The sequence below is a fragment of the Barbus barbus genome, assembly GCF_936440315.1.
Source record: "Barbus barbus genome assembly, chromosome: 7".
Taxonomy (NCBI): domain Eukaryota; kingdom Metazoa; phylum Chordata; class Actinopteri; order Cypriniformes; family Cyprinidae; genus Barbus; species Barbus barbus.
Genome location: NC_136735.1, coordinates 21,284,188 through 21,428,366, shown reverse-complemented (window position 1 = coordinate 21,428,366; position 144,179 = coordinate 21,284,188). Strand labels below are relative to the sequence as shown.

General features: G+C 41.0%; 1 protein-coding gene across 4 annotated transcripts; it reads left to right on the top strand.

Moving 5' to 3' along the window:
- Positions 1–71,899: 71,899 nt before the first annotated feature.
- On the top strand, positions 71,900–143,210 carry chst10 (carbohydrate sulfotransferase 10). 4 transcript variants are annotated; one of them, XM_079421517.1, is made up of 7 exons: positions 71,906–72,162; positions 74,356–74,392; positions 87,521–87,648; positions 124,207–124,313; positions 124,448–124,682; positions 124,844–124,949; positions 141,945–143,210. In XM_079421517.1, the coding sequence occupies exons 3-7, from the start codon at positions 87,546–87,548 to the stop codon at positions 142,492–142,494; spliced, it is 1,101 nt and encodes a 366-aa protein (XP_079277643.1). In that variant the 5' UTR covers positions 71,906–72,162; positions 74,356–74,392; positions 87,521–87,545; the 3' UTR covers positions 142,495–143,210. The 4 variants fall into 4 exon arrangements, with proteins under 4 accessions (XP_079277644.1, XP_079277642.1, XP_079277643.1 ...); XM_079421518.1 differs by lacking the exon at positions 74,356–74,392 and having other exon boundaries at positions 71,900–72,162; positions 87,521–87,645; XM_079421516.1 differs by lacking the exon at positions 74,356–74,392 and having other exon boundaries at positions 71,900–72,162.
- The last annotated feature ends 969 nt before the right edge of the window (positions 143,211–144,179 follow it).

Here is a 144,179-nt window from a genome sequence, read left to right as displayed (position 1 = left end):
CCTTCTCCGTCTAGGGCTCCCTTCAGACATAGTGGAATCTTGGAGCTTCCCCTGTTGTTTGTTGCTCCTGCAATCAGTAGTTTTTGTATTTGTTTAGCAGGAGAGATCACAACACGCTTGAACTTGATTCAGTTTAACTGTAGCGCAGTGACGTCGCGGATTAACGGTACAGTGTAAATGTTAGGCTAAATGTTTAGGTTAAATAAATGAGCCTATTTCCAATTACCCATTGAAAAAAACACCAGCAAAACTATTACAGAACTGTCAAAAGCTCTCATCTACACATAAATATGTAATTAAAATCCCAAACTTTCATAAAGAGCTCAGTCTATGGAGTTAGCCTAATGTTAGGTCCTCTGAAAACTGCTAAAATGCTAACGGACATGTTCGAAGACATTAAACCATTTATAAATTAATTTCAACAGACAATTACAAGCAAGAGAAGTGTCAGGAACAGTTGTATGTAATATCTGTGTGATTTTAGGGACTAAACTTACCGAAAACAGTCAAAACAGCAGCGAAAGACGGAGCTTCCTGCTAGTCAGTTGTCGTTTCCATGGCAACTCCCTCTACTCCAGTGTTTGAATGAGACTCGAATGTTCAGCACGCGCGCCAATTAAAACACGTCACAGTCACGAAGAATTCACATAAACATTTCAAATTAGAACATTACATAAATTAATTAATTATTATTAAATCATCTATTATTTTTCTATTCTTTTTACTTGTTTTATTTTGTGTTCACGGTGTGTGTGTGTGTGTGTGTGTACTTGGATGGGTCAAATGCAGAGCACAAATTCTGAGTATGGGACACCATACTTGTCCACCTTTTCTTTTCTTTTCTTTTCTTTTCTTTTCTTTTCTTTGCCTTTCTTTTCTTTGCCTTTCCTTTCCTCTAACATTAGTGTTCCCTCTTTCAATCAATCTACTTGTTTAATTGTTATTAAAATTTATTTTATTTATTTTGTTTTATTTTGTGTTCACTCTGTGTGTGTGTGTGTGTGTGTATATGTTTATGTGGTTTATGAGGTCACAAATTTGTATAATGACATGGGTATGACAGAGGTATTACAATATGAAGGTGGTTTATGAGGACACTGCCTATGTCCCCGTAATTCAAAAGGCTTAAAAAACATACTAAATGGTATTTTTTTGAAAATCTGAAAATGCACAAGGTTTCCTGTGAGGGCTAAGTTTTGGTGTAGGGTTGGGGTAGGGCAATAGCACACACAGTTTGTTCAGTATAAAAACCATTACGCCTATGGAGAGTCCCCATAAATAATAAACCACAAAAACCAACATGCGTGTGTGTGTGTGTGCGGGGGGGAGTAAGTGCAGGGCACAGGTGGGTATATCGATGTGGGAGAAGTGGATTGGGTGAGAGGTAGTTGATGTGAGGGGTGTGGATGGGTGTAGAGGAGGGTGTATGAGTGTGGGTTGGGTGAGAAAAGTGTGGTGGCAAGAGTTTGTGGGATGTTGGTGTATGGCTATGGGAGGTTTGGGTGAGTGGGTGTCGATGAGGAAGAGTGGGTGTGTGTACAGCAGTCTAGGGTGGGGGGATTGTAGATGTAGGTGTGTCACAGTGCAGCTCTTTTCATATAGTGATGCTGTTTCTGTGTGACTGTCAGTCTGTTCTCTCCCCTCACTCACCCCCAAACCCTTTTTGCTACACTTTCAGATCTTTGCCACTGTCAGTCATGCTTTTGAGAATTGTATGTAACAGTAAGTGGGAAACCTAGTTTTGAACAATGGAAGTAGTTGACTTGTGATTACTTTAGCCTGGAAATTTGCCAGGAGTCGACAACAACATGTCTTGCCTTAACTGTAAAATTGTCGGAACAGAGAAAAGATGTTAATGAAAAACAAATGTGAGTTTACATTCTCTATAACAAGTAGTGTTTAATTATTTTACAAACATCACACAATTGAATTCCATCCTTGGAAATAACTGAAGTATATTTAAAATAGTACAAAGTGTTACAGAAAACTAAGAAAATGATATTCTGTACATATTAAACGTCCTCAATCAGTCCTCAATGACTCACACATTCCAGAAGTTATATATGCGTTATGCATTTCTTGTCAAAGATATTGTAAAAATTAAATTTTAGTATATTTTAATTACTGATGACACTAAAATTGTTATATATTATAAAATTGTTATATATTATATAAATACCAAATTATATTTGGTCATATAACTATGGTGAATGTATTTCATCAGACAATAATTTAATCTGATTTAAATCAGGGCATGCTACAGATTTATACTGTATTTTATGCTATAATTTATTTGTGAAACCAGTTTTATAATTTTGTTTTAGACTCCTCTCAGATATATTATATCATTAGCAACTAGAATAATTTAAGCTGTACCATCTAGCATGCTTGACTATGATACTAAACTACCCTTGAATTTAACCTTGTCAGAAAGTGGAACAATCTAATTAATTTGTAATTAGGTAAAATAGACACCAGCTTGGCCAGGTTCGGAGACCAGCTAAAACCAGGCTGGGAGACCAGCTAAAACCAGCCTGACCAGGCTGGGAGACCAGCTAAAACCAGGCTGGGAGACCAGCTAAAACCAGCCTGCCCAGGCTGGGAGACCAGCTAAAACCAGCCTGGCCAGGCTGGGAGACCAGCTAAAACCAGCCTGACCAGCCTGGCCAGGATGGGAGACCAGCTAAAACCAGCCTGACCAGCCTGGCCAGGCTGGGAGACCAGCTAAAACCAGCCTGGCCAGGATGGGAGACCAGCTAAAACCAGCCTGACCAGGATGGGAGACCAGCTGAAACCAGCCTGGCCAGCCTGACCAGGCTGGGAGACCAGCTAAAACCAGCCTGGCCAGGATGGGAGACCAGCTTGACCAGCTTAGACAGGCTGGGAGACCAGTTAAAACCAGCCTGACCAGGCTGGAAGGCCAGCTGACCAACCAGCTAAAACCAGCCTGACCAGCCTAGACAGGCTGGGAGACCAGCTAAAACCAGCCTAACCAGGCTGGAAGGCCGGCTGACCAACCAGCTAAAACCAGCCTGACCAGCCTAGACAGGCTGGGAGACCAGCTAAAACCAGCCTGACCAGGCTGGAAGGCCAGCTGACCAACCAGCTAAAACCAGCCTGACCAGCCTGGCCAGGCTGGGAGACCAGCTAAAACCAGCTATTTCCAGCTTAAACCAGCTAAAACCAGCCAACCAGCTTAGGCTGGTTTAAGCTGTTTTTTTCAGTAAATTCTCAAAAGAAATACAACAACAATTAAATGACAGTCCTTCTACATGACACTGCTTAAGACTAAACAACACTAAAGGACATCTTTCTGGTCTGTCTACGATGGGTGCGTTCACAAGACGCACAGTTTGTGTCTTTCTGTTAGCTACATACGACTATTTCACTTCAAACTTTTCTAACTATTACGCTTGAAGCTACGCATTTCACAGTACATACGCAGATACCCGTTTCTTTTTCGTATGTCTCCAAACAATAGTTAGGTAAATGACTTACATACAGTTGATACGTCATTTTAAGTGAAAGGTGGTACGATTTGTCTTTTTTATTTTGTCCACACCAATGCTTCGATACCCACGTTTTCGACGTCTGTCTTTTAAGCCTGACCCCAGAAAACAGATGTCTCAATATTTTGTTCTTCTTTTTATGAAAACGTGTGGTAAACAGTTTTTGTCCTCATCTGCAGTATACCGATGCGTTTTAACACGACATAAATCCCAATAGTTAGTTAGCAAACGCGACTGTTTATTACTGAGATAAGTCACATCAGAGCTGCATTCTAGTTTATATTCAACATTTTTCATCTACCTACATGTTTAACGGCGCTACTGTTCTAGGTCTCCTCACGCTGTTGTGAGATATAAACCGCAAAGTTTTTTCATAGCGTTAAGCTTTGAAACCATAACAATTTTTACGTTTCCATGACTTTGTGCGCTCTTTCTGCTTGAATTTGTTTACCGCAGTTTCACCATCCTTATCTTATTTTCCCCCGCCTAATTGTATTTGTTAGGCCTTATGCTTGCTAGTTTTGTGCTGTTCATATAATTCAATATTTCTGCTATTTTTTTATTCAATAAATATAGCCTCTTCATTCGAGACATTTACACTACAATATTGTATCAGGTATAAGATACAAGATCCTTTCTTATTAAATTGATAACAAACAAACAAAAAACTTATCTTAGGCGAGACCGATGTTTAGGAATTCCTGGCGACAACCCCCCACCCTGTACACCAGCCAACAGGTTGAGGGCAGTTCCGAAATCTAAAACCGACGATGACTGGCCTGACAAACTCAGTTACGGCGTTGCTACCAGGTTTGAAAGTGCAGACGGCGGAGCTGCGTCAATCAAAACGTTATATACATGGATCGACAGAATCAGCTTCAAGAATCCAATTCATCTGAGCCTGACGCGCTCCGCAATTTTTCTACTGATAACGCTTCGGCGGATCTGAACCATAAACCGGAAACTGAAACTGAAAGCGAAATTCCACAGGACCGTCGCGGATTAAAACGGTCAATCAAGATTTTTTATTCAATAAATATAGCCTCTTCATTCGAGACATTTACGCTACAATATTGTATCAGGTATAAGATAAAAGATCCTTTCTTATTAAATTGATAACAAACAAACAAAAAACGTACTATCTGTACTGCTTAAATAGTTACATTTAAACGTTTTAAATAAATACATTTTTATGAAGTCAGAGAACAGAATAAGGAGTTGAGACAACCTTTTATTTCAACAATATATCGTTGAGTATACAATCATACATTGAAGTAGTGACAAAAATTATCAAATTTACAAACAAGCAGTAGTAACGACATTAAACCGGTGGTCTAGCCAGAAAAGAAAATCTCTGCAGACAAACATGTTTTGCTCAAATATAAAATCAACCAGCGATTCAACAATTTCACACGTTATAGAATCACAATTTTTTGCAGCCAACGACGTGCATAAATCTGTTATGCACGTACACAGACAGAGAACCTCGTTAATGTCCATTTCATCCTCACATTCCGACGTTACATCCAGAATTTTTCTGGCTATTAAAAAGGCAGACTCTTTGCTGGTGAGAAACATGCTACTCAAATCAGGCCATGGGTTATTTTTCAGGCTTCTTAGGCCGTGTTCACACTTGGCGTCTTTTTTGACTAGAAAAAGTTGACAAGAGGGTTTTTTTAATGAAAAACAAAGCTGGCAGAGTCTGTTACAAATAGCAGCTGAGAGCGTCTTTTGTTGTCATAGCAACAGCTGTAACAGTAGCCTAGCGCTGTGTACTGCAGAAATGTAAGGAAAGAGTAAAAAGTTGGCTCTTGCGTTGGCTTTTGAAGTTAACGGGAAAGAAAATGTCGATTCACAACGACGTTTGTGGGTGCCCGACATTATACGGGGAAGGAACCAATATTATGATAGAGTTTTGTGCTCATATCATATAGCTCCTTGTGCTCCGAAACTAGTACGAGCAGTCTATCTACCGGCACCTTCTCCATTTTTCTTCTTGTTGTTATGGAAACGACAGATCTCGCTACTCGCTTGTCATTGGTCAGCTGTCAAAAAGGCGCTTGACGTAGGGCGTTTTTTTCAGAAAAGTTTAAATTTTTTCAACTCGAAAAAACGCTCTGAGCTGCAGAAAAAGACGCCGGCTGTGGCGTTTTAAAAAGCGCTCAGGATGTTTTTGAAAACACGGTTTACTCCATAGGATTATAATGTAAAACAGACGCCGGCAGCTTCGAAAAAGACGCCAAGTGTGAACACGGCCTTACAACGTCCATTTCGTTCTTGAGATTTTTTACACGCTCGGTATCCCCCCACACAATCATGATTCAGATCGCAAGCATGCTCGATGACCGTTTGCATCAGTTTGATCATCTGTCCTCGGTAATGCGGTTTTACAGTGGGGTCTATGACGTCTTTTACAAGACACGTTTTTCCAGTACCGTAGTCGCACTCCAGTTGCACATCCGCAACATCTCCAGAACTCCGGTCACGATCCATTAGCTTTTGCGCAGCGTCAGACGATTTTTTCAGAATTCGATTCTTTCCAAGAGATATGTTTTGTCCCCTAACCGATATAGAGCATTGTCGCCGTTTCCTAAAATCTTGATTGACCGTTTTAATCCGCGACGGTCCTGTGGAATTTCGCTTTCAGTTTCAGTTTCCGGTTTATGGTTCAGATCCGCCGAAGCGTTATCAGTAGAAAAATTGCGGAGAGCGTCAGGCTCAGATGAATTGGATTCTTGAAGCTGATTCTGTCGATCCATGTATATAACGTTTTGATTGACGCAGCTCCGCCGTCTGCACTTTCAAACCTGGTAGCAACGCCGTAACTGAGTTTGTCAGGCCAGTCATCGTCGGTTTTAGATTTCGGAACTGCCCTCAACCTGTTGGCTGGTGTACAGGGTGGGGGGTTGTCGCCAGGAATTCCTAAACATCGGTCTCGCCTAAGATAAGTTTTTTGTTTGTTTGTTATCAATTTAATAAGAAAGGATCTTGTATCTTATATCTGATACAATATTGTAGTGTAAATGTCTCGAATGAAGAGGCTATATTTATTGAATAAAAAAATAGCAGAAATATTGAATTATATGAACAGCACAAAACTAGCAAGCGTAAGGCCTAACAAATACAATTAGGCGGGGGAAAATAAGATAAGGATGGTGAAACTGCGGTAAACAAATTCAAGCAGAAAGAGCGCACAAAGTCATGGAAACGTAAAAATTGTTATGGTTTCAAAGCTTAACGCTATGAAAAAACTTTGCGGTTTATATCTCACAACGGCATGAGGAGACCTAGAACAGTAGTGCCGTTAAACATGTAGGTAGATGAAAATGTTGGATATAAACTAGAATGCAGCTCTGATGTGACTTATCTCAGTAATAAACAGTTGCGTTTGCTAACTAACTATTGGGATTTATGTCGTGTTAAAATGCATCGGTATACTGCAGATGAGGACAAAAACTGTTTACCACACGTTTTCATAAAAAGAAGAACAAAATATTGAGACATCTGTTTTCTGGGGTCAGGCTTAAAAGACAGACGTCGAAAACGTGGGTATCGAAGCATTGGTGTGGACAAAATAAAAAAGACATAAATCGTACCACCTTTCACTTAAAATGACGTATCAACTGTATGTAAGTCATTTACCTAAGTGATGTTTTATTAACAAATTTCGGGAGGAGCACGCGCAGATAATTAACACGGCCAATTCATCATCAGCAATCACACCACCTATCCAATCAGCACGAGAGAGAATCCCTATAAATAACCAAGCAGTCTTACCGTCATTATCTCTCGTCTTCCGACATTGGCACACCCAATCGAAGAAATCATGTCAGAGACAGAACTTTTCGCAAACAAAATTCCTTGGAAACCACGGATCCTCCTGCACCACCAGCAGCCGTCCTCTGCACCAGCGCTTCGCAGGACATCATATTCGAGCCCACGGCTGCAACACTGGGCCGCCGGCTTTCCCGCGCAGCACCCGCTCATACATCCAGGCGTCGAGGCACGCCATCACCTGCATCTTCAAGGCGTCATCCACCTTCTCCTGCATCCTCCTTCACATCAGCCATTTCTTACGCCCCAGCCGTGGAAATCGGACCGTGGCAGGACTTCGCCAGGTACTCACCAGCGCCAGCATCATCATTTCAAGTCGTTCTACAAAGCGGATCTCCTCGCCCTCTACGCTTCTCTTCAGTCCGGGGAGCCTTCAAACTCTTCACCTCTGTCCAAAGCAGTGACTAAAACAAGCCAGGGCCGCGGCGTTCCCTATTCACGACCAGAACAATTCACCACTCCCTCTGGGACGGGCCTCCGGCCACTAGGCCGCACCAGATCGAAGGCCTTCAGCAAGTTTAGGCCGCACCTCGGATGCCGCTGCCACCAGCCCCCACCCTCCACCTCGAGCCACCGAGCTAGCACAAGCCACCGCGTCATTTGGCTGCATTAAAATACAGTATGAGCACAGAGAGACAAACAAATGTAAAGGCAATATGACGTTATGACGTCACGAATATGCTAATTAGCGCATGACGTCATCTGGCGACATTTAGCGACTTTCAAACTGGCTTAGCTACTTTCCATCGAAAGAAGTTGGCAACACTGAGCAGCCCCACCACACACGTATAGCGCGAGCATGCCTCCGCAATCGCCGCAAGCCCCGGCGCCCGCCATTCCCCCTCTCTTCCCCTCCCTTTCCTCTGCCCACCAAGCTTACCCAAGTGCGAGCATGCCTCCGCTAACCACGGTGCAAGCCCCGGCGCCCGCCATTCCCCCTCTCCTCCCCTCCCTTTCCTCTGCTCACCGAGCTTACCCAAGCGTGAGCATGCCTCCGCTAACCACGGTGCAAGCCCCGGCGCCCGCCATTCCCCCTCTCTTCCCCTCCCTTTCCTCTGCTCACCGAGCTTACCCAAGCGCAAGCACGCAGCCGCTAACAGCGCAAGCCCCAGCGCCCACCTTTCCCCCTTTCTTCCCCTCCCTTTCCTCCAATCCTCGAAGTTTCCCAAGCACAAGCATGCCTCCGCTAGCTGCTTCGCGGCTAACTTTCCCCTTCCTTCCTCCCGAGGTCCATTCTCACTTTCTTCAGCCACACCCCTACCCATCCCGCCAATGCGCTCGCACTGGAACCAGCCCCGTAGCCAACTCCATCAGGACACAGATCTTGTCAGGTGCGGATATAGACCTTTTTCCTTTTTGTCACCAATTTCACCTCCGTCCGCTGATCGCCGAATTGATGAATCTTCCGTCACTTTAAAGAACACCGCTAACAACCCGTCACGTATCTTATCATTCACCGAATTCACGATCACTTCCAACCGCTAAACGGAAGTTATTTGCACCGAATTTCCCCACAGAAGACGCGAGCTCGGCGACTATCTCGCGATAGTTGCCGAACTCGCATTATCATACGGAGGCTCCCACTTCTATACGTACCATAAACTATTTGCAGCTAAATGCGCCATTCGAGTAGCCCAGTGGAATCAAGCCCCTTACTGGGGAGCCCTGGACACCGAACTCCATAACAGAATATTTTTAGGCCGCCGTAACATTACATGTGCGGTCCGCCGATCCAATTCCCACTCCACCACTTTATGCCCCTTCACCAACCCATCCATTCCCCCCTGCCCAGAATCATCTCAGTCCAAATCCACCAGCTCACGCCCGCTTGATTGTCTAGTAAAAAAGTCACCCCACCATTTCTGATCTAGCGGTGCTGGACGATGAAACTATCTCTTACTTCATTAAGCAAGTAAAACAGACCAGTCAAAGAAGGCCACTTTGTTTACATCTTCAACCTCCTATCGCCCATATTACCATACCAAGCCCTCCTAGCTTTCCTCCACCTCAGGAAATCACAGGCCAAACTCCCATCCGACCCCCTGTTTACAGACGACTCCAACCGCCCCGTCACTCGCTTCTGGTTCCAAAAGCACCTTAAGTCAGTCCTGCTCCTATCTGGTACCCCAGCCGAAAACTTTTCCAGCCATTCGTTCCGAATAGGCGCAGCAACCACAGCGGCCCATAAAGGCCTTTTCCAGCAGCAGATTCAAGCACTTGGTCACTGGTCGTCAGAAGCTTTCAAAAGCTATATTCGATCAAGGAAGCTCACCAAACACTAATCGGCCAACCCCTTTAATGATATACGTCCCTGGGAACCCGAACTTCAGACCCTCCATAGCCAACCCCTCTTAACATCACCTATATCTACCTTCAACGGCCCATCCCCACTCCATTCATTCCAACAGCACTACATTCAGCCTTGTCTGTACTCCTCCACTGCCGCAGCAGTGACTGCTCCCGCAGGAGCCCAGCTGTATTTCTCCACTGCCGCTGCAGTGTGTGCTCCCGCAGGAGCCTTTTTCTATATTCCTCCACTGCCGCTGCAGTGTCTGCTCCCGCAGGAGTCTTTTCTATAGTTCTCCACTGCCGCTGCAGTGTCTGCTCCCGCAGGAGCCTTTTTCTATATTCCTCCACTGCCGCTGCAGTGACTGCTCCCGCAGGAGCCTTTTCTATATTTCTCCACTGCCGCAGCAGTGACTGCTCCCGCAGGAGCCCTATCTGTATTTCCCCACTGCCGCTGCAGTGACTGCTCCCGCAGGAGCCTTTTCTATATTTCTCCACTGCCGCAGCAGTAACTGCTCCCGCAGGAGCCCTATCTGTAATTTCCCCACTGCCGCTGCAGTGACTGCTCCCGCAGGAGCCTTTTCTATATTTCTCCACTGCCGCTGCAGTGACTGCTCCCGCAGGAGCCTTTTCTATATTTCTCCACTGCCGCAGCAGTAACTGCTCCCGCAGGAGCCCTATCTGTAATTTCCCCACTGCCGCTGCAGTGACTGCTCCCGCAGGAGCCTTTTCTATATTTCTCCACTGCCGCTGCAGTGACTGCTCCCGCAGGAGCCTTTTCTATATTTCTCCACTGCCGCTGCAGTGACTGCTCCCGCAGGAGCCTTTTCTATATTTCTCCACTGCCGCTGCAGTGACTGCTCCCGCAGGAGCCTTTTCTATATTTTCTCCACTGCCGCAGCAGTGACTGCTCCCGCAGGAGCCTTTTCTATATTTCTCCACTGCCGCAGCACTGACTGCTCCCGCAGGAGCCTATCTGTATTTCCCCACTGCCGCTGCAGTGTCTGCTCCCGCAGGAGCCTTTTCTATATTTCTCCACTGCCGCTGCAGTGACTGCTCCCGCAGGAGCCTTTCCTATTTTTTCCACTGCCGCAGCAGTGACTGCTCCCGCAGGAGCCTTTTCTATATTTCTCCACTGCTGCAGCAGTGACCGCTCCCGCAGGAGCCTATCTGTATCTCATCTCTACTTCCAGATTCCACAGAAATACCACTACCACAGCAGTATCCAGCATCCCTTCAGCCTAAGCCATGCAAGTTTTTGGGGGGTTATCAAGCCCCTCTTCGGCTGCTGTCCTGCAATAATAGCATTTTGGGGGAGCACTTTGGGTTCGGGCTAAATGCCGAGCTCGTACTCTCTCCCCGGTCGAGGGGAGTACCCCGGGCTCGGGAATGATTACCGAGCTCGGAGCCCTCCCCCTGGACAGCACGCCAAATACGCATAAACTTGCTCCGTTATTATTATATGTAAGTGTGAACTCGTGAAGTGATGTTTTATTAACAAATTTCGGGAGGAGCACGCGCAGATAATTAACACGGCCAATTCATCATCAGCAATCACACCACCTATCCAATCAGCACGAGAGAGAATCCCTATAAATAACCAAGCAGTCTTACCGTCATTATCTCTCGTCTTCCGACATCCCTCCACCACACCGACTCCTCACCACAGCCGGTTCCTATCCCAGCACGGTGAGGAGCACTCAGGGGGGGGAGCACTTTGGGTCCGGGCTAAATGCCGAGCTCGTACCCTCTCCCCGGTCGAGGGGAGTACCCCGGGCTCGGGAATGATTACCGAGCTCGGAGCCCTCCCCCTGGACAGCACGCCAAATACGCATAAACTTGCTCCGTTATTATTATATGTAAGTGTGAACTCGTGAACTATTGTTTAGAGACATACGAAAAAGAAACGCGTATCTGCGTATGTACTGTGAAATGCGTAGCTTCAAGCGTAATAGTTAGAAAAGTTTGAAGTGAAATAGTCGTATGTAGCTAACAGAAAGACACAAACGCCCGTTTTTCATGCTCGGTTTGTCTTGTGAACGCACACATCGTAGACAGACCAGAAATATGTCCTTTAGTGTTGTTTAGTCTTAAGCAGTGTCATGTAGAAGGACTGTCATTTAATTGTTGTTGTATTTCTTTTGAGAATTTAACCCGGTTAACCCGAATTACAGAATAATGCAATATCGCAAAACGATCAGACAAATCTGAACGTAAAACACAGGATTTCATTTTTTCACTTAGAGAATTTGTTCAAATGTTATCAATTAATTTAACTCTTGCAGGTTTATGATTGAATAAGAGGAAAATAACAACTAGAATAAAGAATGTCACGAAAATCTGTAGTAAGGGTATCAAATTTCTCGGACCCGGTATGTTATTGTGTTAATAATAATAATTTTGTCCTCCCTCCCGATCCATCTCAGCTATCGTTGAGGTTTTGTCTGTCTGTCTGTCTGTCGGTCGTGTTTTTGATTGAACGTACAGAATACGACGCACAAACTATGCGTGATGGTTATTTATGTGTTTTGAACATATTTTCAAGCTCGGCATAAGCATGTTTCTCTTTGAGAACTTGTTGGTAATTTACACGTTGGGAACTTGCAGACAACGTTCTGTTTGACGGTATTCGATTTTAACCGTTTTCATAAGAGGAATGTATTGAAGCTGTTGTTTAACAAGTTTGAAATGTTGTAATTTTTCTGTTTAACTGTTTTACATTCAGCATGCTGTAAATAAACCTCGTAGTAGGTTATTATTTTGATTAATACCATGTTAACAAACAGTGCGTACTTCAGTGGTTCTTTGTGCGATTTCATAATAAAAGCGTCTAAATTGTTAACAGACTATTACCTTTTACATTAAAACTTAATAAAAACGTTAAGTAACACGCAGTTGTGTAAGACACGTACCAAAACATCACGTTAATATGTTATCCCACCTTTCACACGCATTTTGATTACAGCGAGATGACTTAATGAGACAAAGAATTGGTTATTTGAACCGAATCACTGAACCAAACTGTGGGAAAGAATCGTTTCGCAGAAATGAATCGGACTTCGCGTCGCTAACAGAAACCACAAAAAGGGTTTACAGATCATCACAACAAGGAAAGGTGCGTGTACTTCACAAAAAGTGTGGAAATGCGTGTCTTTTTATATAGGCCATCTGTGCGCCCGTATAATCCGAAGTCCTACAGTTTAGAGCACTGTCACGCACGAGCATTTTGGGATATGGATCCCCGACGGCCACGTTTGTAGTCTGAGGTGTATGCTGGGTATTGTGGTTCGCTGACCTGAAAGGCCGCAACGTTTGAAGGAGGTATTAGTTACACGCGTTCAATATAACATCTTTGTAAAAACAAAAAGAATTGTTAAAACGTAGCTATTTAGCCTAAACAAATATATATATATATATATATATATATATATATATATATATATATATATATAAGAAGAATACGATATACTTAGGGTAAAACAGATTTGACGTGTATATGTTGAAACGGAGCACCCGTTGTTTCAGCATCTATAGGTGCGATAATGCATAAAATAACTCCGTTATAGGGTTTTCTATGATAAAACAAAGAAAAGAATTTGTTGCCAATTTGCAGCTGTCCGGGAAAGCTCTCTCTGTGTGTGTGTGTGTGCGTAAGAGAGTTTGAATAAAAAATGTTTTAGGTAAAGACGTGATTAACTACAAGCATCCTAACTTAGAAACACAACACTATACGGTTTTCCCCCCAAAACCGGTTGTTCAACACATTTAAAAAGTCGTAAGAAAGTTTATTGTGTTTTGAAGAGAAAGTCTGATACGGTATATGAATTAAATATTTTATTATTGATTAATATGATAGAATCACGCTGAATTTATGAGGTTATGTATTAATACTGCTTCGTGTACTCACCAGTTACTGTATACATGTACGAGAGAAATGCATACACACAATTGTTTTATAAAGTTTTTAGTCTGTCATTACAAATATCTTAAAGAGAAAAATCTTTCACACATTCTGTTTTCATTTGTCTCAGGATACTGTTACACAAAAACCACTTGAGCGTGGACACAAATCCTACATGAACGCTAAAAAGGATGACTTTTTAAACTATTTTACAGACACTTAACACGTCTGTATCAGGAAGATATTTACGTCATCGCAAACCATCAGACACCTCAGTTTGTGGTGTGATGAGATGGACTTATCGAATATTTGCATGTTTCTTATATCAGTTATTTGATCAAATCTTAGTAAAATAAACCTATGTAGACCAGTTGTTTTTATTTTAATAAAACATTATACTGTGAAAAATGCTACATTTAAACCCTGAGGTTAATAATACCATTTTTAAAGTGAGAAAGACAGTCTAATCTGTTGTAAAGATTCTGAGAAGCATTTGTGGCACAAAGTCATTTTCAGTCTAATATAGATCAAATTCATAAAGAAAAATCTCTGTAAGTGTCTTGCCTGCTTCTAATCCTTGCTTTAGAGCATCATGGTTTTAGATGAAAAACTTATTTGTTAAAACAAAAGTTATATCATTGTTTAATCATGCTGTTTTCCTCATCTTGTAGAGATGAAAACATAAATACACATCATAATAGTCTAAATGTTTAACTGTATAGGGTTTTGTTTTAGTGTGTGTGTGTGTGTGTTTTATGTGTTTTATGTGTCTTTACAAGAGTGCGGAAATTTTAACATGTTCAAACTTGAATGAATGTGCAGCTTTCAGTGCAATAGTTTGATTTGCTTCAGCTGTAATAGGTTTAAGGTTAAAACAGCAAGACTTAAAGAGCTGTCTTTCGCAAAGTGCTGTCTTCACCTAAAACATACACAATCCAAAAGATTTACAAGTTTTGTGTTCTAGGTGAGAAATTTACACCAATAAAGGTTCCCACGAACATTAGAAAATAACATGTATCCCCTCTGGCTGTTAAACGCCTCGGGTAAATAATTTGAAACGTAGGTCTGTCAAATGAGTAAAAGTTCAGTCATACGTTTTGAAAACTTTTCTGAAGTAAAAAATTATGTGTTTGTCACAAAGACATCCAAAGAGTTATCTACTCGTGAGAAAACCACTTGGGACACATTATCATCAAGCTATTTTAAAGAAATTGAAGAATAAAACTAAAGTTTAATTTAAAGACAATTGACATCATGACTTACTTTAGTGACACACAAAGTGTTTAAAACTTTTTAATCATGTTTAAAACTGTCGGTGTAATTATTTTACTGAAGTTTTAAGTGAAATGTATATTTGTTCTTTTACAGTACACATACTATCTACAGTGTAGATTAAAATGAAAACATTTCTTAAATAACAACAAAAAGTAAAAACAACATATGATTTTGCTCGTATTTAAAATTTAGCATACTCAGATTTGTGTGTGTGTGTGTGTGTTTGTGTTGACGGTTGAAAAATATATGAGTGAAAAAAAAGAAATAACAAAACTAGGTATATAAACACTCAATTCTCAACTATACCTAACTTCACCAGATGTGTCTCATAAAAAGGTTCAATAGGTACACACCTTTGACCGGTCGGCGAACTTCTGCCTAAACCTTCGACAGAGGTGCACACGCGCAGGTGCGCCTCATAAAATGGTTAACGCGGATGTCCTTTGATCGCTGAACATGTTAGAAAGAGGATCTGTTTTGATCAATGAACTGTTTTAACAACACTAGTCTCCACTTGTAGGGAAATAAACAGTCTTTGTACGTTTGATGTTTTTTCTTGATATGTATGTGAAAACACTTTAATAAAAACTTCCCTTTACCCCATTTAACACAGTTTCATCATTTAAAGTTTAAACCACATAACATCGCCCCCCCCCCCACACACACACACATTGTCATAAATTCCTTAAGTTCACTATAAGGTGAATAACCAGATGGCCGCTTAGACGGGGGGCTGGGGGGTGTACAAAACAGGTGTCCAAACAGGTGTCCAGTTATGGGAGGGGGGTGGAATTTTTATGAGGGTAATAAAATCAATCATTTTGACATAACTTATACTACTCTCTCTCTCTTGAGTGACAGTTGTCCTTCAGCTGAACTTTGTGTGACCCAAGCAGACTATATTTCTAAGTAAATCACTTTAATTCTCCATTTTCATGTCAGTTTGGGTTACAACCATTGAAGCTGACGTTATCATAACCTTAATATTTTTAACTAACCTTAATCATTGAAATTCAAAATTTTATTTGCTTTCACTTTATGTCATTGTGTCCTTTTTGACCAATCTTCTTATACAAATATTAGACCAATATGTCAAGTTTCCCTAGGAAAAACAATTATACCAGCTAAAGTCAAAATTGGAGCAAAAATGAACAAACTGTAAGTGCTTTGTAATTTTAGGCTTGGATATTTTTTTATTATATAGCCTAATCCTAGTGTTTGACAGTCAAAGGACAATTCAATCAATATTTTATTTATAACAGGCTTTTATATGGAAGTAGAATAATGCCAATAGTTTTTAAAACATAAAGCATGCTGAATTCCACAAATCGAAAAAAAAGATGCATTGCAATTAACAGTGCTTGCATTTGAATGCCTTGTATTTCTAGGGCTTGCATTTTTAGGTCCTGAAATTTAACATAGTTGTTTATTTAAGCTGTGAATATTTCAATTCAAAATATTTCACACACATTTTCATAATAACAAATTCAATAATTCATATTCACCTTACAGAATTCACTTCCAAAATATTCAATCTGTTTAAAAATACGATGTATAATATTCGACAGGCAAATTTCGGTCATTTTATTTCACTTTCCAAATTCGCTGCCACAAATTCAGTGGTTAAAATTCGGCAGAAAAATCAGCGGTGCACATCCGGGACCCGAAGGAATAGCAGTAGAGCACCGATGCATGATCTCCAGCTGATGTCAGCCGCTCACCAGCAGGTGGCGCAAGCGGCTGTTGATGAATGCCATATGTGGATCAAGTCATTCATTTACAAAAACTGATTTGCAGAAATGGAGCAAGCGCTAAGTAGAAGTTTTGATTATTCTTTATTTCGGTTGCTTAGTTTCTGTAACTTTGTATCATGGCTTGTGTGACTGTGCTGTAATACTGGGGTTCCCCGTGTAAGACATTGTTAATAATAATCCTACATATATTTATTTTATTCATTTTAGCTTTGGGGAACCACCCTTACGAGTGACGTATGATTAATGGATATTAATCAGAACGTCCAACTTATACCTTATCAACGACTTGTCCAGCAAGCATTAATCTCAGCAAGTTATCTCTTAACACTTTGTTTATTTAATTCGTGGCCAACGATTAAAATAACCAAATAGTTAACTTAGTTCTCAGACCTCATGAGCGTAGGTAAACGCGATCTTTTGGCAAATAATTACGAGATGCGAAATCCATAGCACAGACAAGAGATTTCTTAATAAAGTCAAAGTTTTATTCACTACTCTAATACACTACTGACTAGACAACACAAAACAGACATAAACACACACATTCGTTGCAATGGGTTGTTATGCTCTGAAGAGAGTCTTCATTTCTAATGCTAGCTTTTCAACTTGAGGAAACTCATAGACAGAGAATCATTCTATATTTACTCTCAACCGAGAGGTATCCCGGTTTCAGTCAATAAAGAGATTTTGCCTTACTGTGCCTTCAGTTGTTTCCGATCGAACTCAGTCTTTCCTTCGGTTAAAATTCAGGCTTTTTCCTCAGGTGAATTCCGTCCTTTGTTCAGGTCGAGACGGACTGCGTTCGGATTGGCTGCTCGGTAGGTCGTGTGACCAGAACCCTCTTCAGTGGTTGGTCGTCGTCGTTCTGGCGTGATGAAGCTTTCAGGAAGTCGTTCGGTTCTTAGTCTTTGGTTGTTTGCAGTACTCAGCCGTGGTGTTAAGAGGCGAGAAGCGCTTTGCAGCGTGAGCAGAACGAGATACTCGCGAGGCGTGCTTGAGCCTCCTTTGGTTTTTCAACTCCAACACTTTTCGGTTGTGCGTCTGGTTTTAAGCAAGCCGATTTGGGATCTGCCTTCGGGCGCTTGGGCCAATCGCAAGTGTTGCTGTGGGTGGAGCCCCGCCCCCTGCACAGTTGCGTGTTGCATACATTATCTGCGCAAGTATTTATCACATAAAAACTTATAACAGCAAACTTCTATTCGTCTCATTAATGAAAAACAGATAAGATGTCATTCATACCAAAATATTATTTTTCATGAAATCAGCTTTCATCCGAAACCAAACAGTACATAATTTTGCATAACCAAAACACATATATCGATTCTATATCCCATTTCGTAGTTAAGGCATTGATTAAATGCTCCTGAATTCCCAACAAACATATCAATCATGTGAAAATGAACAACTAGTGATCAGGAATATAAAAAAGATTACATGAAAAAGACTACATAAATTCACACAACCAGCTTATAAATGTCACAAACAAAAACATCCTTTAATATATATGTTTAAACTATATCGTCTATAGTGTTTTTGTTTTCAAGTATAATTTCAGTCACAGGAACTTAGTATAATTCGTTCCCTTTTATCATACAATATCCTTAAGCCAAGCTGTGGCTCCCTTTGTCCGTTTCTGTTGGTTTAGAGAACGCAACAGGAAAAACGCATTCCTTTCTTGGGCGAAACGCGAGGTCATAATGTCACTTCTTGGGAAGCTCTGGGATTTGTCCGTTGTCAGAGTTAGCTGTAAAACCTTCTTGTACTATATTTTTTTTGTTGAATTACTGCGACTTAATGGAGTTAGCAGTTAGGGAGGGTTCTGTGGAGTTTCTCCAAATGACAAGGGCTCTCAAAAACCCAAAATATATGTTTTTCTGGTCCCAGGAGATTTAAAGGAGGGCCTTCCATACGGCGTCAGGAGGTCTGGAAATTGTGTGTGTGTGTAAGCAGAATTTTTCCTACATATCCCCCTTTGCTCGGTGAGGTTCCCGTTGTGAACGTTAGCGGGCCCTGGAACAAGAAGAAGGGAGAACAGGCACACACAAGGCACAAACAACATCTCCATCACTGACTGAATCCTGGTGCAGGGTAATTTTGGAATGTACAGGTTAGAAACTTGAGAAGACAACTGGGTTACTGGAAGTGGGGTTATTTTTATTGGTTTAGTTGTCCGGGGTTCGACGAGGCGGTATAGGCGTGATCTCAATCAGGTTGGTTGAGTTCTCCGGTTCGGGTTCTTGGTCAGTTTTATCACGTCGGAAAATGCGCGGGACGCCTGACGTGCATTTGTTGCAAGACTCTTGAACGGCGTTCACTCGTTTGTGTAGGAGGAAGGCCAGGGTCAAAGTCACAACATATCCTACAATAGTAGAGATGCAAAGCGCTGTGTCAGCGGCAGACCAAGACCGAATAATTGGCGCGCCAGCGGGCGGAAGGCGAGCGATAGCTTCTAAAGCTGTATCAACGGGGGTTAAATCAATCAGCTGTGTTCCTTCCTCCCTGATCCTTTCTTCCAATTCTGGATCAAGGGTGAAGGAGTGCTGTTTGAAGAAAGGTGAGATTTCGATTTCAGCCTGATACTCGTCGTCGGTAAGGTGGTACAACGCCAAATCGTCAATATGGAGGATCGAGCCCTTAGGGACCGTGATCCATAGAGTTTGGTTAGGTAGGATAATGTGTGTGGCGGTGTCGTGTTGATCGTATGTGAGGGTAGCCGTTCGCGCTGGGGTGTTGACCAGCCATCGGTTTCCGATAATTTCGGCTTGCGTTACCTCAACTTGAGAACGTGGTGTCGCTTCGGCGGGGCAGCTAGTGTCGGGCCTTATGGATTCTAGGCCGCAGATGCCCTCAGTATTATCGCGGATAAAAGGCTTACTCGGGCAAAGAAAGTGAATGTCCTTCGTGAGCGTACACATCTTTAGGTTTGGGGCCAGATACAACTGTTCGTTGTTATCGTGATACGCAACGACTTCAGGAGTGTGGATTTTGACATAGGTGTTCCCTTGCCAAAATCCCACATTCACCACGTCTTTGAGCCGGTAAATGTTGTTAGCGTCGATAATGGTTAAACTGAGGAGAATGGCCCGGTCACCTGGATCGGTTGACCACGGTTCTCACAACGAGTTACAAGGACTTATTAAAGGGAGTCAATCTCAATTTCGGGACCTGGATTTAAGGAATTTGTAAAGGGAGTTTCCTGATGAGGGGACTAGAGGAGAAGAGGAATTGGATTGAGAAAAGGAAAACGGGAAAACATAAAAGAGACACGACAACAAAAGAGATACACAAAGAGACACAAGGACACCGAATGAGGTGAGGCCGCAAACGAGTGTCACATGTGTGGAGTAACTCCTCTCTACTAGAGGTTGGCCCTAGTAGTGCAGCTGAGGAGAGAGTGTACGTGTTGTGCTTAAGCGAGGTCGCTATATGTTTCCTAAACAACAGAAGTTATGTTAGTATGGTGTACAGCGTATGGGTGTCGGTCTGTGTCAGTGGGTTTGATCTTCCCCCTTTGCCAGTCGGCTGGAGCTCTGGTGCCTCTTTATCTGGTTTCGATGGACCCATCGAAGTATTGGCTCGCTGCGCCCTTGGCTGATTTTGATTCGGTAGGCGACAGGTGAGAGCTTGTCTACTATCTCATGGGGTCCTGTCCAGCGAGGTAAGAACTTTTTTGCCAGGCGATGGGAAGTGTTCTGCTTTGGTTGGGCAAAGCGGTAGTACCACACTTTGTCTCCGACACTGAGCTCATGGTGAGAGGCCTTTTGGTCGTAGTAGGCTTTACGACCTTCTGCGCTTCGCTGCAGTTGCGCGAAGGCGAAAGTCGCTCTCAGGTGCTGATGCAACTCTTCCAGGTACTGGTGAGTGGTGTAGGCGGTGACAAGGTTCAGGTCACCGGGTTGGTACAGCAGATGCAGCGGTAGCGTCATGTTTCTCCCTGTCATCAATGTGAACGGGGGTACTCCGGTGGACCGGTGAGGGGTGGCTCGAGCAGCCATCAATACTAGTCCGATTGGCCCGTTCCACTTGACCTGAGGACATTGGTTGGAAACTTATATGGAGCTTGGCCTGTATGCCCAGGAGTTTCCACACTTCCTGCATGATTGCAGCAGTGAAGTGGGTTCCACGGTCAGAGTTGACCCTTAAAGGCAGTCCAAATCTTGAGAAGATGTGGTTCATTAACAGGCAGGCTGTTGTTTCTGCTGTATCGTTGGGAGCTGGGAGACATTCTATCCACTTTGTGAATTCGCAGACCACGGTGAGGAAGTATTTGTTACCCCGTGTTGACCGTGGCAGGGGTCCTACCCAGTCTATTTGGAGGTCCGACCATGGGAAAGTCATTCCCTTTCTTTGCAGTGGGGCTCGGTGGTTTGGGTTTGCCGGTTGGAACTGGCAACACACCAGGCATCCTTTTACGTATTCCGCTATGTCCTGCTGCATGCCAGGCCAGTATGCTACTTGCTTGAGGGTTTCGTATGTGGCCTTGGCACCGTGGTGTCCAGCGCATGGTGCATCGTGTGCGTGTGTCAGCAAAATCCCCCTTTGGCTGTGAGGCACTACGAGCTTTGGCGCAGTGAGAGGCTCAGGGACATATGAGCCTCTCACTGTCTCTCAGATGCAGCAACACCGTCTCTCAGATGCAGCATGTGCTTGATTGAGTGGAGCGTGCGGAGCTCAGCAGACGCAGTTAGGTCGGAAGTGGAAATAGGATGAGATAATGGATCGGCTATGTGAGCCGCGATAGTTCGCAGAGTGGGATCCGCTGTTTGGAGGGTGAGCAGATCGTCAGCAGCGAACTGAGGTGATAGGGTAACGAGGGAGGGGGTGGGGGTATGAACGCCAGTGGCGTGCTGGCGGTGGGTTATGGCTGCCACCGTTGGGTTGGGTGGGAGGGATTGAAATGTCCAGGACTCTCCGTGTAATGCTCCTGCTTTGGCGAGGGCATCGGCTTGGTCATTGAAGTCTTTGTCTTGTCCTGGTTGACGTGAATGACCTCGAACCTTTTTCCAATAAACGATAATGTCGTGTTCAGTGACAATGGCATCGCCTGCTTGGAAGAGTTCCTGGTGCTTGACAGGTTTGTTGTTAGCTGTCTTGAATCCATTCTGTTTCCATCCAGCTAAATGGCAGGTGAAGCTGAGACGGGCGTAGTTTGAATTGGTACAGATGAGGAGTTCTTTGATGTTGTGGGCTGCGGCCATTTGCAGTGTAATGAGGATGGCTGCTATTTCAGCATATTGTGATGAGCGAGGGCCTAAGTTGAATTGTTGCGGTGGGCAAGGGTCGTTGTTGAGACAGACCACTCCCGCTCCAGCTTGTAAGTTGCCCTTGTGGTTGTAGGAGCAGCCATCGACATATGCTGTGGGCATTCCTTCACACACATTCTCCTCGAAGTACCTGTGATTCGTCATTTGAGGTTGTGGTGGTTCTTTGGGTTCCGCTGGTGTGTGCAGCGTGTCCGTTGAACAGTTTTGGCAGGCTGCTAGCCCGTTGCCCAATGATGATTTGTAGTTTTGGGCGTATCGTGCCTCAACGTCCCATCCTTGGAGTGTCATTAGCCAGGTAGCTATGCGTGCGTTGGTCACCACGCCATCTCTGATGCGTTGACTGTTGAGGAAGGTGACAGGTTGGTGACAAGTCTCGATGATGACTTTCTGTGCACCGATGTAATTCGAGAAACGCTGGATAGCCCACACAGTGCAAAGTAAAGCTTTTTCGCAGTCTGAGTACTTGCACTCTGGGGAAAGCAGCGTTTTGCTGGCATAAGCGACCACTCGCTTGTCTTTGTCATGGAGCTGGTATAGGCCTGCGCTGAGGCAATGATTGGAGAATCCAGCATCCAAGTAGAATTCTTTTCCGGGGTCTGGGTAAGCCAGACATGGGGCAGAGCACAGGCGCTGTTTGAGCTGGCTCATCGCGGTGTCCTGGGCTTCCGTCCAGACGAAGGTTTCATCCTTTTTCAGGAGGGAGGTTAGTGGTCGGGCAATGTCAGCGTAGTCTTCGATGAACTGTCGCGAGTAATTGCACACTCCCAGAAAGCTCCGCAGTTCAGAGATGTTAGTCGGCGCTTTTATGCTTTGGATTGCTTGAGTGCGGTTAGACTGTGGCTCGATGCCGTTTCTTCCGACAAGCAGTCCGACATAGTTCACCTTGGTTTTGCACCACTGTCCTTTGTGAAGAGCGATTTTGGCTCCTGCCGTTGTCAGCTGGTTTAGGACGTGATCAATTTCCTTGAGGTGATCTTGAACACTTGAGCTTTTCATCAAAATATCATTGACATAAACAAGGTTGCCTCTAGCTCTGGCGTCAGGGCATGCTTTGTTTAGAAAGATGTTGAATTCAGCTGGTGAGTTGGCATAGCCGAAGGGACACCGTGTGAAGGTGTACTGTCGATTGCCAAAGGTGAATGCTAGCTTGTGTTGGTCATCGGGGTGGACAGGGATCGTCCAGAACCCGGAGGCGACGTCCAGTGTGGACAGGATCGTCGAGCCTTTGATCTTTGGGATTTCTTGATCCAATTGGGTCATAGGCCATCGTGACAGTGGTACTTGTTGATTCAACTTGCGATAGTCGATGGTGGGCCGCCATTTGCCAATAGGTTTTAGGACTGGCCATATCGGGGCAGAGTATGTGCTGTTGCAGGGCCGGATGACCCCCTTTTCCAGCATAGAGTCAACAATTTCTTGCACTGGCTCATATGACGCTATTGGAATCTTGTATTGTCGCACAAATGTGGGTGGCGCATTCGGGTTTGTCGGGATGCGCACCGTGTGGATGTTGGTCAGTCCACAATCCAGAGAATCCTTTGCGAAGGAGTCTTTGTATTTGTGCAGAATGTCTTTGAGTCCTTGGCGATCCACTTCGTTGTGAAGGGCATCCGCCTCACTCAGGATCTGCTGAATTTGTGCGTTGAACCCGGTGTAGGGTTCTTCTGCAGTTAAGGCGAGACACTACAGGTGAATAGGGTAAAATTTTTAACTAGCAGATATCACCATGAAACTTTTCCAGTTGATTACCTACATCAAGATGAGAAATAAATGTATTACAAAGTTTCTGTAATTTAATGTTTCAATATGCAAATTAGGCATTATCTAATTAAATATGCGCTAATTTGCATATATTTAAAAAAACGAAATCTCAGAATTGGATAAAGCCAGGTTCAAAATTATTTTTTCATTGTGTTCACATATTAGATGGGAAAAAAATTACAGAGGGATTTATGGATATCTACTTTGTTATCCTGTAAATCAGAATATACTGTCAATAGCCTTAAAAAATGTATTTTCGCCATGTTTTTTGGAATAAAATGTTATATAAATCAGGCTAGGAGTAATATATTTACAAATCCCTCAGTAATTGTCTTCATAATATAACTAGGTACAAGACTGGAAAGTTTGGTGTATATAGGTGCTACTGAAGTGGAGATTTCGGACTTGGAGTATGAGAGAAAAGTCATTTTGAGAAAACGGGCTTTAAAGATTTATATTGTAAAAATCCACACATTTTTATATGAAAACATTGCTAACAAGCAAAACAACTGGCCAAGTAATTGTTTATAACAATGTAGACCATGAACAATGACAACTGAATAAAACAACATTGCCAAATAAGACCTTCAACTAACCACAGAGAACCACAAATACAGACACAAACTTATCATCAGAACTGCAACTCTAGTCATCTATGTCCATCGGAACACAAAGTTCACCCATGAGGGTTGAAAACCTAGCTCTCCATGCCTGCACCATATGTAGGCCCCTCACCTCTCTCTTGCTGATGCCTTTTCAGCTTTTTAGCTGTGCTCAGAGTCTTTCTGCAACGTTTTACACTCTCAGACCGGATGGATTCGGCTTTTGTGATCCTCAGCATGTCGGTTTCCCTGATGGTGGTGACGGTAACGACAGTGCTTTCCAGCCAAAGCTTATCCATAATGGCAAGCATGGCAGAGGCCCCCTCATTAAAAGTTGAAATGGCCATACTTGCAGCTGCCTCAACTCTACTCTTACCTACAAACACTGCTTTTGGACAGCGGGCCCAAATGACGGAGTTGAGGCACTCATTCGCATTTTGAGTGCCACCATGCTGCATGCGCTGCAGCAGGCTGTCACTTGACATGCGGTGGTATACAGGTATCAGCTTCTGGCCCACCTCCCGAGACAAAAAGTTTCCTGCATGAGTTTCTCCATTTTCCTCCGCTCTCCTATACCAACACCAGGACAGGTTGCACCTGGTGTGCAAGGGGACTTCGTCACAGGACATGCTATGGAGGAGACCAGCCCAGATCTCATTTTTCATTTTCTCTATGGAACCCTGGTTATTTAAAATTGCCCCCCTGTAATAATTTTGTAATGTTTTACATTTTTTGGCCGTTAATTTTCCCAGACCCTTCCCCCCCAATTTGCGTTCAGCACTTAATTTTCGTAGTGCGGTGCCCATACGCTTATGGGCATGGTTGATGCATTCTAATTTTACTACCTCATGCCCAGGGTATGGGTTGAGGGATACCACCTCCCTGAATGCAGCACTGTCCCCATCTGACAGCATCTGAATGTATCTCAGCTGGTGGCGACTCAGACCTGGCCCACATCCTCTTCGCTGCCTCCTGCTCCATAGCCTTGTTTGAGCCCCTAAAATTTTGTGCACAGTCATGCGTTTCGCTCTAGCTGTCAATTTCCTCATCTGTAATCTTTCCCTCATGCCTGGCAGCTTCTTTAAGGGCACAAGCATGGCAATAGGAGGATAGAACCTCAAATTCGATCACCAGTCCTGTAAAAATATCGATGCACACCCCGATCCCATAGTGTGATGTGAACCCTCTTTTCTGCCAAGTGCCATCAAAAGACACACTGATATTTATCACCGCATCTGCATCCTCTCTCAGCAACTCTGCCACATCTGCATCAATATCTGCATAGGCCTGCCTGACCTGCTCCCTGGTCCTGTGAAGTGACTCAAGACCTCTCTCTATTTCTGCCGCTAAAATTAAATGTGTATTGTATCAATAACTGTTCATTTGTTTTGTTTTTATAGATACAGCACACAGAAATCTGTACTGTAAAAGTAAAACTGACCACCGCAACACAACATAATGAATGAGATGGCACTTTATTCTGTTCTTATAAATCTTATTTATTTATTTATATTTCATCCATACAAAACAAATATTGTTACAGTAATGTTATAATATGTTACAAGGTGGTAACAGCCACACGTATTGGGCTATTTCTGACATTAGAAATTCTAAACCTCCCATCGACAGCTTACATTCAGATGCGCTTCCCGAGGGCATTTCACTGGGTAATCCATCACTAATTTTCCTTTTCCCCCTTGCAAGTGACAACTGCTGTACTCTTTTCGATGATTGACGCGAAGTCATTTTCATTAATTCACTCAAAAGATCCCGCGGAAAGCTTAACCAAACAAGGACGTGTCAAAGCATACCATGTGACGATTCTAAACGAATCACTTTGTCAGAAATTGTCTTCAGCCAATGAGATTGCGCATTTAGAGTTAAATCCCCTCTTTTACTTTCACGATTGGTTGCTGATAAAAAGGAAATGACCATATTTGGATCCGACAGCATTGTAGAGAAGAGAGAGAGCTTTCCAGCAGTATACGTGATGACTGGGTACAGGCAGAGATCGCGGAGCAGCATGTTGATTTAGAACGCCAACTTTTGTTGAATTTATGAGAAATCTACAGACGCAAACAGACAAAGTGCAGTAAAATAAAGACCTAAATGTGTATTTCGGACTTTTTTTCACCACAAGTCTGAAAGACGACATGTTATTGAAGACAAATATCCAAAAATCTCAAAATTGACCAATAAAAAAAAAACGATGTTTTTGCCTGCCGTGTCTCGCCTTAAGTAATTTGAGGGGCGTTGGACCCCGGTGTTCACCTGTGGAGGTGATTCCGTCGCAGGCTGTGTTGAGACAGCATAGACAGCGAGATGAGTGTCATCTGTTAGTTCTGATCGACAGACGCTTTCTCTGGACACCGGCAGAATGGAAGTGATGGCAATGATTCCATGAGGTTTTGTGAACGTTACGGTGTCGTCGTATTCGTCTGGCATTAGATGTGCTGGTATAGGGCCTATGACAGGTACCATCAGTTCAAAGTCGTGGAATGTCTGGCTGATGAGCCATCCCAGGTGATTGGCTTTGGGAACGTGGATGTCTTGGGCCATACAGTTGTTGAATAACACATACACAGCACGAGATGACACTTTGATGAGAGGTGTGGCCTCCAGGGTCAGTCCTAGTTTCAGGCAGGTCCTGGAAGGTTGGAAGAAGCTTAGCTTACTGTTGAGAGTTTGGCCAGGTCGCATGTTGAGGCGGACGCTGACACTCTTGCTGTAGGCAGGTATTATGGCTTCTTGCTCCGTGATCATAGCGCATGCATCGGGCATGGTTTGACCAGATTGGAGGTTCTTGAGGTTGACTGCAGTTGTCAGTTGGTGTGACAGAGGAGCCCATATGATGTCGTTCACAGTGTCAATGTAAGCATTGAGCCGGACCATGATATCCGCTCCAATATAGATGTCATGCGGTAGATCTGGAATGACGAGGAAGTAGTGACTCAGATGTCTGTTGTTCCATCGTATGTCCAGAGCGCAGATGATCTTGGAGGTGGCCATGGTTGTTGCCCAGGGACTGAGAGGGAAGCGGCTGTGCTTAGCGACATGTGGTAGGCTCTGATGTCTTTGCTTCACTGCGCTGAATAGCTTCAGGCTGATGGCTGAGTCTATTGCAGTCATGACTCGAAGGGGGCCTGTGTTTGATTCAGGCTCCTGCAGTGAGCATAGGAGAGGGTCCTGGTCTTTGCTACTTGTGCTTGATCCAGGTACAGGCTTTGCTACTGCATCATCAGTCGCTGAATTGAGGGTGGTGTCTGTGACTTGACACTGCGACTCGTTGGAGTCTAATGACTGGCAGGGCAGAGGCTCGCGGACTTGTGTCCACATCTTTAGGTGCTTGAAGTCTATCAGCGGTTCGAAGCGATTAAGCAGATCTTTCCCAATGAGAAGTGGATACGTCTTGAGTGGTGAGACGTGTACTGGATGGACGAGATCCATTGATCCAACCGTTAGGTGGATTGGGGCCACATGTTTCAGTTGGAGGCCCGTGTGGGAATATGCTTGGAGGTCCAGCTCACATCTCTGGAGTCTGAGAGTTCTGTTAGTCCCTTTTGTTCTTTCTTGGACCTTTTTGAGGAGCTCGGTGGACATTAAAGTGATGTCGGCTCCCGTGTCAAGAAGGGCTTCGACTCTGATGTGTTGTTCAATGATGATGGAGAGGTAAAACTTTTTCGCTATACCTTTCTCAATGAGATCGCCTAGGAGTTGAGGGACTAGATTTTGGGAGGAAACGGTTAGGATATCAGGGCTGATGTGGTGTTCTTCGGAGGAGTGGCAGACGACCAAGACAGCACTTTCAGGAACTTGAGTGGTTTCATCAGCAGGTGTTTGCTGGACGCTGCTGTGATCTAGAGGTTTGAGTGTTGAGTTAATGTCTAACTCTGTTGCTGGGTTTTCAGATGGGGTTTCGTGTCCATCTGAGGTTATTGTGACTGCGGTTCTCTGAGAGTGAGATGAAGGAGTGCTGTTCTCCATGGCTGGTTGGGCCAGCTGGTCGCTGCCTTCTCGTCCGGCCGCTAGTCAGGTTGAATCTGGTTTCTCTTTCTTTTCCCATCTCCGATCTTCCTCTTTCCGTTGGAAGAATTCTTTCATCATCCTTTCCATCAGTTTTTGTGAGTCGGAACACAGTGGTGACTTTTGTCCTTGCGTGGATTCAGTTTGAGCTCGGTCAGCTTGGAATCGTTGTGAATTCTTTCGTCGATTCCTAGGGCTAGACGCTCCAGGGTGACTTTGTCGTTTTCCCTTGGCGTTTCCGTTGGATTCCCATGAGTTTTTTCCTCTTGAGTTTCCAAACGAGCTTGGCTGGTTCCACGATCTTTCCCATTGTCTCTCATGAGGCCTTGGCTGGTCCCATGTCTTTTCCCAATGCCGTCCAGGTTAGCGTTGACGTCCACGCGGTCCATCCCAGCGTTCATACCTCTATTTAGATCTGGTACCGGCGTGGGAGTCTCGTTCTTTGTTGGACGAGGGTGCATTCCACTCTCTGGGTGGCGGCTTGGCACTGTCTTGGCGTTGGGCGCCCTCTAGGGCCAGGCCTTGACTGTTAGTGTTGAAGTCAAGAACTGCTGGGCTTTTGCCGCTCTTTTCCGAGGCCATCTTCTGTTTGCCGTAGGCTTTCTGCGCCAAATCTCGCAACTGCTGAGCAGTCATTGTTCGTGGACATGCGAGAACGCCAAGATGGTGGCTTACGCCGGGGTGAAGGTTCCTTAGGAAGAGAGTTTTGAAGTTTAGTTCATCTTCCATGTCAGGTTCGTTACGAGTTCCAAAGCATGCTCGTCTGAGTCGGCTGTAGTAGGCTTGAGGAGGTTCATGACGTCCTTGTCTTGTCTCCAGGGCAGCCACTAGGCCTTGTTCGGACTCAGGGTCGGAGAACTCTTTAATGAGGGCTTCTCGGAGCAGTTGGTAATCAGTCTTTGTGTAAGCAGGCTGCGTGTCCAGGAAGCTGCGAACTTCAGAACTGGATGTTGTTCGGAGCAAATAGAGTCTATCTTTGTCCGTAACATTAGGTCGCATTTCCAGATGGAAATCAATGTCTTGGAGATACGCTTGGACATTTTGGCTATGTGGCACACTCGGACTGAATTTGCCAATGTTCCTGGCGAGCTTGTCGAGGTCTTTTAGGTCCAAGCCGTGCGATGATCTGTGGCTGGCTGCCGCAGATGCTTTTGGCTGAGGTAGAGTGAGGTAAAGTTCTCTAGAGGCAGGTGGTGAAGGTTTCCGTTCCACGCCCTCCATCTTTTTCTCACGTGTCAGTCCAGGAACAGGTGACCCAGTCCCGCTTGGCAAGGGTGAGGTCGGTGCGTCTCGTGTCCTTGATGGCTCAAGCATGCTTATGTTCATAAGCATGCTTGAGTTCCTCTTGGAAACTATCAGCTTCTTCTTTGACATAGTCTAGCTGATATGTTAGACGGCTAACCTCGTTTCTTGACTCATCCAGGTGAGCTTCAAGGGCTTTGATTCTGCCGTTCTTGTCCCTGAAGTCGGCCTTTGCTTTCTCCAGCAGCTGTTCCGCGTACTGTAGCTTTTCGGACCGATCAGCGTAGTCTGCCTTGACTTGTTGCATTTCTTTGTTAGTAGCTGCTAGGGTTTCTTTTAGCCTTTTGATTTCCTCCTCAGCGCCTTGGCTCACCTCATCGGGTTCTTCCCGTCGTTCCTGAGCTTCCAGTTGTAGCTGCTCGATGCGCCGTTGTGCACGTGTCAACTCCTGCTGGAGCTGTGCAGCGTTCTTGTCGCTCAACTTGAGGGTTGCGATGAGTGTGTGGCTTAAGGAGCCGGTAATCTTGGCTAATTCTTTGTGACTGTAGCTTTGACTTGGGTCTTGTGCCATGATACTTGTGATGTTTTCATCCAGCTGGTCCTGTGTCTGGTGTTTCAGCGCTTCAGCGGCTTTAGGCAGGAGGCTGTCGGTTGCAGCACTCAGCCATGTTTCCAGATCCTCCCAGTGACCGACATGTTCTGTTGCACGAGACATGTTCTGACGGGTGAGGGAAGTTTCCAACCGCAACTGACACAGACCTTGAAGAGAAAAACAAAACAAACCAAAACAAAACAAACCAAACAAAACAAATCAACAAACAAGGGGTGTAGGTATGCACTGTTGAGTGTATACTAGTGTTGAGTGTGTACTAGAACAGGTGAGTGTGGTTCTCTGTGACTGTGATCCTCTGGGGGGGTGTGTGCTTCTAATTCGTTGCCTCTGTGGGAGAAATTGAACACACACACACACACACACACACACACAGTTAGAACAGCTAGAGAACAGATAAAGAAAGGAAAAACACCAACAGAGCGAGGAACAAGGTGATAATCGGGTGCTTCACCGTTTTCTTGTGAAAGAAAGCCCCCTTTTTTTTTTTCAAGGGCGAAGGTTAAGCTAAGCCAAAGTGAGGGAGAGGGACACAAACAAAATATATCTTTCTGATATTAGATTTCCTTTTTTTTTTTTTGTTAAGTCTGATATCAGAAGGTTGCTTCTTAGTCAGAGGATTATGAAAGGAAAATTTTTTTTTGTAAGTCTGTGATTGCTAATATTTTTCTCCAGGGTGAAGGAAAATAATAACAATGACAGCACTGGTCCCGTAATGGCAAGATTGACACCGCAACGCCTGTTAGCGTGTTCCTCGTGTGTGTTGGAAATCTCACTGACGCCTACCTTTTCGTTGACCTGCTTCAACCTAGTGGGGTAGGATTTCACAAAGAGGAAGGTAAAATGAAAACAATTTTGAAACGCCGTTCTCAAGTTTCCAAATACCTGCTTGATAGCTATAGTTCTGCCTATGTTTTCCCTCAGGCAAAATCCCAGCAACCAGTAGCAGTAGTCAAATCAGAAGATAGTGGCAGGGAGAAAAGAGAAAAATAAGCTTTACTCCCAATATCAAGATTAATAACAAGTATGGCAGGACGGTGGTGCTGTTGAGTCGATACGCCTAAGGGTTTGGCTTCGCTAATTTTAGTAGGATAAAATATACTGGTCTAAGTATTGAGAAAAACCTAATTTTCTTTTGGAGTTTGGCTAATTAGAAGTTTAAGTTCTTATGCCCTATTGACTATTAGACCTAAGCAAAAGTATATTTAAATGAACTCCCGTGTTAATTAAGTAACTAAAGGATTGAGAATAAGGTAGACAGAACAAACTTAATTGCAATTTGAATTTAGAATTTCAAATTATAAATAGAGATTCCTACTTAAATTTTTCATGATGTCATCATTAAAATTGATAGGATCGATTCAGATTAACTTTTCAGAGGGATATATATTTGATTATAATATTCTAATATTATAATGGTCTTCCTAGTTGGCAGTTAAGTATCAAGATCTTAAGATCTTTGGGGAAGTCGTGGCCTAATGGTTAGAGAGTCGGACTCGTAATCCAAAGGTTGCGGGTTCGAGTCTCAGGCCGGCAGGGATTGTAGGTGGGGGGAGTGAATGTCCAGCGCTCTCTCCACCCTCAATACCACAACTGAGGTGCCCTTGAGCAAGGCACCGAACCCCCAACTGCTCCCCGGGTGCTGCAGCATAAAATGGCTGCCCACTGCTCCGGGTGTATGTTCACGGTGTGTGTGTGTTCACTGCTGTGTGTGTGCACGATGGATGGGTTAAATGCAGAGCACGAATTCCGAGTATGGGTCACCATACTTGGCAGTATGTCACTTCACTTTCACTTCACTTAATGAGGTTTGTCATTAAAATTACAAGCACAGTTGCAACTGAAACCAACATGAAACAGGAACTGTAATTAATTATTAAATTAAATTAGAATTTTCAAATTCGTAATTAATTATGAAATTAATTTACAACTTCCACATCCCTAAATTTGACAGGTTACTAATTCCTTGTGTCATCAGAACCTTCAGAACAAATTAATCTTTACCATCTCAATTTATAAAAGGGAATTTAATTTTTTTCAGGGCCTGAAAATCAAACACATTGATAGTTAATAACTACGATCTTAATGTTATTGTTAAATTATCAGAGCACACATAATTATCTCAATCAGTCTATATGGAATCCGGAGCTGAAATTATTTTCAAATGAGTTTAATTTCAAATCTGGGATGAAATTAAATTATCAGTTTCAAATATTTCATAGCGATTCACCCACTGATATCCTAAAATCATGAGCGCACTTATAATTGAATTAATTATCTTTTATCAAGGTGAATGAAGTTAAGGTCTGATATTAACTGTGTCTAACTCCAAAGGGAGGAAACCAATCCTGAATAAAATGCCTTTATTCCTATAAAATTAACTGCCTTGCTTAACAATAGTTTATCGACGTCTGTATTTGTTAAAATCTTTTCAAAAGGGAGGAGAGATAGCATGAATAATGCACAAGAGAGGGAGGAATGACGTGAACACTTAGTGTGAGTTAGAGTTCAGCAGACAGAGGGTTAACTGTGTAACACACACACACACACACACACATTGCGTTGAACCCACGGCTACAAAATGCTGGGTGCTAACCGCTAGCCTTCAATGCTACCAGCTCGGCTAAGCTTTAATGCTACCCACTAGCTTCAAATGCTATGCTATTTGTTTACAATAGCTTCAAAATGGCGCTCGCGGCTGAGCGTGCGCACTAGAACATTTCCGGGAGAGTCGTCTGATGACCTCCGGTCAGACTGTTGCCATTGGTGACACACCCAGTGCTGTGGGTTTCAACCAAAACAGCCTTTACAAGCGCTATTTGAGATTATTTTCTTTCTAGCACTACAATCTCAATTTATTTAGACCGAATCAAATTAACCCACAGATTAATTATCAATCTAACAGCCTGGCCGCGGCGGGCCAGTTTTCTGCGTCACTTCCCGTGACTTCACAGAAAAAACACAGTGGATTATTTTATCACACTTAACAAAATCTGCGCTATAAAATACCCCCTCACATACAAAATGGCAGAAAATGCATTAAGTAGCTAAGTTACTGTTTTCGCCAGGGAGATTTATTTTTCATAGGTGCAAGAAATGGGACACGCATTATCTATCACTCTATGAACAAGGCCTTTATGAGAGAGAACAAGGAACACGCTACATTCTCTCCTTTTCTTTTTTTTCTGCGCTTTAAGCGACTTACAATGTCTCACGGACACTTTTAATTTTACTGCAGTTTTCTCTATTCTTACACAACACCAATACACATTGCCACGAGTACGCGTACAGAATAGTGGAACCAACTTTGACTCTCTGTGTATGAACTATTTCTTTCCGGTTAAAAATAGAAAAATACACAAATTATTAATATGCTATGAATTTTCAAATCAAACTAATGCCAGCTGAAATTCCTCCACCATTAACATGTAAGACATTGTTAATAATAATCCTACATATATTTATTTTATTTATTTTAGCTTTGGGGAACCACCCTTACGAGTGACGTATGATTAATGGATATTAATCAGAACGTCCAACTTATACCTTATCAACGACTTGTCCAGCAAGCATTAATCTCAGCAAGTTATCTCTTAACACTTTGTTTATTTAATTCGTGGCCAACGATTAAAATAACCAAATAGTTAACTTAGTTCTCAGACTCATGAGCGTAGGTAAACACGATCTTTTGGCAAATAATTACGAGATGCGAAATCCATAGCACAGACAAGAGATTTCTTAATAAAGTCCAAGTTTTATTCACTACTCTAATACACTACTGACTAGACAACACAAAACAGACATAAACACACACATTCGTTGCAATGGGTTGTTATGCTCTGAAGAGAGTCTTCATTTCTAATGCTAGCTTTTCAACCTGAGGAAACTCATAGACAGAGAATCATTCTATCTTTACTCTCAACCGAGAGGTATCCCGGTTTCAGTCAATAAAGAGATTTTGCCTTACTGTGCCTTCAGTTGTTTCCGATCGAACTCAGTCTTTCCTTCGGTTAAAATTCAGGCTTTTTCCTCAGGTGAATTCCATCCTTTGTTCAGGTCGAGACCGACTGCGTTCGGATTGGCTGCTCGGTAGGTCGTGTGACCAGAACCCTCTTCAGTGGTTGGTCGTCGTCGTTCTGACGTGATGAAGCTTTCAGGAAGTCGTTCGGTTCTTAGTCTTTGGTTGTTTGCAGTACTCAGCCGTGGTGTTAAGGGGCGAGAAGCGCTTTGCAGCGTGAGCAGAACGAGAGACTCGCGAGGCGTGCTTGAGCCTCCTTTGGTTTTTCAACTCCAACACTTTTCGGTTGTGCGTCTGGTTTTAAGCGAGCCGATTTGGGCTCTGCCTTCGGGCGCTTGGGCCAATCGCAAGTGTTGCTGTGGGCGGAGCCCCGCCCCCTGCACAGTTGCGTGTTGCATACATTATCTGCGCAAGTATTTATCACATAAAAACTTATAACAGCAAACTTCTATTCGTCTCATTAATGAAAAACAGATAAGATGTCATTCATACCAAAATATTATTTTTCATGAAATCAGCTTTCATCCGAAACCAAACAGTACATAATTTTGCATAACCAAAACACATATATTGATTCTATATCCCATTTCGTAGTTAAGGCATTGATTAAATGCTCCTGAATTCCCAACAAACATATCAATCATGTGAAAATGAACAACTAGTGATCAGGAATATAAAAAAGATTACATGAAAAAGACTACATAAGTTCACACAACCAGCTTATAAATGTCACAAACAAAAACATCCTTTAATATATATGTTTAAACTATATCGTCTATAGTGTTTTTGTTTTCAAGTATAATTTCAGTCACAGGAACTTAGTATAATTCGTTCCCTTTTATCATACAATATCCTTAAGCCAAGCTGTGGCTCCCTTTGTCCGTTTCTGTTGGTTTAGAGAACGCAACAGGAAAAACGCATTCCTTTCTTGGGCGAAACGCGAGGTCATAATGTCACTTCTTGGGAAGCTCTGGGATTTGTCCGTTGTCAGAGTTAGCTGTAAAACCTTCTTGTACTACACTGTTAACGATTTTCTTGTATTTTTACAGTACAGTACTGGCAGCAAGGTTGCCAGCAAGTTACTGTATTTTGATTTACAGTAACTGTACTGTAATTTACTTTACAGTACACAGGATCAGTACTGTAAACTACAAAACAGTACTTTACTGCATTTTTACGGAGTGATTTGCTCGCAGCACCTGAGAAGCCCCGTGGTGAGAAGCAGAGTTCGCTCAGAGTGTTGCACTAATCACTCTGCAGAAGTAGCAGTGCTTCGCCTTCTGAGAGTATAGTTCCCAGTTTGTATACGGTTAGAAGATGGCTGTGTCTCATGTGACCTTATTATTTGTACACGCTGTGACTATACAAATCACAACATGTAAATAGGAAAATGTTGGTGTTATTTTGTCACTTATTGGGAGCAGTAGGCTAGTCTAGCTGATATGTTAGACGGCTAACCTCGTTTCTTGACTCATCCAGGTGAGCTTCAAGGGCTTTGATTCTGCCGTTCTTGTCCCTGAAGTCGGCCTTTGCTTTCTCCAGCAGCTGTTCCGCGTACTGTAGCTTTTCGGACCGATCAGCGTAGTCTGCCTTGACTTGTTGCATTTCTTTGTTAGTAGCTGCTAGGGTTTCTTTTAGCCTTTTGATTTCCTCCTCAGCGCCTTGGCTCACCTCATCGGGTTCTTCCCGTCGTTCCTGAGCTTCCAGTTGTAGCTGCTCGATGCGCCGTTGTGCGCGTGTCAACTCCTGCTGGAGCTGTGCAGCGTTCTTGTCGCTCAACTTGAGGGTTGCGATGAGTGTGTGGCTTAAGGAGCCGGTAATCTTGGCTAATTCTTTGTGACTGTAGCTTTGACTTGGGTCTTGTGCCATGATACTTGTGATGTTTTCATCCAGCTGGTCCTGTGTCTGGTGTTTCAGCGCTTCAGCGGCTTTAGGCAGGAGGCTGTCGGTTGCAGCACTCAGCCATGTTTCCAGATCCTCCCAGTGACCGACATGTTCTGTTGCACGAGACATGTTCTGACGGGTGAGGGAAGTTTCCAACCGCAACTGACACAGACCTTGAAGAGAAAAACAAAACAAACCAAAACAAAACAAACCAAACAAAACAAATCAACAAACAAGGGGTGTAGGTATGCACTGTTGAGTGTATACTAGTGTTGAGTGTGTACTAGAACAGGTGAGTGTGGTTCTCTGTGACTGTGATCCTCTGGGGGGGTGTGTGCTTCTAATTCGTTGCCTCTGTGGGAGAAATTGAACACACACACACACACACACACACAGTTAGAACAGCTAGAGAACAGATAAAGAAAGGAAAAACACCAACAGAGCGAGGAACAAGGTGATAATCGGGTGCTTCACCGTTTTCTTGTGAAAGAAAGCCCCCTTTTTTTTTTCAAGGGCGAAGGTTAAGCTAAGCCAAAGTGAGGGAGAGGGACACAAACAAAATATATCTTTCTGATATTAGATTTCCTTTTTTTTTTTTTGTTAAGTCTGATATCAGAAGGTTGCTTCTTAGTCAGAGGATTATGAAAGGAAAATTTTTTTTTGTAAGTCTGTGATTGCTAATATTTTTCTCCAGGGTGAAGGAAAATAATAACAATGACAGCACTGGTCCCGTAATGGCAAGATTGACACCGCAACGCCTGTTAGCGTGTTCCTCGTGTGTGTTGGAAATCTCACTGACGCCTACCTTTTCGTTGACCTGCTTCAACCTAGTGGGGTAGGATTTCACAAAGAGGAAGGTAAAATGAAAACAATTTTGAAACGCCGTTCTCAAGTTTCCAAATACCTGCTTGATAGCTATAGTTCTGCCTATGTTTTCCCTCAGGCAAAATCCCAGCAACCAGTAGCAGTAGTCAAATCAGAAGATAGTGGCAGGGAGAAAAGAGAAAAATAAGCTTTACTCCCAATATCAAGATTAATAACAAGTATGGCAGGACGGTGGTGCTGTTGAGTCGATACGCCTAAGGGTTTGGCTTCGCTAATTTTAGTAGGATAAAATATACTGGTCTAAGTATTGAGAAAAACCTAATTTTCTTTTGGAGTTTGGCTAATTAGAAGTTTAAGTTCTTATGCCCTATTGACTATTAGACCTAAGCAAAAGTATATTTAAATGAACTCCCGTGTTAATTAAGTAACTAAAGGATTGAGAATAAGGTAGACAGAACAAACTTAATTGCAATTTGAATTTAGAATTTCAAATTATAAATAGAGATTCCTACTTAAATTTTTCATGATGTCATCATTAAAATTGATAGGATCGATTCAGATTAACTTTTCAGAGGGATATATATTTGATTATAATATTCTAATATTATAATGGTCTTCCTAGTTGGCAGTTAAGTATCAAGATCTTAAGATCTTTGGGGAAGTCGTGGCCTAATGGTTAGAGAGTCGGACTCGTAATCCAAAGGTTGCGGGTTCGAGTCTCAGGCCGGCAGGGATTGTAGGTGGGGGGAGTGAATGTCCAGCGCTCTCTCCACCCTCAATACCACAACTGAGGTGCCCTTGAGCAAGGCACCGAACCCCCAACTGCTCCCCGGGTGCTGCAGCATAAAATGGCTGCCCACTGCTCCGGGTGTATGTTCACGGTGTGTGTGTGTTCACTGCTGTGTGTGTGCACGATGGATGGGTTAAATGCAGAGCACGAATTCCGAGTATGGGTCACCATACTTGGCAGTATGTCACTTCACTTTCACTTCACTTAATGAGGTTTGTCATTAAAATTACAAGCACAATTGCAACTGAAACCAACATGAAACAGGAACTGTAATTAATTATTAAATTAAATTAGAATTTTCAAATTCGTAATTAATTATGAAATTAATTTACAACTTCCACATCCCTAAATTTGACAGGTTACTAATTCCTTGTGTCATCAGAACCTTCAGAACAAATTAATCTTTACCATCTCAATTTATAAAAGGGAATTTAATTTTTTTCAGGGCCTGAAAATCAAACACATTGATAGTTAATAACTACGATCTTAATGTTATTGTTAAATTATCAGAGCACACATAATTATCTCAATCAGTCTATATGGAATCCGGAGCTGAAATTATTTTCAAATGAGTTTAATTTCAAATCTGGGATGAAATTAAATTATCAGTTTCAAATATTTCATAGCGATTCACCCACTGATATCCTAAAATCATGAGCGCACTTATAATTGAATTAATTATCTTTTATCAAGGTGAATGAAGTTAAGGTCTGATATTAACTGTGTCTAACTCCAAAGGGAGGAAACCAATCCTGAATAAAATGCCTTTATTCCTATAAAATTAACTGCCTTGCTTAACAATAGTTTATCGACGTCTGTATTTGTTAAAATCTTTTCAAAAGGGAGGAGAGATAGCATGAATAATGCACAAGAGAGGGAGGAATGACGTGAACACTTAGTGTGAGTTAGAGTTCAGCAGACAGAGGGTTAACTGTGTAACACACACACACACACACACACATTGCGTTGAACCCACGGCTACAAAATGCTGGGTGCTAACCGCTAGCCTTCAATGCTACCAGCTCGGCTAAGCTTTAATGCTACCCACTAGCTTCAAATGCTATGCTATTTGTTTACAATAGCTTCAAAATGGCGCTCGCGGCTGAGCGTGCGCACTAGAACATTTCCGGGAGAGTCGTCTGATGACCTCCGGTCAGACTGTTGCCATTGGTGACACACCCAGTGCTGTGGGTTTCAACCAAAACAGCCTTTACAAGCGCTATTTGAGATTATTTTCTTTCTAGCACTACAATCTCAATTTATTTAGACCGAATCAAATTAACCCACAGATTAATTATCAATCTAACAGCCTGGCCGCGGCGGGCCAGTTTTCTGCGTCACTTCCCGTGACTTCACAGAAAAAACACAGTGGATTATTTTATCACACTTAACAAAATCTGCGCTATAAAATACCCCCTCACATACAAAATGGCAGAAAATGCATTAAGTAGCTAAGTTACTGTTTTCGCCAGGGAGATTTATTTTTCATAGGTGCAAGAAATGGGACACGCATTATCTATCACTCTATGAACAAGGCCTTTATGAGAGAGAACAAGGAACACGCTACATTCTCTCCTTTTCTTTTTTTTCTGCGCTTTAAGCGACTTACAATGTCTCACGGACACTTTTAATTTTACTGCAGTTTTCTCTATTCTTACACAACACCAATACACATTGCCACGAGTACGCGTACAGAATAGTGGAACCAACTTTGACTCTCTGTGTATGAACTATTTCTTTCCGGTTAAAAATAGAAAAATACACAAATTATTAATATGCTATGAATTTTCAAATCAAACTAATGCCAGCTGAAATTCCTCCACCATTAACATGTAAGACATTGTTAATAATAATCCTACATATATTTATTTTATTTATTTTAGCTTTGGGGAACCACCCTTACGAGTGACGTATGATTAATGGATATTAATCAGAACGTCCAACTTATACCTTATCAACGACTTGTCCAGCAAGCATTAATCTCAGCAAGTTATCTCTTAACACTTTGTTTATTTAATTCGTGGCCAACGATTAAAATAACCAAATAGTTAACTTAGTTCTCAGACTCATGAGCGTAGGTAAACACGATCTTTTGGCAAATAATTACGAGATGCGAAATCCATAGCACAGACAAGAGATTTCTTAATAAAGTCCAAGTTTTATTCACTACTCTAATACACTACTGACTAGACAACACAAAACAGACATAAACACACACATTCGTTGCAATGGGTTGTTATGCTCTGAAGAGAGTCTTCATTTCTAATGCTAGCTTTTCAACCTGAGGAAACTCATAGACAGAGAATCATTCTATCTTTACTCTCAACCGAGAGGTATCCCGGTTTCAGTCAATAAAGAGATTTTGCCTTACTGTGCCTTCAGTTGTTTCCGATCGAACTCAGTCTTTCCTTCGGTTAAAATTCAGGCTTTTTCCTCAGGTGAATTCCATCCTTTGTTCAGGTCGAGACGGACTGCGTTCGGATTGGCTGCTCGGTAGGTCGTGTGACCAGAACCCTCTTCAGTGGTTGGTCGTCGTCGTTCTGACGTGATGAAGCTTTCAGGAAGTCGTTCGGTTCTTAGTCTTTGGTTGTTTGCAGTACTCAGCCGTGGTGTTAAGGGGCGAGAAGCGCTTTGCAGCGTGAGCAGAACGAGAGACTCGCGAGGCGTGCTTGAGCCTCCTTTGGTTTTTCAACTCCAACACTTTTCGGTTGTGCGTCTGGTTTTAAGCGAGCCGATTTGGGCTCTGCCTTCGGGCGCTTGGGCCAATCGCAAGTGTTGCTGTGGGCGGAGCCCCGCCCCCTGCACAGTTGCGTGTTGCATACATTATCTGCGCAAGTATTTATCACATAAAAACTTATAACAGCAAACTTCTATTCGTCTCATTAATGAAAAACAGATAAGATGTCATTCATACCAAAATATTATTTTTCATGAAATCAGCTTTCATCCGAAACCAAACAGTACATAATTTTGCATAACCAAAACACATATATCGATTCTATATCCCATTTCGTAGTTAAGGCATTGATTAAATGCTCCTGAATTCCCAACAAACATATCAATCATGTGAAAATGAACAACTAGTGATCAGGAATATAAAAAAGATTACATGAAAACGACTACATAAGTTCACACAACCAGCTTATAAATGTCACAAACAAAAACATCCTTTAATATATATGTTTAAACTATATCGTCTATAGTGTTTTTGTTTTCAAGTATAATTTCAGTCACAGGAACTTAGTATAATTCGTTCCCTTTTATCATACAATATCCTTAAGCCAAGCTGTGGCTCCCTTTGTCCGTTTCTGTTGGTTTAGAGAACGCAACAGGAAAAACGCATTCCTTTCTTGGGCGAAACGCGAGGTCATAATGTCACTTCTTGGGAAGCTCTGGGATTTGTCCGTTGTCAGAGTTAGCTGTAAAACCTTCTTGTACTACACTGTTAACGATTTTCTTGTATTTTTACAGTACAGTACTGGCAGCAAGGTTGCCAGCAAGTTACTGTATTTTGATTTACAGTAACTGTACTGTAATTTACTTTACAGTACACAGGATCAGTACTGTAAACTACAAAACAGTACTTTACTGTATTTTTACGGAGTGATTTGCTCGCAGCACCTGAGAAGCCCCGTGGTGAGAAGCAGAGTTCGCTCAGAGTGTTGCACTAATCACTCTGCAGAAGTAGCAGTGCTTCGCCTTCTGAGAGTATAGTTCCCAGTTTGTATACGGTTAGAAGATGGCTGTGTCTCATGTGACCTTATTATTTGTACACGCTGTGACTATACAAATCACAACATGTAAATAGGAAAATGTTGGTGTTATTTTGTCACTTATTGGGAGCAGTAGGCTAGCTGGAGCCATTTACCTCCAGTCTTTGTGCTAAGTTAGGCCTAGCGGTGGGTGCATCAGACAGAGTTATGGCACGCACAGAGATGAAAAGGGTATGTATGGACTTATCTAACTCTGTGGGATACGGTGAATAAGCTAAAGTCCCAAAAATTCAGCGTGTTCCTTTAAAGAAGATATTTTAAAGAATCTTGGTAATCAAACAGTTGATGGTAGCTATTGACTTCCACAGTAGGAACAAAATAAATACTACGGAAGTCAATGGCTACCATCAACTGTTTGATTACCAAGATTCTTCAAAATATCTTGTTTTTGTGTTCAGCAGAAGAAAGAAACTCGTACAGATTTGGAACAACATGAGGGTGAGTAAGTGATGACAAATTTCATTTTTGGGTGAACTTCAGGATTGGGTTATACAAAAGAATTACAAGTAAACAACTAAAACAAAAACAAGAACAAGTGTCCCACCAACAGTTCAGTTTGAGGTTTTCCACTCAAACTCCATCAAGGACCGAATAAAGCTATTTACATGAGGGTTGATGGTCGTCACCTTCCTCTGCACCACCCTCTTGGTCTTCTTGCTGACTCCCTGTCTGGCAGTACACTTAACTCTCTGACTGGCATTGCTGTCTTCAGGGTAGATTCTGACCAGGAACCTGTTAGCAATATCATACCAGTCAATAAATATGCTTAAAAAAGGAATAATGCACTCAACTTTGTTCTAAAATTCCTCCCATCCTGCAACTTTTAGTTCTTCTGTTGCACACCCGATTTAATAAAAATTCAAAAGCAAAATGCAGAAAGAAATTTACTTGCCTCTGAACAAGCTCTAGTGTACATGCAGCAGACTCCTGGTACTCGATGTTAAAAATGTAGTAGCTTGCAAAGAGCACTGCAAAGGCGAGTATAAAATTGTCACTGTTGTCCAGCGTCAATAGAACCTTTCCCTCGATGGACAGCATCCACCTGGATGCTGTCATGACTGAATGTCCTGAAAATTAAAGAACACAACGTTAATTACCTACAATGTTTTATTCTGAAACTTGCCGGCCCAGAAAGATAGTAAAGACATCGTTAAAATAGTCCAAGTGATTACAGTGGCTCAACCTTAAGTTTATCAAGTGACGAGAATACTTTTTGTGCGCAAAAAGCAAAACAAAAATAACGACTTTCTTCAACTAATAATTTTCTTCTGTGTGGGCCTGAATAACTTCACGTAGTGTAACAGCGCATCGCTTCTGGGTTGTACGTCAGAACGAACAGGTAGGCTCACTATTCGTCGTTATTTTAGTTTTTTTTTTTGAGCACAAAAAGTATTCTCGTTGCTTGATAAACTTGAGGTTGAGCAACTGTAGTCACTTGGACTATTTTAAACATTGTCTTTTCTAACTGTCTGGGCTGGCAAGTTTCAATTCCATAGAAGCCTATGGAGGAGTGAGACAGCTCTCAGATTTAATCAAAAATATCTTAATTTGTGTAACGAAGATGAACGAAAGTCTTACGGGGTTGTAACAACATGAAGGAGAGTAATTACTGACAGAATTTTCATTTTTGGGTGAACTAACCCTTTAATATGTATGGGTATGTGTGAGTGTGTGTGTGTGTGTGTGTCTACATAAATAATAAATTGAAGGGGAAAACCACATACTTACCAAGCATAATGAGCCTGGGTGTGTCTGGTATCACCTGCTGTGCCTCAATGTCTGCCTGGGTTGCAGTGACCTAAACATATTAAAACAACACGAAGCAAAGTACAGAATATGAAGCAACTACATAAAACATGAGTATAACTCGTCAAATATTGTAATCTGCTTTTAGTCGGCACCAGTCTTGCCTTGCAATGGTGTCGATACATATGTGACTTAAAAGATTGAAAATTCTTAAAAGTGCCAGGGCACTCAGGTACCCCACATGCAAAGAGGTACTTAGCCACATTTCGGTGAACTTTTGCATGTATGGTGAACGCATTTAAAAGGGAGGTTGAGAAACTGCATGACTTGCAGCTGTAGCTGGACATACTTTAAAATTTGGCTGGAACTTTGCTGAGGTGGTACTGGAACCTGGCGGTGACCAAAACTGAAAAAGACATGACAAACAAAAACACGTATGACAAAACCTGTTATCCACAGCACCAATAAAGATGAGCAGACTGTGTAAGAGAGAAATTGTAAAAGAAAATTCTTTAGAAAAAAAAAAAAACAGCCAATTAAAAAAATAAAAATAAAAATGTAACCTTTAGATTTTAAAACTTTAAGTTTAAAACATTGTATTAACATGACAAATACTTACAGAAAACTCCTTCCCAGGCAGCACTGTAGAGCTGTAAGAAATCAAAATACATATTATTCAGTTAACTGTTATGTTTCTTGTTGAGGACTTCATACATCTGCTTATACATCTAGGTTAATACAAATAAGCTTCACTTGACCTCTCTAAATATTCTAACTTGCTTTTTTGGCATGCATTTTACTTGTCTTTGTTGCCTAATAGATCATTATTAACTCTGATAGTTTTTTGAACAATTTACACCTTTATTCATATTTGTAATTATTATAATAATCATTATTTGTCATTACAAATCACAATGCTACAGTCTCCCGCCTAAATACAAATGAAGTAAAATGCTAAACTGGTACCAATAGCCAATCTCTCTAAGCCCAAATCACCCATTTTGCTTTGAAAAGGAAAGTGCAGTATTTTTAACCCTTGTTTTTACGTGTTTAAACGACTTATTAAATTTAGTCCAGTATTTATGTCACCGGTTCTACTTCGCCTCGCTCCGAGCGGGATTCGAACCGCGGTCTCCGGCGCGGGAGGCGGGCGCTCTGAGGAGACCACGGCCTCTAGCGTCAGTCGCCAGAGCGCCTCTTTTTGAGATCAGGGGGAGTGAGGTTTACACGCACCAGCACTTACTTGCCTACGTCTGTTACATTTATCATAAAAGTTCGTAAAATCATAAAATCATCAAGTTCGCCATCCGAGAAACGAACTGCAAATATAGCAGTTTGACCAAAATAACGTGCTTGTTTTTACCACTGACAGGATCGGATGTAATGGAAAGGATCCCTAAGTTAGCCATTTTTGTTATCATAAGATCCTTCAAACGTAACATGTCAAATGCAGTAATTTTATCTCGCAGACCATCGTATAACACATTTAACGTTAATTAACCACCTCGATTTGTCCTTCCACCGTTCCAACAATCACCAAGTCTGTTTTGATCGAAATAAACCGTGAGGTAATGTTAATTCAATGTTCAAAACTCGAGTTAGATTTGAAAATGTCGGACAAGCGACGAGGTGAAAGAGCAGATCTAACTAACAGGTGTTTTTGCAACCGTCGCTGGCTAAACTTCCACTGTCATTTGTACACTATAGTGTAAAATCCTAAAACCTTATTATAAAATTGTAAATTAACTTACCAAATTTCCAGATATCCGCAGAGAGTGAGATCCATCCACACAGCGAGTGATCTGCATCTGCCAGCAGTTGTGCTCTGACGTCAGTCGGGCGGCGCGCGCGCTCTCTGTTTACAGCAGCCCTGTATTATTGCCAGGCATTTTACAGCCAGGTTACAGCTAGGTTACAGCAACACTAAAATTCACTGTAAAATGTTCCCGCTCAAAAAAAATTACCCACAATCCAATCCAAATTACGGTACTTTACTGTAATATACAATTGCAGTATTGTACTGTAGGTTATTACAGTACTGTGCTGCTAAATCTACAGCGACATTTAACAGTGTATATTTTTTTTGTTGAATTACTGCGACTTAATTGAGTTAGCAGTTAGGGAGGGTTCTGTGGAGTTTCTCCAAATGACAAGGGCTCACAAAAACCCAAAATATATGTTTTTCTGGTCCCAGGAAATTTAAGGGAGGGCCTTCCATACGGCGTCAGGAGATCTGGAAATTGTGTGTGTGTGTAAGCAGAATTCTTCCTACACCCGTCACACTCCAGCATTCCCCGATGACGCGTAACGCTCCCCAGTGATATAACTAATACAGTGATACAAGAACTCAAATCTCAGAACACTTTACTGATGATTATGCCAACTATATACAGGCAAGCAAATGAGGTCAGAAGAACGCAACGTGCTGCATTTGCATTGCTTTCCCTTACCACTGATCTATACAGTCGACAGTCCTACAAATATATCAATACCACGATTAGTTTTAACAGTAAGCAACCACTTTATATCGACATAAAAAAGGAGTTCAAAACACCTAGGTGTATTGTTGCTGCAAATGTAAACCGGAGAAATCATTGACGTGCTTTCGCACCTAAGGGGCCGTCTGACAATTCCACCGACTGGGTTAAAACGTCCAATGTATTTAAATTAAAATGACTTTTAACATTTAAAATAACACACTTTCAAATTGTAAAGCTTGTATTGCTCATAGTGATTTACTACAGATGAGATTGTGCCAATACCGCCCTTTTTATATATGTAGGTACATTACACAATTATTTACATATAAAAAATCCCTGGAAAGATTTTTTTTTTCATGTTCCAACGGTTGTAGTACGTTGACATTTTGCCAATATTTCCCTTACTGTATGTGCAATTTACAATTATTTAAAACAAAAACAAAAAAAAAAAATCTGTAAGACCCCAAAAAGGAATTGTTCATGTTCCAAAGGTTGTAGTATAAAATGTTGATGTACTTTATGTACATTAAGGGAGGTATTAGCAAAATTTCACCAATAGTAAGTCAGTCTAGTCACTAGGAATGTACTACAAACCTTGGAGAAAAAAAAAAAAAACTTTGTGAATTACAGTAATTTCTTAAGAATAATTATATACTGCATGTACAGTGAGGAAGATGTTGGCAAAAATTCAACTGTAGTAAGTCAGTCTGGTCACTAGTAACACAACATTTGGAGCAGGAAAATTAAATTTTGGTGAAACTGTAATTTTTTTTCTTAAAAATAGGCTATTTGTGTAGAGTACATAGGGAAAGTATTGTCTAAGGCGAGATATTTGCAATATTTATTTAGTCAGTTTGAGTAAATTATTAATTTACTGTAAATTAACGTGTGGTTTTACACGTTCAGTAACTTGTGTTTATATCCTCATCTGTTTGCATGATCAGTAAGATCTGAGTTTGGTCTTTTAATAGGCTTGTTTGAGATGTATTCAGACAAGATGGCGGCGCGAACACATCGCGAGGCTCAGCGTCTTACCAGATTTTGGAAAATAGTGTTAATTTACCTGGTTATTTCACTCGTGTTCCAGTTATGCGAACTACAGCTATAGTAAACAATCACTTTTGGACATCAACAAACAGTGTTCCAACATAGTTTTAGATCATCCTTTCGACTTCAGCGAACTCCCGCCGGAGCTACTGAGATCACCGCGGACAAGCGGATCACTCGTACCGACCGGAAGTGCTCGGCGTCGGCGTCGAGACCGTAAACAAAGACGGGGAAAGCGTGGAGGGCTGCGTGCTAAGCTAAGGCTAAACCCACATCGACCAGCTCTGCCCAGCATCTTCCTTGCCAATGTACGGTCTCTGATGAACAAGATGGACGAACTAAAGATCTGGACCCTCACACAGAAATGGCTTATGGACTGTAATGTTATGTTCTTCACTGAAACATGGCTCTGCAACGATGTCCCAAACAGCGTGGTGCATATGGATGGACGTGCTCTCTTCAGGGCTGACAGAGTAGCAGCAACCTCTGGTAAAAACAAGGGTGGTGGAGTATGCATTTATGTAAATAAATCATGGTGCAAAGACTCTGTCATTGTTGATACCTACTGCTCTGCTGAGCTGGAGTTCCTGATTATCAAGTGCAGGCCATTCTATCTACCACGTGAGTTTACTTGCATTGTTGCTGCTGCAGTTTATGTACCTCCGGACGCTAATGCTAACGTGGCTATGAAAGAACTCTGTGCTGCTATTAGCAAACTACAAACCCTGCACCCGGATGGAGCCTTTATTGTTGCTGGGGACTTCAATCACTGCACTCTTAGATCTGTTCTCCCTAAATTTAATCAAAATGTCTCCTGCACTACAAGAGGACATAAAACATTGGACCACGTTTATACTAATGTGAGTGATGCCTACAAAGTCACACCCCTCCCCCACCTGGGTCAGTCTGATCACCTCTCTTTGTTCCTGCTCCCCAAGTATACCCCGGTCATCAAACGTGTGAAACCTACAACAAGGACTGTTAAAATCTGGCTGGAAGGTGCTGACTCCACTCTTCAACATCAATTCCAGCTCACAGACTGGAGTGAGTTTGCTGCCCAGGCCACCACAAACTCTCAGATTAACATTGACACTTACACCAACTCTGTCATGGAGCACATCAACAGCTGTGTGAGCAGAGTGACTACACACAAAAAAATAAAAATCTTCCCCAATCAGAAGCCCTGGATGAACAGAGAGGTTCGCCTCCTGCTCAAAGCAAGAGATGCAGCCTTCAGGTCTGGAGACCAGGAGGCTTACAGCTCAGCCAGAGCCAACCTGAGGAAGGGTATCTGCCAGGCCAAACTCACACACAAACAGAAGATTGAAGAACACTTCAATTCTTCAGACCCCGGGCGTATGTGGCAAGGCATACAATCTATCACGGATTACAAACCACCTAACTCTGTGCCCCCCTCCAGCTCTGCCTCCCTCCCAAACGAGCTCAACCACTTTTATGCTCGTTTTGATCAAAATAATAAGGAGATCTCACTCAAAGCTGAGCATCAACCCAGTGAACTGCCTCTCACTCTCTCCACATCAGACGTTTACTCCACTTTGCGTAAGGTGAATGCACGGAAGGCAGCTGGCCCTGACGGAATACCTGGTCGTGTGCTTAAAGCCTGTGCGGAGCAGCTAGCTGAGGTCTTCACGGACATTTTCAGTCTGTCCCTGGCCCAAACAACTGTCCCCACTATCTTCAAAACCTCCACCATCGTACCAGTACCGAAACATTCCACTGCCTCGGTCCCTAACGACTTCCGTCCTGTTGCACTCACCCCCATCATTGCCAAGTGTTTTGAGAAACTGGTTGCATCCCACCTAAAATCCTGTCTCCCTGCTACACTGGACCCATTCCAATTTGCCTATTGCCACAATAGGTCAACAGAGGACGCCATCTCAACAGCGCTTCACTCTGCCCTCACCCACCTGGACAGTCAAAACACACATGTGAGAATGCTGTTCATGGACTTCAGTTCTGCATTTAATACAGTAATCCCCTCCAAGCTGATCTCCAAGCTCAGCCAGCTTGGAATCAGCACACCCATCTGTAATTGGATTCTAGATTTTCTGACTAACAGACCTCAGTCCGTCAAGTTAGATAACCTCTCCTCCTCCATCATCACCCTGAACACCGGCGTGCCACAGGGCTGCGTACTGAGCCCTCTCCTGTACTCCCTCTTCACCCATGACTGTGTTCCTGTTTATGGCTCCAACACCATAATCAAATTTGCAGATGACACCACGGTGGTAGGTCTGATCAAGGATGACGATGAATCAGCCTACAGGGATGAGGTGCAGCACCTGGCTGTATGGTGTGCCACCAATAATCTACAGCTAAACACCCAGAAGACAAAGGAGATCATTGTGGACTTCAGGCGGACTAGGAGTCATGCACACATACCCATCTACATCAACGGAGCTGAAGTGGAGCGTGTGTCGAGTTTCAAGTTCCTTGGCATCCACATCTCTGATGACCTCACCTGGTCCCATAACACCTCTACTCTGGTCAAAAAGGCACAGCAGCGCCTTTACTTCTTAAGGAGCCTTAAGAAAGTTCACCTGAATCCCAGGATCCTTGTGGAATTCTACCGCTGTACCATTGAGAGCATACTCACGAACTGCATCTCAGTATGGTACAGCAATTGCTCCGCATCTGACCGCAAAGCACTCCAGCGGGTGGTGAAAACTGCTCAACGGATCACCGGCACCCAGTTAACTTCCATTGAGAACATTTATTATAAGCGCTGTCTGGGCAGGGCAAGAAACATCATCAAGGATGCCTCTCACCCTAACCATGGACTTTTCACCCTCCTTCCATCCGGCAGGCGTTACAGGTGCCTACGCTCTCGCACCAGTAGGCTCAGGAAGAGCTTCTTCCCCGAAGCTGTGACACTTCTGAACGCCACACCACCAATCTAACCTGCACCTGCTTATTACTGCACTGGTCACAGTACTTTAAACACATGCATTTGCACTACTCATATTTTGCACAGACTGCACATCGTTCAAGTCATTACACTATAAACTGTTTAAAGTTGTTACTGTACAAGCACAGTAAACTATTTCTATAAAATATTGCACTACTGCTATTTTGCATAGAATACATTGTTCTATCAATACTTTGCACACTCATCCAGCTGTATTTATTTATTACCACTGTTCTCACGTTTCTGCTGTTCATAATGTGTATATATAATCTGTAATCTATATAATCTACATTGCTCTGTTCATAATGCACATACAATCCCTACACTGCATTCCTATTTTATATTCTGTATATACTCTGCTCAATACTGTATATAGCAATTCCACTGTATATTCTGTAAATCATATCTTCACTTACTCTGCACTTATATGTATATAAAACACTATATTCTTGCACTTCTGGTTAGATGCTAACTGCATTTCATTAGCTCTGTACTTGTACTCTGCATAAATGACAATAAAGTTGAATCTAATCTAATCTAATCTAATGAGCAAAATCTGCATCACCGTTGATCACCGCGAGATGCATGCCAGTTAGAAAAGTGTCCGAGTTTTTTATTTTTATTTTTTATTATTAAACATATAACATTCACAGGGGAAATAGTCAAAGCAATAAAATACATATACAACCAGACTACAAAACAGTAAATACCTAAATAATAGTAATAACAAAAAAGAAATATAAAGAGAAAAACAAATAAATAATAGTTACATAAACATCTTTTAAAATAAATAAATAAAAGTGTCCGAGTTACGTCGGCCTTGTTCTGATGTCATGCTGACGTGTGCCAAAAAACTCTCGCGCCGGGAGGCGGCTGTGTCGGATTGCTCTCCACCGACTGTGCTGCAAGGTTATTTCGTAAACGAAAACTAAAACTAAGATGAAAACGATTGATGAAAAAACAATTTCGTAAACTGAAATAAAATAAAAGTCAAAATATTTGAAAAACTAAAACGAAATGAAACTAACAACATTGAAAAACTAATTGAAATAAAATAATAATTAACAAAAATAAATAATCGTTTTCGTAATCATTACGTTCTCACCCTTGGCTGAAAAATATATGAGCTGTGTGGCGGTTTAGGGAAATACCTGTAAATGCGCACATCTCTGACGGAGAGACGCAAAGCGGTTTAAAGCAGAGTCCTGCACGGGCTCTGTTTGGTAAACATGCACCAGCAGTACTTAACGGAACACACGACCCGTTACCCGTTATCCGACAGCAGCACTCATTTATTTCTGTAGCCTACCAGACCAGAACCGTTTGACATAAAGACAGAGAGTCGCGACCCGAATCGGACCCGCATTAATCTACAACATCAGGAAGGCAAACTTATTTATTTTCTCATCTAACACAAGCAATCAAACCAACATTAGGCAAGTTGGTGCTTTGAAGAAAAACAGACACGCAACATGATAATTAACAGAAAAAAAAGATGAGAATGCACCTTTCTGTTAACAATACAAAACTTGCCCTAGCATTTTGTGATCACTGCCAAACTTTCGAACAAATAAATATGCATAGGCTAAATCATATCATACACACGCTTATAATTCTTCATAAAGAAAATAACATATTCAAATGTGAGCCTTTAAATAGGCCTACGATTGCCGTTATTATTGAATTTCATTAGTCCCACACAGTTATGATTTATGCGCGGATGTTCACGGAAAAGTGCGCAAGACACGACAGTTACAATATCATGATTATGGTTAAATAAGAAAAAAAAAGACACATACCCAAATTAAGCTACGTTTATTTTCATATTAAATATCTCAACACACCATTAGATATGACATTAAGGGCAACTTGTGTAGATTTGTGTTGTAAAAAGGCTTACTTCCTTTGGTGTATATTTGTATACTTTTACCATCTATCAATCTCAGCATGGATTAATTTTGTCGCTAAACGTTTGCCTCACTAAGGTTAAAAAAGTCTTTCTTTGACCTTCGCTCTGGAAGTGATCTGTTGATTCTGCTAAACTTTAATTAAAACTGAAATTAAAACAGAAACTAAGCTATATAAAAACTAAATAAAAATGTGTTCACAAAATAAAAACTAAATTAAAACAAACAAAAATATTAATGAAACTAATAAAAACTAAACTGAATTCCTTAGCAAATTTGAAAACGATATTAAAATAAAACAGGTTTAAAAATTCAAAACTATAATAACCTTGCTGTGCTGATCAAAAGCATGATGGGAAACGACTGACTGACGACAGCTCATTGGTTCACACAACTGTGATGCTGCGTTCTCTGCTAAAATATTTTCTTTATTAAATTTTTTATCTGATTTCATGTGATTGTCTATTTAAATTATTCTTGAATATTCCCAAACACTATGACAGTGCGATCTCTGTGTGAGATATGTGATTGTTGTCATATTTCTATAAAAATTTGTATTAATGTAGAAATGGATGATAAATAAGCCTTTCTTTCGTATGGGATTAAATAGCAAGCACTTTGAGTGTCTTGTTCATCATATTTATATACATATAAAAGCAGCAGAACTGAAATTATATCACGTTTATCAGCAGCACAGCACTTGTGTGAGAATAACGCGATATCCGCCTTTGATCTCGTAGCTATCTGTTCTACTTCTAGAGGTCAGAACTGTCCATCTTGACTGCGCTTAGCTTATTTCATCAGGCGAGGCAAGACGCTTCTCAAACATGCCTAATAATAGCTGTCATTGCTATGCGGGTAATGCGTTTTCTTTAACCGATTTCTGAGAGAACCGTGAAACCTTGCGCGTTAGTTCATATTCCATATCTGCTTCACTGTCGATATAGTTTGCATAATCATCAGTAAAGTGTGTTCTGAGATCTGAGGTCTTATATCATTGTATTAGTTATATCACTGAGGAGCGTTACGCGTCATTGGGGAATCCTTGAGTGTGACGGGGAAATCATCCTGCTCTGTTCCCCAACGAGCTGCTTGACTCAAAATGTCTCTCTTTGCACATGTACAGTATTTGTGAAACATTCGTATAGTCTGTATTTTTTATCTTTTAATTTTTTGTTTATATAGGGTAAATATTTATGTGAAGCATTCGTATAGTTTGTATTTTTTATCTTCTATTTTTTAGTTTGTATAGGGTAAATACTTATATATAGTATACTTATAGTTAAATCTGTCAGTAGGTTAGTTGTGTATAGGTTTATAGTGGTTTTTTACTTCATTGTTGTATGTCTATATTTATGTAGCACCGTGGTCCTGTGCCTCGCATTTCGTTCCACTGTATGTCCCCACATGTAGCGGAATGACAATAAAGCTCAACTTGAACTTGAACTTGAACCCCAGTATTACAGCACAGCGTCACACAAGCCATGATACAAAGTTACAGAAACTAAGCAACCGAAATAAAGAATAAAAAATAATCAAAACTTCTACTTAGCGCTTGCTCCATTTCTGCAAATCAGTTTTTGTAAATGAATGACTTGAGCCACATATGGCCTTCATCAACAGCCGCTTGCGCCACCTGCTGGTGAGCGGCTGACATCAGCTGGAGATCATGCATCGGAGCTCTACTGCTATGCCTGCAGGTCCCGGATGTGCAACGCCGAATTTTCTGCCGAATTTTAACCACTGAATTTGTGGCAGCGAATTTGGAAAGTGAAATAAAAATGACCAAAATTTGCCTGTCGAATATTATACGTCGTATTTTTAAACAGATTGAATATTTTGGAAGTGAATTCTGTAAAGTGAATATGAATTATTGAATTTTTTATTATGAAAATGTGTGTGAAATATTTTGAATTGAAATATTGACAGCTTAAATAAATAACTATGTTAAATTTCAGGACCTAAAAATGCAAGCCCTAGAAATACAAGGCATTCAAATGCAAGCACTGTTAATTGCAATGCATCTTTTTTTTTCGATTTGTGGAATTCAGCATGCTTTATGTTTCAAAAACTATTGGCATTATTCTACTTCCATACTTTTATTTATAAAATAACACAGATCCTCAAGAAACAGTAACAAAAACATAGTGACAGAAATTAACTAGGAAATTATTATTTTTATTTTTATAAGCATTTTTATTTCTAGGAAAATGCTTATTACACATATTTTGATAATTTTATGATAATTCTTAAATATGATCCAACATACAAAAAATACAGTTTTACTTTATAGTAGCCTATTTGATACGTACTGATCCGGCAAGTGGTCACGTGACAAAAGAAAGAACGACTCAAACCGACGACTCGAGAGATGAACTAATCAATTCACTTTCCGGCTCAGGCTGCATTGGTTAAGCGTATGGGGCTGTCACGTGATGAACGAACGACTCAAACCCGAAGACTCGAGAGGTGAACTAATCAATTCTCTTTCCGGCTCAGGCTGCATTGGTTAAGCGTATGGGGCTGTCACGTGATGAACGAACGACTCAAACCCGAAGACTCGAGAGATGAACTAATCAATTCTCTTTCCGGCTCAGGCTGCATTGGTTAAGCGTATGGGGCTGTCACGTGATGAACGAACGACTCAAACCCGAAGACTCGAGAGATGAACTAATCAATTCTCTTTCCGGCTCAGGCTGCATTGGTTAAGCGTATGGGGCTGTCACGTGATGAACGAACGACTCAAACCCGAAGACTCGAGAGGTGAACTAATCAATTCTCTTTCCGGCTCAGGCTGCATTGGTTAAGCGTATGGGGCTGTCACGTGATGAACGAACGACTCAAACCCGAAGACTCGAGAGGTGAACTAATCAATTCTCTTTCCGGCTCAGGCTGCATTGGTTAAGCGTATGGGGCTGTCACGTGATGAACGAACGACTCAAACCCGAAGACTTGTCAGATAAGAGGTGGTGCGCAAATCATAGACTAAAGACCCAGGTAAAAGACCCAAATCATAGACTAAAGACCCAACTGCTCCCCGGGCGCTGCAGCATAAAATGGCTGCCCACTGCTCCGGGTGTATGTTCACGGTGTGTGTGTGTTCACTGCTGTGTGTGTGCACGTTGGATGGGTTAAATGCAGAGCACGAATTCCGAGTATGGGTCACCATACTTGGCTGAATGTCACTTCACTTCACTAAACATTGAATTAATATTTTCTGTTTCTTATAGCATTATAGTTTTGTATTGTTTGTAGTGTGATAAACGTTTGCATGAGTAGTAGATGTGTTTGGAAAGTAACACATAACATTTTAATTATATTTTCTAAAATGAAGGAAATGAACGAAATGACTCGAAAAAAGATTTGTTCATTTTGCTGAACGAGACTCGGTAAAATGATTCGAACTTCCCATCACTACTCCCATAAATATGAAACTAACTACAAATCACCCACATTGGTTGATACTATCTGGGATCAGGGAAACAGATCATTAATTGATGATGACCATCAGCAGATAATCAAAACTACTTCATAAAAATTTCTCTTGGCTTTTCTTGTCATAATAAACATGCTTCACAAACATTGCTATAACAACCAAAGAAAAACTAACATTGAATAGTCAAGGCAAGGGTCAAGAGCCCAACTAAAGCAAACACCAATCACCAAAATGGTGAGGTCAAACAAAACATTTGAAATAAAATATAAACCTCTGTTAATTCGTAGATATATGACAGAAATGGTCAAACTGGTGTTGCATTTGGACCAATCAGACACGCATTTTGCATTTGATTTAACAAATCAATTAGTTATTAGATTAACAAATGGTCACAGACCACGCCCCCACACCCCTCCACCCAATACACATACTTGGTGCTTACTGGGTGCTGGTATGTCTGTCAATGACTCCAGGCCCCTGGTTCCATGGCAACCCATCTGATAACACTTGTTTTATTGCTCATGGAATGCGGGAACTCACTTCTTTTCCCCTTAGGAAAGAGACATGGACTTTTCTCTAATTATTTCACAGAAAAAACTTTCTTTGAATGAACACACATATCTTCAGGTCATGGGGTATATTATTACTGTTCTTGTCACCATATTGCATATTGCGTTTTTGAATATTCTATCCTGTTTTATGCATGATTATGATAGAACACTAGTTAATATTACCTCATGTATATCATGTTTGGTCTCTATCAATTCATCTTCGGATGATCTAATTGAGAGTGTACATTATATATCGATACCTATGCAACATAAAAGTGTTCTAAGAATCTTTAATAGTTTGTATATCAATGTCCAATCCGGTTCATATGCAAATTACCATGCATGGAGACAAAGAGTTGTAAACTTTCCCTCCAAAAGTTCAAGTCACCATAGACTCCATTGACCCTAGGCCCTTTGACTCCCAGAGGTGTGACCTCTATAGCAGATAAAGCTCTCACGTAAGTGACGCCCTGGCAGTCTGCTATGGCGGCAAATCAATGACAATAATCACGGAGCACACAACTAATGCTGGCGCGCGCGGTAAATGACTTCCGCGAGAGCATAACAGATCTACACACGAGGAAACGGGAACTCGCGAGCTCATTCAAACCCCCCGCGCGCGCATGACATCTCCTCTGCACGCAATACAAGCCCTCGCGCGCGCGCATGATCATTCCCCACGCCCTCGCGCGCGCGCATGATCATTCCCCACGCCCTCGCGCTTGATCTTCTCTCACCTGCCGCTTTTACTCGCTCGAACTCTTTTATTTTTGTCAGTAGAGGGGCGGGACTTACTGTTTTAATAACATCAAATGTCATTGGTTACTTCCACTTTTCCGGAAGTCAGTTGTGATTGGACGCCAGTTATTTTCAATCAAGAGCGGCAAAGGTACGACCCAGAGCCATTAACGATCAATATTCAGCATCGGCAAGATGGATCAAAGAGAGGTAACGTAGGTAATGTTAGTGATTGGCAAATTATTTTTTCATGTTTGGTTTATGCTTATTTGTTTGAAAACATTGTAAAGGTGCAGATTAGCTGTCCAAGATATGATTTCTGTTCAGTTTTCTATGAAGCCAGTTAACTAACTAACGTTAGCTTGCAGCTAACTTAGTAACCACAACAACCATAAACATGGTTTGACCATGCTTTATGTATGTAACGTTAGTAATTAAAGCAAATAAATAGACGAATACTCGTAAGTACTTTTTTAATAGATTAACAGTGGAATAATTACTATTATTGGACTAATTTATAACGTTATACATGTGGTTTTCTTGCTACTTTGTTCTCAGAGTTGGGGCTAATAATGCTTTCTCTATTCATTTACATTAGGCTGAGTTGCAGAATGCTGCCAGGCATGTTGTGTCCCTTTTACGCAGTGCCCTAACTACTAGTGAGTCAAGCTCATCATCATGGATGGGTAAGTTAATTGTGTTGTCCGGCATTTCATTGAAAATAAACGTTGCACACCTGTCTTTCATTGGAATGTAATATTTTCCATTGGCCATAGTAATATTGCTTTGAGTAGTATATAGGCACAAAGGATTCAGTTTTGTATACAGTTTTGAATGGTTTCAACAGATGAAAGGCAGGTTCAGAGAGAGCAGGTCACAGCAGGCAGGATGCTACAGGGTCAGGCAAACCCTGGCAACAGGGTGCAGTCTGCAATGAGACCACAGCGGACCCTTAGTGTTGCGTCAGGAAATTCAGTGGACCAGAGTATGGCCAGGTTTGGATCTATCAAATAACCCAGTTTTATAGTTCACATTATAAGAATTTAAACCCTTAAAATTCTCGTTCTGTTTGACATTTTAAGTATGTGCCAACAAAGTACTGGTAGACAAATAATAATAATAACAACATGACATAACATTATGACATGTTAAAATACCTACAGTAGCAATCCTCAAGTAGCATGAAGCAAACTTTAGGCATAAGTCTCAAGCATATCTTCCAAAACATTTATAAGTTATAACAGTCCTGTTATTGGAAGTTTAGATGAGCCCTTTGGTATTATGCTTCAAGACTGATAGAATATTACATCATTGATATATCAGATTGTTTTTCCTCTCAGAGCATTCCCTGGTCTGTTCAAGGGACGAAAAGGCTTTATCCCTACTGCTAAAAAAAGGCCCGCCAGGTCAATGCCAATCCAGTTTTTTCTGCTTAATAATAGTGTTGAAAGGACCCCAAAAGCCTCTGATGAGTTGATACTTCTACAGGCTGGATTAGGACGGAGGACTATTGCCATCCCAGAGGATGCTGACCACTCTGAGGTCTTGCACTTCAATTTTTACATATAAAAGGACCCTTTTCAAAATTACTGTTTATTTGCCTAAAAGCAGGCATAGTTAAGACATGTAAACAATTTACACATTCAGCTTAATTAGGCTCACTATATATAATTTGTCTCGTTATATATTTAATTGTCTGATTGTTTTATGTAGCCAGCCTTGTCTTAATAAAGCTTGAGGTGTTTAATACCTCCAGATATCTAAACTACTGTTGGAGATGTACACAAAAATGGACTCATTGGAGGGAGCCTGGATGCTCTATAAAGCTGTTGGTAAGATAACTTGGTTGATATTTTATTAAGTTTTATTGTGACTTCAACATAACACATCATTAGACTGGATTGTTACTTTGAGTGGCATCTCTGCTAAAAGTAAGACCGCTTTAAAAGTTCTCACAAAATTACTTTGTCTTAGTTTGTTTACCTTGGCTATCAATAGCGTGAAATAGAATATTCAATAATTTCTGAAACATTTATTTGATATAAGCTGATAATTGCTTCTGATCTTTTTCACTGGATTTCAGGTGGATCAGGTCAGCGAAAGCTGAACATTGTTGCACCGGAAGCTGAAGGATACACAGGGTCCTATCTCATCAAAACTGCAGGAGCAAAGGGCTGTCTTTATATCATGCCTCTACAGAATACTCTAAACATCTCCCCTTTACCGTACTCCGCAAAAGAGTTTGAAAAAATGCCGCAGGCACGATGCGCTAAATGTCTCACAGATATGCCTGTTCAGCTGCTGGCTGTGCATGTCCAGAAGTGCGAGATAGACATGTGTATCGACATCAGTGATTGTGAATCAGTAAAGTCAATTTCATTTTTTAAATAATGTTTTCATTTCACTCATAGTAAATAAAATTTGAAGTAAAATTGTCAAAATTTTTAATTAGCACTTTATTTGTTACAGGAGCCCAGAGATTACTCGCTGTCTGATACAGAAGTGCCTTCCTTTTCCACAAAAGTGGAGGATGATCATGCAAATGTAGGTTGTTCAGTGTCATGCGTATATCAGTTTAACTTCTGAATAATGTATAATTCCCCTTTAATAATTGATTTAACATGATTAACACGTCAGACACAAGTCAGATTGACTGCAAGTCTACTACTTTTTTAATTGGTACAAGATCATTATTTTGTGTTACCCTAATGAATGCAACCATGTCTGACAACTCTGATTTACATAAAAGGACCCTACAGATACAGAAGTGCCATCTACTTCCACAAAAATTTATAGTTTTAGTGGGAATGTAAATAGTCATCTAAATTAAAAATTATGAAGTGATTTCTCACATTGAATCATATATTTTACATTTGTTTACATCCACAGTTAGGGGATGAGTTGGATTCTTCTTCAGCAGTGATTAATGTCAAGGTAAGACCAATGCATGCAGGACTATTTAGTGCAGTTTTACAGAAGGAAATGTTGTAATTTAAAAAATGAGTACATTTTATTTTCAGATTAATTTTCAGGTTATTTAATGTTAAAGGTAATTCGTTTTTACTTGATTATGATATTTGTTTTTATTTAGGTTTTCTGCATTTTTAAAGTGTTTCACTGCATTTGTTTGTAAGGTACCTTGTCCTGTGTGTTCTGCCATGTATTCAGAAGACATCATTGAAGTACATGCAAGTACCTGTGGGGAAAGGTTACTATTTTTGTGTTTTCATGAAATTATTGCTTTAACCTACAATCTTTACCGTTGGTGTGTGTGGTAGTAATTTGTATTGAGCTAAATTGTATTCTTTCTTTTAGAATTCAAGATAGACCAAACATAGATTTGGACATTACAGAACAAAAGCAAGACAAGCAAAACAGGTGCGTTTAAGTTATAGTGCCTTTTTTACCTCGGGCAAAAACGAAATAATGCATCTGTAATATGTTTTTCTCAAGCCTTACAGAATTAGTCAGCAAACTTAAAGAGGCAATAGACCCTACAACCATTTTCAGTGTCTGCGTCACAAGGGAGGACATGTTCAACCGAGGCTTGACACAATGGAAGCGGCAGAAGAAGTCCTCTCCAAAGAATCCCCTCAGAGTTACTTTCATTGGAGAGCCTGGGATAGACAGTGGTGCTCTTATGAAAGAATTCCTGACGGGTATGTTTTGTCCTTATGTGCAGCAGTGCCATTGCATAAATTTATGCAGTTTTATAAAATATAGTCACCATTTTCTTAACTTACTTCAGTTCCTTTGTTTATTAATACTGATAATATTTTCCACAGAAATGATGGCCGGGATTGAGGCAAAATTCTTCGAGGGGGGGAATTCTGGGAAAAATATGAAGTATTCCATTACAGAATTTCAGAATGACAATTTCAGGTGTGTTTATTAGTATTCTATATGGAGTTTTTCATTAAATGCCTTTTTGCCAATTTATGACCTGCTCTGTTGTACTTTAGGACAGTTGGTGAAATAATGGCTGTGAGCATTACACAGGATGGCCCTCCACCTAACTTTTTCATGGAGTGGATGTACAATTTCATCTCTACTGGGGAGATCAGTAAAGATCAGCTGTCAAAGGCTGATGTAACAGATGCAGACCTGCTAGATCTTATTGATAAGGTTTTTTAATTCAACTCTACAACCTAAATTATGAATTAATACATGTGTGTATACTTTGGCAATAGTCAAATCAAAGTACACATTAAAGTATTGGTTTTATTTCTTTAGATCGAGACCGCAGACACTACAGCCTTGCTTGACCTTTCTGAAGGAATTGTAGCATGTGGGTACACTGGACCTCTAATGTGTGATAGAAAGGAGGACATTGTCAGGTGTAGTATACTTTATGTGATTCTGTGATGTTTTGTACTTCTCTTTCAATCTGGCTCTCTACTACTTTTTTCTCTCGATCCACCCACTGGGGTTAGATTTTTGTAACCTTATAATAAGCATGGACCCACTCCCCCTGCTTTTTACGGGGTTTCCATGGTACTGGAAAATATTATTTCATTTGGTGAATTTCAAAAGTGTAATTTCCAGACATGAAAAAGTAACAATTTATATAATAAATGTAACATTTTCAAGCTTTGTTTTATAGTATTTCTTCAACTAGAAATTCCTGTGGGTGGTGTCTGTAAAATCATTTTTAAAAATGCTTTTCTAATCTGATGGAGATTCAGTAAGAGTTTAAACCCAGTTTTTACTTTCATTTAACCCTTGTGCATCCTTATGGACATTTATGTCTTTTTCAGTTTTTTTTTTTTTGTAGATGTTTTTTTTTTATTATTATTTATTTTGCATGTGTTAATACCAACTACATAAATTTGGCACAGGTGTGTGTTTTTATTGTAATTTGACTATTTCACCCCCATTTCCTAAAAAAACTAAATATTGTTTTGCACAAGTTGTTGCACAAAATAGTTACACTCAGAACCTATTGGACAAAAATCTCCCCATTGAAAGCCATTAAAAATTGAAATCAATTTTTAATCCCAGGGCCATTTAACTATAAAATAATGCAATCTTTCTTAATAGGATTTCATTTTGTTGGCCAGGCTTAACAATTTTAATTAAATTTATGGTTTTTTTTATGGCCATTTTCTCAGATTTGGCCTATAAAAGCAAATACTCTTTATTCCTGTTTTCTGCATATTATAGAGCCACTTTGATAAATTGTTTGTGTGCTTGTAATATTTGAGAGAGAAAAACTCTACTGCAAAACCCAAATCCAACCACTGTGTGTTCCAGTGGAACTTTACTGGCATCTAATGGGGACAATTTGGTACTGCGCCCAAACAAAATCTTACTGAAAGCTCATTTTTTTGAGATATCAATCTCAAATTTGAAACATGACTTGTTTAGATTTTTGGTTTTGATTTTCTAGCAGTTTTAGAGTTAAACATGTTTCATAAAATATATATTTTATATAAATCATTAAATAAATCATTTTCATAAACTTAAACCTCTATAACTTTTTTTTTTTTTTTTTACTTAAACAATTATCTGCCATGGGTCTTCTTTAAAATAAGACCAACCTTAAGTCTGTGCTCCCAAACTTAATTTTTATGACACTGACATTTTTGTCCATATGTGTAACTTTTTATTAATTGATACACAAGGGTTAATGTTCTATACTCAGTCTCTTTTGTTTGAACCAACCACTGTTATTAACCTTTATGAACACAAGGTTATTTTTTTGTACACTTACTTTTTTTATGGATTTACTCTTATATGCAGTGCTGTTGTCCTGCATTCTTCTGTGCGAATCCTACCAATGCTACAACAGATGTGCAAAGGATTGGAGCTCTATGGCCTCCATGAAATGATGAAACAAAATCAGACTTTATTTCAGCCTTTATTTGTTCCTGGCCATTTTACAAAAGTAAGTGTTGTTATTTGCATTTTCTTTATAAAGGCTTTTGAGATGTGTATAATAAAAGGTTGTTCTTTGCAGCCTGATGCAGATTTTCTCACGATGGCCCTGTCACCAATTTTAAGTGAGGTGGGTTCAGTAAAGCGGCAGAGGGAATCGAGAATTGTGAACTACTTGCAGGACTTCATTCAAAGCCTTGAAGACGAAGGTAACATCTCTGAATTATATTTAAATTATATCAGTTTTAGTATGTTGCTCTCAGTTACTATTATTTAAAAAATACAATGTCAGGTATTGTAAATACAAGTAAGGGTGCAGACATAAAAATGGTTCAGGTTGTTTTCTTGCAGAAGAAGGGAGCAGTGGTAGCGAGAGCAGAGGTGAGGATGACAACGAACAGGTGGATAAAACAGAGGACTGCACTAAAGGAGACGCAGAACAAGAGAAGATCACCGTCAGCAGCTTCATGCAGTGGCTTACTGGTCAGGGACATGTTCCCATTACTTCTGCACAAAGAGAAAAATTTAAAATACACATAGAATTTGATCATGACTGTCAGCTACGATATGGTGAGCACAATTTATGCTACCCTCTTGTAAACGCATGTTCCTGTACTGTGACCTTGCCTACACGGCACCTAGGGACTTATACCGAGTTCCTTGGCATTATGAGGCAGGCTGTAAGCTGTAGCAGAGAATTTGGTCGTTCATGAGATGGATTACTAATATAGTACTGAGTTCTCTCCGTTATTGTTCTAGTGTTAGTATTTAAAAAGGATGGGGATGCAGTAGCTTTTAGATTTTTAAATGTAGTTTATTCTTTTTTTTTTTTTTGTAAATCATAGACACATTGCAAAAAATGCAGCAAAGATTGCTGCTAAATTGTTCCAAAACTCAATTCAGAAATAAAAATGTATATCACTATACAGTAAGCTTCAATGCAAAATAAAGTCACTATGCAGTACTGTCTTTATGCTTGATGTGTTTTTTTTTTTTCTTCTAATACACCCTATTTGTTGAAACAAATTCCCGACAAAGCAAATACAGTTCTTTGACAGGGGTATTAGGACCAGTTGAATTCAGCAGGAGTTTGAGAGCCCTCAGCCCATCTGAACACAAAGGGGATTCGAATTCAGGAACAACAACTCCGAAATCTTCACAGGCATCATAGGAAGCTGCTATGTCCCAGTCTAGATCTGGCTCTTCCATGTCCTGAAGGTATAGCAGTTAAATACATAATCAAAAATCTACTTAAGAGTAATACATAAACAGCAGAGTGGTGACAGAGTAACTAAAGCAGGTTCACCATACCTCGTATCTCTCTGATTGGTCAATATTTGTGTGCATCATTCCAATCTGCCACAGTTGCTCTGGACTTCGATTGCCCTCTGAGGAGAGTGGATGATGATTCCAGGCTTCTGAAAATGTGTCCAAGTCTGCCTGAAGTCTTTTAAGAAAAGTGTAGTGCACACTGAAAAGGTCCTCGACCACTGATAAATCAAGCAATCCTTCTGCCTCTAGGGAATGCAGTGTGTCTGAATACTTGTTAGTAACCATGATTCTGACATCACGCCAAAGGCGCTCAATCCTATTAGAAACAATAATTAGGTTTAAAAGCAATGCAGAGAAAGGCATTTGAGATCACTTACTAATAAATGTAAAATATTTTGTTACATAAGTGACATTGAAAAGCTACCTACAGATTATTGAAGTTACAAAATATAAATTAAACTAACCCATTTTAGAAATTGAAATTGTAATTTACCTTTGATTATGGACACTTTTCCCAGATATAAAACTTCCTCGGTCAGTGCCTCTTGAAGAGAACATGAACCTGGCTATCTGAACATTCTCCACTCCTTGGTCTCCCCTGACCCTGATTTATTTTTCAATATTACAATACATTTCCAGACATAAAATTCAAATGCTTTTTCTTTACTATACTCACCTAGATGGTAAGCCAAATTTTTGGACTGCTTCTGAGAAGAAGTGGTATGCTGTCGATGCCCTGTTGTTATTTGCTGCATTCAAGAACATGACCTGCAAATACAAATTGCAACAAAGTAAATATAGGTAGGAGAAAATATAACATACATTGGAAATTAATGTATTACACATGCCAGTTTTCAATAAACAGGAATATTTTTTCATAGAAATCATAGTGAATGGAATGATCTTGATACCAGATGACTAGTAAAACGATCAAATACAAACATGGTGAAACCGTGTTTTTTTTTTATATATCAACACAGACTGTAAACATACCTTCCTGGAATACCCATCCACACCACCAAATATTACGATGTTGTATCTATTTACAAGATTTAAAAAAAGAAAGTTCATATAATTTTCTTTTGTGCAACAAATGAATTAAATTATACACACACACAATATATAACTTACCGTATCAATTTGTGGTTTGTGTCTATGTGCACAAGAGAAAGGGGACCTCGAACTGAGTACGTTCTTCGCACCACACATCCCAAGCTGGCCAATCTAGAAAGGATTCCAACTGAATCAACGCGGTGCATTGAGGCAGCTATTCTCTGCCATTGCACACGCATTCCTAAAGACAGCAACCTCCCTCTGACCATTCTGTAACCAGCAACAGGCATATCATCCTTAATGGCTCTCACAAGGTTATCCAACTCCTCATCAGTGATGCTGCTATACAACCCTGAGATCGAAAGGCCAAAATCGTTCATCCTTCTAAAGATGGTTCTAGTGGAAATGCCCATCATTTTTGCAATGTAATGCACAGGAAGGTTTGTCTGCAGCATCTCTGCTAACTCTTCTCTTTCAATTGCAAACCTTGGACGTCCTCTCAGACCAACATTTGAATCCACCACTGCATGTGGAGCTGTGAAATATGATGGTTGTCTAACTAGTTCAAACACTGCCTGCAGAGCCTGAATGATTTCGTAGGGTATTTCTGCATGTCTTGAGAGTGCTTGCAGGAGGTACAGCTGCTGACGGCACACAAACTCCATGTAATCCAGGTCAAGTGGAGATCTCAAAAGTGCTCTCTCAAATTTAGAGAGAAGCTCCTCCAAAAGATGCCTTTTCAGAATTTGCTGCAGAGTACAGAGGAACAAAATGTGCTTAAACCCAGCAACATTAGACATTACAATATGATATAGTGATCGTAATCATCTAACTTTTTGTAAGCTATAATAACCTAATAAGAGAAAAATTATGTAGGCAATACAGTACACAGCATAAATGATTACACCCCATCTAAACATAACATATCTTTAAAAAAAACTAAAGATGCACTAGATGTAAAGAGAAATTTCAGAATTTCTTGGGTTTCAGAGGTGTGTATTCATTCATGCTGTGTACTGTATCTTACCTTTAGAAGCCAGAACGCCTTTTATATTTAAAATTGGCATAATAGTAATACACAGGATGATAACAAAAAACTTACACAACAACTCTTGCTTATTGATATAAACACGTAATTTATCTTTCATCCAAAGCCCTTAGTATATTTACAACTATTTAATGGACACTTTTCACATTTCTGAGGTTCTCAGAACCAATATAATTTTAGTTGGGTAAACGTATAGGCTATAATGGTGAATGGGAGTAGTGGTAATGTAGTGGTGAACTATAGCAAATATGACTTTGCATTCCCATTTTGCTCCAATTTCTTTTCAATATTTTAATGCAAATAACAAATCATAGTGTTATAAATATAAAATGTAAAAACATTTTTGGTAGATTTACAATGCGAATAACCATGGAAATGCGCCATCACAATCTGTAAATATCTCTTAACAACACAAGAATGCAATCACTAGTACCTCTAAGACTAGTGTATATCTAGTAAGAATCTATTTTAACAATGCATTAAATTAAATGATACATTAATAAACAATAAAAAACTCACATGCATCTGCTCCGTTGATGAAGCCATGTCGGTCAAGTGTCAAGGGTCATCTTATATCTGGCGTCCAATCACAACTGACTTCCGGAAAAGTGGAAGTAACCAATGACATTTGATGTTATTAAAACAGTAAGTCCCGCCCCTCTACTGACAAAAATAAAAGAGTTCGAGCGAGCAAAAGCGGCAGGTGAGAGAAGATCAAGCGAGAGGGCGTGGGGAATGATCATGCGCGCGCGCGAGGGCGTGGGGAATGATCATGCGCGCGCGCGCGAGGGCTTGTATTGCGTGCAGAGGAGATGTCATGCGCGCGCGGGGGGTTTGAATGAGCTCGCGAGTTCCCGTTTCCTCGTGTGTAGATCTGTTATGCTCTCGCGGAAGTCATTTACCGCGCGCGCCAGCATTAGTTGTGTGCTCGGTGATTATTGGCATTGATTTGCCGCCATAGTCTGCGGTTTTGTTAGATCCTAAGAGGATGTGACCTAGAACTTTTTCTGGACCCTCTACATTTTTTGTGCCAGGCCTTGCGGCCTTGACTTTCCATTCAACAAAGGACCTCAGCAGATCTCTTTCTTAGCTCTTTTCCACTCACTACCTGGAAAGAACATTTCTACCTCAGAACATCTTTGGAATTCATCACTCTTCAACCCGGAAGAATGTGATCAGGAATCCAAAACCTTGAAACCATTAAGACCTTCATCTGAGACTGCATCCCGGACACTTGTCACGACCAAATGCATTGCAAGTATTGTACATTTAACTAAACAAAACAGAGGTTATTATTAAAAGTTATAGACCCCATTATAAATGGTGCTGATGGTTTTACTCAGGTGGCTAAATGACTTTTTCCATAACTGCATTCCCTGGTTTTCCTGATGGCTTCATCCATCAACTCTCATTTGCCCTTTCCCCATGTATGAGTGATTGTACATATGTTTTTTTGTTTGTTTGTTAGACTAGTTTGCGTTAGTGTTTAGGTAATAAAAGTTGTGTGCACAAATTACATGAGTTTCTGGTTCTGCCTTGCAAATTAATGTCCCTTTACGATTTTGAAACCTTACTACATGCTCTAATGTATTAATACTTAAGAAGGTGTTTTCTGTGGCCAAGAAAATATCCTTTCTTAGAGTTGATATGAACTTACATTGAATGTTCGCTGGACGTACAGATCAGTTGATGGCAATTTAATTTTGCTACAGTTATTACTGTCAGCCGATATAATTAATTGTAATTATTTATATACAATTCCCGGTAACACTTTAGAATACTGTTCCATCATTAATGAATAACTACACAAGAACACATGAGTAACGCAATATTAGCACTCTTGTAACTACTATTATCTAATAAGAAACTGATTAATGAATTAGTAAGTAATAGTGCTTAGTCGAATGTGGTAGTTCACTATTAGATAATCAGTAACTATTATTTTTTCATACCTTCCTAAGAACTACTAAGAACTACTGTATACAGGTTCATAATTAATATGAATAATACTTAATGTATAATTAATTCTAACGTAAAGGTCATGGTAACCCACTAGTAATGACTCAAGTATTACCAAATTCTTCAGAAGGAATTACTAATTATTTGGATCAGTATTCTAAAGTGAAGATCATGATAACTCCCTAGTAATTACTGAAGTGATTGTAAACTTTTAAGGTTTTTGTAAGGTCCTGGTTAGTAATTCATTTTGCTAGATTTGGTAACACTTAAATCATTACTAGTGGGTTACCGTGATCTTCACTTTAGAATACTTATTTAGAATACTGATCCAAATAATTAGTAGTTTCTTCAGAAGGATGTAGTAACACTTGAGTCATTACTATCCAAAACCTTACATATATCTCAAAAGCTTAAAATGATGTCAGTCAATATTAGGGAGTTATGATGCTTTTCACTTTAGAATACTGATCCAAGTAGTTAGTAGCTCCTTTCTAATTCTTGAGTCATTACTAGTGGGTTACCATGATCTTCATTTTAGAATTAAGTGTACATTATGCATAATTCACAGTAATTATGAACCTGTATACAGTAGTTCTTAGTATTTCTCCAGGATATATATAAAAAAATAGTAGTTATTGATTAGCTAATAGTGAACTACCAGTTTCAACTGAGCGCTATTACTTACAAAATCAATAATCATAGTTTCTTGTTAGGTAATAGTAGTTACTACAATGTTAATAGTGCATTAGTGACTTGTTCCTGTGTAGTTATTCATTAACAAAGGATCAGTATTCTAAAGTGTTACCCAATTCCCTTTTGAGCTTATAAATTGTTACACTGGTTAGTAATAAGTGGGGCTGGTGATGCTGTTTGTGGAGTTGTTTAATCATTCTCTGCTGTTTTATTTCAGTTGATTTCATTTAAGGCTGTGGCTTTATGTCAGTTGTAGTCTTGTTTCTTGTTCTTTCCTTCAGTGATTGTGTTTGTTAACAGCAGGTGTTCATCAGTGTCTGAATTCACTCATATGTTCTCAATCACTCTGTCTAGTGGACTATATAGTGAACTAATGTAGGGACAAGTGAATGAGGGTTTAGGGTGTGGTTTCAGACAGTCTATAAGTTTCAACTCTGAGGCTACTTTCTTGAAAACAAAGGTTAGATCTATTACAGTTATTCATTGTATATAGTAAGGAAATTTACTGTTTATCATTTAACAGGTTTTTACTGTGGCATTTTTACAGTCTTTTACCATTAAAATCACAATAATTTTTTACAGTGTAGATGTTTTAGCCACTGATGTTTTTGAAACACTTTTGGACAGATTACGTAAAGCTGACTTCATGTCCATGGCTGTGGATGAATCCACAGACAATTCTGACACAGCTCAGCTTAGTTTATTTGTGCTTTTTTTTAATGGGGACATTTTCAAAGAAGACCTCTTGGGCCTAATACCACTGGAAGGATATACAACAGGTGAAATAATTTTCCAAAGAATTGTTGATTTTCTCAAAGTCACTGGACTAAATCTGGAGCGTGTGAATATGTTAGTTACCGACGGAGCACCATCTATGGTGGGGAGAGTTAACGGTCTGTCTGCGCAACTGTCGGCTGTTGCACCGCGGATGAAATCGCTCCACTGTCATCCATCAGAGCTTTCTGTGCACTAGACTTTGTGGTGAGTTGAAAAATACCATGGATTCAATTAATACCATGGATGGCAATTATTAACTTCATAAGGTCAAAATCGAGTCTCCAACAGCGATTATTTCATACAATGTTAGCAGACATGTCAGCCGAGCACTGTGACTTACTTCTACATAATAATATTCGTTGGCTTAGCAAGGGCAATGCCCTCCAGAGGGTCTGTGAACTCAGGGAGGAAATTGTGACTTTTCTCCGTGATTGCAAGCACAAACAAGCAGATGCGTTTCTGTATGCTGGACGATGGATTCGTATCACAGATGTGCTTTTTAAGCGACATCTTTCATCATTTGAATGTGCTTAATTTGACACTACAAGGGAGGGATAAAACTGTGGTTGATCTCATCGAAAAACGAATTGCGTTTGTGAATAAACTGACTCTTTTCTCCTCAAATTTGACTGACAGGATGCTCCACTTCCCCACACTCCGTGACTTTAAGTCATCTGCAAGTGCCAAAGTCACCCCGACAATGTCTGAATTTGTGAATAAATTGAGGGCTAACTTTGCAACAAGATTCAATGAATTCGACATGCCCACAGTGGTGCTGCATTTTGTGCGAGACCCATTTTCAAAGATATTTCTGCAAAAGTGCATGAATTTCTCACCTCACTTGACAAAGGTTCTCTGCAACTGGAAATCATTGACATGCAAGTATCATATGAACTGAAGCATCCATATGAGAATGAGAACTTGACGAAATTCTGGATTGACTGCACTGACGCTGATAAATTCACAAATGCAAAAAGACTGGCAGTGTTTGTGCAAACTATGTTCGGTTTGACGTATACCTGCGAATCCAGCTTCTCTCACATGAATGCCATAAAAACGAGTGGTTGTGCTTCCTTGACAAACGAGCGTCTGCATCACTGTTTGCGGACTGCCCTCACTTCATATGAACCATCCTTCTCCACCCTGGCCCAATCAAAGAAATGCCATCTCTCGCAATAGTAGCTTTTTATCTGTGTTTGTGATTTTTGAGAGCGAGAAAGAAAACTGGATACTGAACATTGTATTTGTGGTTAATTGATGTCCCCTGTCAATATATAAAATAGTTGATTGAAGATGGACATGTAAATAGGACACAGAAAGGTTTATAAACTCTATTTGAAATGTTGAAATGTTATTAGTGTGAATATGTGTTTTTATGCATTATGTGCACAGAATATATTTGTTTCAAACATAGATGTTTACTTTTAAGACTGTTCCACAGTTTATGCTGCAACTAAAAAAAATTACTTAAAAAGTTTCTGTAGATTTCCATAGTATGTTTCAATATGTTTTAAAAAGATGGTACTGTGTAAAGCTTCCACACATTGAGAAGAATTCATTTTAGATTTTTCAATCAAAGAAGTGCTATCTCTCGCATTATTATAAGTTTCTTTCTATTTGTGATTTGTGGGAGATAAAGAAAACTGCATACTGAATATTGTAAATGTGATGGAGGTTAATTGATGCTCCTTGCCTGTTTATATATGAAATAGTTAATTGCATATTAACAAGAACACAAAAAGATTTATAAACTGTATTGGAAATGTTGAGATGTAATTATTGGTGTGAAATGTGACATGAAATAGGCCAAACTGCATGTTGAATGTTGACTTGTGTGCGCAGAATACATTTGTTTCAAATATAGATGTTTACTTTTAAGACCATTTTACAGATGCTACAAATAATATTATATTTGCTTAATTACTCATAGAGTTTCTGTAGCTTTTCAATGTGGAATAATAAATATTTGGAAAAAATTGCATTGTGTGTACACAAATTATGAGAAGAATAATTTTTTTTCTCATAATTTGTGTAACAAATTTTTAATTATCCCATATACGCGCACATCCGCCATGTTTGTAGTTTTTTAAAACACTTTTTATGCGTGTTTGTAGTTCTAATCGAATCCTCCTCCACCGCGAGTGTGTGTTGTTAGGGTGATGTCTACAGTAGCGATCAAAATAGAGCAAATCATTTGAAACAAAATTGACATTTCATTTAAAGATTACATCAGTGACGTTACACCAGTAAGCGCCGACAAGTGACTGTTAAACAAATGTGTTTGTCATTGAATCATTCATTTAAGAGATTCATTAAAAACCCAGATTCATCCAGTAATGAAACAAGTTAAGCATCTATTAAGTATTTCCATTAATTAGATGTACATTTCAAACATCTTCACTTTTCATTAAACCCTATAGACTATTAAATTGAAATAATTCAGTTTGCATTCATAGTGTTGCTATTATGGCATGTCTTCAGTTAAAAAAGGGCAATTAATTATGGATTACAATTAAATACAAGTCATGGAATAATTTAGCTTTTCAGATAAATCCCTTTTACTGGGATTCTGCTTTGTCTGCCATTGCAATTATTAGGGTAAGGCCAAACATCAATAATTTAATTTTTTTTTAGGCCTATATAACAGCTAAATTAGCAAATGTTTTTATTTCCTATAATAACATACTGGCTGATGCATCATCATCCCACACATAGTAAACATCTAAATATGTAACAATTTAAATGCACGTTGTTTTTAAGATGGCCATCTTCCCCCATATATGTCAGGAAATGGAAACTCTAGTCTAGAACATGCTATCATTTACATTTACATTTATGCATTTAGCAGACGCTTTTATCCAAAGCGACTTACACTCAATTTACAGTTTTTACATTTTATCAGCTCTTTATCAAATGTTATTTTAAACAGAGAATACGGTATAGTAAATTATCCTGCATCCGTCTTCGTCACAGTACACACAGCATCTACAGCAGTAGATGGCGGTATGCACCAGTTGGATTGCAATCCCCCCAGTTAATCCACAGAAGAAGACGAAGAAGAAGCGTCAGCTCTAGCGCACTCTCTGGCGTACTGTAATTACATCAACGTCCAAATTTTCTCATCCACCTTCTTTTCCTCCTTCTCTATTTAGTATATTTACTCTACAGAACAGAGTCAGTGTTAACTAGTGACTGATTACGGACGCAGCTAATGTTTAGCGGAATACAGCACCCCAGCTATTGTGGAAAACCCGACAAGACGAGATGACAGAAGACACCGACGATTTACATTGAGAAGGTTTGGACTGGGCTGTTTAGAATGTTTAACTTAGATATAAGTTACAGGCAGTCAATGGCTGCGTCCGAAAGCTGGAAAATGTCTGCCTCTGCAGGCAGCATATGGATGGATGAAGGCAAAAAGACACGTCTGATTCCAATGATCGTTTCACATCCTGTCTACAGAGATACCGTTAAGCTGATAGGCTTTTTAAGGCATCCTAGATTTATGCGTCACTGCCTATGAGATCCCACTATCTAGCGTGTTCGATTCCTTGACAGCTGAGCTAATAAAAAATAAAAAGATAAGGTTGGTGGTCAGTTTGTGTCTAAATGTTTTTAACCAACTTTTTTCCACTTTTGATGTCATTTCTAGCCAATTTTTTTTTTATTTCTATTAATTTATTTATCATCAAAAGCACTCAGATAAACTGTTATGCTTAAGTCTTTATGCAAAGTCCGCAGTTGCTCTCCCCCGACTGCGCTGACCAAAGGCACTATGGAAAACGACGACACAATGCGCATCGGTTTAAACAACAGTGATGTTGTGTTCGCTTCTAAAAAGTTTTATATATGATATTATGCGATTATGTTTTTAAATTATGCGTGAATATTCCCAAACACTAAAACAGTGTGTGGGATATGTGATTGTTGTCATATTTCTAAATATACATAAAAATATGTGTATTTATCAAACTAAAAATATATAGAAAAACACTTAGGTGGGAGAAATTAAATTGTACTTTGGGTGTGTTGTACATCATATTTTAATATAAAATCTAAATAATTTAAGTTACATTCAGCTTTCGGACGCAGCCAGTAGGTGTGGTTGACCACTCAGCATGCATGGAAATAAATTACAATTTTAATCCGGGCTTCCAACTTTTGAGTTCAGTTTGGCGTGAAGAAACCAGTCCAAAATCTGGAGAAAACAACAACTTTCTAAGCAATTAACTGATAAAAGTAAGATCATTTTAGCTGGGTTGTTTTTGACATCTTTGGCCTGTATCTTTAGAAAGCAATACAACAATGTTTTCCATACATTTTTTCCCCCTAACCTTATTATCATATTAGTTTGCAGGTAATTACGGTCACTTCATAATATGCTACCCTGCTAACAAAAATATGTGACTGTTACGTAACTGCAATGTAATCTGGTGACCAAAGTTTCGTCATGGCGACGTAACTAGTTACGTTGTGGCAACTGGTTTTGTCTCTATGTCATATGGATCAATAGTTGAGTGCTGTAATCAGTTGGTAATTTTTTATAATTATTTATTCTTTGGGCGGACATACAGTAATTTAACCTAATATATGTCCTCGTATGCCCAAACTAATTTAACGGCTGTGAATGATGAAAACAGACTTGAATGAACTTGAATTCTTGAATTCAGTTAATTTATTTTGAAAAACATATGATATACAGTGAAATATGAAAGTATATAAGGCGTTCCGTGCTCAGCATCAATATAAACATCAATATATACGGTAGCAACATTTTAGGATTAACCAAACTTTTTAAATTTACAGTGAAAAAACTTATTTCATTAACTGAGACAATGCTAATATACTGTACAAACCTTTCGGTTAACTAATTTTATTTGCAGAAACCAACTGCACTTGTCCAACTGCCATTTGTTTATAAACTAATATTTATAATGTTTAAGTAATGTGAGCACAAGGTTATTGAGAACTATTTCAAGTCCTACTGATTAATGCAAAGTCATTAAAAGCATCAATTCAACTCAAATCTCTTACAGATAACAGCAGCACATGTACACTGTTAAAAATTACCTGTAAATTTTACAGTAAAATACTGGCAGCAGGGTTGCCAGCCAGTTACTGTAATTTTTACAGTAGCAGTTCTGTAATTTAATTTACAGAATTTTACTGTATTCTTTATTACAGTAAAATTCTGTAAATTAAATTACAGAACCGCTACTGTAAAAATTATTATTTATTTAATAACTTTCAAATTTGCATGAAGTAATAAAACAGTGTACTTTGTATTATATTGAACTCATTTATTTACAAAATGTTATTTTTAAAATGGACAATTAAAGGGTTAGTTCACCAAATAAGTAAAAATTCTGTCATTAATTACTCACCCTCATGTCGTTCCACATCCTGAACTAGAATGTGTAAGTTGCGTTGCTCCCAATGGAGGGACTGAAAGCTCTCAGATTTCATCAAAAACTTCATTTGTGTTCTGTAGATGAACGAAGGTCTTACGGATGTGGAACGACATGAGGGTGAGTAATGACAGTATTTTCAACTAACCCTTCAAATGTTTTTAAATTACTTGAAACATATAATTAGCAATCATATACCCTCAACAAAAAGAAGAAATATGCAAACTGTTACTTTATAACCACAAGTTGACCAACATGGTCATAATAAAAATAATTATAAAAACCACAAAGATTCCGATGACTCTTCATCACTTCATGAACAGACCATGGCACCACACACAACAAGGCCCCAAGTCCAACAAACTTCTGATCCAAAAAAAGAACACCACAGGATGCAAAGAGTGGCTAGAAATATTGCAAAGAACAGAGGACAATATATTAGATACATTACAAAACATAATGATACAGCCAGACACAGATAGAGAGAAGTCAGATACAGATAGAGTATGACAGATACAGGATGACAGACAGTCAGATACAGACAGAGAATGACGGATACAGTCAGATACAGACAGAGAATGACGGATACAGTCAGATACAGACAGAGGATGACAGATACGGTCAGATACAGACAGAGGATGACGGATACAGTCAGATACAGACAGAGAGAAGTCAGATACAGATAGAGTATGACAGATACAGGATGACAGACAGTCAGATACAGACAGAGAATGACGGATACAGTCAGATACAGACAGAGAATGACGGATACAGTCAGATACAGACAGAATGACAGATACAGTCAGATACAGACAGAGAGAAGTCAGATACAGATAGAGTATGACAGATACAGGATGACAGACAGTCAGATACAGACAGAGAATGACGGATACAGTCAGATACAGACAGAGAATGACGGATACAGTCAGATACAGACAGAGAATGACAGATACAGACAGAGGATGACAGATACGGTCAGATACAGACAGAGGATGACAGATACGGTCAGATACAGACAGAGGATGACAGATACGGTCAGATACAGACAGAGGATGACAGATACAGTCAGATACAGACAGAGGATGACAGATACAGTCAGATACAGACAGAGGATGACGGATACAGTCAGATACAGACAGAGGATGACGGATACGGTCAGATACAGACAGAGAATGACAGATACGGTCAGATACAGACAGAGGATGACAGATACGGTCAGATACAGACAGAGGATGACGGATACGGTCAGATACAGACAGAGGATGACAGATACAGTCAGATACAGACAGAGGATGACAGATACGGTCAGATACAGACAGAGGATGACGGATACAGTCAGATACAGACAGAGGATGACAGATACAGTCAGATACAGACAGAGGATGACAGATGCAGTCAGATACAGACAGAGGATGACGGATACAGTCAGATACAGACAGAGGATGACAGATACAGTCAGATACAGACAGAGGATGACAGATACGGTCAGATACAGACAGAGGATGACGGATACAGTCAGATACAGACAGAGGATGACGGATACAGTCAGATACAGACAGAGGATGACGGATACGGTCAGATACAGACAGAGAATGACGGATACAGTCAGATACAGACAGAGGATGACGGATACAGTCAGAGGATGACAGATACAGTCAGATACAGATAGAGAATGACGGATACAGTCAGAGACAGAGAATAAAAAAAGGAAAATTAGATCTTGATGTGTGTGTACTTACATTTCAGAAATTCCACTGAAAATCCATCACTTTGCAAAGAAGAGTGGCAACATGTGGGTTCACTGCAACCTGTTTCTTCTGTACCATTTGCCCGGTCGTTTTAGATGGCACTTTTCCTTTCGACTTCTTTGTTCCTCTCTCCGGATTAATACCTACAAAGCGTCTAAAGGATCATGAAACAGACAATATGTAATTAAGATGCGTTTCTCTACTCCAGTGAGGACCTCCCAGAAAGTTTTAGATGTCCACTAATTAAACCACCTGTTTTAACTCATTAGCTTGCTGGTGTTAAATGAGGAGACATCTAAATCATTTGCCCTGAAAAATTTTATGTCTTCTCGAGTTGAGAAGCATTGTGTTAAAGGCCTCAACAGATATAACACATAACATATCTACATAGATAAAATGAAAGTTCTGATATAACATATCAACATATGTAAAATACTGGTACTGAAGTTGTTAGAATTCAACCATTACCTTTGAATGAACTCCAAGGTACATGCTGCCTCCTCCTGGTACTCAAGATTGAATATATAGTACGATGCGAACAGAGTGGCAAGGCCAGACAGGAAGCTGGGCTGAATGCCCTCACACACAACCTCGCCTTCAATAGTCAGCATCCAGTGTCCACTCGTCAAAGTGTCTCCTAAAACAACCACATGTTACAACTCATTTTTAACTATACCATTTTTATCTTTCAGCTTTTTACATTTAAACTATATTTTAATGTAAGAGTACATGAACTCATTCTTTTAAACCAAAGTTAACAAGAGGCATTACAAACAAACAATAAGCAAATTAGAGCAAATGTCCTACTGAACAAATAAAAAAAACAATTCTATATAAAAAGGCAAAAAAAACGACAATGGGGGCAGAACATCAGTGTAATGTAATACTGGTAACACAGAGTACCGCAGCAAGCATAAAGCCAACAAGACAGCCTTACAAAAATACTCCACTGAAATTTAAATGGAGGAACACAACATAAGAAAAATCCTTAATATAGACAGAAACCAGAAAAAACTAACAAACAAACAAAGTACAGAGGTACAAAGTACACAGTTAAAGTAGTTACATATACACGATTTTCTTTTCTGGTCAAGTCCAAGTTCTGGTCAATTAAGAGAGTACACTTACCAAGCACAATTAGTCGTGGGCTCCCAGGTATGGTGTGTGTCGCTTGAAGGTCAGCTGCTGTGGCGCACCTCTATAAAGGGGAGAAAAAAAACATTAACTGTCCATATAAACTAATACAAGAACATACAAAAAAATCTTGCTATTTTAACATAGCAGTGTCGCTCTCTCTCTCGCGCACACTCGGTCTCTCTCGCGCACACTCGGTCTCTCTCGCGCACTCTCTCCGTGTTCGCTTGACTTTTGTCAAGCCCGGCGCCTCATAACTGAACTGCACAAACGCAAGTCAACAACAGATTCGAGCAAGAACCTAGAAGCAAAACTCCAGAAAAATATTCTACAACTACAAAGTCAACTCGTTTGTTTATAGGTCGGCGTTGCGCATGCTCAGTTCATTTGTTCAAGCGTCACAGCACTGATAAGGTGCCCTCTGCAAAAATACAAGTTTGACAGCCGAAAGACATAAACAGAGATATCTGTAAATACCGTATTTAAACGTAAATAAATATTCGGTTGCGTTATAGTAGTACATTAACTACAAGGCAGACTTTATATCAAACAGATGTTAAAGTGTTCACATTACCTGAAGTTAACAAAGGCCCACAAATCCACTCCTCGCTGGTCAAACGCTTGGAACAGCACCATTCTCCCATTCAGCGACGCTACGTGAGCGGGCTGACCGTGAGGCTTTAACAACGCATTTTCATTTCTGCGGCCGAGTTAACAGATGACTAAGTTAACGTTACCTGTGCACATTTTACACCATAAAATCATGACGACGAAGTGTGCTGATCAACACGAAGTTCTCGTGAATAACGTTACCCACTGGTGTCACTGAATCATGTAATTCATAATTTAGGAACTCTATGTTCTATCCATAGATCCTATGAAATCCTACCGCGACCGCGCTGCTGAAACCCCGCGCAAGTCTCCTTCGAGCACAGTGGACGGATGAAGCGTGAATCCGGGGTTAACGTTAACAATATTAACCGCGAATGTATATACCTTCATATACTAGTCTATGACAGTTACTAAACATGAAAAATAAAAAAATAAAAGTCACTTACCACAGTTGTGAATCACTCTGCCGCTCCCAGAATCTCGACCGTTGAAGATCCCAAGATGGCGCTGAAGATTTGAAATTGACAGCAATATTCTGTAAATTTGAGTGAAACCGCCACGCGACCCCAGAATGCATTGCGGTTTACAGCAATATGCTGTATTATTAAAAAAACAGCCAGCTGCTGTAAAATAGTGCTGTAATTTTTACAGCAATTCATTACAGTGTATGGATGTATGATTGAAATTAGCGAAGAGATTCTCACTGCATCAGTAACCACACAGTTACTGCCTTTAAATAAAGCAACATGCAGCATAACATAAGCGTTTCTCTGTCCGTCCTTGACTTAAACACTAGCTCTACTCTCCAGCACAATGGTGACCCATAAAACACAACAGGAAGTTGACTGTTAGGTTTTACAGTATTTTGCTGTTTTTTTCTTGATTTTACGGTGAAATACCAGCAGCTGTGGTTGCCAGTAATCTTTTTTTTTTCTTTTTTCTTTTTATAATTTACGGTATATTTCGGTTAAAATTAAGTTTCACAGTGTGTTTTTTCATCTCACACATTTAACCCCTTTAATCCCACAGCAAAATCCTCAGTTTTAAAGAGCACTTATGTGTCCACACTACAGAGGTTTGAAGTTAATAAAGTTAATAACTCTTGCTCAAATTACATGAGTTTCTGCCTTGCAAATTAATGTCCCTTTACAATTTTTGATCCTTACTACATGCTCTAATGTATTAATACTTAGGAAAGTATTTTCTGTGGCCAAGAAAATATCCTTTCTTAGAGTTGACATGAACTTGCATTGAATGTTCGCTGGACAGACAGATCAGTTGATGGCAATTTAATTCTGCTACAGTTATTACTGTCAGCCGATATAAATAATTGTAATTAACTAAACACTAACGCAGACTAGTCTAACAAACAAACAAACATACAGTCACTCATACATGGGGAAAGGGCTAATGAGAGTTGATGGATGAAACCATCAGGAAAACCAGAGAATGCAGTTATGGAAAAAGTCATTTAACCATCTGAGTAAAACCATCAGCGCCATTTATAACGGGGTCTATAACTTGTACTAATAACCTCTGTTACATTCAGTTAAATCTACAATACTTGCAATGCATTTGGTCGTGAGGAGTGTCCGGAATGCAGTCTCAGATGAAAGTCTTAATGGTTTCAAGGTTTTGGACTCCCGATCACGTTCTTCCAGGTTGAAGAGTGATGAATTCCAAAGATGTTCTGAGGTAGAAATGTTCTTCCAGGTAGAGAGTGAAAAAAGAGCTAAGAAAGAGATCTGCTGAGGTCCGAGGAGCTTTGGTTGAATGGAAAGACAAGGCCGCAAGTCCTGGCACAAAACTTATGGTGTTCAGAAGAGTTTTAGCTCACATCTTCCTCATCTTAGGATCTAACAGAACCGCAGACTGCAGGGGCATTCTCACTGAATGTGAGAGCTTTATCTGCTATAGAGGTCACACCTCTGAGTAGTCAAAGAGCCTATGGTGACTTGAACTTTTGGAGCAATAAAACTAGTGTTTTCAGATCGGTTGCCCTGGAACCGGGGCCTGAAGTCATTGACAGACATACTAGTACCCAGTATGTGTATTGGGTGAGGGGTCTGTGACTGTTAATCTAATAACTAATTGATTTGTTAAATCAAATGTAAAATTGTGAGTCTGATTGGTGCAAATGTTACAAGATATTGTTAATAATTGTTGTTCATATTAAAATATGTATGAACTTAATAATACATAACCTAAGATTATTTATTTAGCAAAATCCTGTCATTTTAATAAATATTACATGAAATTTATGAAAAATTGTTGCTGCTCCAATTAAGCTCAGTGTGCTTCCTTTAAGCTCTTCCACATTGAACGTCTTCATAAACATACTTTAAATATTAACTGACGGTTGACACTTTAAATTAATCGATTTTCTATGGATTCTGTCAACTCAAATCTACAGGCTGGCTCTGACCTTTGACAACTAGTATCAACTTCTCCAGACTGTACATTTGTGGAAAATCGGGGCAAAAATCGTGTAGTGTATTCTAGCCTTAAGAGACTATAGACAAGTTGACAGCCAAGATAAGTGGCTTCATAATGAGGCTAGTTTCTGTGTTCATCCCCATGAATTAAATGTTTTATTGGTTTGTTTTATTTGTTTTTTGTTATGTTGTTATTTGTTTTTTAAAATTGTACCCTTTAAGCACAGCCAGACTTTTCGAATTTAATGATGTATATCTGAATTGAAATGCTTTTGTCATTTAAAATAAAATTAAATATTTTTGTGTGAGAGATTAATATTTTATCTTAACATAACTTTTTGTACTGAAACCAATATCTTGTGCACTAAAAATGTCTGAATGTAGATATTGGTGAGCTTAATAGGTACATTTACCCTAGATCACAAAATTATTTTTCAAATTGCTTGTAGATAATTAACATTAGTTAATGCATTAACTAACAATGAACAATATATTTTTACAGCATTTATTATACCTTGTTAATGTTAGGTAATAAAAACAAATGTTTATGTTCATCTCTTAAGATAAGAACTATTTTAAGCCTTATATTGTACTGCACAGTACGTTTTAGTAATACTTCAGATTAAGGTCTCTTTTGTTAACAGTTAACAAAGACAAATATATATTTTACAGCATTTATTAATCTTTGTTAAGATCTGCAGATCCTACATTCTGACGTAACATCAAATGAAAAAGTGAAGTGATCTACATTGTACATTTAATGTGAACATTATGGCATCTGTTTACTGATTAGATTCAATATAGTTTCTAGTGAGGGGGTTCTGCTGGTCTCTGTTGTTCCTACTGGGTCGATTATGAACGCGATTTTGCTTGGCTTATCAGCGAACTACGGCTCCATGCATTAAGTGCCGCTCCATCTGAAAGCAGCTGATGGAGATTTGCCGCTCATCAAAAAACCGGCTTTACTGACGAGATGCGCATGACAAACGCATGCGATTAATTCGCAGCCCTACTTCCTGGTTCTAGTAAGAACTCTAGCTGCTGCATTGTGAACCAGCTGGAGTTTGTTTATTAAATGCGCAGAGCAACCACCCAATAAAGCATTACAATAATCTAGCCTCGAGGTCATGAATGCATGAATGAATGTTTCTGCATTTGACATTGAGAGCATAGATCGTAATTTAGATATATTTTTAAGATGGAAATATGCAGTTTTACAAATGCTAGAAACATGTTTTTCGAGCAGCCATCAAGTATTAGACAGTGATATTGGACCAAAAACATTAGAAAGTTTTTGGTCCAATAATTAACTAACTTTTTTTTTATATCAACTATACATTCCGTTAGTTTTGCAAATTGGTATGTTTCATCAGGTCGCGAAGAAATATAGAGCTGAGTATCATCATCATAACAGTGAAAGCTAACACCATGTTTTCTAATGATATCTTCCAAAGGTAACATGTAAAGCTTGAAAAGTAAGGGGCCTAGTACTGAGCCTTGAGGTACTCCATACTGCGCTTGTGATTGGTATGATACATCTTCATTTACTGCCACGAATTGATGGCGGTCAGATAAGTACGATTTGACCCATGCCAGTGCACTTCCTCTAATGCCAACATAATTTTCTAGTCTATTTAAAAGAATGTTGTGGTCGATAGTGTCAGACGCGGCGCTAAGATCCAGTAGCACTGGCAGAGCGATACAACCACGATCAGATGATAAGAGCAGGTCGTTTGTAACTCTAATGAGAGCAGTCTCTGTACTATGATATGGTCTAAAACCTGACTGGAAATCCTCACATATAGCATTTTTCTCTAAGAAGGAACATAGTTGTGATGATACTACCTTAATATCGAGATGGGTTTGTAATTAAATAATTCTTTGGGGTCAAGTTTTTTTTTTTTAATGAGAGGCTTAATAACAGCCAGTTTGAAGGTTTTTGGGACATATCCTAATGACAATGATGAGTTAATAATAGTCAAAAGAGGATCTATTACTTCTGGAAGCACCTTTAGGAGCTTAGATGGAACAGGGTCTAACATACAGGTTGTTGGTTTAGATGATTTAACAAGTTTATACAATTCTTAATTTCTAGTAGAAGAGAATGAGTGGAATTGTTCCTCAGGGGATCTATAGCATACTATCTGATGTGATGCTCTGGCTGACAGCTGCATGGATACAATTTTCTCTCTAGTAGTTTCGATCTTGGAAGCAAAGTAGTTCATACTACTGTGCTGCTGCGTAATGTCTGCACCTGCTGATGTTATATTTTTTGTTAATTTAGCCACTGTATTGAATAAATACTTGGGGTTATGTTTGTTTTCTTCTAAAAGAGACGTTAAGTAAGCAGATCTAGCTAGTTTTTCAGGCTTTTCCCACCAAGCAATGCAAAATACCTCTAATTTTATTTTTCTCCAGCAGCGCTCCATTTTCCGGGCTGCTATCTTTAGAGCCCCGAGTATGTTGATTATGGTATTGGACTCTTTTCCTTAATCTTCCTTAAGTGTAAAGGAGCAACCAAGTCTAAAGTGCTAGAAAAGAGAGAGTCCATAGTTTCTGTTACATCATCAAGTTGTTCTGAGCTATTGAATATGCTGAGGAACTGAGATAAGTCAGGAAGATTATTTATAAAGCAGTATTTTGTGGTCGAGGTGATGGTTCTACCATATTTGTAACAAGGATTTGGCTTTATAGCTTTAGCTGTATGGAATATACATGAGATATCATCGCTCTGCTGCAAAATTTCAATGCCACTGACATCCATTCCATGCGACAGTATTAAATCTAGAGTATGATTTTGACAATGAGTAGGTCCTGACAAGTGTTGTTTAACACCAATAGAGTTTAGAATGTCTATAAATGCTGATCTCAACAAATCTTTTTAATTATCAACAGGGATATTAAAATCACCAACAATTAGGACTTTATCTGCAGCCAGCACTAACTCAGATAGAAAATCAGCAAATTCATTAATAAATGTATGGTGCCCTGGTGGCCTGTATATGTTATGGTACGTGGTTGTAGTAATACACGCAAGATAAAGGAGTAGACGAAAGGAATCTTTACTGAACATCAACACACAATTTTCCATAGAATAACATTAGTACGAGACAAAGACTGAACAGAAACAGAAGGCTTATAAAGACAGACAAACTAATGGGCAAACGAGATGGATAATACAAGACAGGTGATATGCATGAATGAAGATTAACTAATGAAAACAGGAACTACCAAATAAGGGCAAAACTGAACTAAACAGAAACATATACTTAACAGTATACAGTAGCCAGTACAAACATCACAGAGGATTTATCATTAATACTTGTTTCTTTGGATAATGTTATATGAAGCACCATTACTTGGAACAAATTATACTTGAAACCCGACCTCTGAGAAATACTGAAAATATTGCTATAAATTGTAGCAACACCTCCCCCTTTACCTTTTGGACACGGCTCATGTTTGTAACAGTAATCTTGTGGGGTAGACTCGTTTAAAATAATGTAATCATCTAGTTTTAGCCAGGTTTCTGACAGACAAAGCACATCTAGTTTATGGTCAGTGATCATATCGTTTACAAAAAGTGCTTTTGTAGAAAGGGATCTAATATTCAATAAGCCAAGCTTTATCATTTGTTTATCTGTATTTTTTTTTATTTGTTGAACATCAATTAAATTGTTACTCTTACTTTGGTTTGGATGTTTTCTGTATTTTCTAGTTCAGGGAACAGACACAGTCTCTGTAGTGTGATATCTAGGTGAAAGAGACTCTGTGTGCTGAGAATTAACTGACTTCTGTGATGTGAGGCGGCTAGCAGACGGTCGGTTAAGCCAGTCTGTCTGCTTCCTGACCTGGGCCCCAGTTAAAATACGAACTCTATGACTATGTGCCATATTTCTAGAGAGAAGAGCGGCACCACACCTGGAGGGATGAAGACCATCTCTTTTCAACAGGTCAGGTCTGCCCCAAAAATTCTTTCAATTGTCTATAAAACCTATGTTATTCTGCGGGCACCACTTAGAGTTTTTCTCCAAAGTTTGCATGCTCTTAATTTTTAGGGCCCTATATGTTTCGGTTCCAGAGATATTGGAATTTCAATATGGCACCAAGAGTAAATTGTTAAAATGCACATATTTTCAATGGTCAAAAACCAAATGTGGGTCAATTTGCAAAAATATGATACTTCTTTTCTTTTAAAGAGGAATGTCTGAAGAACAAATAATGTTGAAACTAGTGATGCATCTTGTCAAAACAACTGCATTGAACATATCTGAAATATTATTTCATATTTGCATGCCTAACTCAAGAAGTATTAAAGATATCACAATATGATTTTAGATTCTAGTTCTTAATAAATTTGAATAAACTTTTTTTTCCTTTTGGAATCATCATTTTCAAGGCCCTACATTGTTCAGTCCCCGAGATATGGGGTTCTCAATGAGGCTCTATTTTCAGATTGTTGAATATTACCTATTTTTAGTGGCTGAAAAGCAAATGTTGGTCACTTTGTATACAGCTGATACTTATTGTATTTAAAGCAGATGTCTGAAGAATAAGTAATGTTGAAACTAGGACTGCATCTTGTTTCCCTCTATCAAAACAATATGCACAGAACATACCTGTTGGAGTGCTAAAAGTTGGGGGGCATTACCTTTCTCTCAGTATAATTTCTCTCTAAACTCTTAGTATATTTGAGTCAGTTTCAGGGATATTTGGAAGAAGGGATTTTGTTCATCAGCTTCTGAAGCTACCAAGAGTTCAAACACACAGGGTTGTAACATTGGCACACCATGCAACAAAGAATTGCTAAAGTTTTCACAAATTTTACTAACAGACCTACCAATCTCTGTGTAAAAATAACATTATGATGCTGCCATTTTTCTGATGTCATTTTTACCCCAATGTAATTTGGCTCTGAATCTCAGGTGAAAATGGCCATTTTGAATTTGACCCCCCTCTACAAAATAGTGGATTATTCAGTCAATATTCATCCATGACATTTAATTTTTGGTTTTCATTGCTTTACATATCTGTTTTTCTCCAGAAAGAAATATTAGCAAAATTAAAAATTTGAGCCGGGGAGCTCTGGTTGAGTTGACACGGAATGACCCTACTGAAAGTTAATGACATGAAGTTTTACGCGTCTTTATTTCTCGTGGCCAGGTGCAGCTTAAACCATTTGAGTAGTTAACTTTGGGGAGTAGGGGTTAATTTCCTGTAATGTCTTTAGATGTTTTGATTAAGTGGTCACTTCTGAGGCTGTGTAAGGTAAACCCCTTTAAGGACTGCCCCTGAATGCCTATAAAATACAATGTATCACTGTCTTAATTAGACTTTTGATGACTGCAGCACGTTCTCAATAGAGAACTCTGCTGAAAATAGTCTCCTGGTCTTCCCTTCTGAGTTTCCAACAGTTATTAATAGTGTTTTACACATTGGTCACGTGCTTTTGATACATCATTAATGCATTAACATGCATTATTGTAAATATCAGTTTTATTATATGTCCGCTTTACATTTGGAGTATCACAATCAAAAATCTATATTGAATCTGCCTTTTTCTATTTTTATCCGTAAAATGCGTCATATGATCAAGTGGGTATGTCTTTGGCTTTTGGGGGTTCTGGTTAAGGGGATAATTTAAGTAAACGTAAATTTTTTTTAAGAATTGTTGGTGGGGGGAGGGAATAACCAGCGCTCTCGTCCACCTTCAATACCACGACAGGTGAGACCCTTGAGCAAGGCACCAAACCCAACCCTCTACATTGCGAGTAAATCACTGGCATAGGCAACTAAATGATAACTAATATTAGCCACTGGCTAATAAATTCTCAGATTTTACTTGCCAGTGTGTGAGTTGGAGGCTAAGTATACAAGTTTAGCACAGATGTATTTTAATTCACCGAACACTACAACTGAGCATTTCAGAGCTTCACTCTCCGTCAAGTGATCAGTCTTTTTTTTTTCAGTTCATCTGAATGGATGCGCCGCGCACCGGTGTTTGACGTACCATAAAAACTCTAGTGTGAAGGCGCATGTCTCGTTGTCACACACAAAGAAAGAAAGAGCGAGAGAGTTTTACATGGCATGCAGAATTGACGCGCTACATGTAAATGATATATTCTTTGTTGTATTTTCCTGTCAAAATAACAATTCCTGTCAAAATAAGAATTCCTTTTGGAATTCTTCAGCTTTCTGCAAAAAGCCAAGTCCTAATCCCAGCTGAACACCTCTGGTGTGACTTTAAATGCAGACCTTGAGCCAAAAACTCATCACCAAACACCAATGACTTGTATAGACACTATAAGGCAAAAGTGTTGTTCTTTAGAACAGAAAAAGGCACTAACAAAACTGGCAACAAAGATGGAAACATAATTCATGTATTTAAAAATTGTATTTCCATCTCTGTTGCAACAGGTTTGGACTTATGACAGTACCCTTATGTACAAGTCATTGGTGTTTGGTGATGAGTTTTTGGCTCAAGGTCTGCATGTAAAGTCACACCAGAGGTGTTCAGCTGGGATCAGGACTTGGATTTCTGCAGACCAGTCAAGTTCTTCCACACTGACTGAATCAATCATGTCTTTTTGAACCGTGCCTTATACACATAGGCACTGTCATGTTAGAATAGAAAAGGGTTCCGTCCAAACTGTTGCTATAAAATTAGAAGCACACAATTCCCTAGAATATAATTATATGCTTAAACATTAAGATTTGTACTCATAGAAATTACTAAAGTAGTCAAACATGTTCATTAGAAGGGGGTGACACAATACTTTTGGCAATATAGTGTATATATATAATATTTTTAATGTATGTAAAATGGTGCATATGCATATATACATACATATTTAGTATATCAGTCTGGTGAGTAAACTAAAAAATTTACTAGCCAATGGCGATTCAACTGACAAGGTGTCCGTAGAGGGTTGAAACCCCAAACTGCTACCCGGGGCGCGGCAGCAATAGGGCTGCCCACTGCTGTGTGTGTTCACCGTGTGTCTGTGTTCACTACTGTGTGTGTGCACTTGGATGGGTTAAATGCAGAGCACAAATTCCGTGTATGGGTCACCATACTTGGCCACACGTCTCTTCACTTCACTTAAAATGTTGCGTCACAGAGTTGGTGAGCAGCACAGATACTATGATAATATACTGTAACACTAAACCAAAGGATGTGCGGCAAATGTATTATAATGTACTGTAGTTGAAAATACAGATGCTGTGTTAATTATGTTAATTAATTTTAATGCATACAACAGCAAATAATAATCGCAGAAATTAACCCCTTCTATATGTTTTTGTTGTTTTTTTTGTAGGATTTAACAGCCTGTTCGTGTGCGAATGATGCGCCGTCATTGGTTGCTGGTTGGTGCTTGTGGCTGGGTGTTACTTATCCTTATGTTCGTCAGCAAGTTCATCAACTTCAGCTTCAGAATACCAGGTGGTATGTGTTTATCACATTAGGTCAGAGTTTCTATGAAGAGATATTGGTTTAAAGTGTTTAGAGGTTTAAAGTCTTTTTTGCAGTGCAGCGACATTTGAAAACTTTTTGAAAAAAAACTTTTTTTTGACTAGTCAAAAGTTTATACTATGCATGTTTTTCAATTTTGCCAGTTTAAGCATTCAATCAGTTTTTATAAAGGTCAAAAAGCATAGGCACGGAAAACACAAAATACTCCATTAGGGTTGGGCCGATAGACGATGCCATCGTCCATTGCCGATGGCTGATAGACATCACGATGTTGAGCCGGCATCGTGAACCCCCCCCCCCCCCCCCCCCCCCGCATCCCAATTCCGTGTTCTAAACCCCTAAAGGAAATAAATACGAGATGGGAGGAAAATATATATTTCAGTACTTTCTCTCGCAGTTATATCATTGGGTAATTATACTGTATATAAAATTGCGCGCATGAGGGAGCCGTTATTATGCCTGGTATTGAACTGCTTTGGAATGCACAATCACTTTTTAGTTTCACCTTCACTTTTGACATTCGTGATCGCACGTACTCTGTTTATACTATGGAGAGGCAGTATTTACCTCACCTGTTACAAGATTATGTCATCGTCCATCATGATGTTTCACTGTAGACATCGTCACATGCCAATTTTGTTGACATCGCCCAACCCTGTATTTTGTGGGGAATGTGGCCGAATCTGCATGATTATCATCTGTATGGATGCACATCAGCGTGTGATTACTGACTATATGACCATGTCTGCCAATATCAGTTTGTCTGGCAATCAGAATATATACATACATACTATATACAAAGCATTTTTTTTTTCAATTTTGTTTTCCTTTTTTATTACTCAAATAATTATTTTTGTATTTTTTAGTGCTCAAATAAATCACTTATATGATGTCTAAAATTCTGTCTATTATTTTATAATTGAAAAACTATGCAGTAATATGTATAATGACTAAAATAGTTTGTATAATTCTGCAATACATTTGGTGGTTATTTTTCCTCAAACAGGGGGGGTGGGAGTTAACCTGTTATCCTGTTAACCTTCGCCCCCCATTGTGGGCCTCACAGGTGAAAATAACCTACCTAAATTAAAATGGTAACAGTTCCTGACAAAGTGTGCTACACAAACAAATGAGGTATTTTTGGAAAGAAGACACTCTATGCTTTACTATCCATCATCCAGAGTTGATAATGCTCCAAAAGATAAAAAGTTATAGACACTGACGTGCCTTGAAAAATATTTTTCCACACTGAATGTTTTTTTATTTCATATACAAATACATGAAATAAGTCCTGGAGCAATCCAGAAAAGTAATGGATTGAAAGCCACATGTCTCATGAGTTTATATTTCAAATTTGAAGAAGATACCATGAAAAATGAGATTCCTGCAATATTTTTTCTGAAACTATTTATAGTCCCCCCACCCCCGTTTGAGGAAAAATAACGGTAACACTTTATAATAACGTCCAGTGATAAGTAATTTATAAGTGATTAGTTAATGATTAACTAATCGTTTACAACACATTCATAAGCAATTAATAAGTGATATGCTAACAATTTGTGTATGTTTTGTTAATTAATTTAAAAGTCATTTACAAGTAATTAGCTAATGATGAACTAATCATTTACAAAACATGACTATGCATTCATAGATGATTAATAATTGATATGTTAATATTTTTATCTATGTTTTGTAGAATAAGTTTTGAATCATTTACAAGTGATTAGATGATGATGAACTAATCATTTACAAAACATAACTATACATTCACAAATGATTAAGTATATGCTAACAATTTATAAATCTGTCATAAGTTATCTTTAAATATAGCATCATGAAATAATCAAACAGATCCTTAATGGTTAATAGTTAATAGTTAATATATTATTAATCACTTATAGATCATTGAAATGTCAACATTGTACTATTATCTCAATAAACATTATAAATCATTTACAAAGCTTTCTGCGTCCCCTAATCTAAAGTGTAAACTACTCATCAGTTGTAAATGTTTTACAAACTTTATGGTTTCCAGTCGTGTGTGTGTAAATATATATATATATTCACAAACAACCTGTAACCTGGAAGGTTTGTAAAACATTTACAACTGATGAGTAGTTTACACTTTAGATTAGGGGACGCAGAAAGCTTTGTAAATGATTTATAATGTTTATTGAGATAATAGTACAATGTTGACATTTCAATGATTTATAAGTGATTAATAATATATTAACTAGTAACTATTAACCATTAAGGATGTGTTTAATTATTTCATGATGCTATTTATAAAGATAACTTATGACAGATTTATAAATCGTTAGCATATTACTTAATCATTTGTGAATGTATAGTTATGTTTTGTAAATGATTAGTTCATAATTAGCTAATTACTTGTAAATGACTTTTAAATGAATTAACAAAACATACACAAATTGTTAGCATATCACTTATTAATCGCTTATGAATGTTTTGTAAATGATTAGTTAATCATTAACTAATCACTTATAAATGACTTATAACTGGACGTTATTATAAAGTGTTACCAAAATAACCACCAAATGGATTGCAGAATTATACAAACTATTTTAGTCATTATACATATTCCTGCATAGTTTTTCAACTATACAATAATAGACAGATTTATTTGAGCTCTAAAAAATAAAAAAATAATTATTTGAGTAATAAAAAAGGAAAAAAAATGCTTTGTATATAGATTAGATTAGATTAGATTAGATTCAACTTTATTGTCATTGCACATGTAAGGTACAGGGCAACGAAATGCAGTTAGCATCTAACCAGAAGTGCAATAAGCAGAGGTACAGGATATACAGTGCCTACAATATGTTACATATGTACAGGAATATACAGATAAGGCAGTAGTACTATGGACATAATTTACAAGTTTTTGAATACTATCAGTGTGATATACAGATGGGTGATATGAACATACTATACAGATGGGTTGTGCAGTAAATGTATGTACAGTAGTACTATGGACATAATTTACAAGTTTTTAAATACTATCAGTATGATATACAGATGGGTGATATGAACATACTATACAGTTGGGTTGTGCAGTAAATGTATGTACACAATGAGCAAAAACTATGAAAATAATTACAAATGGATATGAATATGTGTGAGGGGGGTATCATTGGGCAGAGTTTAGTAGGGAAACAGCTGTAGGGAAAAAGCTGTTCCTGAGTCTGCTTGTCCTTGTTCGGAGGCTCCTGAAGCGCCTCCCAGAGGGCAGTAATTTAAACAGTCTATGGTCAGGGTGAGAGGAGTCCTTAAGAATGCTGCGAGCTCGACGTAAACAGCGTTTTCTCTGGACGTCCTCAATGGCAGGGAGTGGTGTCCCTGTGATGCGTTGGGCGGTTTTCACCACCCTCTGTAGTGCCTTGCGGTCAGCAACTGTGCAGTTCCCATACCAGACTGTGATGCAGTTGGTCAGGATGCTTTCAATTGCACACCGGTAGAAGTTCCGCTGGATGATTGGAGACAGGTGGTTCTTCTTCAGTGTCCTAAGGAAGAAGAGGCGTTGGTGAGCCTTCTTGACTAGGCTGGATGTGTTGGTGGTCCAGGTCAGGTCCTCCGAGATGTGGGTTCCCAGGAACTTGAAGCTGGAGACACGTTCAACAACCATCCCGTTAATGTGGATGGGGTCATGCGTTCCACTTTTCTTCTTCCTGAAGTCCACAATGAGTTCCTTTGTCTTGCTGGTGTTGAGGAGCAGGCTATTGTCAGCACACCATGCAGCCAGGTGCTGTACCTCCTCCCTGTAGGCAGTCTCATCGTTGTCTTTGATGAGGCCAATCACTGTGGTGTCGTCAGCAAACTTGATGATGGAGTTGGATCCATGCACAGGCCTGCAGTCATGGGTGTAGAGGGAGTAGAGAAATGGGCTCAGCACACAGCCCTGTGGTACGCCGGTGTTGAGTGTGATGGTGGTGGAGCAGGTGAGGCCTGACCTAACATGCTGAGGTCTGTTGGTCAGAAAGTCCATAATCCAGCTGCAAAGGGAGGTGTTAACACCCAAGTCTCCAAGTTTAGTGGTCAGCTTGGAGGGAATGACGGTGTTGAATGCTGAGCTGAAATCAACAAATAATATCCGTGCATATGTGTTGTTATTATCCAGGTGTGTGAGTACCGAGTGCAGTACTGTGCCTACTGCGTCCTCAGTGCTTCTATTGCTTCTATAGGCAAATTGGTGTGGGTCCAGTGTGGGTGGGAGGCAGTTCTTGAGGTGTGCCAGGACCTTCAGTATGTATACTGAAGTATTCTGATTGCCAGACATGAAGTGATATTGGCAGACATGGTCATACAGTCAGTAATCGCACGCTGATGTGCTTCCATACAGATGATAATCATACAGATGGGCCATATAATCAATAATAGCTGATCATTGAATCACAATGATAGCCGTCATAGAGTCGGTAATAAACACGCTGATGTCCGTCCATACATATGATAATCATACAGATACGGCCACATTCCCCACACAATACACACACATATATAAAAAATGCAGAAGAAAAAAAAAACAGTTTTTTATGTAAAAAGCAGATCACTAAGTTACGGCCCCCTCAGATGACAGCTGCGTCACAGCGTGCCTCATGCTTTCAGGAGGGAGCGCCAAATTCAAATAATCTATATTCCGCTTTTCTGATACTTTTTTCTCCGTGGACGGTCTCATTCTGTTTGTAAAACTGTATGGTACAACACCGTGTTGTTTTTTTACCACCAAGACGCTGTTTTTGAGCGTAATTTATTCCATAACGGATGCAAACAATAACTCTCCCGAAGAAATGAAATGTAAACAAAGGAATATTCATCCTTATTACAACGTTATTGTTTTGCTGGATTAAAAGTGCTCGCTGGGATGTTGTTGTGTGGATCCTTACCTCTCTAACTAAACTGGGATTTCAGCAGTGGACGCGTTTGTGACTCGTTATTACAATGAATCTGGTACGTACTTGTTTTTTATTCTATGTTTTGATGTGTACTGCTTAAGCCATTAGTCCACTAGCATTAAGCCATTCGGCAAAGCCAACCCAGGCTCACATAGATAGCAAACACGTGGTCTCATGGCTCTCCAGAGTAGAGGTCTGCATTCCTGTGGCTCCCGACCAGATTTCTTGCGACGCGGGATTAAATTTACGAATAAATGTACAGCCTGCACTCAGGACTGTTCTGCACATACTTTATGCATAGACCAATGCTTTCTGCGTCAAGCATTTTATTTGCGGGGTCTGTGCATGCAGCATGTGCATAACGGTCCTCAGAGAAGGTGTTAAATATGCGGCCCTCAGACAGAACAGGTAGGTTGTCGATGAGTGACAGAGCATGTGGATACGCTGTCCTTGAAAGGTCGTTCAACTCGGTTTTGTTCATATTTTGCTTGGCCTATAATTTAGACAGATGTCATATTTATTTATTTATTTTTCTCTGTGACACTTTTCCTACTGTGTTAACAGCAAAATTTAGTATTTTGACAAGACGAATAAAAATAGCTAATAGGCTAGAATTTTTGTACAACCTACATTTTTTTTTTTCTCTGCGACACTGTTTCCTATTGTGTTGACAGCAAAGTGTTAAACGAATTGTATCTTGACAAGACGAAAAAAAAATTAGTCAAGACACAAAATTTGTTTAACATTTTGCTGTCAATAAATTCAAGACTCTTGACAAGACGAATAAAATAACAAATACAATTTTGTGCAGACTACACTTTTATTTGTTAGCCTTTCTCTCTTTCTTTCTTTAAAGTCATAGCACACATCTACTCATTAAGCCACAAGATTTGACACCTTTCATGGGTCTGTGACAAATGGTGTGGAACTAGTTATGCACGGAAGTTTAACTCTGATGACAGCAGGACAATGCTCCATGCCACACGGCCAGGTCAATCAAGGTGTCGATGGAGGACCACCAGATCAACACCCTGTCATGGCCAGCCCAATTTCCAAACCTGAACCCCACTGAAAACATATGGAATGTGACGAAGAGAAAGATGATTGGTCACAAGCCATCAATCAAATCCGAGCTGCTTAAAGGTGTACTGAGCGATTTTTGCCAAACGATGTTGATATTTGAAAGCACCAAAACAAACACGCCCATACCCAACAGGACTTCGCCCTTATTTAGATATCCTCACACATGGATGATGACATCACTGAATTCAATAATGAAATGCCTTTAACTGAAAATCTTTTTTTTAATCTTTTAATTTTACATTATTGACACACTATTTTCCTTTTTTGACATTGTGCAGTTGCTTTGACACAATTTACATTGTTAAAAGCGCTATATAAATAAAGGTGACTTGACTTGACACATGTTTGCATAAAGACGATTGCGGAAACAAGCAAAGATGACACACAAGCATATTCAAACAAAAGCCAACACAGATAGGTTGTGTGAAACAATGCAAAATCAACATTTCTCACCTATCAAAAAGAAACAATGCAACGTTGTAGTGCGATTTGAGCTCCACCGCTGGAAAGCTACTCCGATATTTACGCGGGTCCTACCGCTTGCCTGATCATAACCCTTCTTTTTAATAGACTTGCTGAAATCATGTTTGGTCTCGTACTGTATCGCGTATCTTGTCAGTGTAGTAATTTTAGAACTATTATTTTAAATTTTGCTCTTGGAAGTCGGGTCGTATTGATTCGATATTTATGATTAATTGATATTAATCAAAACGTCCCACTTATACCTTATTAATGATACCTCATTAACGACTTGTCCAGCAAGTAGGGATGCACCGATACCACTTTTTACAGTACTCGCCCAATACCGATACTTTTATTTTCCATTTACATTTGTACATTTTTTAAATATTGGGTACAGAAACCAAAAGAGTATGTATAATGTTAATTGGTTAACTTCATTTATCAAATAAATACAGTCAAACCAAAATTAATTCAAACACCTTTAAAATTTCTCACATTATCACGATTTATTCGCTATAGTTTAGAAAATGGTAATAAAATATGACAAGAACTCAGAGTAAAACTGTGTCTGAACAAATTCAGCTTGATAATGTCAGATAACTTTGATAGAAAGGTACATACTGGATTACAATCAACCAAAAATTATTCAGACAGCTGTTAGTATGACAATATTTACACAACTATCAATACTCTGTCGGGCCTCCCTTAGCCTTAATGACAGTCTGTAGTCTCCTGGGCATGCTGTAAAACAGGTTCATGCAAACCTGAACTTCAGTTTTTTCCCAGACTCGGTCTGAATAATTTTTTGTCCCAAATTTGTATAAATTTTACTGGTAGTCCACTGTATGAATAATTTTTGGTTATAATATGTCACAGTTTACTTTATTTTGATTTGACTGTATAATATCTTCGGTTATTTTCACACTTAATTATGCCCATCAAAATGTATTTTACAAGTTTTTGTTACTTTCACTGTTCATTTTTTTGCTCTATGGTACATCATTTTTAATTTAATAGCATTAGAGCTGCTCCATTGCAGCGGCTCAGTACTGTAATTACGCATTTTGCTGTAATAATGCAGGGAACCACTGGTTATAAATCTAACTGTGATATTTTCAGAAATAAAAGTAGCTTTTTTTCATCTGAAACGTGCTGCAATTTATATTCCAAAGCCACTCATATAATGCATAATCAATCATGAAGCAAGCAAAACGCGCAACGTGCGCACGTATTTGTACTGGTGCAGAATGAGAGGGACAAATACAGAACATAGCGCATAGGCTGTTAGTTTCACTTTCGCCAGAATGTCGTGTATGCTTAAGGTTGAAAATAAATGATGGTTTATAGTGAATACCCCTATAAATTGTCTTATATTTCCAATTTAGTTTTAAGCCAAATGATGCGTGTGCCAAGATGGCGCCGCTGTGTTCGGACGCCGTTCGGGTCGCTCCGCTGAGCTTTAACTTTCTTTTTTACTTACTTTTACTTTCTCTTTTTACACATTTCACGTCGGCACTGATCACCTACAACATAGAAACACTTTTGGACATTGGAAACCGCTACACCAACCTGCTTCAGGACACTTTATCCACGAATCCTGCGTGTCCTCTGGAGATTCTTCGGAACGCGGAGACGAACAATAACCCCCCGAGGCGACGGATCAAGAAACACCGCGGGAAGCACGCTGGAATTCGAGTCAGACTCAGGAAAAGGGCTCACAGTCCTCCTCTTCCAAGCATTCTCCTCGCTAATGTCCAATCCTTGGAGAATAAGATGGACGATCTTAGAGCCAGGATTAGTTTCCAACGGGACATTAGGGACTGTAACATCCTTTGTTTGTCAGAAACGTGGCTTTCGTCCTCGGTCCCGGACACTGCTGTAATGCCGAGTGATAACTTCTCTGTCTTTCGGACGGACAGAACAGCAGCGGCCGGTAAATCCAGGGGTGGAGGAGTGTGTTTCATGATCAACAAGAAATGGTGTGATCCCAGGAATATCTCCATTCTGTCGCGTTCCTGCTCGCCTCATCTGGAACATCTTTCCATTATTTGCCGCCCATTTTATCTGCCCCGGGCGTTTTCATCGATCATTGTTACTGCTGTGTACATTCCACCACAGGCAGACACCGGCTTGGCTTTGTCTAAGCTTCACGATGTGCTCAGCGGCTACATTAACCTGTTAACCTTCAACCCCATTTGTGGCCTCGCAGGTGAAAATAACCTACCTGAATTAAAATGGTAACAGTCTGTGACAAAGTGTGCTTACACAAACAAATTAGGTATCTTTTGAAAGAAGAGACTCTGGGCTTTACTATCTATCATCCAGAGTTGATAATGCTCAAAAAGATAAAAAGTTATAGACACTGACGTGCCTTGAAAAATATTTTTCCACACTGAATGTTTTTTTATTTCATATACAAATACATGAAATAAGTCCTGGAGCAATCCAGAAAAGTAATGGATCGAAAGCCATGCGTCTCATGTGTTCATATTTCAAATTTGAAGAAGATACCATGAAAAATGAGATTCCTGCAATATTTTTTCTGAAACTATTTATGGTCCCCCCACCCCCCTGTTTGAGGAAAAATAACCACCAAATGGATTACAGAATTATACAAGCTATTTTAGTCATTATACATGTTCCTGCATAGTTTTTCAATTATAAAATAATAGACAGATTTATTTGAGCACTAAAAAATACAAAAATAATTATTTGAGTAATAAAAAAGGAAAAAAAATAGAAAAAAAATGCTTTGTATATAGTATGTATACTGAAGTATTCTTCGTTATTCGTTATTACAATGATAAATATCACTGCCAGACGTGAAGTGATATTGCCAGACATGGTCATAGAGTCAGTAAACACACGCTGATGTGCTTCCATTCAGATTATAATCAAACAGATGGGCCATATAATCAATAATAGCTGATCAATGAATCACAATGATAGCCGTCATAGAGTCGCTAATAAACACGCTGATGTGCGTCCATACAGATTATAATCATGCAGACACGGCCACATTCCCCACACAATACACACACACACACATATAAAAAATGTAGAAGAAAAAAAAAACAGTTTTTTATGGATAAAGCAGATCGCTAAGTTATGCCCCGCTCAGATGACAGCGTGCGTCACAGAAGCGTCACTGCCGGCAGGAGGGAGCGCCAAATTCAAATAATCTATATTCCGCTTTTCTGAGACTTTTTTTTCCGTAGACGGTCTCATTATATTTGTAAGACCGTATTCTACAACATCGTTTTGTTTTTTTACCACCAAGACGCTGTTTTTGAGCGTAATTTATTCCATAACGGACGCGAACAATAACTCTCTGAAGAAATGAAATGTAAACAAAGGAATATTCATCCTTATTACAACGTTATTGTTTCGCTGGACTAAAAGTGCTCGCTGGGATGTTTTTCTGTGGACCCTTACCTCTCTAACTAAACTGGGATTTCAGCAGTGGACGCGTTTGTGGCTCGTTATTACAATGATAAAGGTACGTACGGCTTTTTTACTCTGCGTGTTTGGATGTGTACTGCTTACACAAATGTAGCAAATTTGTGCCACTCATTCCTTATAAGCTTTCCATCGAAAAACAGCGATCTGTCGTCGATGCTTGAGGCTTAGACCCTCAGAATGATATAAAGTTTGTCAAGATTAACTTTGTCCCGTTTCATTTATTCTATTAGAAAACAATTACACATGCAAACAAAGATCGTTCAGTGCGAGGTCGCTCTGGTGCAGGCTAACAGGTTAACAAACATCCTGACGCTGCCTTTATCATCGCAGGGGACTTTAACAAAGCCAACCTCAGACAGGTCATGCCGAACTTCCATCAACACGTATCCTGTCCAACTAGAGGACCAAACACACTGGATCATTGCTACACTCAGTTCAAGGATGCAAAAAAGACCGCTCACTATCGGCTTTTGGCAAATCGGACCATGCCGCCATTTTTCTAACACCGGGATACAAACAAAGGCTCGTTCAGGAACCTCCGGTGCAGAGAGTAGTGACACGCTGGTCCTCCCACTCAGAGACTATGCTGCAGGCGGCTCTTGATGACGTCGACTGGGACATGTTCCGGGCGAGTTCTTCTGACGTCAGCGAGTTCACGGATGTAGCATTAAGTTTTGTAAACACGCTAACCGAGCAAGCTACAGAAACAATAACGATAAGGACATTCTCCAATCAGAAACCGTGGGTGGACAGAACAATCCGTGCCGCGGTTAACACACGCACTGCCGCTTACAATGAGGCTCTTCTGTCTGGGAATACGAGCGAGTACAAAGCATCGTGCTATGCTCTCCGACGCGCAGTAAGAGCCGCCAAACACAGATACAGAGAGAGAATTGAGTCTCATTTCCAGCTCAACGACTCTCGATGGATGTGGCAGGGACTGAGGACCATCTGTGACTTCGGAAACAAATCCTCCGCGGAGGTGAGAGCAGATCCGTTGCTGGCCGACGAGTTAAACATCTTCTACGGCCGCTTCGATGGCAACGGCGGTGGCGCGTCTCTGCCGACCAGCGCGTCAGGAAGCAGCAGGCAGAGCAGCGATGATCCTGTAATCACCGTGTCGGAGGATGAGGTTCGGAGGGCGCTAAAGAGAGTGAACGTCAGGAAAGCAGCCGGACCTGATGGGATAACCGGCCGTGTTCTGAGGTCCTGCGCCGATCAGCTCGCTGGTTTGTTCACTTCCATCTTTAATGAGTCCCTTGCTACCTCCGTGGTTCCCACTTCATTCAAAAAATCCATTATTATCCCTGTGCCAAAGAACAATAAACCCTCTTGCCTGAATGACTATCGCCCAGTTGCCCTCACATCTATAGTCATGAAGGTTTTTGAGAGACTTGTAAAGAGCCACATCTGCTCCTCCATCCCTGATACTTTGGACCCTCTTCAGTTTGCCTATCGCCCAAACAGATCCACAGACGATGCCATTTCTCACATTCTCCACTCTTCCCTCACACACATGGACAGCAACAATGGGAATTATGTAAGGCTGCTATTCATTGACTATAGCTCAGCTTTCAACACTATAGTCCCCATCAAGCTGGCATCTAAACTCACAGACCTCGTCCGAAACTCCTCACTCTGTGACTGGATTCAAGACTTCCTCACCGGCAGACCTCAAGTGGTGAAAGTTGGCCAGTTCACCTCAAACTCCATCACTCTGAACATAGGTGCCCCACAGGGCTGTGTCCTGAGTCCCCTGCTCTACTCTCTCTACACGCATGACTGCGTGTCCTCTCACAGCTCCACATCTATTGTCAAATTCGCTGATGATACTGTGGTTCTGGGCCTCATCTCCAACAACGATGAGACCGCATACTTGGATGAGGTAGAGAGACTCACATCATGGTGCCAGGACAACTGTCTCTCTCTGAATGTGAGCAAAACTAAAGAGCTGATCATGGACTTTAGGAAGAGACAGCAGCAGCCCTACTCTCCTCTCAGGATCAGTGGGACCCCTGTACAGAGGGTGAGTAGCTTCAAGTACCTCGGTGTAAACATCTCCGAGAACCTGACTTGGACTACACACATCCAAACACAGGTTAAGAAAGCCAGGCAAAGACTGTACCATCTGCGTCAGCTGAGGAAATTCAGGGTCTCACCAGCAATCCTGAAAACTTTCTATTCAGGGACCATAGAAAGTGTATTGACTCAGTGCATCTCAGTGTGGTATGGAAACAGCTCCAATCAGGACTGCAAAGCACTACAGAGAGTTGTGCGCTTAGCTGAGCGCATCTCAGGATCTGCTCTCCCCTCTCTGCAGGACATCTACCTCAAACGCTGCAAAAATAGAGCTGTTAAAATCTTCAAGGACTCAAATCACCCTGCTAACCGACTATTCACTTTGCTTCCATCTGGTAAGCGCTTCCGTAGCCTGATGGCAAAAACTGAGAGACTTAGGAGGAGCTTCTTCCCCCAGGCCATCAGGCTCCTAAACTCTTACTCTGTGTCATAACATCACTTGACTCCATGTAATATCACCATATCAATAAGTTATTCATAATTTTTCTCCATGTAAATATCATATATCAATAAGCTATTCATAATTTTTATCTACCTCATATTGCTGCTATTCAAATACCCTGTACAACTTTTTGCACATTATTTTTGCACATTCCTCTTATTACTATTTAAGTCAACAACATACTGACCTGCACATTTATATTTATATTTTTTATCTTATCTTATCTTTTATTTTATTTTATTTTATGTTTTGTACTTTTCTCCTTCTTAATATTTGTATTCTATATAATTGCACTGTCCTTGGAGCGGACCTGACCTACATTTCACTGCTGGTTATACCCTGTATAATTGTGTATGTGACAAATAAAAACTCTTGAATCTTGAATCTTGCCAAGTGAGCGAACATCAATAAAGATCACACAACAGAAGTGCGCGCACGCTCTCTCTCTCTCCCTCCCTCCCTACCGTTAAGTAACTCATGTATTGTTTTATTTACTTGTTTTTGACATTCGCTCGACGAGCTTTGCTTAGCCCATCAGCTCGAGCACATCAGCTATACAGGCGTCAATACTGAATGTTTAACATTAATTTCATTGAATGTATATACTTCGTAGACATCCTTAATCTCTAATAACTCCATTCTGCTGTCTGTTGTTCTGTTGTCTGTATTTCTTTTTGTCTGAATATGGCACTTATCACATGCTGTGTGGTATCGGCATTTTAACGAGTACGAGTACGAGTACAGGAGCTCAGTATCGGGCCCGATACCAGTATCGGTATCGGTGCATCCCTACCAGCAAGCATTAAACCAGTATGTCTTAACAATTCAGATTATTCCCATGGCCACAGTAATACCGAATTGATTAGGTACATTTTGAGCATAGGTAACTTTTAGCATATGTAACTTTTAGCATAGGTAACGCAATCTTTGGCAAATAGTTTCAGACTTGAAAATCACATAGCACCAGACAGAAGATTTCTTTATAAATCAAAGTTTATTTGCTACTCTACCATACTACTAAGCTAAAATAACAAAACAGAATATGTACACACACAAATACACATACACGCTGCAGGCAATTGTTTTGATTTGAAGAGAGTTTTAGGTTCTAATGCTCATTTTCAAGAATGCTCTATCTTCAACCTGAGGGAGTCACAAGCAAGGAACTTTACTATCTTTACTCTTAAAGATGAATGCAACCAGTTTCCAGCAGAATTATGGATAATTATTTGATTACTTGCTCTGAGTTGTTTTGTTCCTTTCCTGGTTGAGGGAACCCCGTGTGTGGATTGGCTGCTGAAGTCGTCATTGCGTGATGTCACTGGGGATGCCCTCTTGCAATTGGTTGATTTCTCTGTGACGTGATGATGCTCTTAGGAAGTCTGTTTAGAGTTCTTTCCGCCTCAGGTGTTAAAGTTTCTTTGGTCAGAACTTTGAAGGCATGTGTGGATCCTCGCCAGATGGTATATGGTTGAGAGCGCTTAACAGCACGATCAGATGAGGAGCCAAAGTTTCAAAAAACGCGCGAGCAAGCAGCAAGCTACAGCACACCGAAGTTGGGTGTCTGTCTTTATTGGGCTGATTTCAGTCTGCCCCTTTTTCTGTTTGATCCAATCACAAGTGTTTCTGTAGGGCGGAGCCCCGCCCCGCAAGGCTCAGTTTTCCGTGCATAAATCCTTTGCTGATTTATTTCATAAAATTAAGAACATATCCTAGAAGATTCCTATAAGTGTTTTAATCATACATTACGATGAGAAAAGTCAACTTTCATCCACACCAAATTATTGCTGATGCAACTAGCTTTCATTCAAAATTAAACAGTATTTTGCATACCCAAAGTACATATATCAATTTTATCTATTACGTGGTTAAGGCATAGATTGAACGATCCTAAATTCTAAATAATCACACCATGTTACATATGCTGCCGGACACAGAGGTAAGTGTTAACACAGTGACTTTATTGACAGGAATCATGCAGAAGATTAGTAGAGCTGGGGATAGGAGGTGAGTGCAGGTCTTGAGAGTTCGGCGAGATTTGGCTTTGTTTGTTTGCAAGAGCGAGGAGCAGAGACAACGAGATGCACGGGAGGACTGGAGGAATCAGCCACAGTGTTGGACGATCTAGAGACGGGAGGACAACGGAGGGGAGCACAGGAGGTAAGCACAAACAGGTACGGAATTTCAGAGGTTATACTCAACAGGATTGGAAGACGATCGGGAGGTCCACATTGCATCAACGAGATCGGACAACACTAGTGGCTGAGGTGTGTTCCTTGATGACGGTGATGAGGTGCAGGTGCGTGTGATCAATTACAAGGTGCAGGTGAAAGTGATTGCGATGACGCTGGAGACGGGCCATTCTGTGACATTACCTCCCCCTCCTGGAAGGCGTGTCCCGCACCGTAACCAAATACCGGGGTGGGAGGGGCACCCTGGATGTCGGTGGAGGAGTAGGACACTGGGGAGGCATCCAGGGCGGAACCAGAGACTTCGGGAGGCCATGGCGGGACTGGAGACTCAGGAGGCCATGGCGGATCAAGCGACACGGGAGGCCATGGCGGGACTGGGGACCCGGGAGGCCATGGCGGGACTGGAGACTCGGATGGCCATGGCGGATCAGAGAGCTCGGATGGCCCTGGCGGATCAGAGAGCTCGGATGGCCCTGGCGGATCAGAGAGCTCGGATGGCCCTGGCGGATCAGAGAGCTCGGATGGCCATGGCGGATCAGGGAGCTTTGTGGCCTTGGCCTCTGGCCTGGCCACCCGGGCCGTGGCTATATAGCCCCCCCAAAAAAAATTTATTGGGGAAGTTCCCTGTGGGACGCTCTGGAGGAGCGGCTGGAGGAGCAGGCACTTGAGGGCGCTCTGGAGGAGCGGGTTCTGGGGAACGCTCTGGATGAGCGGGCTCTGAGGGGCGCTCTTGAAGCGTGGACACTCGGGGGCGCTCTTGAAGCACAGATTCTTGAGGGCGCTCGGGAGGCGCAGAGCTGGACGGGATGCGCTCGGGAGGCGCAGAGCTGGACGGGACCAGCGAGGACGCAGGAGAGCTGAACGGGACCAGCGAGGACGCAGGAGGGCTGGACGGGACCAGCGGAGACGCAGGAGGGCGCTCGGACAGCGCGGACTCCCGGGGATCGGGATCGGCATTCCTGGCCGGGGTCTGAGAACTGGATTCTCGGGGTTCAGGATCGGCACTCCTGGCCGTGGCTTGAGAACTGGATTCTCGGGGTTCGGGATCGGCACTCCTGGCCGTGGCTTGAGAACTGGATTCTCGGGGTTCGGAATCGGCACTCCTGGCCGTAGTCTGGGAACTGGATTCTCGGGATCGGCACTCCTGACCGTGGCTTGAGAATTGGATTCAGGGTCGGCACTCCTGGCCGTGGTCTGAGAACTGGATTCGGGATCGGCACTCCTGGCCGTGGTTTGAGAACTGGATTCTCGAGGCTCGGGATTGGCACTCCTGGCTGTGACTGGAGAACTGGATTCACATGTTGCGGGCGGCGGAATCTTCATCGCCGCGGGCAGTGGCTGGACTGAAGGAACCTCCTCTACAGTAAAAGATGAACCCGCGAGGCGAAGTACATAATCCAGGTATTGTTGTAGGGAGCCCGGGGTAGTGGCAGGTGGCGCTTGGAGGAACAGGTAGTTATCCAGACCGCCCCAGAAGACGGTCTTTTAATGTTCCATCCGTCCACGATACGTAGTGGGAGAGCCAGAGGAAATCCTCTACATAATCTTCAATGGGGCGGCCGTCCTGAGACATCTGGAGCAGTTCATCCTCGAGAGATTGGTAAATGCAGTCCATTATTCGGTGAAGGTCCGATCTTCTGTTACATATGCTGCCGGACACAGAGGTAAGTGTTAACAGTGACTTTATTGACAGGAATCGTGCAGAAGATTAGTGGAGCTGGTGATAGGAGGTGAGTGCAGGTCTTGAGAGTTCGGCGAGATCTTAGGCGTGAGGTTGACTGTGGCTTCATTTGTTCACAGGAGCGAGGAGCAGAGACAACGAGATGCACGGGAGGAATCAGCCACAGTGTTGGACGATCTAGAGACGGGAGGACAACGGAGAGGAGCACAGGAGGTAAGCACAAACAGGTACGGAATTTCAGAGGTCATACTCAACAGGTCTGGAAGACGATCGGGAGGTCCACGTTGCATCAACGAGATCGGATAACACTAGTGGCTGAGGTGTGTGCTTTTATGTGTTCCTTGATGACGGTGATGAGGTGCAGGTGCGTGTGATCAATTACAAGGTGCAGGTGAAAGTGATTGTGATGACGCTGGAGACGGGCCATTCTGTGACACACCAAGCATGTGAAACTAAACAATAGTGATCGGGAAAAATTTGACATCAAGAGATTACAACAATAACATCCAATAACACAGCAAGCATAATTTAATTTCATAAAATACAACCTGAAAATATATTGTAACTATATTGTATATATTGCTTTTGAGTATATTGCTTTAATAGCAGCAGCGATTATTATTTGTCCTTTTGGGAACACTTATAAAGGTCCGATCTTCTTTGTTCTGCCAATAAGAAGAAAAGGCGCGTTTCTCTGCTGGGAAGAAACGGGAGGTCATGGGAATGTCACTTCGGATGGAGATCTGGTGATTTTCTTAGCTTGGACGTCTGTTGTAAAACCATCATCTTTGTTGATACTATCATTGAAATACTGCGTTAAACGATCAGGAGATATCAGGGAGGGTCTGTGCTGGAGCCTTTCCAGATGCCACATGCTTTGTACTGTTGATTATGCAACTTTTATTTATGGTAAACCGGTCAGGAACAACATTGAAGGTTCTGTTTTAAATCCATTTCAGATGTTCCCTCAAATTTATCCTGGGTTTTAGAGGTCTCCTGAGATAAGGAGATTTAGGGCAGGAAATCGGCCAGCCAGTCAAATGCAGATGCTGGGAGGGGAAGTCTTAACTCCTGCTAAGGAATGTGCTGTCTTGAAATTATTTTGTGTGTGTCTCCAGGTCTACTAGGCACTACATCAGTGTCTGCACTTGCATGGCCATTTGTTGAGACAGCAGAGTAGGGATGCGCGATATACCGGTACTGGAAAAATACCGGTATATATTATATTTAAAACGGTACGATATCATAATTCTGCTCAATTCGGTATTTCATACGCTGCAGTTGCGAAATGCACCTGTAGGTGGCAGTGCTTCCCAAATTGCTGCGCAACCGGTAAAATGTGACAACAGAACAACACGATGAATCAAACAGATTCAACTCTATCAACGCACCCGAAATTAATAAATAAAGAGAACAGTAGAAGTGAAATATGGCATTACTTTGGATACAAAACAGACGACAAAGGTGAACGAACTTACCTTACTGCACCTGTATGCAAGCGTTGCTATAAATCATGCGTTTCCACAGAGACAACACATTAAACCTTTTTAAGCACTTGTCACTTGCTCATCCTGATCTTTTCAGGTGAGTGCATCATTCATAAATTCAGATTTAATTTGAAATTTTATTTACAACTGATCAACGCTCATACAGATGTGATACAGTAAGCTCAAACGTGCATGTGAGACACGCTAGAACCAGTGAAGTTTTGGTGACGTAATATATGCACTTGCATTTCATGCAATCGAATATTAATTGGATTTGAATTGAGCAATAATTTAGCTATAGCCTATTCATTTTAGTATCAAATGATATGAAGGGAATATTTCTGACGCGCTGCTGACCGCTAATATGAAGCAGCCGAGAGAGTGAGATTTATTTCATGCTTTTTCTTTGACTGAGTCTGAAATCTGTAAACAATCTGAGAGAGAGAGAAATAATAATGTGATTTTGAATATTACTTTGACTGTTAGAATAACACTTTATAATAAAGCATTATTTATTGCCTTAATCGCGCAACCTTTGAAGTTGTATTTCTTTTCTTCAAACTATGTTCCCTGTAGGTTTTTTGTTAGTTTGATACAAAGTTATTAAGATATGAATCCGTTTTTATTATTATTATTCTTATTATATTTAATAAAACTGTTCTAAATTCATCTTTTGAGGCTGGTTATTTGTCACCTATGGTATCGATTTAGTATCGATACCGAGGTATTACATTCTGGTATCGTACCGAAGCCAAAATTATGGTATCGAGCCATCCCTACAGCAGAGACAGTGTAAAGAAATACGCCTCTTCGGAAGTCTCTAGAGCTGCTAGATCTGCCGCTTCAGGGCCCGATCTAGCCACTCTGATTACACCAGAGGTCAGCCTCGAGAGTAGACCATTTAGCAGCATGGAAACTACTGTCAAATGTGTCTCGTTGGGACAAGAGGTAGGAGGTGACAAGAGGCCATTGAGGTGGTCCCTCCTCACGAGAGAGAATCCGGGTTCTACAGCCGGTACTTCATAGTTCCAAAGAAGGATGGAGGGCTGCGTCTATGGAATTATTTTTGTGTAATTTGTTTGAATAATAAAGACACAAAAATAATTCCATACGTCCCATTTTAGATCTGCGTCAGCTGAACCGCTCAGTCAAGATGCTTACACTCAAACAGGTCGTGTCTCAGATCAGGTCCCTCAGTACGGTCCTGTGTCCCCCCGTGGGACTTGGCTGTGGTGTTAGAGGCGACTTTGTGCCTGGCATGGCCAAAGCATTTCTCTCTGGCCTATGAGTCCTCTGGTCTCCCCTCGCCTCTGGGGGTCAAGGCTCACTCGACTCGAAGTGTGGTGGCCTCCAAGGCCTTCTTGGCAGGTGTGTCTATGCAGAACATCTGCAACGCTGCGGGATGGTCCATGCCCCTAACGTTCATGAGGTTCTACGGCCTCGACATGTGAGCTACGCTTAAGACGTTCCCATAGTGTTTTTCAAATGCAGCGTCTCGTTCCCTTCAGGGAACCGTGGTTACATGCGTAACCTGAGACGTTTCTTAGCAACACTCTTAGCAGATAGGTTTCGACAAGGAAAAGCCTGCGCTAGCTTGGTGAAATGATCCATGATTACCAAGACATCCACAGATTTATTGTGCCTATCCTCAGCGGCCCAGAAATCAATACAAACAAGCTCCAGTGGGGCTTCATGTTCCAATAGAACCTCTGGCGCGCTAAGGACAGGGTACGTGACCGGCCAAATAATGAAGACCAGAAAGAGCTTACTGTTTCAGGGAATCAGGCAGTACGAACTGAAACTTCTTATGCTTCGTGAGTGGGTCCTTAATGGCCCTGTATAGAATGTCATTAAGCAAAGACAGTTTGCCCCACTGCTTGAACAATCTCAGAACATGCAAATCCTCATTCGCCTGGAAGGTCTGCGCTTTCTGCTGATATAAAAGGCCACCCTGGAAATAACTGAATCATTGTGCTGCTGTCTCTGCAATTCAGACAATGAAAAGCATGGGTTACATCTTGACAGTCAGGAATGAACAAACTCAAGTGATCAGCCAGGGATGTCGCTCTGGATAAAGCTCCTGAATCCCAATCATCACAAGATGACAAGCTAGATGACACATCCTCAGCAGTCATGGAAATATCCCTCTCAGAGCTGTGGATGAGTTCAGTGTCAAGTGTCTGTGGCTGGCATGTAAGACGGAAAGTTTTCTGCACAGAATCATCTTCCAAACTGTGTACGTGCTTCAGCAGTTCAGAGTAAGTTCGGACAGAAGACGTGGACTCGCTGGCTTGATGAATGGGTCATGACTGAGCGCATCTGCAACAACATTCAACCTTCCCGGGTTGTACTTGATTTTAAAATTGTACAGGGCAAGCTTTGAAACCCAGCGCTGCTCACATGCATCTAACTTAGGTTTGGTCATGATCAGTGTTGGGGAAATTTACTTTTAAAAGTAATGCATTACAATATTGCATTAGTCCCTAAAAAAGTAACTAATTATGTCATTTAGTTGCTTTTTTTGGGAAAGTAATGCGTTACATTATTTTTTAGTTACTTTTTAAATCTGGGAAGGGCTTGCTTGTTTATTTTTAATATAAAAAAGTTATGTTACAAATGTAAAAGCCCTTTCATACCAAAAGTGAAATGAATATGCCTCAGGCTGAAGGAAATGTACATTCACGTCTGTACAGTAGAGGGTGCAGCTCAAAAAACTGCATGAAGAATATGACACAGGAGAAGACAGTGTCACATTCTGTGTCATATTTCAGTGAATATTCAGATTCAGTGTCATATTTTATATAGACAGTTCAATACTGTTCAGTAATAACAAAAATGAAACACAAATCTGACATTTTTGCTTATTAGGATTCTTGAATTGAATCATCGAAGGTCAGTTGCAAAGACATTGGTTAACCCTCTGGGGTCTGAGGTAATTTTGGGGCCCTTGAGATGTGTTGACATGCCCTGATATTTGTGCTTATTTCAGCTACTTATAATATACTATTGACCAACATGTATTTTTTTTGTATTCAGCACAAACTATGCTACAATAATATGTGACCAAGGTGGATGTACATGTTTGCATTTGTTAGAAAAAAAATATAATGCGTGGTTAGTAAGTTTTGGGGAAAAAAATGTAGCTGAAATAAGGCCATAAAACCCACACTAAATCGTCCTGAATAAGACTTTTGTGTAATCAGTCTTCTAGGCTAGAATATTTACTTAACAATTATGTGAAAATCATTCAGCTTACTCTTTCACAGAAAACAATATATTGATTTAAATTTTTAAAGACATGTTTTGTGATCGAAAGCCAATATGCGAGGGAGTGGTAATAGCCTTGAATATTAAGTGATTCTCACCTGAGAGACAAAGGGCCCTCCCCTAAAGCTGCTAATGGGCCATCAGTGTGACTGTGACTGAGGCAGGTAAGAGAGAGAGTGTGAGGAGACTGAAAAAATGGGGTTTTTAAATTATTTGTATTTTATTTACAACACAGTATAATCAAAACATACATAATGAAGGTCAAATACACATTATTGTGCATACTGATCTACCCACAGAGATGTGAACAGACTTTGAGTCATTCCTGCAACAGATTCTGTTCAACAAGTGAAACAAGTACCTGACATTTACTTATTTTCATGGATTTAAGAAGAAAAAAACATAGTCAGTAGTCAAGGATCTTGTTTTACCATAGAATATCAGTGTAGTTGACCATCTGATGTTGGTACAGCGAGCTCAGAGAAAAACGTCTTGAAGAAAGTCATCAGGATTCATCTGTGGTTCAGGTACCTGATTCAATAAAATACAAACAACCAAAAAAAAAAAAAACATTTGTGAGCATAGACTCATGCATGCTTTGTACTATCGTACACAAAAAGACATTTTATATCTGAGAAACTAATTATTATTGTTTAGTACGTTATTAAAATCTATTTTTGAACAGAGTAGGCTATTAACCCTCTGAGCCCGACAAACGCGAATACGCGTTTTGGGGCAGATTTTCCTGACAAGGCAGAAATGAGCTTGAATTACTCTGCCATTTTTGATCGTTCAGATAAGAGCAATACACCATTCGGATCTGTAAGGGGTCTACTTTTATTTGTATACACTCAAAATAACAACTAAACTTTGTGCTTTTGAAGAATAAAGAAAACAAACAGGGTGCGCTCTCTGTCTTCTCCGTCTCCACGAACTGTTTTCAGAAATGCGTCACTAAAATGAAGTGTAACTCAGCGAATACTCAACACACAGACATGAGAGTTATATCTATAGAAAGCCTGAAGTGTCCACTTTCAAATGAAGTAAGTCATATCGAAAACAAATATTCTGTGATGAAGTAATCCGTATGAAACCAAAACGATGTTCAGTCTGTCCCGTCTAACTCATTATTTTTAATGAGATCCCGCCCCCAAACAAAGCGTCAGTGAAGAGTTCATCGCTGCTGCTGTTACTTTCTGGAAGAAGACGCGCTGAGTAAAGGCTGGATTTCCTCAAGAGTTCATCAAGTAGAGAAGATCGATCTGATAAGTAAGTAATGTTTATGTTTTGCATTAGTTAACGTGTTATTGTGACATAAACTTGAACACATTTCTAGATGGGTTGTTCCCAAATTACAACACGATGAATGCTACGCATCTAAGAATGTTTAGACCATGTTTATTATTAATAATCTGTTCACAAATATATTTTAATAGCGTGCTAAACGATAACAATTAGTTCTCAGATATAAAATATATTTTTTATAGTGCAAAGTTAATCCTTTTATAGTATAAAGCATGAGTGAGTCTATGACTGCAGAATCATATCCTCTATACTATAAAATCATACATGATGTTCAGGATGGCTATATGACTACAAAATCATAGTTGGGTTTTCCCCAAACTATAATTCCTGACTAAAATGTTTGAAATCCAGTAAAACATTTTGAATATGATGGGCAATTCATTGTATTTAAATTTCTTACGGCGCCAGTATGTTTTCATGCTCTTTATAAAACAATAAAAGTAATATGAGAGTACATTGTAACATGATGAATGCTACGAGTCTAAGTATGTTTAGAACTTGTTTATGATTAATAGTCTACTCTGTTCAAAAATAGAGTATAATTGCATGCTAAACAATAATAATTAGTTTCTCAAAAATAAAATGTCTTTTTTTTACGATAATACAAAGCATGAATGAGTCTATGACTACAAAACCTATATAAATATATATATATATATATAGATGCTCCTGATATAAACATGCTCACAAATGTTTTTTCTCTTTTTTTGGTTGTTTGTATTTTATTGAATCAGACACCTGCACCACAGATGATGAATCCTGCTGACTTTCAGTCTCTTCCAACTGTTTTCCTCTGAGAGCGCTGCACCAACATTAGAAGAAGAACAGTTTCTTCTTGAATCCATGGAAAGTAGCAGAAATACTTAAATAACACGTAAATATCAGGTATGATTTATTTGTTTCACTTGTTGAACAGAATCTGTTGCAGGAATGACTCAAAGTCTGTTCACATCTCTGTGGTTAGATCAGTGTGCACAATAATGTGTCTTTGACCTTCATTATGTATGTTTTGATTATACTGTTGTAAATAAAATACAAATAATAAAAAAAAAAAAAAATTTTTTTCAGTCTCCTCACACTCTCTTACCTGCCTCAGTCACAGTCACACTGATGGCCCATTAGCAGCTTTAGGGGAGGGCCCTTTGTCTCTCAGGTGAAAATCACTTAATATTCAAGCCCATTACCACTCCCTCGCATATTGGCTTTCAATCGCAAAACATGTCTTTAAAAATTTTAATCAATATATTGTTTTCTGTGAATGAGTAAGCTGAATAATTTTCACATAATTGTGAAGTAAATATTCTAGCCTACAAGATCTGGTTCTGAAAAGTCTTGTAAACAATTGTTCTGTATGTGTTTTATGGTCTTATTTCAGTGACTTCAAAATTTTAGTTTTTCACTAACCACGCATAAACGTTGTTTTCTCAAAAACACAATCATGTACATAAATGCTGCTAACATAACATTGTAGCCCAGTTTGTGCTGTTTACAGTGTTATTAGACTTTAGCCATTTATATTTTTAGAAGCAACTGAAAAAAGCACAAATGTCAGGGCATGTCGAAAGTTCCCTATCTGTCGGTCACTACGAGTTATGTCGTGACGACATTAGGGGGATTTACTTGGAAGCCCCGACTGCCTCTGATAAGAGAAAACGCCAATGAAATTTGGCTAGTGGATTTTGCATACCTGAGCCACTCCCCGTGCATACGGGTATAAAAGGGCGACAGGTGCATCCACTCATCAGATTTTTTGCTTCGGAGCCGAGTGGATGAGAAGTCTATGCCGATCTCCACAAAGCCTTCTGCCTCAAAGATTTGTTCCTGGGTGGCGTCACGGTGCAGACAGCGGTGTCCCTGCAGCAGCGATTCCCCTGGGCACTTCACCTGAAAGAGCAAATTTCTAAAACACTGGGCGGTTCGCGTCTTTTTAAAGATGCCGTTCCGTCCGTGTTCTCTTGGTTGCGGTCGCTTCCTGTCCTCGGATGACGGTCATGAGCGTTGTCTTCAGTGGGCCAGGCCCCAGTCTGCTGGTCGCCGTGGGCGCCCTGCTGCGTCCTCCAGAGCTGCTCCGCCCCGTGCTGAGTCGTCACCTAGGCCGGTGCGTCGAGCCTCTCGCAGGAGTGCGGCGCCCCCTGCGCCTCAGCCGGCCGCCAAGTCCTCCAGGAAGACGACAAAGCGGCCCTGACGCGCACAACCCGGAGATGGAGGAATTTGCTCTTTCCCAGGAGACGACGAGGCTAGCGTCGCTCCTTCCTCCGGAGGAGGGCCGGGTGGAGAATCTTGTGTTTTCTTTTGTTTCTGTTCCGCCACTGGCTCAAGGGCCAGTGGTATCCACATTGTCAAAAAAAGAGTAATTTCCCTTTCCTCCGGGTTCCCAGGTCTGCGGGCTGACAGTGTGCGACGCACTGCCTCCTCACTCTCACCCGAGACCCATATTACCAGTGGCCAAGAGAGTGCGGTCTGGGGACGCGATGCCTCCCCGCGCACCTCTAGCCAGTCCCCCCGGGGACTTAGGGAGTTTTGTGGGGATGAGTCAGAACGCACCGCCTTCTGTTCCATCCAACCTTACTCCCCCTCGCTGCACCACTGCGGGCACGTCGATTGTGCCTTTGGTGCCACTTGCACGGTATCTGGGGGTGTGACTTGCGCTACCCAGCCCGTCTCGCTGGCTCATTCGCACAGTTCGACTCGGCTATGCGATTCAGTTTGCCAGGCGGCCTCCCAGGTTCAGTGGCATCCTCGAGACTTCGGTGGCAGTCCGAGATGCACCTGTCCTGCGCGAGGAGATTGCTGTCCTTCTGGCAAAGGGTGCAATTGAGCCGGTCCCTCCAGCCGAGATGAGGCAGGGGTTTTACAGCCCCTACTTCATCGTGCCCAAGAAAGACGGTGGCCTCCGGCTAATCCTGGACCTGCGAGTCTTGAATCGGGCCCTACACAAGCTCCCGTTCAAGATGTTGACACAGAAGCACATCGTCAAATGCGTTCAGTCCGCGGATTGGTTTGCAGCGATCGACCTGAAGGACGCTTACTTTCATGTCTCGATTCTCCCTCGACACAGGCCGTTCCTACGGTTTGCGTTCGAGGGGCGGGCATGGCAGTACAGGGTCCTCCCCTTCGGGCTCTCCCTGTCTCCCCGTGCCTTCACGAAGGTGGCGGAGGGCGCCCTTGCCCCGTTACGGGAAGTGGGCGTCAGGATCCTCAACTATCTCGACGATTGGCTCATCCTGGCCCGGTCGCGAGAACAGTTGTGTGGTCACAGGGACCTGGTGCTCCGGCACCTCAGCCAGTTGGGGCTTCGGGTCAACTGGGAAAAGAGCAAGCTCTCCCCTGTGCAGAGAATCTCTTTTCTCGGTGTGGAGTTAGACTCCATGAGTATGACGGCACGTCTCACGGACGAGCGTGCCCAATCAGTGCTGAACTGCCTGAGTTCCTTCAGAGGCAGGACAGTGGTTCCGCTGAAACAGTTTCAGCAGCTCCTGGGGCATATGGCATCCGTAGCCGCAGTCACGCCGCTCGGGTTGCTTCATATGAGACCACTTCAGCACTGGTTACACTCACGGGTCCCGAGATGGGCATGGCGCCGCGGGACACGTCGTGTGACCATCACGCAATCGTGTCGCCGCTCTTTCAGCCCCTGGTCGGACCTTGCCTTCCTACGGGCCGGGGTGCCCTTAGGACAAGTGTCCCGGCATGTTGTTGTCACAACAGATGCCTCCAGCATGGGCTGGGGTGCTACATGCAACGGGCAGGCAGCCTAGGGGCTCTGGACGGGGCCTCGACTGCTTTGGCACATCAACTGCCTAGAGCTGTTGGCAGTGCATCTGGCCTTAAATCAGTTCCGGCCACTGCTCCTAGGCCAGCACGTGTTGGTCCGCACGGACAACACTGCGGCTGTTTCGTACATCAACCGGCAGGGAGGTCTACGATCACGCCGCATGTCACAGCTCGCCCGCCATCTCCTCCTCTGGAGTCAGTCACAGCTCAAATCGCTGCGCGCCGTCCACATTCCGGGGGAGCTCAATCGTGCAGCCGACGCGCTCTCACGACAGCTCACGTTCCCCGGAGAATGGCGACTCCATCCCGAGACGATCCGGCTGATTTGGAGTCGATTCGGGGAAGCTCAGGTAGACCTGTTTGCTTCCCGCGAGTCCTCCCACTGCCAGCTGTATTTCTCCCTGGCCGAAGCCCCCCTCGGCACGGACGCACTGGCACACAGCTGGCCTCGGGCTCTGCGCAAGTATGCGTTTCCCCCAGTGAGCCTGATCGCACAGACACTGTGCAAGGTCAGGGAGGACGAGGAGCAGGTCTTGTTGGTTCCGCCATATTGGCCCACCCGGACCTGGTTTCCGGAACTCACCCTCCTCGCGACAGCCCCTCCCTGGCACATCCCTGTGAGGAAGGACCTTCTTTCTCAGGGGCTCGGCACCATATGGCACCCGCGTCCAGATCTGTGGAACCTCCATGTGTGGCTCCTGGATGGGACGCGGCAGACTTGAGTGGCCTGCCAGTCCATACCAGTGTCTCCACACATTACCTCCCTTCGGGCAGGGTGTGGCCTCCGTAGCGCCCTTCTCCGGAAGGCTCGCTTCCCCGTCGTTACTGCCGGGCTGTAACAACAAACAGGAAAGACTTGAAGCAGTCTTTCATAGAAGGTCGAAATCCCTTCCGATTTCTGGGGAAAGGAACAGCGGCTTGGCTATCTCCAGCAGCCATGTACTCAGTGGTCCCTGCGGGCGCCAAGGTTAGCGAATTTGCGCTGGGGCGACGGGAAGGTTGCGAGGGACACGTTCTCGGCTCCTCAGCGGAAAACCTGATGAGTGGATGCACCTGTCGCCCTTTTATACCCGTATGCACGGGGAGTGGCTCAGGTATGCAAAATCCACTAGCCAAATTTAATTGGCGTTTTCTCTTATCAGAGGCAGTCGGGGCTTCCAAGTAAATCCCCCTAATGTCGTCACGACATAACGTCTCCGTTCCCTCCATCAGGGAACGAGGGTTACGTACGTAACCGAGACGTTCTCCAGGCCCCCAAAACACCCTCAGGGCCCAGAGGGTTAATAATAAACATGTTGTAAACATACTTAGACTCGTAGCATTCATCATGTTACAATGTACTCTCATATTACTTTTATTGTTTTATATAGAGCATGAAAACAACAGTTTGGGGAAAAAAAACAAAAAAACACAACTATGATTTTATAGTCATACAGCCTAGTATGCATGATTTTATAGAAGCTGTTATGATTCTGCAGCCATAGACTCATGTATGCTGTGAACCACAAAAGGATGTAATTTGTACCATAAAAAATATTTTATATCTGAGAAACTATTTATTATTGTTTAGCACGTTATTAAAATCTATTTTTGAACAGAGAAGACTATTAATAATAAACATGTTCTAAACATACTTAGACTCGTAGTATTCATCATGTTACAATATACTCTCATATTACTTTTATTGTTTTATATAGAGCATGAAAACATCATCATGTAAGAAATTTAAATACAATGAATTGTCCATCATATTCAAACACTGTAGTCTGGAATTACAGTTTGGGAGAAAAACAACTATGATTTTGCAGTCATATAGTCTAGGATGTAGGATTTTATAGAAGCTGTTATGATTCTGCAGCCATAGACTCACGTATGCTGTGAACTACAAAAGGATGTACTTTGTACCATTAAAAAAAGGATATTTTATATCTGAGAAACTATCGTGCTAAACATTGTTATTGTTTAACACGATATTAAATCTATTTGTGAACATTAAACATTCTTAGATGCGTAGCATTCATCATGTTGTCGTCTGGGAAAAACCCAACTAAACGCGTTCAGGTTTGTCACAATAACACGCTAACTAATGCAAAACATTACTTATCAGATCGATCAATGTATTCTGGATGAATCCTTGTTGTTATTCTGAGGTAAATCCAGCCTTTACTCAGCGCGGCTTCTTCCAGAAACAAACAGTAGCAGAGATGAACAGAGTCTCGTGACTGTTTGTTTGTTGTTGGGCGTCTCCAAGCGCGCGCGGGTCACGTGGTTATTTACATGTGAACACGAGGGGGCGGGATCACATTAGAAATAATGAGTTAGACTGGACAGACTGAACATCGTGTCGGTTTCATACGGATTACTTTATCACAGAACATTTGTTTTCGACAACACTTCCTTCAGTTGAAAGCAGCCACTTTAGGCTTTCTATAGAGATAACTCTCATGTTTCTGTGTTGAGTATTTGCTGAGTTACACTTCATTTTAGTGAAGCATTACTATAAACAGATCGCGGAGACGGAGAAGACAGAGAGCGCACCCTGTTTGTTTTCTTTTTTCCCCAAAACCACAAAGTTTTGTTGTAATCGTGAGTGTACTCAAAAAAAGTAGACACTTAACAGTTTCGATTGATGTATAACACTTATTTGTGTGACCAAAATATGTGTATTTTTGAGTATTTTTAGTGTCTTTTGCACTTATCTTAAAAAAAACAAGTTCGTATCGCCGGCGATACAGCCGACCCCAATGGGTTAATAAAATGGGATTAAATACAAAAAATATATTTGTCTTATTTAGCATTTAATTATTGCAGGTTTGTAAAATATTCTGTTTTTATTCATTTTGAAGAATACTGAATTTGTTTTTGTGCAGGTGAGATGAGTAAATGCATGTTCACATTTTAGTCTAGAACTACAGTAACATCACGTTCACACAGCACCTCTGCACTTACTCCCGATTTCTCTCAACATAGCAACACAAGAGCTGTCAGTCAATTCATGGGAAACAAAGAAACTGGAGTTACTTATTTGAAAAAGTAACCTAGATATTTCCTTCTAAATGAAAAAGTAATGTATTACTTTACTAGTTACTTAAAAAAGTAATCTGATTACATAACTCGCGTTACTTGTAATGCATTACCCCAACACTGGTCATGATATACAAGAGCGGGTTGTTATTAGTCCATACAGTGAACTCATGGCATTTAAGCCAGTGACTGAACTTGTCACATATGGACCACTTGAGAGCCAAGAACTCCAGTCTATCCTCAGGGCAATTGGCTTGGCTGCGGCTCAAAGACTTGCTGGCAAAGGCTATAGGACATGCTTTATCCTCGCCAGTGGGTACTTGAGAAAGCACTGCACCTATACCATCCAACGACGCATCAGTGCAGAGAATAAAGGGGCGCTCAAAATCAGGGTGAGTGAGCATGACACGCTGGACAAGGGCTCTTTTCAACTCCTCAAAGGCGACAGCACAGGCCGGAGTCCAGGCTTGGGGAGACAACTCTCGAAAAGTGCCTGCTCTATTATGACTGCTTGTGCCTCTCGCCAAACGTTTTTGTCCAGCCGTCAAATTGAACAGTGGCTTTGCGATTCGTGACCATCCAGAGATGAAGCTTTGGTAGTAAAGAACCATGACCAGAAACGATCTTATATTCTTTGGCGAAGGTGTGGAGCCACCCTTTTTCATAAGAGCTTTCTTCTGAAAGGCAGAAATGACTGCTACCTTGTCTTCATCCCCATAAACTCCAGAACTGCTGATCACATGGCCCAGAAACTTGATGGAGCGCCTGAGAAAGTGACACTTTTTTGGAGCCAACTTCAGATTGCTATTTCTAAACCTAGTAAACACCACTTCCAAGCATCTCAAGGCCTCCTGTTCAGAACGGGCAAAAATCAGCAAATTATTGAGATAGCAAAGGAGGCTGGAAAAGTTGAGATCTCCAAAAATGCTGAGCATCATGTGCATAAAGGATGCCGGACTGTTACACAGTCCCTGGCGAAGGTGGTTATATTCATATAATCCCATGGGTGTTGTGAACGCTGTGCAATGACGATCAGACACATGGAGTGGGATGTTGTAAAATCCTGATGTTAAGTCCATAGAGCTGAAAAGAAGTTTGCCACCAAGAGCAGCCAGGCAATCTGCCTGATGTGGTAAAGGATGAGCATCCTTGATAGTCTTCGCGTTAAGCCAGTGAAAGTCAGTACAGACTCTCAGAGATCCATCCTTCTTCCAAGCTATTACCAAAGGAGATGCATCTTCGCTGATGGATTTGCTTATAATGCCTTTCTCTTTCATTTCAGATAGAACCTCTCTCAACTTTTGGTAGTGGGCTGGAGGGATTCGGTGATAGGGCAGGCAGAACAGCGCTCATCGCACAGATGAATTCTGTGTATGAAGTCTTTCGCCTCTCCACAATCAAGTTTGTCTCTGGAGAAAAAATTTGATAAGACACTATAAGACTCGCCAACTCCTCCTTCCATGACTTCACACCCATCAATATCAATGTCCTCCAAACCATTCTCATGCAGCAGCCGCACAGGGTCAACAGAATCAAGCAGAATCGGTGACATCATGAGGTTTGCACACACCTTTCGTGAAAGAAACATCTTCCACTGCCAGACAAGGGGACACACCTGCCAGCTTAGTGTTACATTGAAGAGTTATCGCAGACTGGGTAGGATTCAGAATCTTCTTCGGTACCCATCGATCACCCCAGTGAGACAAGAAGAACATGACGGCGTGCTGAACGTGAAGTAGTGGGTTCAACAATGACGGTACTACCTGAGGAAATATGAATGTTAGCAGGTTATTTTCCCCACACAAGGTGCTCACTCCAGGGAAGTAAAGTGACTGCTTGACAAAGCTTCACTGAGCCAAGTTTATCAGGTTGAAGGGAACCAGACCAATGGGAAACACAGCTCAAAAGCTTGAGAAACTGTTCACATTCTGGGTTGCTGTTTTGACAGGAAATGAGCTCCCAATACTTCTTTTCGGCTTTCATCTTCTGAAGCACACATTTGATGACACTACTGCCGATAATGAACTCGTCCTTCTGTCCAGGTACTAGTAAAGTAGGTACAATGAACTTAAATCCATAGACATCGACTTCCAGATCATACGTGCACTTAGGCTGAATAGTAAGACCACCACAGCCAATGAGGACCACGTTACCAGGAATCACTGAAGATTTTGGAAGAACTCCATCGGCACGCAACTTGGATTCACCTTCCGTACTCTGGGTGCAAGCCATACTGCCTGAATCAAGCAAACCATTCAGTACGAACTGGCCGCCAACAGTCATAGGAGCATAGAACAGATCACTAGCTCCATCAGTTTTCTGAGATCCCACATACAGCACTGTTTTGTTTGGTGGCAACAACTTGCAACTATTTACAGATATTTCTTGTGGGTCTGACTCATCTTTTTGGTGGAAGTTCACCACTGCCCATGCTAACCCACTCCACGCATGGCCTTTTCAGTTTAACTGAGTGTTAGGAGAAAGCGGTTCAAGGCCTGCCGCTTCGGGGCAATTACTCTTAAAGTGTCCAGGTTTAAGGCAGTTACGACAAAGCCTGTGGCACATGCAGTGAGTATACGTGGTGTGCTCTGGAGACCGACACACTCTAGATGTTGAACTGGACCGGGGATCTGAAGTTTTAACAGTTCTAGCAGGATGAAACGAGGACAGCGAGGCAGTGCATAGAGATAAAACTTTATCCATCATGCCAACCAATTGCTGCATACTAGCATTCGGAGTAAAAGGAAACTTGTTGGGGTTGAGCTGACCATTTGAACATGGTGAGAGTTCGGGCTTTTTTGGGAGAATTGGGTACAGGATCGTCACTGTCACAGCGTTCTGATGTCAAGGGGACACAGGTACGTAGCGTGGAGTTCTAGCAGAAGCTCTTTACAGGTTCCTGCGATGACAATCTAGTCATTCTTGAACCTCAGCAGCACTGCACTGTTCAGCAGGTTTGAACTGAAAGCCAAAGCAAGGCCAGGATCTGGACAGTGAGAGACAAACATCATTACAGCTTCAGCTTTTTACACAGGGTGAAACTAAACAGTTTAAGTTGTATTAACATAGAACCTTTAGTGGGTGTAGCAGACAAATCAAGTTTGCATAAGTAGTCTTTACTAAAAATCATGAGTTCATATTATGAATTTTTTGAGGATATGTCTTAGAAAATAACTATTAAGTTGAACAAAACATTAATATTAACAAATGATAATTGTTATATTTAAGTAATGTATTATTATTTAAAAATAATACTTCTTATTGTAATATTAAATACTAACATTTAAAAAAAAAAAAAAACATTAATTGTTGACAAAAAGTTGTACTCAACTTTTGAACCAAAAGACAAGTAAAAATTTTTGCATAAGCAAACATTTTTGCTTGTTAAAAATTGACAATTTTTTTGAGGAACATTAACACAGTATTCAACAATATGCTATAATCCATGTGAATGACATGAATTGCATTAAAACTGGATAAGCATTAAAACCTGAGGAAAACCTCTAAAACTTTAAACTTGAGTTGACCACATTAACTCGTATTAATAGAGCAACAATTTGCAGATTTAAACACACTTTTAGCACAGAACACAGCTAAACTTTGGATCACTTACTGCAGTGACAGGACATTTTGAACAAGAGAATCTCTTCAAAGATTCATTGTGCATCTTGAGAACAATAAACTTCCATGGCTTCTGATGGTAGTTTCCTGCAACTCCTTTATCATAATCAAATTGTAAGTAGATTTTTTAATGATTGTAACTTGGGTTTTAAGTTACTGTGGCCCAACATGAGGAGAACTTGTTGGATGAATTGGAATGTGTTCTTCATCGATTTGGGGTAGTTGAGATGCAGTGCATATGCCAGCCCAAAGAGAATGCGCACAGCTTTTGGTAAGTCCTCAATGCCTTCCATCACGACTTCTCCTTCAATGATGATCTTAACTGAGGCTGGATTGAGGTGAAGAGAAGATGGGCACGCAACACCTTCTTGCTCAACAAGGAGGATTCTTAGTTCAAGGTAGCTGAATGACTGATCATCAGAGTCCTACCAACAGAGCAGAGATCAACGACAACAATAATGTTAAACAAATAGCCTTGTAATGACACAGACACATGAAAGAATGTGTGAATTGGTAATGACTGCTTTAGTAACACTTCGTCAAAAGGGTTAGTTCATCCAAAAGACTTGACGTTTTATCAAATACAAGGACTGTCTATTAATAAAATGATTGTTTTCATGGTCCTTTATCCTGTTAACCTTTACCAGAGCGACGGCGCACTGAAGCGTTTTTTTCCCCACTAGTTTAATTTTTATGAATGAATTTAACGTGAAAGAATATCATTAATCTTGACAAACTATATATCATTCTGAAGGTCTAAGCCTCAAGCATCGATGACAGATCACTGTTTTTCGATGGAAAGCTTATAAGGAATGTATTTGCTACATTTGCGTAAGCAGTACACATCAAAACATGCAGAATAAAAAAGCAGTACGTACCAGATTCATTGTAATAACGAGTCACAAACGTGTCCACTGCTGAAATCCCAGTTTAGTTAGAGAGTTAAGGGTCCACAGAACAACATCCCAGCGAGCACTTTTAGTCCAACGAAACAATAACGTTGTAATAAGGATGAATATTCCTTTGTTTACATTTAATTTCTTTTGGAGAGTTATTGTTCGCGTTCGTTATGGAATAAATTACGCTCAAAAACAGCGTCTTGGTGGTAAAAAAACTACACGGTGTTGTAGCATACAGTTTTATAAACAGAATGAGACCGTCCACGGAAAAAAAAGTCTCAGAAAAGTGGAATATAGTTTATTTGAATTTGCCGCTCTCTCCTGCCAGCGCGTGACGCAGCTGTCATCTCAGCGGGGCGTAACTTAACGATCTGCTTTTTACATAAAAAAACTGTTTTTTTTTTTTCTTCTACATTTTTTATATGTGTGTGTGGGGAATGTGGCCGTATCTGCATGATTATCATATGTATGGAAGCACATCAGTGTGTTTATTACCGACTCTATGACGGCTATCATTGTGATTCAATGATCAGCTATTATTGATTATATGGCCCATCTGGATGATTATCATCTGTATGGACGCACATCAGCGTGTGATTACTGACTATATGACCATGTCTGCCAATATCACTTCATGTCTGGCAATCAGAATACTTCAGTATACATACTATATACAAAGCATTTTTTTTCTATTTTTTTTCCTTTTTTATTACTCAAATAATTATTTTTATATTTTTTAGTGCTCAAATAAATCACTTATATGATGTCTAAATTTCTGTATATTATTTTATAATTGAAAAACTATGCAGGAATATGTATAATGACTAAAATAGTTTGTATAATTCTGCAATCCATTTGGTGGTTATTTTTCCTCAAACGGGGGTGGGGGGACTATAATTAGTTTCAGAAAAAATATTGCAGGAATCTCATTTTTCATGGTATCTTCTTCAAATTTGAAATATAAAGTCATGAGACATGTGGCTTTCAATCCATTACTTTTCTGGATTACTCCAGGACTTATTTCATGTATTTGTATATGAAATAAAAAAACATTCAGTGTGGAAAAAACATTTTTCAAGGCACGTCAATGTCTATAACTTTTTATCTTTTTGAGCATTATCAACTCTGGATGATGTATAGTAAAGCCTAGAGTGTCTTCTTTCCAAAGATACCTAATTTGTTTGTGTAGCACACTTTGTCAGGAACTGTTACCATTTTAATTTAGGTAGGTTATTTTCACCTGTGAGGCGGAAGGTGAAAATAATAAGGTTAACAGGTTAAGATAACCTTTGAGAAAATAAGTTACTTACAACGAGGATGTAACTGAAAAACATACTTTACTAGGACATCAGGGCAGGACACGGCAAGGCAGACACTGACAGGGACACCGGGGAGTAACGAGTAGACCAGACAAAATGGCACTACACAGACAGGACTATAAATACACAAGTAAATTAACGAACACGGCTGGACACGAATAAACTACTAATTACATGAAACGAGAACAGGAAACAAACCAAATATGGGCACAAGAGGCAGGAACACATGACACACACACAACAGTTCTCTTACAGTAACTAGTTATGCTATAGCTGGGGACTATATACACACTATGTGTGTGTATACATATATATGCATATATTTATACCCCAAATAACCCCCTCCCACCTCTGCACCAAACCCACTGAATTCTCACTCCAAGTTGAACTCAAAAGTTGGCAGCCTTGCGAATAAGTTAAAATAAGTATTGGCCATTTTCATAAGGGGTTTGGATTAAAAATACTAACCCAGCATTTGTAATATGTGTAGGCTGTTAAAAAGTACACAGTGTATGTTTTTGCTAAATCGCTTGCAAATATAAGAATGTTGTTAGGTCATACATACCATGTAATATTAGAATAGGTACCCCTTAGTTTCAAAATACTTACAGTAAAAATTAGTTAATTTTACAGGTTATTACCCCTTTATTCCCCAAAATTATTATAGTGTTCCCTTATACCTACACGGAGCTACTTAATAGGTACACTATAGTTACAAAAAAAAGTTATGCTGTAAATTCTGTTTACTTAAGCTATACGTTGTGGGCTGCAATCTAAAGCATTACCAATAATTCAAACTATTGTTTGTTAGTTATGACTAACTAAATAGTATCAAAACATACAAGCAAATTATAAACTATATACTGATGATGTCATAGACAGTGGTAAGGCTGCATTCACATTAATACACAGATCTATTTTAACATGTCAGGTGTTATGTCCTGTCCTTCACGGGGGAAATTCCAAATGGAAGTGATCATCCCTATCCCCTTGGAATGGGGACTCTGGAGTGAACAGGGCATGTGCGTGCCATTATGTAGTCATTTGGAATGCACTTGGCAAAGGGAGAGACGTAATTTCCTCATTATCTTCAGCTGGCATGTTCCCATGACAACACAGCACAAAAAATATACATTTTATATTTTAAAAATTAAATATGCTATGCCATTAAAATAGCGACATCTACTGACGCACACCGTGCTGCGTTGTCACAATGCAATGAACTATGCGATTGCTACCGTATTTCACTTTAACAATTAAACATTATTGCAAGTTTGTACTTTACCAATGTTGTGTGTGTGCTTGTGTTTAATTGGCAGCAAGTAGAATACAGCTCCATTGCATTGGAGAATTGATTTTTCTTCCACCCCTACACCCAGTACTCCGTTTTGGTTCCCCCGCCTGTCAAGCCAGATTTGCACTCCTGCTATGTTGTATTTGTCATTCAAAATATCCCACAACTTGCATATTTATATTCACTGGCCATAAGAAACTTGAGAGTTTCCTTTAATACATTTCCAGACTATGCGGAGAGGAGAGAGATGTTTGTTTGGACCTTTCCATCTGTTACGACGAAACATACTTCAGTTCAGTGGCCAGACAAGGGAGCATCACAGCCATATATACTGGTAAGACAGTTTACCATTAAGGGTTCACTTATTTGCTTTATTTAAAAGCAACTTGAATTGAATTTCTAGTTATATATAGTGTTTTAGGCTGTCATGTATACGTGCATGTGTGTCGATTGTGTTGTGGGTGTTAGTCCTCAGTTGGTCCCTCTGTGGTTGAGCCCATGGACTGGCAGTCAGTGAATGAGAAACGTCTGGAGCTCTTATCAACTGTTTGCAGAAATTCATCTATGTGGAACCTCACCCACACAACTGTGGACAAGTTTGTCTTGGACCGCATTTTTGTGTGTGACAAGCACAAAATACTCTTCTGTCAGACACCCAAAGTTGGAAATACACAATGGAAGAAGGTTCTAATTGTCCTTAATGGTAAGATATGTCTTCAGATAAAATAACATGTATAGTCAATACATTTTACAAGTAATTTGAAACTGTAAAATTCCCCTAATTCAGCATCACATTTTAAGTATAATGACAACCTGCAAATCTCCTTTGGACTTAAAACATGCTTAACTTTTTTTATCTTTCAGGAATGTTCTCAAAAGTTGAAGCTATACCAGAGAACATGGTTCATGATCATGAAAGAAATGGTTTACCCCGCCTGTCCTCTATGACGGACACAGAAATTCGTCAAAGGTTTACATCAGTTTACTTCACAATAATATTTTTGTAAAGAGATGTTTCTTGGAAAGTATGTTACTGCCCTGCCAGCATTTCAGTGAACTTGCCAAAAAAGTTATATTCATTAAAACTTTTGTTTACAAAAAGACAATTTGGAAATAATTACAGCTGTAATGTAACTACATTAAAGCCTGACACTAAAAAATTGTAATTGTAAATGTAATTTTCAACACGTTCATACTGATACTTCTAATGCTTGACCTTCAAGCTCTCACTCTCTTATACTGGCTTCAGACCAATGGGCCAGCCCTTATAGTTGAGCTCTGCTAAACTTTACCAAAACCAAGAAAACAAAAAATTATATTTCTGTAATGACAACTCTCGGAGGGATTGGCATGGTAATGTACATGACGGTGTTTAACCCTGAAAGACCCAAATTTAGAAAAAAAACTGAAATAATTATTTCACCATTTATGTTGTTGTGGGAGGCCTCTGCAGAAATAAATGAGTTTTAACATTTTTGGCAACAAGCCGGTGTTTATTTACAATGTTTACAGTGGGAAAACTCTTGTCCCTAAACCATTCAATATAATATTTACATAAAAAAAAAACTAAAGAAAACTATCAGCCCAAATAATTAGGGAACTGGGCGGCAGTCAAATAAAATAAACAATCAAAACATAACCCTCTAACTCAGTAATCAAATCTAAACTTAACTAAAGAGAAACAAAAAGAAAAGAAAATCTTCACTATCCAAAGATACCCTAAACTAAGCTACTCTCACTAGCAAAAACAAAAAGTACAACAAGTGAGGCACGCTCCTTCCATATTTAACAATCATTCACTACGGAATGTAAAATGTAGATCACGTGATATTCTTACCTTTCCTCCCCTTCTCTCCCCTTTATATATATACAAATGAAATTTACACAAATAAAGATAAGATGAAGCTTAATATACAAAAACAGACAACTCATGTTTTTTTTAAATATTATATTTATTATAAAACTATGTTAAATCAAAACTATTTACTGGTATTTACAATGTCTTGCTCTGTTCATAGCCATGTTCAATTCCCATAGTCTCATAATGGTTTTATTAATGCTCCTTTCTTTTGAAAACTGTACCCATTGGTGTTACCTGCCAGAGCCTTGATCATATCTTCTGACACAAACCTTCAGAAGTACTTCAGTGGTGTATGATGGGAGACTGCATCATTAGTGATATCCTCATCAGATAAAATCCTTTATCAGACAGCTATACCTGTTACGGTGCATGGTCTGTTCTTGAATGGCCTGGCTTTGTTATTACGTTCCAATAATTCAATAGTTCTGGCCCGCCATCTAGTGGGGAAATATTTTTTTGGCCTGATGCCAAACTTACTTGCCAACCCCTGTTCTAGCCCTTTAAGAGGAGGATGGCAGTTGTCCTAATAGCCTAATTTAAATGTTTTTTGTTTTGTTTTTGGTTTTTTTAGTGGTAGTGCACCAACACATTTTAATAATTGACATGCATTTTAATAATTCACGCCATATCGTAATAGGGCTTAAAAACAAAAACAAAAATTGGTTCACTCTGAGCAGAATCAATATTTTAACGTTTCTGTTCCTGCATTCCTCTGTATTATTACCATTCCGAAACCGGTTTGAATAGAAAAAATAATATAAAGTTATTTTTAAAACTTTTTCTTTGCCACTAATAATAATAATAACTAGATATGTACATTTTATGAAATAAATGTGAGTGATGCTTGCTGTGGCAAAACTCGGCACTAGGCACTAATACTAAAAATAATCGTATTAACATCTTATAGCATAATGCTAGAAACATGTTTACACTATTAGCAAGTTGTTAGCATGATGTAAGCATGTTTTAACCAGATTCTAACATGATTAGCATGATGCTAACATGATTAGCATGTTAATAGCATGAAGTTGGTGGTGATGGCGCAGTGGATAAGACACATGCTGGTGTGAGAGATGGTGTGAGAGACCCGGGTTCGAATCCACTGTGAGACACCAATGTGTCCCTGAGCAAGACACTTAACCCCCTAGTTGCTCCAGAGGCGTGCGACCTCTGACATATATAGCAATTGTAAGTCGCTTTGGATAAAAGCGTCAGCTAAATGAATAAATGTAAATGTAAGTTAGCACATTTAGCATGTCATTAGCATAATGCTAACATTTTACCATGATGCTAACAACATGTTAACATGATTAGCATGATGCTAGTAACATGCTAACACAAAGTTAGCATGATTAACATCTACCTAGTATCATGCTAACATGATATTCTAATATGTTTACTATTATGGTAATACAGTTAACGTGTCATTAGCATGATACTAGCATGTTATTAGCATGTAGCACTTGATCCTAGCATGCTTTAACATGTTTTAGCATTTAGCTAGGTGATGCTAGCATAATATAACATTGTTTTCATGATGTTAGCACATTGTGGCTTATTTTAATATTTCAGCAGTTACCTATATTTTTTGCATGTTGTAGCACTTAGGTAATCATGTAGCTATTCACTGCTAGCTATCTGTTGCAAAGACATAGGACTTGCTAAATGGTTGCTAGGGTACTCTGTTTGGTTGCTAGGGAGTGGCTTGACAGCTGCCAATGATGATTCTCCAAAGGCTGTTTGCCAGTATGACTGATATAAACCCAGAAATTGTCTTACTATAGGGAGATGAGAGGGTCTGTATTACTTACTATTGGAGAAGCATAATCGTCAACTTGGATCACGTGCACCGTAACCAATCACATTAAAGCCTTGATGTCATTAAATTTTAGTTTGAGTTGCGTGACATTCAATCGCCATTTATGGATACCATAGGAATGAATGAGGAGTGTCGTAAGCTGAATCCGACCTGTTGCAAATAGTAAAGTGACTTCTCTTATAAAACATAATTTTTTCGGTGTAAACTAAAAATAGTTCAATCCAAAAGTTTTGTTTAGTGTAAAACATGTTGAAGATTATCCGATAGGCTGTCGATTTATTAAATGATAAGCTGTTTCCTTTAAAAAGCTGTTTATTCAGCGTAGTAAAGCATCTCCTTCATTGACATCCATTTAAAAAAATGGCCTCTGGTCTCCTTTCTGTTAGCATTATACATTACGCTTTTTTGGCTAAAGGTTGCAGGCTTGCCTTCTAGTGGCTTTGTGTAAACCAACCCCCATGTCTCTATGACATTCATATTTGAAGATAGGCCTGTTTTGGTTTGGGTTGGCATGGCTAGATGGTTGTCAAGGTGATATTTAAAGAGTGCTTGGCAGTCTGACTCAAATGAGCCCACCCCTGTCTCTTTATGTTATTGTGTTTCACAAATATTTCCAGTATTATATGGCAGCTAGGGTGGTTTAAATTGTTGCTAGGGCGTGACTAAACAGTTTCCATGGTGGTAATTATAGACCACTATAATTGGTCCCCAGTGAAGACCTCATTACCTAGACAGCCATCAGGACAAGACCACGGGAACCAGATGTGAACTGCTTCACACAATGTGACATTGCTGCAGTTAGAATTGAACTGCTGGTTCGTCTGGCCAGAGGAGAACTGGCCCCCGACTGAGTCTGGTTTCTCCCAAGGTTTTTTTCTCCATTCTGTCACCAATGGAGTTTTGGTTCCTTGCTGCTGTCACCTCTGGCTTGCTTAGTTGGGGACACTTAATTTCCAGCGATTATCATCGACTTGATTGCACAGATACTATTTAAACTGAACTGAGCTGGATGATGACATCACTGAATTCAATAATGAAATGCCTTAACTGAAAATTGAGTGTTTAATCTTGTAATTTTACATTATTGACACGCTATTTTCCTATTTTTATATTGTGAAGTTGCTTTGACACAATCTGTATTGTTAAAAGCACTATATAAAAATAAAGGTGACTTGACTTGACTTGACTTGACCACTCACCAGTCTGAGTCAAAAGAGCCCACCCACTCTATGATTTTGTGATCCACAGATAGACCTCTCTTCTTTTTCATTGGAAGTGTATGGGCCGGTTGCATTCGAAGTGGTTGTTAGGGTGTGGCTAGGAAGTTGAAATGTCACCATTTATTGGCTGCTTGCTAGACTTAGTGAAATGAGTCCACCCTGAAGTCTCTACGACATTTTGATGCAGAGATATGATGTCACAAATTTAGGTCCAATGTTAAGTCTAAGGGATTTTTCACCCGATTTTTCGCCCACTGTACAAACATTGTACCTCTGATCGCTTATATAAGTCATAGAACACCTATCCTCATTAAGCCGCATGATTTGACACCTCTGTCATGGGTCTGTGATAAACGGTGTGGGACGAATTACACGCCGAAGTTTAGAGAAAAACCTTCCCATGATTCCCAAACAGAATATTAATAGTGATGCTTTGCCTTTGGCAAGCACCACTAATAAAGTACAGTGTTTTCTTTACTCAAAATGAAGTTCCAAATGTTGGTTCAGGAGGAACCTAATCATTTAGTCCTGTCAATCATCATTTGGAGCCTATATAAGTACAGTTCCCTTTCAGTCGCTCACGTTCGACGTAACGTCGACGTGACGACGTAATTGGGATCACTTCAGAGAGCCCTATCCACTTCGAGTATCTACAGAACAAGCCAATGAGCGTTGGCGTGCGTGAACGCGTCACGCGCCCCCGCCCCGCCGCGCGGGTATAAACCGGAAGCGGGCGCACGCACACATTGTCTTTCGCTTCGGAGCTGAGCTTTCACTTCCGAACTCTACAGTAAGACTGCAGAATAAGAAGAGGACTCTCCTGGTGTTGGTGTGACGGCGCGATCAGCGGTGGCCGCGAGCATTGCAGCTCACAACTGCTGTTTTCACAGCACTATTGTGCTGTGTGTGTGTCGGTCCGGTGGGCGTTTCCCCGTGTGTTCATTCACACCGCGGCTACCCCTGGGTGCCTCAGCACTAGAGAGTTATTTTCTATTTTTTGTTTTCACTAAAAGAGCAACACAAGCGTGACCCTGCGTCTTTTTCAAGATGTCATTCCGCTTGTGCGTTTCTGGATGCAGTCGTTCCCTGGCGCCAGCTGATGGCCACAGTAGTTGCCTCTCGTGTTTGGGCATTCAACACGCTGAGGCGGCTTTTGTGGATAGTTCGTGTTCCCATTGCGGGAATATGACTATCTCAGCGCTTAGATCGAGACTCGCTTACCTCAAGGGAGGTGCAGTCCCCTCGCCTATGCCCCGATCTAGTGTTTATTCTGCCCCGCAGTATAGACCTACTTCGGTGCATGACCAGGGTGATCTGAGGATTACCGTGAGGGCTTCCCCGTCGAGTCAACCTCCGCGGGCCCCTCATGCCTCACAAGCGCTGCTGCCATTGGAGTCCCTTAGCGAGCGTCTTGGTCCTTCTCCGGAACGACCGGCCGTTTCCTTTGGGGCTCCTCCTGACGACCAGATGTCGATCGCAGCATCGGAGGGGGAGCTTCAGTCCTCTGGAGATGATGACTCGGCTGCGTTACCCCCCTCGGGGCGTGTGGCGTCCGAGCCGGATCCAGAATGGGCGGCTATGCTTTCCCGGGCTTGGTTGGGCTTGTGTGGAACCCTCCACCACGTCCCGAACCTTCTCGGTTGGACGATTGGTTTCTCGGGGCGGGCCGTGCTGGTTCTCAGTGCACCGCCCCGGTACCTTTCTTCCGGAGGTGCATAAGGAGCTTTCTAGGACGTGGAAGGCACCGTATAGTGCCCGAAGCCGTTCTAGTGGCTCCTCCCCCCTCGCCACCCTCGACGGCGGGGCAGCTGAGGGGTACGTGGATATCCCTCCGGTGGAGCGGGCCGTCGCGATGCAACTGTGTCCGGCGTCCGCTTCCTCTTGGCGGGGTAATCCACGCCTCCCGTCCAGGGCCTGTAGGTTCTCGTCCGGTCTAACGGCGAGGGCTTACAAGGCCTGTGGACAGGCTGCTTCCGCCCTCCATGCCATGGCGCTCTTGCAGGTCCACCAGGCCCAGGCGCTCATGGACATGAACGAGGGTGGTTCTGACCCAGAGCTCCTTCGGGAGCTCCGTGTGGCAACCGACCTCGCCCTCCGGGCGATGAAGGAAACTGCACGTTCAGTCGGTCAGGCGATGTCCACCTTGGTGGTCCAGGAGCGCCACCTTTGGCTCAACCTGGCGGATATGAGGGACGCCGATAAATATCGGTTCCTGGATGCCCCTCTTTCCCAGGTTGGGTTGTTCGGCGACGCGGTCGAGAGCTTTGCCCAGCAGTTCTCGGCCGCACAGAAGCAGACGGAGGCCATCCGGCACATCCTGCCCCGGCGGACCGCTGCTGCATCCTCCCGTCCGCCGGCCGCAGATCCTCCGTCTACTCGTCGCCGAGGTCGGCCTTCTGCGGCGTCCTCCGCTCCCGCTAAGCCCCAGCAGAGGCAACCATCCAGGCCTCAGCGCGGAGCAAGCCGTAGGAAGCCGACCCCGCCCATCCAGGCCGCTGCCAACCCAGGGGGCAAGCGACGGTGCAAACGTCCCTGAGACGGCGGCCCAGAGGTGGATCAAGTTGCTCTTCGGGAGATGGCGAAGGCGCCACTCCTTCCCCCGGTGGAGGGCCGGGTGGAGAATCTTTCGTTTCCTTTCCTTTTGTTCCGCCACTGACCCACGGGTCAGTGGTACCCACATTCTCAAAGAAAGAGCAATTTCTGAAACCTCTGGGCCCCAAGAGGGCGCGCTTGGCAGTCGACGACGCCACCATGCCTTGTCACTCCCGAGCCCCTCTTTCATCGCCAGCGGGCAGCAGTGGCCGTGTCCTGGACGCACTGATGCCTCCGCACACTCTCTCTGCCCTTCGACGGAAGCAGGTATGTGCTGCACCACACACTCAGACCCCACTTCGGGCCGCTGTGCCGTCCGAGTCGGGTCCCTGCATTCCGCCGCGCTGCCCCACCCCGGGTACGTCTGTGGTGCCCTTGGTCCCGCTTGCTCGGTCCCTGGGAGCGTGGGTAGCGCTTCCCAGCCCGTCTCGCTGGCTCATCCGTACCATCAGACTCGGCTATGCAATTCAGTTCGCCCGGCGCCCCCCTGCTTTCAGGGGCATTCTGTTCACCCGTGTTCTGGCAGACAGTGCCCCTGTGCTCAGGGCAGAGATCGCAGTCCTACTGGCGAAGGACGCGATCGAGCCGGTCCCTCCAGCCGATATGAAGACCGGCTTCTAAAGCCCGTACTTCATTGTACCCAAGAAAGGTGGTGGGTTACGGCCAATCTTGGACCTGTGCGTCCTGAACCGGTCCCTTCACACGCTACCGTTTCTAGATGCTTACGCAGAAACACATTTTCAAATGCATCCGTCCCCAGGATTGGTTTGCAGCGATCGACCTGAAGGACGCGTACTTTCATGTCTCGATTCTCCCTCGACACAGACCGTTTCTTCGTTTTGCGTTCGAGGGACGGGCATATCAGTACAAGGTCTTACCCTTCGGGCTTGCCCTGTCGCCCCGCGTCTTCACGAAAGTCGCGGAGGCGGCCAACAGCGGCACCACTGAAACTCTTTCAGAGGCTCCTGGGGCAAATGGCATCTGAAGCCGCGGTTACGCCGCTCGGATTGCTTCATATGAGGCCGCTCCAACACTGGCTCCACGATCGAGTCCCGAGATGGGCGTGGCAGAGTGGCTCGTGCCGGGTTCAAGTGACTCCGCACTGTCGCCAAACTCTCAGCTTGTGGTCGGACCCTTCATTCCTGTGGGTATGTGTTCCCCTGGAACAAGTGTCCAGGCACTCTGTGGTCTCCACGGATGCCTCTGCCACCGGCTGGGGAGCCACGTTCGACGGGCATGCAGCTTCAGGTCTGTGGACGGGACCTCAACTGCATTGGCACATCAACTGCCTCGAGTTGTTAGCAGTACGTCTTGCGCTGAGCCGCTTCAAACCGCTGCTACTAGGCAAGCACGTACTAGTCCGTTCGGACAGCACTGCGACCGTTGCGTACATCAACCGCCAAGGTGGTCTATGCTCCCGCCGCATGTCACATGCCATGCCCGCCATCTCCTCCTCTGGAGTCAGAAGCATCTGAGGTCACTTCGTGCCGTTTTTATTCCGGGCCTGCTCAACCGTGCAGCCGACGAGCTCTCACGGCAGCAGGTGCTACCGGGAGAATGGCGACTCCATCCCCAGGTGGTCCAGCTGATGTTCAGGCGCTTCGGGACCGCACAGGTAGATCTGTTTGCCTCCCCGGACACGTCTCATTGCCAGTTGTTCTATTCTCTGACCGAGGGGACCCTCGGCACGGATGCTCTGGTACACAGCTGGCCCCGGGGCCTACGCAAGTATGCGTTCCCCCCAGTGAGCCTTCTTGCACAGGCCTTGTGCAAAGTCAGGGAGGACAAGGAGCAGGTCTTGCTAGTTGCGCCGTATTGGCCCAACCGGACCTGGTTCCCGGAACTAGTGCTCCTCGCGACAGCCCCTCCCTGGCCCATTCCTCTGAGAGAAGACCTGCTCTCTCAGAGACGGGGCACCCTGTGGCACCCGCGCCCAGACCTCTGGAAACTCCATGTCTGGTCCCTGGACGGGACGCGGAGGTTCTAGGTGACCTACCCCCTGCGGTAGTTGACACCATCACTTCCGCTAGAGCCCCCTCTACGAGGCGCCTCTATGCGTTGAAGTGGAACCTGTTCGTTGACTGGTGCTCCTCTCACGAGGAGAACCCCCGATCTTGCTCCATCAGAGCCGTGCTTTCCTTCCTGCAAGATGGGCTGGAGTGAAGGCTGTCTCCCTCCACCCTTAAGTGTATGTTGCCGCCATTGCTGCACATCACGATGCGGTTGATGGTAAGTCTCTTGGGAAGCACGACCTGATCGTCAGGTTCCTGAGGGGAGCGAGGAGACTGAATCCTCCTCGCCCACTCTCTATACCCTCTTGGGATTTGTGTCTGGTCCTTTCGGCACTTCAGAGACCACCCTTAGAGCCTCTGCAGTCAGCTGAGTTACAAATTCTGTCCTGTAAGACAGTACTCCTGGTTGCATTGGCCTCTATCAAGAGGGTAGGGGACCTGCATGCATTTTCGGTCGACGAATCGTGCCTAGAATTCGGCCCGGGTAACTCTCACGTCATCCTGAGACCCCGGCCCAGATATGTGCCCAAGGTTCCTACCACTCCCTTCCGGGACCAGGTAGTGAACCTGCAAGCGCTGCCTTCGGAGGAGGCAGACCCAGCCCTGGCTTTTCTCTGTCCCGTTCGCGCTCTGCGTCTGTACGTGGACAGAACGCAAAGCCTCAGGACCTCAGATCAGCTCTTCGTCTGTTACGGAGGCCAGCAGAAAGGGAAGGCTGTCTCCAAGCAGAGGATGGCCCACTGGATAGTGGATGCCATCGCCTTGGCTTACGGAGTCCAAGGCGTGCCCTGCCCACCTGGGTTGAAAGCCCACTCCACTAGGGGTGTCGCTTCTTCCTGGGCGCTGGCACACGGCGCCTCTCTGACAGACATCTGTAGAGCTGCGGCCTGGACGACACCTAACACGTTCGCTAAGTTTTATAGCTTACGTGTTGAGCCGGTTTCTTCCTGTGTGCTCGCTTCTTCTAGCCGGTAACACCGAAGCTCCCGCTTAGTGTCGGCTTGCTGCGCCACTCCCTTCCTAGGAATGGATACGTGCGCTTTTTACTCCAGTCGAGTTCCCCACTTGGCGAACCCTGTGAGTTCCTCCGCACCCCTTCGGCAGTCGGACGTTGCGGAACGTCCGGCGCCAGGCCTAGTGCTCGTATGCTTGTGTAACTTGGGCTAGGCCGGGTTCCATATGTGCGTTCCCTGCGGCGATCCCATATGTGTATTCCTCCACGACCAGCTCCCTGCGGTGAGCCCGTGTCTTCCCTTGGCAGAGTCTGCTCTGCCGTCACTGTCCGGTGTGTCTCCCCCCCCTTCGGGTGGAGCCACCCCAGTGACATTCCATATGTTGCACTGCCCCCTCGGCCAGTCCATATGTGTATTCTCCACATGTTACCTCCCTTCGGGCAGGATGTGGCTCCGCAGCGTTCTTTTCCCTGGAAAGGCACGCTTTCCCAGTGTTAGTGCTTTCCATCGAGTCTCATAGTGCTTTCGTTGAGTCTCATTTCCAGCTCAACGACTCTCGACGGATGTGGCAGGGACTGAGGACCATCTGTGACTTCGGAAACAAATCCTCCGCGGAGGTGAGAGCAGATCCGTTGCTGGCCGACGAGTTAAACATCTTCTACAGCCGCTTCGATGGCAACGGCGGCGGCGCGTCAGGAAGCAGCAGGCAGAGCAGCGATGATCCTGTAATCACCGTATCGGAGGATGAGGTTCGGAGGGCGTTAAAGAGAGTGAACGTCAGGAAAGCAGCCGGTCCTGATGGGATAACCGGCCGTGTTCTGAGGTCCTGCGCCGATCAGCTCGCTGGTTTGTTCACTTCCATTTTTAAGGAGTCCCTTGCTGCCTCCGTGGTTCCCACTTCATTAAAAAAATCCATTATTATCCCTGTGCCAAAGAACAATAAACCCTCTTGCCTGAATGACTATCGCCCAGTTACCCTCACATCTATAGTCATGAAGGTTTTTGAGAGACTTGTAAAGAGCCACATCTGCTCATCCATCCCTGATACTTTGGACCCTCTTCAGTTTGCCTATCGCCCAAATAGATCCACGGACGATGCCATTTCTCACGTTCTCCACTCTTCCCTCACACACTTGGACAGCAACAATGGGAATTATGTAAGGCTGCTATTCATTGACTATAGCTCAGCTTTCAACACTATAGTCCCCATCAAGCTGGCATCTAAACTCACAGACCTCGGCCTAAACTCCTCACTCTGTGACTGGATTCAAGACTTCCTCACCGGCAGACCTCAAGTGGTGAAAGTTGGCCAGTTCACCTCAAACTCCATCACTCTGAACATAGGAGCCCCACAGGGCTGTGTCCTGAGTCCCCTGCTCTACTCTCTCTACATGCATGACTGCGTGTCCTCTCACAGCTCCACATCCATTGTCAAATTCGCTGATGACACTGTGGTTCTGGGCCTCATCTCCAACAACGATGAGACCGCATACTTGGATGAGGTAGAGAGACTCACATCATGGTGCCAGGACAACTGTCTCTCTCTGAATGTGGGGAAAACTAAAGAGCTGATCATGGACTTTAGGAAGAGACAGCAGCAGCCCTACTCTCCTCTCAGGATCAGTGGGACCCCTGTGGAGAGGGTGAGTAGCTTCAAGTACCTCGGTGTAAACATCTCAGAGAACCTGACTTGGACTACACACATCCAAACACAGGTTAAGAAAGCCAGGCAAAGACTGTACCATCTGCGACAGCTGAGGAAATTCAGGGTCTCACCAGCAATCCTGAAAACTTTCTATTCAGGGACCATAGAAAGTGTATTGACTCAGTGCATCTCAGTGTGGTATGGAAACAGCTCCAATCAGGACTGCAAAGCACTACAGAGAGTTGTGCGCTTAGCTGAGCGCATCTCAGGGTCTGCTCTCCCCTCTCTGCAGGACATCTACCTCAAACGCTGCAAAAATAGAGCTGTTAAAATCTTCAAGGACTCTAATCACCCTGGTAACCGTCTATTCACTTTGCTTCCATCTGGTAAGCGCTTCCGTAGCCTGATGGCAAAAACTGAGAGACTTAGGAGGAGCTTCTTCCCCCAGGCCATCAGGCTCCTAAACTCTAACTCTGTGTCATAATATCACTTGACTCCATGTAATATCACCATATCAATAAGTTATTCATAATTTTTCTCCATGTAAATATCATATATCAATAAGCTATTCATAATTTTTCTCTACCTCATATTGCTGCTATTCAAATACCCTGTACAACTTTTTGCACATTATTTTTTGCACATTCCTCTCATTACTATTTGTCAACAACATACTGACCTGCACATTTATATTTATATTTTTTTTATCTTATCTTATCTTATTTTATCTTATCTTTTATTTTATTTTATTTTATGTTTGTACTTCTTCTTAATATTTGTATTCTTTATAATTGCACTGTCCTGGAGCGGACCTGACCTACATTTCACTGCTGGTTATACTCTGTATAATTGTGTATGTGACAAATAAAACTCTTGAATCTCTTGTTATTAAAAGTTCACTGTGTGGGGGTAATGGAACAGCAGTTGAGCTCCCTCTACGCAGGTCTTCCGCCCCAGCAGTTGGGGGGCTGAGAGTCTTGCGTAGGGCGCTGGATGTGGCAGCAACCGTGGCGTTTTCCATGGGATCCCAATTACGTCGTCACGTCGACGTTACGTCGAACGTGAGCGACTGAAAGGGAACGTCTCGGTTACTGATGTAACCCTCGTTCCCTGAAGGAGGGAACGGGAGACGTAACGTCCCATCGCCACTGTTGCTGACCATCGCTGCATGGCCGTCACAATCTCGGCTCCTCAGCGAAAAACAATGTGTGCGTGCGCCCGCTTCCGGTTTATACCCACGCGGCGGGGCGGGGGCGCGTGACGCGTTCACGCACGCCAACGTTCATTGGCTTGTTCTGTAGATACTCGAAGTGGATAGGGCTCTCTGAAGTGATCCCAATTACGTCGTCACGTCGACGTTACGTCTCCCGTTCCCTCCTTCAGGGAACGAGGGTTACATCAGTAACCGAGACGTTTTCATTGCACTGTCCCAGCGTCAATTCTTCCGGCATCCCTCCACCTCCCCATCTCCTCCTCTATTTCTGTTTTTCTCCCTCTAGGTAGTACCGCAATGGGATGATTGCGAGAAGAAGAAAAAAAAAAAAAAACACTAGAAGCTTATTTTGCGCTTAGTCATAGCCAATACAGCATCATCTTTTCTGGGTCATTCCACGAAATTGGTGCCCTTTTGCGTCCCTAAGAAATAATCAAACATAATAATCAATAAATAATAAATATAACAACAAATACATTTGTGATTTCAGAACATAACAATACTATGTATTCATTCATCAATGTTACATCAACTCAAAGTCAATTAAATATAATTTTAAGTAATTTAAATAGCTTTTATGCTGATAAGGGTAAGGTTTTTGGCCTGTCTCTCACTATGATTTTTCTTTTTCAGCAGGACTTTTAATTTGTAAAAGGAAGGCAAAATTATCCAAAAATCACATTTGGATATTATTCTAAATGCAGTCTCATTGTTAAGCAGTGTTTTTGGCATAAGTATACATATCTTTCTATAAAATATAAATCATTTTATTGGTGTCCCCTGATTTCATGTCAGCCCTGTTACCCTAATCAAAAAACCCTTGTAAAATAATGGTACATTCAAGTGACATCACTTCTAGGAGGTTACATCAACTCTTAACCAGGATTCCAATACTTAAGTTAAAACACAAGCATGTTTCTCTCTCACTTCTATAATGTTCTATTTTTGATGATTTATGAGGCTTGACAGGCTGGGGACATCATGCAATGTCAATACTGTTACCATTTTTAAAATGTAAATTTAAACAATTATTTATTACATTTAATAAAGTCAATATCTACAATTAACATCCTTTGAAAGTGTACAACATGTGTTTTTGTGAACTGGAGTATTAGCTAGCAATTAGCAAATTATGTTACTGTCACTGTCAGTAATTATGTACCTGTTACTGTCAGCCCTGTTACTTTTTACAGCATATGGGTAAAAGGGATGACATATATTAGGTGTCTCCCTATTTTTAAAGATTGTCTGTGAAAACTTCTGTGAAAACCTTTCACCCTTGGTTATTGAGCTAATGCATATATCATTCAGTGTGGGTAGCATCAGTTACATTTTTAGTTAAGTATTGTTACTATTACTATTGTTGTTGTTAATGGATAAGGCATAAGATGATCAGTCTCAATAAAACTTTTTTTTTTCCATAACTCATTGTCAATAATGTATCCATGTAAATTCAATTACAAGCAGTGCAGCAAGGTGACTGTAGACAGGTTTTTCCATTGTAACTTTATATTTTAATTTGGACAAAGCCCTTTTTTTCAATTTCTCATGTAAAAATATGTTTTCTTAACTGAGATATGGTCATCGTCCAAAATTAGGAGGTTCTTAGTCATCTGAATGACAAATATATATAAAAAATAAATAAATAATAATACAAAAATAATCCAAAATTTGAAACAATTCCAGTGAAAAGAGGGACAAAAATGCTGCCCATACTGTATATATGAAAACTATCACATAGTTCTAATTAAACTATGGTATATAGTAACGCTTTTGTAGAAAGATATGACACAAAACAATTTTTGCTTGATAATTCAACACTTTATGTGAAACATATCTCAAACTAATTAAATTAAAACATTTTAATTAATGGAAAATTGTTTTCCATATCAAGTAGAGGAAAAAAAAAATGCAATCATTCAGTGTTGAGGAAAAAAAATATGGTATCAGCTTGTAATTTGCATTTCTGAAATAAATACCGGCACATATCTAAAATCCTAATTAGTCAGCAATTAAAAGAGAGTGCTTCCAGACCTTAACAAGCTGTTGGACTTGGCTAATAGGAAACATGGTACCAACAAGAGAGCTGTCTGTGGAAACAATGGAAAAGATTATAAAACACCTTCAAGAAGGAAATCCATCCCGGAGTGTGGCAAAAGAAGTTGGATGTCAAGACAGACCTCAAAGCGTCAGGATAGAAAACTCAAAGCAATTTCTCTTGAAAATAGAAAATGCACAACGAAACAAATAAAAAATAAATGGGCGGAAACAGGTGTCAATGTGTTTGAAAGAACTGTAAGAAACCGGCGGAATGAAATGGGATTTGAATATAGAAATGCCAAACGAAAACCAGCATTTACACCTAAACAGAAGAAAATAAGGTTACAGTGGGCTTAAGAGAAGCAGTCATGGAGTGTGGATGATTGGATGAAAGTGATATTCAGTGATGAATCACAAATCTGCATTGGATATGGAGATGATGCTGGTGCCGTTCTAATGAAATGTATAAAGAAGCCTGCCTGAAGAAAACAACCAAATGTCCCAACTCATTTATGATATGGGGTTGTATGTAAAGGACCAGGGGAAATGCCAATCCTTACCTCAACAGTCAATACACAAATGTACATTGAAATTTTGGACAGTTTTCTCATTCCATCAATAGAAAAGAAGTTTGGTGATGATGTCATTTTTCAGAATGATAATGCATCTTTCCACAGAGCAAAGAGGCATCAACTCAATGACATGTCCAGCAAACAGTCCGGATCTCTGGTCCATGACAGGGCTCCATCTTGCAAAGCTGATCTGTCAACCACTATTCAATAAAGTTGGAACCAGCTTGATGAAGAATATTGTTTTTCATTTGTGAAGTCCATGCCCCAAAGAATTCAGGCCGTCATAAAAGCAAGAGGAGCAACTGTGTGTTTTGGTAGATGATTCCCTAATTTTTTCCTCAACATTGAATGATTCCATATTTTTTTCCTCTACTTGATATGGAAAACAAATTTTCATTATTTAAAAGAGTTTTTTATTTTTTGAGGTATGTTTCACATAACCAGAATGTTGAATTATTAAACAAAAATGGTTTTGTGTGATAGCTGTGATTTTTTTTTATTTGTTTTGAAGTAAAACATTTGGGTAAACTACAAATTCTTTTCATTTTACAGGATCTTCATTTCATTGATATTTAAAAAATGTTGATTAAACTTATTTTTTTATTTTTCCAAATGAAAAAGCGATTTCGTGGAATGACCCTTCTAGATTTTGGCCAAATGTATGAAACAAAAGAAAAAGCTGTCAATGCTTTAAAGAAATTAAATTATTAAAATAGGCTGTACTATTTGAATTCATGATTGGTTGACTACAAAATTCAAATATTAAATGAAACGATAAAATAATGTTATGAAACAGTTAATGGCCATTTCAAATTTTTAATTCTATTCAGAACTATTAAATTTGTTTTCGGTTAAATTTTGATTTCTGGCTATGTTCCTGTCACAATTTTGTTCATTTTGGGTTTTCGTTTTCATTCCTTGATCCGGTTCATAACCCTGTATGTATCGTAATTACCACGTTTGTGAGATATCAACTTGTCAAGTCTAGTCACCATTATTTATATTTGTAATATTTTATATATATATGGGGGACTCCACCCCTTACCTGGACCCTTCCTTTCTGAACACTGCCTCCCTCACGAACCCCGAAGCACGACGAGGACACCAGATCCCCTGTTTATTTTGGAAACTTTTACCCCCTTTTGGACACTTTCTTTGATCATTTTGTTTAATAACAACCTCTCCGAGGCCTGACACCACACCCACTGTGTCTGTCGTTTGCTCCTCCCGCCACAATATATATATATATATAAGTATTAAACAGGGAAATAGTCAAAAATAGTTTGTCATTATCCACTGGCCAGACAAAACCAGCAGTTTAATTCCAGGCTGCAACAAAGTCAGATTGCGCAGAGGACTTATCTGATTTCTGTGTTCTTGTCCCGATGGCTGTCTAGGTGATGAGGTCTTTGGAGGGGATTTGTCTCTGGGGCTCATATAGTTTACATGGTCTCCGCTGACATTCAGGGGTTGTTGAGGTTATCTCTAGGTGCTGATCCACCATCTGGTCTAGATACAGACTGGATCCGGGTGACCGCAGTGACCATCTGATCTGGAAACAGTCTGGATCTGGGTGACTATTGTGACCTCGGAATAAGAATGAAACAGACTAATATTAGTGTAGATGCCATTCTTCTGACGATGTAACAAGTACATCGGGTGTTATGGGAAGTATTTCCGGTTCAACCTCGTTGAACTCAGCAGGATAAATATGAAAAGAGGACCTTTAGGCATGGGTTTTAAAAATGGTTTATAAATATTTGACAATGTTTATATGTAGGAAAACTGCTCTGAAACATTAGAAGCAAGGTAAATTAATGCAAATAATCTTTTCCTTCTCTCAGAACATAATTGTAATATTTGTTTTCATCATTTTAATACTAATTTATCAGTATAAGTATTTAGACATGGTCTTAGTACATACTTTCTAATTTAAGATTTTCAGAACTAATGGCAGGTAAAATTGTTGAATGATTTGTTTAACCCGTGTCTGATATTATACTCTTATTCTGAATTTGTGTTATTGTTTGGTTCACAGGTTAAATTCTTATTTCAAGTTCTTTATTGTGAGAGACCCATTTGAGCGTCTAATATCTGCTTTCAAGGACAAGTTCGTGAAGAACCCAAGATTTGAACCTTGGTACAAACATGACATTGCCCCAGCCATCATTCGCAAATATCGCAGGAGTCACCATGATGATAGTGAAAGTGTGGGTCTTCAGTTTGAAGACTTTGTACGGTACTTGGGTGACAAATCAGGACGACAGCGCTTGGACAGGCAGTTTGGTGACCACATTATTCACTGGCTGACATATGCTGAGCTGTGTGCTCCTTGTGATATTTCCTACAATGTTGTGGGTCACCATGAGACTCTGGAGAATGATGCTTCTTATATTCTAAAAGCTGCTGGTATTGCTGACCTAGTGTCATACCCCAATATCCCACCAGGGATAACCCGCTACAACCGCACCAAGGTGGAACGCTATTTTACTGGAATCAGCCAACGAGATGTTCGTCGGCTCTACGCTAGCTACCAGGGAGACTTCAGCCTGTTTGATTACCAGAGACCTGCTTTCCTATTGGACTGACGTAGAGATTTGCTGATAATTTTTTAAAAAAAATTTATGAGTCTCTGAATTATATGGCTGCCTCAAAAAATTGTGTTAAATTGCCTGGCCTATATGGAGTATAATATTGTTCTTAGACTTAATTAGTTACTTTACACATAATAATATGTTTGTATTTACATACATGTTTGGATTTGGCTTGATCAGGGATCTGCACTAGAGGGTAAATTTTAAACACGAATTACTAAAATCAAACCGTGTATTAGTAAAGTTTATATATTCTTTTATTTTTATTTGATAATATCTGTATTTGTCATGTGATAATGAAGTGCCATAATATTTAGAAAAGTTTTATGGATTTCATTAACTGGATTTCAGACATTATTAGGTAAAATAGTACTATATAAATGATAAAATGTTGACGATATTTGTTTGACACCTTGCCTTTTTTTTTTTTTTTTTAACCAGTTTACTATGGACTCATTTTCTGAAATAGTGTCTTCTCTGTCCTTTATACTTAAATGATGGTAGTACTCAAGCATCCCAAAAGAGATTTTAATAAATCTTACAGTTTTGATATTAACAATGTTCAGTTTCATTCTGGTCTCTAATAAATTTTCCTTTATCTTACACACTATCAAATTTAAAATATACTCTTCATCATGCAAATCTATTTTGCAAATATACCTTTATATCAGTAAGTATCTAAATTTGTACAATAAAAGTCTCTAAATATCAACACCATGATCAAACAAATTCATTTGTCAGTCGCCGGGTTCCAGGGGGCCATATTTGAAGTTTGGGATAAATATTAAGATTTAGGAATATAGTGCTCTTAGAAAAAAATGTAACCTTTGACGTTCAAAAAACCTTTTTGAGCCAATCAAGAAGGCACAGCATTACACTTACAGGTTCTGTTGAGGTAAGAGGGTTCATATTAGAACCTGGCCTATTTTTAAGGTTCCTGTATGAACCTTTTTTAAAATGGTCTATGAAGATCTATTTTGTAATTATCTGAGGCCTGCGGTCTGCAACTGAAGCAGTCAGTCAAGCTAACATTTAGCAAATACATTTTCACTCTAATAAGCAATTCCATAATAAATCATAGATAAATATTATTATAGATAATAAATCATAAATATTATATATATATATATATATATATATATATAAAATATATTCCATTTTAGTTCAATCGTGGCCCCATTATACTAATTGTTCCTTAAAGGGTACGAATTAATGAAATGTGTCCACATATTAACAAGTTCCCTTCTGGGAAAAAAGAAACCATCACAGAAATAAAATAAAATAAATAAAAACCATTAAACAATGGTTTCCTGTAGTTTTGGGCCATATCCCCTTAGGATTTAGTGTTTTTAACATGCCACCAATACAAGGTGACAAATTACCAGCAGAGACCCACAGGGATTACAGTTTCCATAAAATAATACAGTTCACTTTATAGCCAGTAAAACTATTACAAATTATTTGATGATCCCTATTGTTGTTTTTTCTACATGTAATGTGCAGTGCTCCAACTTATTTTTTTTACTGGAAATAGTAGACCATCTGGGTTCATTTTAACATATTACTATTTGGGACACACCAATTCTAATTTTAAATACTATTTAGGACGGATAGTATGTACGGTGGCCGAGAAGTGCAAAACAAATCACGATTCTGAAAACAAATTACAAACGCAAATG

Bases quoted from the DNA above. Each gene is read 5' to 3' on its own strand.
- chst10 (XM_079421516.1), top strand. From the start codon at position 87,546: ATGATGCGCCGTCATTGGTTGCTGGTTGGTGCTTGTGGCTGGGTGTTA. The intron at 87,649-124,206 runs GTATGTGTTTAT...ATACATTTCCAG, and splicing joins CAGCTTCAGAATACCAGGTG to ACTATGCGGAGAGGAGAGAG. The intron at 124,683-124,843 runs GTAAGATATGTC...TTTATCTTTCAG, and splicing joins GGTTCTAATTGTCCTTAATG to GAATGTTCTCAAAAGTTGAA.